This window comes from Drosophila biarmipes, unplaced genomic scaffold (assembly GCF_025231255.1).
Source record: "Drosophila biarmipes strain raj3 unplaced genomic scaffold, RU_DBia_V1.1 ptg000007l, whole genome shotgun sequence".
NCBI classification, from domain to species: Eukaryota; Metazoa; Arthropoda; class Insecta; order Diptera; family Drosophilidae; genus Drosophila; species Drosophila biarmipes.
The window spans coordinates 1533238-1677416 of NW_026114528.1; the positions used below are offsets into that span (position 1 = coordinate 1533238).

General features: G+C 39.0%; 2 protein-coding genes and 4 long non-coding RNA genes across 6 annotated transcripts; 2 read left to right on the forward strand and 4 right to left on the reverse strand.

The window, feature by feature from the left end:
- Positions 1-18783: 18783 nt before the first annotated feature.
- Positions 18784-19312, forward strand: LOC108036438 (60S ribosomal protein L38). The gene is made up of 2 exons (XM_017112622.2): positions 18784-18943; positions 19002-19312. Exon 2 carries the CDS (start codon positions 19002-19004, stop codon positions 19212-19214), a length of 213 nt encoding a protein of 70 aa, XP_016968111.1. The 5' UTR covers positions 18784-18943; the 3' UTR covers positions 19215-19312.
- Positions 19313-54665: 35353 nt separating this feature from the next.
- LOC127011740 (uncharacterized) lies at positions 54666-58019 on the reverse strand. The gene is made up of 2 exons (XR_007765020.1): positions 56968-58019; positions 54666-56233 (listed from the first exon to the last, which is right to left on the reverse strand). It is a non-coding gene; the product is annotated as an uncharacterized LOC127011740 (long non-coding RNA).
- A 2543-nt stretch (positions 58020-60562) lies between these two features.
- LOC127011739 (uncharacterized) lies at positions 60563-63916 on the reverse strand. Its single transcript, XR_007765019.1, has 2 exons — positions 62865-63916; positions 60563-62130 (listed from the first exon to the last, which is right to left on the reverse strand). It is a non-coding gene; the product is annotated as an uncharacterized LOC127011739 (long non-coding RNA).
- A 2545-nt stretch (positions 63917-66461) lies between these two features.
- LOC127011738 (uncharacterized) lies at positions 66462-69815 on the reverse strand. The gene is made up of 2 exons (XR_007765018.1): positions 68764-69815; positions 66462-68029 (listed from the first exon to the last, which is right to left on the reverse strand). It is a non-coding gene; the product is annotated as an uncharacterized LOC127011738 (long non-coding RNA).
- A 5291-nt stretch (positions 69816-75106) lies between these two features.
- LOC127011737 (uncharacterized) lies at positions 75107-76982 on the forward strand. The gene is made up of 3 exons (XR_007765017.1): positions 75107-75178; positions 76049-76328; positions 76388-76982. It is a non-coding gene; the product is annotated as an uncharacterized LOC127011737 (long non-coding RNA).
- Positions 76983-114859: 37877 nt separating this feature from the next.
- Positions 114860-115205, reverse strand: LOC127011735 (larval cuticle protein 65Ag1-like). Its single transcript, XM_050889806.1, has 2 exons — positions 115069-115205; positions 114860-115010 (listed from the first exon to the last, which is right to left on the reverse strand). Exons 1-2 carry the CDS (start codon positions 115182-115184, stop codon positions 114860-114862), a joined length of 267 nt encoding a protein of 88 aa, XP_050745763.1. The 5' UTR covers positions 115185-115205.
- Between the last annotated feature and the right edge of the window lie 28974 nt (positions 115206-144179).

A 144179-nucleotide genomic window follows, 5' to 3' on the forward strand; every position in this document is an offset into this window, starting at 1 on the left:
TTTTCACCCGAGCCAAGAAAGAAAATGTAATAGTGAAACTAAAGAATTGTTTTGCGTTAATAATATTTTCAAAAAAGGTTTAACATCATAAAATATTTGAAGATACAATTTTTTTTCTTAAAAAATTACGGAAGAAAATTTATTGGCACCCAACGTGGGGCCGCGTTATAAAAAAGTTCCTAACAATTATTAAATGTTTAATAAAAACAGTTCTCGCGCGGCCAATAACCCAACATTTTTAGTGGAAAAATTAAAAAATCCATCACCAATCGACGTCACCTAACATTGTTACAGTAATCGTTGTTCAAAAATTAAATGGAAATCAATTAACGTAATAATCCATTTAAACCCAAAAATATATTAAAGCTGTACCGAAAAATTTATTATCAACACAAAATAAAAAACAAACAAAATATAAAGTGAAAATAAAAAAATAAATAAAAGAAAAGCTGAAAGAGAATCAAGCACAAAATAAAAACCAAAACCAAACTAAAAATACTGTGGCGAAAAAGAATAAATAAAGACTGAAAAAATTAACAAAATCAGAAATAATTTACTATACAAGTATCACAAGTATCTTTCATTCAAGGACAATAACGTATACGCAAATTTATTTCACGTAACTAACTTAAGTTCTTATAAAGAAATAATTCACTTGGAATCAGATAAAATAAAAAGGAATACTAATAAAAGATCACAATGGGAAGTTAGCTATACTTAGAAGAAATCGAATTGATTTTATCACAATTAATTTCAACTAGATCAAAAAGGGGAATATATGAGTTAGATACTGTGTGGAAAGTGTTAGCTGGAACTCCGGATCATGATGATTTTATTAATGTTCGGAATAAATTCATTTTATTGATCAAGATATACCCCTGCAAAAACATCGCTTACGATTATTAACATTTTATCTGCAAAATTTAATTGACACAATCACACATCCAAAAATAAACGTTTTTAATCGTGGAATCGTGGAAATATTAAAACACGAACGAAAACCAGTATTGTAAACAGATGCGATATATATCACGCCAAATGTTTTTTATGAAATGTCTAACTTTAAGAACGAACTTTTTAATAATTATTGAACTTTAAGAAGGAAAAAACTTGTTTTACCCGATTTTTAAGTGGAGAGAAATCAACTTGTAAAAAAATAAGAGAAAAAAATAATAAGACAAGAAAGAAAGTTAATTTGGGCAAGCCGAAGTTTGTATACCCTTGCAGTTCTAAAAAATAAACTACTTTAGTAACACCATGTGAAATTTTTGAGGATTGTTGCTGACCTCAGTGATATTAAAAAAAAATTATTTTGTTTTTTTTCCGACCATTTTTTTGACATCTATATGTTAGAGTAGACCAATTTTTATTAAATTGAATTCGAAATTTTTAAAAAATATAAAATATGGTATTCACAATATAATGGGATAATATGTCAAAAATTATTACTATTTTTCCACCAATTTTCCGATCGTTCTTTTGACAGCTATATGATATAGTCGTCCGATTTAGAAAAAAATGAATTAAAAATTAAGAACTAACTAAGAAATGTAATTTCAAATCGTAGTAGGTTATATGTTAAAACAAGAAAGAAAGTTACCTTCGGCAAGCCGATGTTTGTATACCCTTGCAGTGGTAAGAAATAATCAACTTAAGTAAAATTTCCGGAAGAAAATTAATTTGCAACTGGGGCGGTGCGGTGCGGCGTCTTTTCTTAAGACGTTGGACCAAATATGAATGAACCGAACATGATCTAGGTCTCTTCTTATTGTCTTTCTCCGTAATAACTAATGCTGTAACAACAGCACCTATTACTGGATTGGTAATGGGTGTCTTTTTTTAGAAGTCCAATTTATTTTTTGTTAATAATTTTTTGTTTGTATTCAAGCCGGTGTGACCTTAGGTTATAGTCTAGAAGAGGGGCCGGTACTCCAAAAGTCGCGAAAAAATATCATCGATGGACCGCGACTTCTTTGAGATTTTCGTGCAGAAGGATTCCTTGTAATTTCATTTTTAAGTGGCGTGTTTTGCTATAAAAAACATTTACCACGATTTTAGGTTGTTTTGTGGTGCTTTGCTTTCCATTCGTTGTAAAAATACCCTTCAGTTCCGAAAATAAAGTTTCTTTTGTGAATCACCTTGTGAATAACGCTAAACAAGTGGCACTTCATATAGACAATTTAATTGGATGTCCGCTATTTTCAATTCAAATTCAATTTTCTATAATTCAAACGACAACTTTTCGAAGTCACTTGGGATTTCACTTGTTCCGTATAATCATTTGTTGTACGGCGTGTCACATGCAAGTGAAATCACTTGGTCAATTCTGAATAGTTGTTGATTTGCCTTTTCGAACTACGTAAAACACTTTGCAATATCTTATTGGCACAAAACCTGATGTTTTTAATGATTTTCTTTCTGAAAGCTTTTGCTTTAATGATGATTTAGTAATTAAAGAATTTGTTCCAAATAAACCGAGAACAAATAACAGGCCCTCCACTGTGCCAAAAAACTAAAAAGTTTAATTTTGGCGTATCAAAATGTTAGGGGACCAAATATCAAGCTACCCAAGCTTTATGCTCACTTCTCTGCATTTACTGAAGATATTTTAGCTTTTACGGAAACTTGGCTGAAACAGAGATATCCGACTCTGAAGTTCTGTCTAATAACTTTAATACTTATAGGACCGATCGCCACTAACGTAGGGGAGCGGTGTGCTGATTGCCGTTACCTCTAGCCTAACATCGGAAAGAATTCTCATTCATATCCCGAATGAAATTGAATTTTTAAGTGTGAAAGTTTCTTTGCAATCTTTATCTGTTTTTGTTACATTTTCTTATATTCTACCTGGCTCTGACCTAGTAATTTATGAGCACCATCTGTCTGCAATAAAATCTGTTTTATCCCCTCTATCTAACAGAGACCTTTAGATTGTTTTAGGTGACTTTAATCTCTTGGTCTCCTCCTACTGACTCATTTGTCGCTATTCCCTCTATCCGCCCCTGATTTTGTGGATAGCCTTTTAGAATTATCGTTACAGCAAGTAAGGTTTATAAAAAATTCCTTAAGTAAACAATTAGATCTTGTGTTTGTTTCAGACCCGTCTGAAATCAAAGTATGTGAATTGACGCTCTTGTTGTACCTGAAGACCGATATCATCCAACTATGGAACTGGCAATTTGCCTCCCCTGCTCTGATACTCTCTCTCCTTTAGTTTCTCCAACTAAAATTTTTTTTGTAAATGTGACTATAATAAACTTAACGATATGATTTCTCATTATAATTGGACAGACTTGTACAATTGTACAGGCATTGAAAGTGCCACTGAACTATTCTATATAGTCTTAAATACGTTTTTTAATGAATGCGATAGGTTTCTTTCAAACCTAAACAGGCCTCCTTGGCTTACCAATGCGCTTCGAAGACTTAAAAACCTTAAATCTAACACTTATAAAAAGTTTAAAAAATCGGATAGACCAGCAGATTTTTCGAAATATGTGGTGGCTTGAGCAGATTTTAATGTTCTCAATATTTATTGCTTTTTTATGTACCTAAAACGATGTAAATTTGAATTTTCAAACGATCCGAAACAGTTTTACAACTTTGTTAATGCCAAACGGAAGTCATCGGCATTGCCTTCATCGGTACGTCTAAACTTAATGGTGGCATCGACGGATTCTGAAATTACTGATTTATTTGTTGAGTTTTTCCAAACTACTTATAGTTCGACAGCTTGGTCAAATTCTAACTACCCTAATCCCTTAAATAGGGAAAATTGTATTTTGTATTATTTTGTATTAATCACCGAAAGCTCTCTCTTAAGAGATTTAACAACAACAACGCCAAATTGTTCTCACGGTACAGATGGACTTTCTGGATTTGTGCTTAAGTTTTTTGCGTCAACCATTTATAAACCGATTCTTAAACTTTTCAATTTGTCTATTTCATCATCAGTTTTTGACATTGTATATACAGATTTTAGTAATGCCTTTGACTCCGTTAACCACTCACTTATTTTATTTAAATTAGATCAGCTTGGGTTTCCTGGAAATCTATTATCTTGGATTTCATTTTACTTGAATGGTAGGACTCAGAGGGTTATATTGAAGAATGCTGTTTCAGAATTGATCTACGTGACATCTGGGGTGCCTCAGGGTAGTCATTAGGTCCACTGTTAACAAAGCCATGAGTGTTCTTGGGCTTATAAAGCGTTGGTCAAAAGAATTTGATGAGCTTTATACGACCAAATTATTATTAACTCCCTTGTCCCTCCTATTTTTTAATATCTTTAAATGCACATCGACCGTATTGAGTCGGTACAAAAAAATGTCTCTTATTTGCCCTGCGTAGTTTGAAATGGGATCAAAACGTAAGGCTATCTTCCTACCAGAGTATATTACAATTGCTTAACTTACCTACACTTGTAAATCGTAGAACAATGCTTGGTACTATTTTTATACAAAATCCTATAAGAGGTGACATTAATTCTGCAGATCGTTTAATCCGCCTAACATTCAATGTTTCTGTTAGACTAACACGAAATTATTATCCTCTAAATTTGCTACGATGTACATCAACTTTTTGTCTGCATGAGCACTTTCGCGTTCTATGTAATAACTATAACATCTAATTTGCATTTCAACTTCTATCCCGGTATTAAAAACAAATATTTTAACTCATTTGCTTCATTCTTAGTTGTGCCTTTTATTTTTATTTGTGTCCCGTCTCTATTTGTTTTATGCATCTTCCTCGCGAACTCGTATTTTTTGCGCAAATTGATAAAAGGGCCCCGTGCGTAACAAGCACTTGCTTGGGGTCGTTGGGCCATTTGTTTGTACAGTTCGAAGTGCATCAACGTCCATATATAATAAAAAGCGCAGCGTATCGGTTCGTTACTCTCTTAACGATTTTTATTCGACTAAACAAATACTCTTTTTGTAAGATGGCCTCATTCAACACGCTCCAATAAAATATTCCTTAAATGCGAGATCCTGAAATATTCACTCAATGGGGGCAAGCACCATCAACGTACAAAATTCGACTAAATAAATATTTTTTATATTCCATTAATAGTTTGGTAAGGCAAGGTTTCCTTCTTTAGTGTTGATTTATGATTCTTATTTGATTTATTATTTGATCTGCTTGAAACACGTCTCCCTGCTTTTTTGTTGATTTAACTTGTTTTTGAGACTGCTGGCGCATGCTCTCTAAGGCATTTGAAAATTTTAAAATCTTAAAATCTGAGAGCTGGTAGACTGTGCCTATGATGGTGATTAAAATAGCTTACTGCATAATTTTTCTACAACAAGCATAAAAAAAGAGCAATTTTTAAGTTTTTTTGTACAATTTTCAATTATATTTTATTTGGCTTGCGTATTTTGTTCATTTTTGGTTCGATTTTAACATAAAGGACAGTTTTCTCGTCTGCATGCTAAACTAAATAAAAGTATAAAACTAGAAATCGAATGAATAGGCAGTGTTTTAAGCTTAAATTTAGCCTAAACATTTAATATATTTTACAGAAACTCTTAAATTGGAATTTTTAGTAAGCTATGGACCCAATACGAGCGAGTATGTCCTTAATTCGTTGTAAATATTTTTAAACATAATTTCGTTTTTATATATTATGGCGCCACGTAAGCTGATCCTGGTGTTGCCGGCGTTTTGCGGGAGGAGCCCCCTCCCATCTGCTTCCAACGACAAACTTGCTTATATTCTGCAAGTAGAATAAAATAAATGATTAGTATTTTATTTAAATTATAATACAATAAAAGCGATATTAAAAGTTTCCGTGAATCGGGAATCACTCCCGCAATTTCAGGTTGCTTTTTATTGGAGTTTCGATGTAGAGTATTTATATAAGGTTAATGTGTTTTAAGTTACAATTTTGAAACAAATTAGATGCCCGCAACGCACTCTTCGTTTTTTTCAAGATCTGACGTTTGCCCTACCACATTGGTTAATTAGTTACATTAATTTCAACAACATCTAAGAGTGGAGCCCTGTAAAATTTAATATTTGCCCCTTTTTTGTATAGGGAAAATCCGAGGTGCGTTCACTGTTAAGCAGTTTTCTCAAATACTGACGGCCTTAGCTCAATGATTCTTTCTGACAATGGAGCTATAATTAACGAAAAGTAACCAGGTTTACAGTGCATTTTGGTACAACCTCTGTGAGGAAGAGCCATAAACAAAATTGTGAGCTATAGATTTTTTAATTCGATTTTTAATATACTTCTAGAAATAAACTATCTGGATCAATATACATTTTCATTCTAAATCATTTTGCATTTTATATTTTCGGTTGGGAACCAACAAGCCGAGAAATTCAAAGATTTCCACCATTTCACAATTGCCACTAAGTCACCCACGCTAGTTTGAAGCACATCAAAAACCAAGAGCTGATGCTGTCCATATTTCAAGTAACGACGCGTAATGCTTATAAGCCTTTCCGCTAGTGTCCAAGGGTATGAAGGCAGACTAATATGGGTGTAGATTCCCTTCAGATCCGAAAAATCGTTTCACTTGTACAACACCTTGTGAAAAACGAGTGACATGTCAGCTTGCACGAGTGAAGACCAAGTGACATTTCATATAGACAATTGTATGGCTTGTCTGTTTTTTCACAAGTGAAAATGTAAAGGAAAAGTTTTCGAAGTCAATCCCGTTTTTGCTTGTTCCCTCTACTCATTTGTTGTATGGTCGGCCACCTGCAGGTGACACGTCCCATGTGAAATTGCTATTTTGTGGACACGCACACAATAAAAGTTTTGCAAAATTTTTGACACTCTTTTATGGTCTTTGTAACACACAAAACTGCTAGTCTAATTTATCTATTTAGATTTTTTCTCGGCTTCAATTGTTTCTAGTACCACTTTTACCGCTTTAAACTGTTTTTTAAGCTTTTATTTCGTTCATTGTCGCGGCAGTTATTCCTCGCTTGCTCCCGGTTGGGCCCCCAATAATTTGTAGGGTATTAGAAATTAAAATATTTATTTCGGGTATAGTTTAGTACATTAAAAAATAAAGATTTTTTATTTAAACTTCACGACTTTCGCACTCTATGGATGACACGACTTCCTCTGACAAAATTGTGTTTAAACGATATATTTGGGATATAGTGTGTTTAAATAATCTTTATTGTTGAGTTGAGAGCGACTCGACGGTGCGTTCCCAAGCTTTCCTTCTTAAATTCTGATTTCTTAATTCTGTTACATATTTGCATAAAGCTAAGATCGCCCGGCTATGTCGGCAGAGCAGCGGTCGACGCTTATATATAATTGTGTATATGTATATATGAGAGAGAGAGAGATTTACTATGTTCACTTTGATGTCGGAGCGGTCGCACATATCAAATATGCTGACACTGCAGTTCCCACGCATTCGAGGGCGGTCATGTAACCGAGCACTCGGGGGCTACTTGGTTTCTATATTTGTGTTTTGTTATTGTGGCCAAATGCAAAAATGTAAAATAATGTGTCTGTACTTAAATGGATGCGTAACACTGAGTACAGTGTGCATTCGTTATGTGAACATACTACATCTCCATCCTTTTTAAAAATAACGTAATTATATGAAGTTATTTTCTAGGTGTATTTTTAATATAAATGAAATTTATATTTTTTTTTTTATTTTATATAATTATTAAAATTATTATTATTTTTTTTCGAATCAGAAAGATTTTTTTTAATCAAAAGTAATATTTACCTATATATATATTTTTTTTTTTTCTGTTGTTGTTTATCTTCTATTATAATTATAGTTCTAATTGTGTATGGCAATACGTGATATACAATAAGAGAACTAAGTGATTATGAAATAACATTTTTAACCTATCCCTAGAACTGTTTGCTTCTTATTTAAATTAATTAGATATTTTACCATATTAAATTAGATATTTTACCAAAAGCTAACTCAATGGACAATAGTCATGTGCCTTAAGGGTGTTTTGTTGAAACAATATACGCAGTAGTGCAACCATACATCCCAATCTGTTTTATCAACTGAGATGTATGAGCGTATGAACTCAATAAATGTTGTGTGGCTTCGCTCCACGGTTCCTACAGTCTATTGATTATGTGCTGTTGAAGTTTTGTTATTGATATTTAAGTTTTTACATAAATCTTCAATTATCGAATTTTTGTATTCTGTTCCCATGTCCGTAATGAACGTCTTCATTGGACCGTACTTCAGAATAAAATCTTCGAATATAGATTTTGCTACTGTTTTTGCACTTATTTTTTTGATTGGTATTGCTACAAGGTAGTTAGTTAAATCGCAAATTAGCGTTACTATGTATAAATTTCCTTGTTTAGATTATTGTAGTGGACCGATTGTATTCACAATTACCCTGTCGCTTGTGGCGTTTCGGTGATGGTTAATGGGGTCTTTGCATGTTTTGTTGTCTTTGCTTAATGGCATTTAGCCCATTTTCTTATATATTTTGTTATACCTTTGCTCATGTTTTTCCAATAATATTGCCTTTTTATTTTTGCAAATGTTGTATCCTTGTATTAGATCATCATGGAATGTGAACAGTAATGCTTCTTTCTCTTAATCATTATTTGATAATAGGGTCACCGGCTTGAGTAGCGTTACTCTTAGAGATTGTTATATTTTATTGCCCATTATTTTTAAAAGATCTTTTCGCTCGGTGCCACTATGAGTTTGCTGATATTAAGTATACCGGATTCTTTTTCAAGTCTTTGGAAGAACTGACCTAAGTCTAGAGTTCCATTGCTGTACACATCGCTAACTTCAATTCTTGCTATAACTTTTCTTCCATGTTTTAGTAAACATAATGAATCTGTTATTCGCAAGGTCACTACTTTTCGTACCTCGTCATTAACAATGACCTCGTATACTTTGGGCTGAGAAGCTTTATCTAGAGTTTGCCTAATCTTTTTTTTCTTTTTCTGCTCCTGAGCAGGAATTTTTCTGTTTACTTTGATTTCTGGTAGTGACTTTCAGAATTTTATTATTTGTCTGGATATTTTTTAAATCTGTTATTGTTATTCTTAAAATACGGCTATACGGTTGTCTTTTCTCCTAAGATATTCGACAGTAAAATAATTTTCTTCCAAGTCTAATCTCATTCGTGTTAATTTTGAACTTGGATTTGTCATTGAAAATAAATATGTTAATGGCCTATGGTCTGTTTTGACTGTGATTTGTTTTCCATAAATATATGGTCAAAAATGGTTTATTGCCTAGAAGATAGCTGCTAACTCTTGTTCTGTAGAATTTTTATTACTTTCTCTCTTTGTAAAAGATCTTGATAAATAGGCTACTGGTAGATGAGAGTCATTGTAATCTTGAGTAAGAACAGCACCACATGCTTGTTTACTAGCATCTGTTGTTATGCAAAATTCTTTATTAAAATTGGGATATTGCAATAATGTGGGTTTCATCAATTGGATTTTTAGGTACTTAAAGGCATGTTGACATTTATCTCCATTCAAATTTGGCATTCTTTTTACAAAATCTAGTTATGTGTCGTGAGTAATCGGAAAATTTTTTAATAAATTGTCTGTAGTCATTGCAAAATGAGACGAATCTTCTAGCACTGTCTGCGTCCGTTGGGACTGGCAATTTTTCTATTACGTCGTATTTTTTAGTATCTTGCAAAATACCTTTGTCAGTACACTTGTGTCCAAGGAAGGTCACTTCGTATCTGAAAAAGGTGCACTATGTAAAATTTTTAATCATGTGTTTTTCTGAACAACCGATGACAATTAGGTCATCCGTGTACAGGAATGCCAGAGAAAGTTCGATACCTGAAAATGCAATTGTCACCATTCTTTTGAAAGAATTTGGCACTATTTTTAAGCCATAAGGTGATCGTGTGAAACGATAGGAACCATTGTCTGTGGAAAAGGACGTTATATTTCTGGAGGTATCTTCGAGTTCTATTTGATAAAATCCTGACATTCGAAATAGAACAATAATCAATTACTAAATGCCATCTTTTTGTATTTGGAATTTGTTAATGATTTTTTCGGGACTATTAATAATGGACTGTTGCATTCTGAAACTGATGGTTCTACTATTTTATCTTTAATTAGTTTTTCTACTTGTTTTTCTACTTCTTCTTTTTAACTGAGGGGGATTCTGTAATTGTTTAAACATACTGCTTCATCATCTTTCATTTTTACTATTTGCTTATAGAAATTATTAGTTAATATCGGCTCGATTTCTATTCCGAATATATCCGTATATTTGGTACATAATTCTGTAAGTATTTCTTTATATTAAAGTGGAAAATGTTTAAGTTTTTCTAAGATTTCTTCTTTGTTTGTGTTTTTATTAGATTTAATTATATCGTAATTATCCAATGGTTCGACTAAAATTTAAAAATTTGGACAAAGGTGTTTTTAGAATCTGCAATGGAATTTCCGATGAATACTCCATTTTGGATGTCTTGGTTTGGTATTAGTATATACCTGCTTGCTAAATTTATAGCTATTTTTCGGACGACTTCAGATATTGCCAAATTATTTTCGAGTGTCAGAGTTATCGGAATATTATTTGGATTATATAAGTTATCTGGTCTCAGTATGAGTCAATCATTTTCTGGTTTTGATTCTATTTAACAATTGTATTTTTTCATAAAGTCTATTCCTATAATTCCATCACATGGAATAAGGAAACTTGGAGGTTACTATATGGAAATTATGTGGTTTTGCATAGTTGCCTGATAGAAATTCTATTGCTGGTACACCTTTTCAAATTGTTGTTCCTTCACCAACGCCTGATATTTGCATAATATTGTTATAGTCAACATTGTTAAATGAGTCTGAAGATTCTTTGATTAAAGAGATGCCTGCACCTGTATCAACTAGTAATGTGATAAATAAAGGTTGAAGTTAAGATTGATAGTGTGAACCGTATTCTTTACTGGGTTTTTTATCTTAAGGGTCTTTATTGGTTTTCCGAGGTTTTTTGTATTTGTCGGACATTATTGTTGTTATTTTGCCTGTTTGCGTTTGTATTGTTATTGTTGTTACCGTTGGTGTTGATTTGGTGTTACTGTTGGTGTTGTTATTGGTGTTATTGCCATTATTATTTCCACCACGGTTGTTTCCTCTATAGTTACCGCGACCTCTGTATTTATGGTTGATCTGGTTATTATAGTTTCGATTATAACCGTTATCTTGGTTATAACCATTGTTTTGGTAATATCCATAGTTTCGGTAATATCCATTATATTGATAATTACCTCTGTTGTTACGCCTACCGCGATAATTATTTCTGAAGTTATTACCACGATTGTTTTCTTTTTGTGTGTACACGATCGAGTTGGCGTTGCCTGTCATCTCAGTATTACACTGTATGTACTTCGTTTCGGAAATTAAATTTCATCAAAATCGGACGACTATATCATATGGCTGTCATAGGAACGATCGGGAACTTAGTGGGAAAATAATATGAAAAAAATATTTACTAAAGTTAATTATTTCTTATTTCTTATTTCTGCAAGCGTAAACAACTGTCGGCTAGATGAAGTTAACTTCCTTTCTTGTTTTTTTTTTTTTTAATTTTTATTTTATTTTAAACATGTGCTTTTTTAATATACGTATACAAATTTTAATTAAAAATTTAATTTTTGATCAAAAAAAAATTTTTTTTTAATTGTGTTATAACAATTGTTTTGCGCTTGTTAAATTAGAGTTTATCCAGATCATTAGCCTGGCTTTTGTTTATGGCTCTCTTTGATACACTTTATTGTGGAACATATAGGCATTATATAAAATATATGCTCTCATAATGAAAACAATTATTGATAGTAAAATATTCGTTAATTTGAAATCAATATTTTGTGATTCGATTTTATTTATTACGTTAGCAGTGGTATCCACTGACTTAACGTCTACTAGTCCCATATTGTGTATTGTTTCTGTTTTGTATGCAAGATCCATTTTGGATATTGAATTGGTTTGCATTTAAGTAAGATTTTAATTTATATTTTTATAGTTTATTAGTATTTCATTTTTGTTTTGAACATATATATTCACAATTAGGGTTTTCGAAAGGACCTTTACAATCAGGAGGGCACTTAGGCTTCCTAGCTTGTTTCATGTCTTCTCTATTTTTATAAGCTTGTAATTCTCTATATGTATTTTCAATTTTTTTTTATTTTTAAATTCTTTTCCCAGGGTACTGGTGTGGATTTGATATCGTAAAGCTGCCTATTTAATTCCTTAATCTTGAAATTTATGAAGTTTATCTGTCCTCCTCTTTTTTATTTATTTTCCTTGATTTAGGCATTTATAGTTTTATTTATATTTTATTTATATTTTTATATTATTTATAATTTATTATTACTTTTTTTTTTAATTGTGGAGTTATTTAAAGGTAAAAAAATAGTATCAATATTAGTTTTGCATCTCAGATGATTAAATATATAAAAAAAAAGTAATGTTGGGCGCTCTAGGAAGCGCTGTCGGTTCACTTTTCCGTGGTCCGGCTTGGAGCCCTGAACGGGACCGGTGCTGGCTGCAGAGTCGCAGGTTTTACTGTTGTTTTCCCACGAAGGTGTAAGGAGCGTTTTGCCGCTCATACGGCACATCTCTCGGTATTATTTAAACGTCTGTCCACTTTTACTGCACATACCCTCACACTCAAATGAAATTTGTATTTGCGGAGTTAGTTTTGTTGATGTGCTTAGATGATTTAATGCCTTTTAATGTTGGATCCATCGAAAATTCACTTTGAAACATATCAGGCCCATATTTTTCCGTTTTTTTTTCTCTGTGTAGTTATCACTTATCACGGTCGCCATGTGTTGAATTATATATTTCTGATGACCAAATTTGGGATATATTTTATTTATATTTATTTGGTTTTAGTTAACGATAATCAATAGAAGACTTTTAAAGATATAGAATCAATAGAAGACTCAAAAGATAATGGTTCATACAGGGAAAAATTAGATCTCACAATTGGTAGACGGATAGGTCGGAAGGCACGAGTGTATCTTGACGGGACTGCAATATTAATGTCTCTCAACAGAGTAGGAGAATACACCGCACCGGTCAGCAGTTTGTGTATAAATATTACGCCATTACAAAATCTGTGGTGTTTTCATGTGTTTAGGTCAATCAATTTTAGCCTGGACAAATGAGGTGGTAAGACCCGATCAGGATCCCAATTAAGGTTGCACAAAGCAAATAACAAAAATTGTTTTTGAACCGATTTTATTAAGTTCTGTTGGTATATATATTGTGGATTCCATACCTCAGAACAGTACTCCATAATTGAGCGAACCAGGCTTACTTATAACGATTTAGTTGTATACGTATCATTGAACTTATTTGCCCAACGCTTAATAAAGGCTAAGAAGCCGGTAGCTTTATTAACTATAACTGAGATATGGCCATTAAAACAAAGTTTTTGATCGAACAACACACCAAGATCATTAATTTTCACCACGCGTTCCAATAACGAGTTTTCAAGGGTGTACGAGGTTGTGTGAACGACATTGTTTTGCATTTTGAATAATTTAGTGATAACAAGTTTGTTGAGGCCCAAGCCTGGAACTTATTGAGGTCAGACCGAATAAGAATATAGATATGAGCTTAAATTAGAATATGACATACAGATTTTCACATCATCTGCATACATAAAAGTGGTGCAGTGGGACATCACCTGTGGGAGGTCATTAATAAACAAAATGAATAGTAATAGTCCCAGGTGACTACCTTGTGGTACGCCTGAAGTAACATTTACCAGAAAAGATATTTCGTTTTTGAACAATACACGTTGAGATCTATTCGACAAGAGAGATAGTTTGTTTGATTATGCAACTCGGAATTTTATCCGGCCCTGCAGAGAAAGACTCGTCAATAGTCAACATGCCATTTAAAACGTCACTGATTTTAAAAGGTGGGATGTGGATATTATTAATGTGGGGCAAAGGGAAAAATCTGTGGGGGACCCGGATTTTTTAAATCTTTCAAAAAGACGCGATTTTGTATTTTTAATGTAGGACAAATGCCTGGAGAACCAAGGAGGCTTTGATGAGTTTCCAACGGTAATTTTTGGGGCAAAGATATCTAAGACAGAGCCAACCGATTCATTAAACAAAAGAACTGTGTTATCAAGGTCAGTAAATGAGTATAAGGTCGACCAGTTTAGGCGGTCAAAGTGGGAATTTAATCCCGTATAGTCACTTTTCCTAAAACACTTAACGCGTTGTGAGGCAGATTGATTCGTAGTTTCTAAATTTATATGAACGCTTAGATATAGAGCAGGATGGTACGAATCTTCCGGTGTGGACACAAGATCGCATCTGGAAACGATTGCCACAGACACATCGCTAACAAAAATGAGGTCAAGGATCCTTGCTCTAGAATTTTTTATGGAATTAACTTGTCCAAGTGACAAATTAGTAAGCCCATCTATAAATTCATGTTGATTTTCAGGGAACAAAATTTTAGAGTCTGAGTTAGGAAGCCATGAAAGATGAGGTAAGTTAAAATCACCCAGGACAATAAGTTGATCGGCGTCACCAACAGCTAAAGAAACTGCAGAAATAGTTGAAAGGTGATGAAGATAAATAGCAGGATCAGAGCCAGGGGGTATGTAGGAGCAAGTAAGAAATACATTACAGTTATAACTGCTATAAATTCAATGCTGTGCATATTATCGTAAGGAATAAGTTCAGAAGAATGAGAGTTAAGTACCGCAATTAGAACGCCACCGCCACGAGTTGGACGGTCTAATCTGTAAATGGCAAAGTTGTTAACGAATATTTCTTAATCATAAACAGTTGTGTTGAGCCAGGTTTCAGCTATAGCAATAATGTCATAATCCAGCAAGGTGCTGTTAGGGTAAATTCTTTTTAGTTTCCCCAATAGACTACGAACAATTTGATAAGCAACAGATATTGAGCGATTTAGTTTTTTGCATCAACAGAATGGGGATCCTGAGATGCGCCTTTGCGAATATATTCTTGCATTATAGTGTGCTCCAGCCAAATTGTGGGATCTAAAGCGTTAGAAAACATAGATTCTGGAAGAGTAATTTTAAAAGAAGAGTTGAAGTGGTTGTTTGAAATTATATTTAAAGACGCTTTTTGGCACAGGTAGCTTTTAACACAATCAGCAGTGGCTTCCGGATTGAGACGAGAAACAAAGACCGACCTATTACCTCTGAGAGGAAGATCCGCCGCATTGGATCTGGAAGCCACGCCGGATAGTGGGATAGAACTGAGGGGTTGATTAGCAGCCGGTTGGCTCGAAGGAAGCGCGGCAGTTTTCTCGTCTGCATGCTAAACTAAATAAAAGTATAAAACTAGAAATCGAATGAGTAAGAAGTGTTTTAAGCTTAAATTTAGCCTAAACATTTAATATATTTTACAGAAACTCTTAAATTGGAATTTTTAGTAGTGGGCCCGATACGAGCGAGTATGTCCTTAATTCGTTGTAAATATTTTTAAACATAATTTCATTTTTATATATTATGGCGTCACGTAAGCTGATCCTGGTGTTGCCGGCGTTTTGCGGGAGGAGCTCCCTCCCCGCTGCATCCAACGACAAACTTGCTTATATTCTGCAAGTAGAATAAAATAAATGATTAGTATTTTATTTAAATTATAATACAATAAAAGCGATATTAAAAGTTTCCGCGAATCGGGAATCACTCCCGCAATTTCAGGTTGCGTTTTATTGGAGTTTCGATGTAGAGTATTTATATAAGGTTAATGTGTTTTAAGTTACAATTTTGAAACAAATTAGATGCCCGCAACGCACTCTTCGTTTTTTTCAAGATCTGACGTTTGCCCTACCACATTGGTTAATTAGTTACATTACTTTCCTTCCCAACGAAGTACAATACATATTGATACAACGTGAAAGACAATTAAATTAAAAAAAAGATAGCGTCGAAACATAATTTTTTCCTTCATGGTTGTCTTTCTGGTTCCAATTTAAATCTGGCAGCAATTATTTTAAATTTTTATCTTCCCCCACTCAAAAGCTATTTTCTTAAAAACTTAGGGCTTTATATGTATTATTTATTCACCAAACTTGCTTTAGGAGATCCACAATCTGACAATATACCGTGCATTTTCGTACAACATCTAAGAGTGGAGCCCTGTAAAATGTAATATTTGCCCCTTTTTTGTATAGGGAAAATCCGAGGTGCGTTCACTGTTAAGCAGTTTTCTCAAATACTGACGGCCTTAGCTCAATGATTCTTTCTGACAATGGAGCTATAATTAACGAAAAGTAACCAGGTTTACAGTGCATTTTGGTACAACCTCTGTGAGGAAGAGCCATAAACAAAATTGTGAGCTATAGATTTTTTAATTCGATTTTTAATATACTTCTAGAAATAAACTATCTGGATCAATATACATTTTCATTCTAAATCATTTTGCATTTTATATTTTCGGTTGGGAACCAACAAGCCGAGAAATTCAAAGATTTCCACCATTTCACAATTGCCACTAAGTCACCCACGCTAGTTTGAAGCACATCAAAAACCAAGAGCTGATGCTGTCCATATTTCAAGTAACGACGCGTAATGCTTATAAGCCTTTCCGCTAGTGTCCAAGGGTATGAAGGCAGACTAATATAGGTGTAGATTCCCTTCAGATCCGAAAAATCGTTTCACTTGTAAAACACCTTGTGAAAAACGAGTGACATGTCAGCTTGCACGAGTGAAGACCAAGTGACATTTCATATAGACAATTGTATGGCATGTCTGCTTTTTCACAAGTCAAAATTTAAATGAAAATTTTTCTAAGTCACTCCGGATTTTACTTGTTCCTTATACTCATTTGTTTTATGGTCGGACACCTGCAGGTGACACGTCCCATGTAAAATCCGTAGTGAGCTTAAAACTTTTTCTGATGAGTTTTCACTTGTGAAAATATTGAATTTAAAATACATAAATTTTAATTAACTTTTTCTTAACTTTAATTAAATTGTGTTATATACGTTTTCCGTTTAATGACAATTATTCTAAGTAATCCTTTCAGCAAGAAAATAAAATAATATAAATATAAGATAAGGAGCTGGCTGTTAAAATTTAGCGTTGTGGAACATGTATTATTAATAAAATAATAAAAGTGTTTTTATTAATATAATAATGTACGGTAAGTGCTACCCTAAGTGCAAGATGTTATGCGTTGACAAAATTTAAAGTACGTCCCATTTTAAGATGTTTTATAGGTTTACCCGAAGGTTTCATGACGAAATACTTACCCTTTCGTATACCCTTAGGTTGTGTAGAGATACCACACAAAAAAAATTGAATTATTATAAATGTTTTCCACTGCAGTTAGCCATTCAGAACTCATTTGAATCAGGGGTGTCAGAGAAACTGGCGATGGATTTGGGGACGCTTGGCTTGGAAACCAACCCACCAAAACCTTAGGTGTCACAGAAATTCGAGCGATTTCCTTTTTTTCGGAAAATTTACCAGGGCTAGTACATACACACAATATCGAATATTGAACAATTAAAGAATTTTATTTGACTTATTTTTAAAAATTTCCGAAAAGTTTTAAATTTAATTTATACTTTTTTTGCAAAATTACAAAAGGAATACCCCTTAAATGGCATACTGTACAAAATAAACGAATGAAATTAAAAATTTTAATTACCCGCCAGGCTAATGCATTTCTGGACAGCTGCTTGTTGTTGCTGAATTCGATTATTTATATATGTAAATTGATAAGAATTTTAAAACCAAACCAAAATGCATAAATTCTTGCCCTAGAGTACTTGCGAAGAAAAAAAAGGTAAGAGGTTACGATGTTACGATTTTCGCAAAAATATGGAACATAACATAATATTTTGCTTTATTTTTCCTTGGAAGTTTACAAAGTTTTGTAACATTTTGAAATAGGTAAAATTGTTGTATTGATAAACATACATTCATGATGGTGTTTCATCTGATTTAGGAGCACTTCCCATTAAAATCACTAGTGCTGGTCACATATGTTTACCCCTGACAATTTACCAACGTTTATTAATTAAAAATAATAAATGACAAAAATTGTCTACTTTTAGTGACATATTTTCTTCTTCTTCATAGCCGGCTTCTTATCCGGCAAAAATATACAACACTACTACTACAACCGTACTTTAAAAAATTCGCCAACACAACATTTTGATAGCTACTTCAAAATTTGATATATTAAAGTTTAGGCAAATTGCTACCACTGTACTCCTAGCGGTTTTCAGCCAGGTTTTTTTTACCTAGCTTGTTCAAGAGTGTTTAAATAATGCTTATTTTTATATAACCCAAAATAAATATACAAAATCCTAGTATGCAGATAGTTCATAGATTTCATTATCCTTATTTTGAATAAAGTTTTATTCTTGGCAACACTTGAAAGTTTGTTTATTTCATTAAAACGTTTGTTAAAATACAGGGATTTTGAAACCGTCAAAATGACGACATTGACACCGAAGTTTGCTTTTCGGTGGAAATAATAAATCGAATAAGTCGGTTTTCCCTCCCAATTTTAATGTGTACTTATTACAAGTATGGGCACTAATTTTTAAATAACCTAAAATATAAAATAACCTGCAAAATATAGTTCTTTAAACCATGTTGACGAAATATGTATTTCTTGCGATATTTACTTTGCTATATTCGTCTTTTGCACTTAAGAATAATATATTAAAAAATAAAATATTCATTAAACTTTTAGATTAAAAAAATCATATTTAGGTGTTTGTTTATAATTTCGATATCTTAATATTTGTTTACAAGAATTTGGACCGGCAGCTATTAAAAATAACATCTTTATTACACGGTTAGAATCTGTGGGAAAATGCTGTTAGTGGACAATAACTCGATATATAAAAATGCAACAGTGGATGATTATTTAATAGAACGGAAATTCAGAAAATATTTTCTTTTCCTTCTCTAGTTTAAAAAGAGCAGTTAGGTGTCTTTTGGACTATTGTTTTTCGACGTGAACTAATGTAAGTCTTGATAATAAAACGAAAGTTTTGTCAAATATCTAAATATATTATTACGTAGATGCCGCGGGAAATTAAAGAAGTCAAGGACTTTCTAAACAAGGCTCGTCGCTCAGATGCACGTGCTGTTAAAATTAAAAAAAATGCGTCAAATACGAAGTTTAAGATCCGGTGCTCCAGATTTCTTTATACCCTTGTAGTGCAGGATAAAGAAAAAGCCGACAAAATAAAACAGTCTCTTCCACCAGGACTACAAGTAAAAGAAGTCAAGTAAACACCGGCATAAAATCACCATTTGTACTCCATTGGATTAAATATGTTCACTGAAATTTGTTTTTAATAAAGAAAACTTATTTATGTGTCCAACGTAAAGTCGATTAATGATTAACTCAAATTTACAATTCTAGGCCTTAAGAAAAATTGCTCTGTAGAGCAGTAAATTAACCGAGCATTTATGTACACAAAATATTTAGATCACCTGTCGTAGTTAGATGCTTCTGTATGTCTGCTCAGGCTTTGTTGATTAGCGTTTAGCACACACACATTAGTCGTCAAAATGTATTCGTTTTATACCCTTGCAGAGGGTATAATCATTTCAGTCAGAAGTTGCTACGCAGTGAAGGAGACGTTTCCGACCCCATAAAGTATATATATTCTTGATCCGCATCACTAGACTAGTAGATATAGTCATGTCCGTGGGTATGTCCGTCCGTTTCTACGTAAACTAGTCTCAGTTGTAAAGCTAACGGGCTTAAACTTTCCCAAAAGTTTTATTTTTATTGCAGGTAGTATATAAGTATATCTCCCATAGGAACTATCTGGGAAAAAAATTTTAAAAAAGTATATCTTTGGGGTTTTTAAACATATAACGACTATAGGGTCTTCCTTGTTTAATGTGCAGTGACCTCCTGAATGGGTCGTTTCTTTTTAATACCTTTGCAGAGGGTATCATGATTTCAGTCAGAAGTTTGCAACTCAGATAAGGAGACCTTTCCGACCCCGTAAAGAATATATATTCTTGATCAGCATCACTAGACGAGTCGATCTAGCCATGTCGGTCTGTCCGTCCGTTTCTACGCAACCTAGGCTCCCAGTTTTAAAGCTATTTTTATTGAAGGTTGTATATAAGTCGGAACCAGCCGGATCGGACAACTGTATCTTATAGCTCCCATAGGAACTATCGGGGAAAAAATTTAAAAAATATATATCTTTATTGATTTTTCCTCCTACGCTTGGAAGTAACATTTTTTAATTGTAAAATAATATGAAAATATTATATCTTTGGTGTTTTTTAACATATAACATCCTACGCTTGGAAATAAAATTTAACACATAAAAATGTGCCACGCCCACTCTTATGCCCACAAATGGCTTAAATGCTTAAATCTGTCTGCCGCGACTCGACTATAGGGTCTTCCTTGTTTAATCTGCACTGACCTCCTGAACGGGTCGTTGACGTGGATTTAGCCTTTTTTCTTTGCTTTTTATATCCTTGCAAAGCGTATAATGATTTCAGTAAAAATTTTGCAACGCAGTGGAGGAGACGTTTCCGACCCCATAAAGTGTATATATTAATCGAGGATTCTCTGGAATCGTCCTCCGCTTCAGGTTGCTCTTCGTGGTCCAAACGGAAACGTTTCCTGGCACGTAACATGATCTGTTCAGTTTGGCTCTACAAATACGAATGTTTCCTAACACTGCTTGCGTCCCTTTTTGAAGGCATCGCTTTCTACTTTATTCCACTCTCGCTCTCACATTCCAATGCACACAGTATTGAGAACTTTCCGTTATTCCTTTTTGATGCGTACACCTGCATTCTTTTATCTCGCTCACACCAGTGCACAGACTAACGTTGACAACAGAATATGTTGCTTCCATTTGGAGAGCTGAAGAAACAGCACAGAAGCACATCAGTCGTTATAATTTGAATTGGCTTACTATTTCACGACACGGCCATTCTGACTTTCACAAATCCTCGTGTGTTTTCAACTTTAAAACATTAAAAATATTATCTCCCAATAATAAATAGAACTAGAAATGTACTTTGAAGTTAAAGCAAAAATAACTATATTTTCATTAATCAGAAGCCTTATGAGTTATTAATCTATGAACAGCAAATCAAACTTATCATTTTTCCTTAAAAACATTCTCTTAAATTCTAACTAGCAGATCGAACTTATACTTCCTCATACTTAAACAAAGGACAATACTTTTATTATTTTAAGCCATGAGATCCGGATTACCATCAATTCAAACAATATTCATTTTCAATTTTTTCTTAACAATATTGGCTTCATTCCGATCGAATCTTAATTTGTCACTATCAACCGGCCATCACATAGCACACAGTTGTCATTTACATTTTCTTATTTCATAAATCACTGCAGCCATCACCGGCTCGATCAACATCATCTTTATCCATGACCGCCTCGTCATGCTCTGTGGTAATCCCCTTCTCAGGCATTCTTCCTAAAAATTCATGTAAGTTCTATTGCCCTTTAACGCTTTCTATTTATATCGATCACCTGGTAATAGCTCAGCAACTAAAAATGGGCCTTTAAACTTGGGGTCGTGTTTTGTCTGATGTCGCTCCTCATTCTTGAGTAAGACATGATCCCCAACTTTATGCTTAACAATAGTGGCTTTATTCCGATCGAATCTTAATTTGTCATATTTGCAATTTTGTTCCATATTGTGCTTAGCTATATTTCTGATTAGATTTACATCAATCACACCCTCGTTTTCAGCAAAGATTACAAGATCATATGGTCTAGCTTATTTTCCAATAAGTAACTCCATTGGACTAACTTTCGATACCCTATTGGGAGTGCAATTAAGAGCCAGTTGAATTTCGCTAGTTGCGATCAAATGTAAATCTATTAAAGACCTCACTGACTTGATGCAGCTTTCAGAATCAAGTCTAGTGGTGTGAAACAAATGGTCGAACTTAGAAAACGCATCTATTTGAACGATTATATATTCCTTTTGGTCATTTTTACCACTAAGCTTCCCTGTGATATCAATTTAAACTGTATGAAACAGGACGCTCACTTTCGGAATATGATGCAATTCAACTTGTACCTTGCCAGTCGGAAGTTTAGATAACCTACAGGTAATGCAATTGTCAACGACATACTTTGACATTTTGTCAAACCAATAATACTCATACTTTTTTGCTTTTCCCAACCGAGATGCATAATTGCCTCGTGAACGTTGTTAACAGCAGACCACCTAAAGGGCTTTGAACTAATAGGAAGGCAGTGAGTTTTCCCATATCTTTGAATTTTCCTATATAGAGTACCACCTCGTAACTCAAAGGTTTTTGCTATATCCTCAGGAAGTTCTCCATTGCGCAATTTGGACATGATGGATGATGTTACGTCATCTCTTTGCTGCTCTGCCAGCAACCAGCTTTCGATAATCTTTGTCAAGTTTAAACGCTTTTCGGTTATACGTTTTGAATTTTTACGATCTTCCAACACTGGGATTGGGTCTTATTTCACCTGCTTTAACTTCAAACACCAAATATAAGACACACGATGAACGAATTTTTTTTTAATACCACTGAAGCCAGCCACAATCCTTAAAAAATTTCACATGGAAGTTAACTTTGTTTCTTGCTTTTAATGATGTTGACAGTATGCACATATGTACGTGCAAGAGGGGGGCTGGCACTCTAACGGATTAATAGCCAAGCGATAAGAAACTAAATATGTACATATTACCTAAACATACTAAAAACGATAAAAAATAACTCCTAAATATTCAGTTGCCAATTGTCCAGAAAAAGAACAATATTATTAGATTCGTCGGATAGTATGTTACAGGTAGAATGCAAAACTGTAGCGCATACAGTTTTTATGAGAGAAACAATTTTTTAACATAAATGTGTTTGTCTCATCAATACCCATCGACTGACCTAAAAACTTAACGCCCACAAACGGTTGAAACTCTTAAATCTGTCTGCCGACCACATACCATATACTGAAATAGCCGGTAAAATAGCGTTGTTGCTTAAGTATCTCCATTTCCCTTTTGCTCCCTTAAGCTGAGTAACGGGTATTTGATAGTCGAGGCACTCGACATAGTTTGTTTGTATACGAATTCATAAAAATCATTTTTAGCACTTGAATTTCTTTATTTATAATAAATTTTAGAAATCAGGGAAAAATAAATATTGATTACTAACCTGTTTTACCATAGTTTTTCTACTAGAAAATGCCATTATTTGGGCTTTTTCAAGGTATGAGATGATTTTCATGACGTTGTAAGAGGTTGAGTTTGAGATGGTGTTGATGAAGTGTGTATAGAAGGATTCTGATTTGGGTTGGGATAAGAAAGGGCAGTGTAAGATGATATGTTCGATTTCTAATTGGGTGTGGTGGCAGAATGGGCATGTGTTGGGATTTGTTCTATCCAGGTAATGGTCATTAGTCAGTTTGGTATGACTTAGTCGTAGCCGGTGTTTGAGTAGTTGTGTTTTCCTTTTGGTGTTTGGGGGTATATGGAGATGGAGGCAGACGGTGAGGTCTGTGGCATTGGTTTGTACCACGGAGATACATACATTGTTGTACATCTCAACTTCTTTATATTGTATATGTTTTTTTAACAAGTGTGAAATGTAAATAGAGTTGTGGTTTGTGGGGTAAGTAAGAGGGTACGTTGTGGTTGGGGATCCATATTATAATAATTTTAGGGAAGTGTTTTGAAAGAAGTTTGTGAGGGACGTGCAGAGAGAGTCTGAGCAAATAGCATGTTTACCTGTTGTTTTTAGCGCACTTTTGACAGCTTCATGGATGGCTATAAGCTCGCTAGAGAGGATGGAAGAGTAGTGTGGAAGGAGACTTTTTTTTGCTTGGCATTTCTCTGCTAGTTACACTATAGCTAATTATACCGTTGGCCATAGAGCTTCCGGTGTAAGGAAATGGGTGGTTGGGCAGAGTGTTCTTTAGCGATTTAAATAGTTTTTTATATTATGGTAGATGTGGTGGTTTTGTTTTATTTGGAAAGTGTTGTTATAGTGGCGTTGTTATTCATTTCTATGTCTTATTTTTTATTGTTGTTGATTTTAATTTGAGAAAAGGGGAGGTAAAATGCCTTGCAAATGTGAATTATTCTTTCTATTGTACTGTGATATTTTAATTTCTTGTTGGGGGTTTTAGTGAGTTTTTTAAGGGGTGTGCCAAATGAGTGTATAAGTTTTTTTTTTAAAGTTTGCCTGTTAAGAGCTTTGTTCCGTGCTCTAGTGTGGTTATTTTATCTTCTACAAGTAAGTTGTTGGTTGGTGTTGTTCTATATGCACCTAGCGCTGATCTTATTGCTGAGTTTATGGAAGTTTTTATACGGTTAATTAGGTGTTTGGGAGCGTTTCCGTAAATGCGCAGACAGATGTCTACAACCAGTGTTGGTGCTGTACTTCAGAGGGGAAGGGTGCCTAATGATGTCAGGGCGTGCAAAGTTTGGGTTTTAATTTGTTTATGTGAGTGGACCAGTTATATCTATTGCTTAGCGTGAGACCTAGGATTGTTGTGTTATTAGTTTCTGGGATATTACGGCATATGTGTTAGCTATGGCATTTTTGCTCTAGAATCGCAGTACCTATTTCCTATTTTCCGGAAGAGGGAAGAGAGGTCTATTATAAGTTTTTCTTCTGTTGTGTTCGACATTAGGGTAAAAGTCGTCGGCAACAGCAGTGATTTGCCTTGGAAAGGCTGTTAATTTAGTTAGGGAATTGTAGGAAATTGGGAAAAGAATGACTGAGATGGGTGAACCTTGTGGGATGCCATTGTCGAGAGCCAGATTTCTGCCGTTTCTTAGAATTAATTTTTATATTTTTCATGAAGTTGGTGGCATAGTTTATGATTCTGAGGCCTACTTTCCATTCATAGTTATTTTGTCGAATGGATTGGAAAAATCCAAGGAGATGATACAGAGGTGGCGCTTAAAGGATAGGGATCTAGTTGCTAGGTGGTCTACCTAACCCATCAACTTTAAAGTTTCAATCTTATAAAATAGAATCTTTGCCTAAAACTTAAAGTTAATGTTCTTCTCAAGCAATTTTAATAATTTCCTGATGTTGACATGTTAATTAGATCGATTTTTTTTTATAATTTCCCTTTAAGGCAACGAAGGACACTTTACCGCGACGATAAAGAAAATATGTACATTCTTAATCAGCATCATAGAACAGTCAGTCTAGTCATGTTCAACTACTTGTCCGTCTGTCCGTTTTTATGCAAACTTCCGATTTCTTTAGCGCATGCACGACATTGTGAACAGAGAAAATGCGAAGAGGATGTTTGCTCAGGGAGCAAGAGGGAATTTGCAACATTATAAAATCTAGTATTTAGTAGTAGCTAGTATTTTATAGTACAGTATTTTGTGTGTTAGTGTTTTTAGTATGAATATTGCTTGACGATGGGGGTAACAACCAGCGATGTCAGCTGTGGTACTCCCCTGGTCCCAACTTTCGATAATCAGAACATACAATTAAATAGGTCGCGTTGAACCGCTCCTGGTCTTTAATAAATGCGTAGAGTTGCATGATGGTTTGTATTGATTGGTTGTATCCGCCTTGATGATACTGGTTCTTTCTTGAACCACCTTTTATGCAGTCCAGCGATAAAATGACGGGTCCAGGCTCTTAAAAAAACGTAGTTTACTGGCTGATATAAGCTGCCAGCGTTTAAACTAAGGATGATAGTGGAATCGCGGTTTGGTGGAGTCTTGCTAGGGTAAAAAGAGCGACCCACTGGCCGCAAGTGAATTTGTTTACAAGTGGGTAAAAGTGGAAAAAATTTTGTATGTTGACCCAATGCTAATTGACACTTTTACAGCTTAGCCATTTCGAATCAAATCCATTGAGACGTGTATGAAGTCCCTTGCAACAGCAGTGGCCCTCAAAGGGGAGTTAGGCATTTTCTCTTAATTTGGATGTTAGCTTTAACACAGCGCAGCTGGCTGCTAGCGACAGCGACGCGGAAGAGCGAAATTGACGTGGATTTATCACGTGGCGACCACAACAAGAGTAGCCGCAAATAAACCACGGCGCTTACCATTACGATTTTTAAAAAATATTCTTTAATTAAATATGTTTGACTTGTTTCCATTTAACGTCCTTTTTCCCTTCCAACTAAATTATTCCCGGAAAGCAGATCCCGGTGTCACAGACGTCTTTTTGATGAAATAAACCAACTTACAAATGCTTGCTAATAATAAAACTCTATTTAAGAAAACACTTATAAATTCTAAAAATACACATTTTTTTTTTATAAACCATCTTGAACAAAATAGGTAAAGAAACGTCTGCACACCGTCCAGCCTGACAGTGGTAAAAATTTTCTCGAACTTTTAAATACCAAATTTCGGAAAATATGTCGAAATGTTGTGTTAACGAATTATTTTTAGTGCGGTACTTAGTATTGTAGTTAAAAATAAAACCTGATTCTAGTAAAAATTTAGAGGTAAAAAAAATTGTAGTTATTGAGAAAAATTATAAAAACATGTCTTAAAAAACGCAGCACTGTCGTGAAAAAGTCCTATTTTTTGGAGGATGTAGAAGAAAAAAATATTTAAGTAAAAGTAAAACATAGGTCATAGGTACTGTTGCGATTCATTCGCGAAAATATCGACATTTCCAAAAGATTTACTCTGGGCAACCGCATTCTGGTAACCACTGCTTGGGAGGGCTCTCGAAAATTAAATTTTCTTTTTTTTTTCAATACAATTACGCTTTTTTTTTAAAAAAAAAAGTAAATGGTCAAATAAGTAAAAAAAATCGATAATTATTCAATTTTCGTTATTAAGTGTATGTATAAATTATGAAATTAATTAATCCGTGAGCCGGCTGGCTGTCCGTCTGTAGAGAGGGTGAAGCTGGCTGGCTGATCGTCTGTAGTTGGAGGTCGGTTGACCGTAGTTGTAGCTGGTAATACCAGCTGCTGCGTGTGTTGTAAGTGGCCGGTTGGCCTGTGTCATCAACAGTAGAAGTATGACGATTAGGTTGAGAGGGTAACTGCCCTCTTTTAGCCCGCTGGCCTAGAGACTCAGACTGGGTGTAAATTCAATAAATCAAATACGGCGATGGCCGGAGTTTCAATTCGTGAGCGTTAGCTCTTTATTCTTTAAAATCAAAATGAGAACTGAACTTAAAGCTAACATAAAAAGGGACTCATAGCGGCCACTCCAATGGGTAGTGCTTGCCGGCTATGCACGGGCTTCCGGCCAGACGCTGTGTCAGCAATTTGGCCGGAGCGAGCTTTCGGACGATCGGTCATTGCCGTCGCCCGGTTAACTTAGTTAACTACTCCCCCCTCAGAATTTAGGCCGTCCTCGGCCGACCCTATTTGGGCGATCATATCTGCTATTTGGACCGTAGCTCTCCTGGCCTGGATGACTCGCCGATAGGTGAAGCCGACGCAGATCAACGCGCAGCATACTGCTCCTGCCACCAGTACTATCTGATTTAAATGATAGTCGTTGATATTCTCCCCGACTCTCTTGATGTGTTCCAAGTTACGCTCACTCAGGCGGTGAAGGTATGGAAGACTGAGGATGTTGTGCTCCATAGTAATATTCAAAGAGGGCGAGCGGGCTACTCCTGGGACCCTTTTCTGGGCCCTGTCATTGTTGACATATCGGGTTTCATTAACCATGGCACTCTCAGTAAATGTAATGAGATGCGTGCCTCGTACATGGATGTAAGTGCCATTATCCACACTCACACGTGCCGGACGATCGTTTACAATTATGATGCCTTCATCTACGTGAGTAATTGGATGTAGATCGCTGTGCTGGATGTCACAGTGCGCTATGCCTCCAGCGTGGAGCTCTTGCGCGCACGACCTTCTAGACGCCAGCTGGCAAAATGTGGCTCCAGGTGTTGTGGAGCAATTGTTGACCGTGTGGATTGCTCCATTGCAATCTGCTATTATTTTGTCCTCCAGCCTGAGCATCGTGTCATGATGGGACACAGGAAAAACAGTGATTTTAATGCACGACGATTTGATTATGGGAAATTTGATAACGAAATACAAAAGGTTAGCGGACTGTAATATTTTAACGGAAGCAACGGACAATAAGTCTTTGATGGGGGTATCTGTGGGCTCTTCTATCCATATATCTTCTAGGTCTGCATGATCTAGTATACTAGGGCTCACAATGTTGGCCTTAGCTAGAGCTATCGCTAGTAATAAGTTTTGCAGCTCCATACTAATCATTCTATTTCGGGATAGTAGCATCTCATAAAGATGCCCCGAGTCAACTTGGGTTCCCTTGGCCGACCTCAGAAGTTGATTGACGGTGAAAGTAATATTATTAATTTGGTCTTGTACTTTACTATTGATGTTTATCTGCCTATTGTTTGCATTTATTAATTGGAATTCATTGAATTTAATTTTTTCGAAATCCTCTGCATCTGGCGTTCCCGCCACTACCTTTAACGCCGCTCCTAGGAAATCCAAACTCCTAGCTACTCTGTGGTGGATGCTCAACGAGTCGAGCAGGTCACGCAGATGAGCGACATCGACACTCAAAAGTTTCTGCATGTGTGACTGGGGAAACATGCTGGTCATGCCATCCGTTTCTTCCACCACGCGCCTATATTCTGAGAGATTCGCCGAGTGTGTAACGGACGCGAATTCTTCCCAAACTAAAATTCTACCATCAATGATGGGAATATATTTGGCCTGCGAGTAGTCCGTGACGTGCCCCGATGTTACGGTAAGCAGTACTAACAGGGATACGAATGCGAACCTGTAATATTGGATGTATTGTAGTGTTTGTTTAAAACAGGGTAGCCCACCACCAAAGCATAAAGAGTAAAGCATAATTATAACAAAAACTTACAACAAATGGATAAAGGTAAGAAAATATAGAAAAAACTTATGCCAAGTGGCTAGGGGTGAGAAAAATAGAAAAAATGATAAAAAATGAATTATTATTTAATGTTGTCCTTGTGGACCACCCTCCCCTTAATGAGGACCGTGGTCCCCAGGTCCGCTTCAACAGCTTTTTCCTCACACAGTGGTGTGAGTTTATTGCCAAGCCTTCGGTTTGACTTGACCAAAACCTTCTCGCCGACTTCGAATGTTCTGCATTGTCGGGAGTCATTTTCCCTAGCCCTGAGCGTGTCTTGCGCCCTAACGATCTTATTCTGGACGTCCGTCTGTGGGTCGTTTGGATGCTTTTGCACGATATCGACTGGCCGTTTGTCAACGACAGAGTGAATTGATTTATTATATTTGGCGGTTGCCAATAAAATAATTTCCACAGTATCGGTTATCTTCTTGTCGATTTTTAGGCAACGAGCAAGCTCCAAGAGGGTGCTGTGAAAGCGCTCTACTTGCCCGTTTGAAACGCTATGAAGTGGTGGGGCATTTGCAATGCTGACGCCAAAATGGTTGTCAAACATGGCTGAGATAGTGTGCGAGTTTAACGAAGGTTCATTATCGCAATAGACTACTCTAGCCCTAGGGAAAAAGTTCATGATTTGGAGTATGGCCGGTTTAAGATCCTCGATTGTCCTAGAGTGGACATGTTGCACAACTGCAAACTTCGAAAACTTGTCGATGCAAGTAAGGAAGTATTTCTTGTCTGTGGAAAAGATGTCGATATGTAGCAGTTCTCCCACATGAGAGGGGATCGGAGTCTCGCCTAGCTCATGCTTCTTTGGGTGCCTATCGTACTTGGCTTTCGCACATGTTTTGCAGTTTGCTACAATCTCGGTGGCTAGCTTGGCCATCTTTGGAAAGTAGTACTCGGAGAGTATCTGCTTAACATTTTCTTGGGCCGATCTGTGAGCCCTGTTGTGTTCGACGGTGAGGATTTCCCGTCTTTCAGGAACTGCAAAAATATCCGTTACACGGTTTTTGCAATGCCAAAATTTGGTGGCTGGAAACTGCCGAACCAATTCGTCCTGTATCATTGCCAGCGTGGGCAAGTCACAATGAATGGCGTTTACGCCTTTAGGAACGATTATATCTGCGAGTTCATCAAGTAATGACTCTTTGCAGGAGAAGTTAATCACATGCCGTCTCTTGTTTCCAAAGAGGACAAAGCTGCGTTTTAACGGAAAGCGTGCCTCCTCCAGAGTTATCTGGTTCTGGAAGCAATTCAAAGGCTTGTCCGTGGTTTCAATGGTATAGGTTAGCGACAGCTCACTGTGAATTGTGGCCGCGCTAGAAAAAGCTTCCTCTTCCACAACGTTAAGTTGCTGTCTTGAGAGGGCATCCGCAACGAGGTTGTCTTTGCCGGGCTTGTAAAATATTTTTGCGCCGGACTCGTCGATGCGGGCTTTCCACCTCTTGATTTTCGCATTCGGATTGGATTCCGACACTGCGAAGGTCAACGGTTGGTGGTCAGTAAAGATATTTATATCTTTGACTGCATATAAATAGTGGCGTAATTTGGCCAGTGCCCAAACTATAGCTAACAGCTCCCTTTCATTGGTAGCATAGTTAACTTCCCTGTCTTTTAAGGTCCTAGAGATCATTGTTATGGGTCTCCCTTCTTGGGATAGGACTGCGCCAATGCCGTACGCTGAGGCATCTGTCGTTAGATCAAATGCCTTTTGGTAGTCGGGGTATCTAAGGATGACATCCTCGGAAGCCAGAATGTTACGCAGTTTTTGGAAAGCCAGCCGTTGGGGCTCGTTGAACTGCACCTGGATGTTCCTGGATCTGTGCCTACTGACACTTCCAAGTTCCCCTTTCAAAATATCAGTGATGGGCCGAGCTATGGATGCAAAATCTTTTATGAAGCATCTATAATAGCTGGCTAAGCCAAGGAATGATCTAACCTCGAAAACGTTCTTAGGCTCTGGGAATTCCTGTATGGCTTTTATTTTTTCTGGGTCTGTGGTAGCCCCGTTATTGGTGACTATGAAACCTAAAAAGTTAACGCTTTTCTTAAAAAATCGTGACTTTTCCGTTGATACCCTCATATTTGCATCGTGTAGGCTCTTGAGAACCCAATCCACGTGCCGAATGTGGGAGTTTTCGTCCTCCGAAAAGACGATAACATCATCAACATAGACATAGCAAAATTTGCCAATCTGCTCTCGCAGTATGTCGTCAATTGTTCTTTGGAAAATGCTGGCTGCATTTTTTAATCCAAATGGCATTCTGCGAAACTCGTACTTTCCTCCGTTAACGGAAAAGGAAGTTTTCTCACGGTCGCATTCCGCCAGCGTGATCTGATGATAACCGGACTTCAAGTCCAGGGTTGTGAAATACTTGGCCTTGCCTAAGTTTCCTAATATCATCGAGATGTTCGGCATGGGGTATCGATCGGGTATTGTTTTCTCGTTTAGTTTGCGAAAATCCAATACCAAACGCATTTTCCGCCTGCCAGTTTCGTCGGTGCCCTTTTTGTCTACAACCCATATTGGGTTATTGTAGGGGGATTTCGACTTTTGGATGATGCCGTTTTTTAGCAGATCTTGGATTTCGCCATTTACAAAATCAGCTGCCCCCATTGGATATGGGTAAAGTTTGGCATAAATGGGCGTCTCATCAATAGTTCTGATGGTGGCAACCACCGACGTATTGTAGGACAAGGCCTCATTGGGGTCTGCGAAGGTTTTTTCCCTGTCGCTGAGCATTTTCAAAAATTCTTTTCTGACCAAAGGTGGTGCATCTGAGCAGTCCACCTCAGTAAAATTTACATCGGGACATGTATGAAAATCGATGTTCTCTACATCCGCGCCCCATTTGAGCTGGCCGGAGGCCAGACAAAGTGACGCCCCTGCCTGTTTTAAAAGGTCAAAGCCGATGATTCCATCAAAAGCGGACAAGTTTGGTAAAATGAAGAATGTGGCCTTCAAGTTGAAAATTGACACGAAGCATTTCTTCGTGATGGTGGTGACTCCATGGATCGAATGAGCCTTGAATGGAGATTCTAGCGGGCGAACGCCTTTTAACCCTTCGTATGGTCGGATGAAATTTTTGGCCGCGCCCGTATCGACTAGAAATCTCATGTCAATCCCCGCTACTCTTCGTCTGATGACGGGTAGCAGGGACCTCTCCCTAAAAAATTTATGGCATCAGAGTCGTATTCATTGATAGCGTCGTCTTCAATTTCTTGTGCCGCGCTAGAGGCCGCTGTGGTGTACGTATCACCAATTTTGTCAGCGCCTTGGGCAATGTGGTTAACCCTTTGCTTTTTTTGTGGGTTGGCTTTATCGGATGCCGCCGGCTTCCTATTCTGGTATGCCGGGGCCTGTGATGGTTTAAGCATCCTAGACAATGATGGATCCACCTCCATGGGTTCTGGAGTGTCTCCATGATGCCTACCGCTGCGTGGAGCAGGGTACACCTGTGCTTTGTTTTGCTTAGTATAATGGGGATTTTTACCGCCATTATATTGGGAACTCGCCTGAGGGGCGTCCTGCTGACGCTCTTGCGCCTTAGGAAATTGTTTTTTTTCCCTATCTTCCTGGCTTCTTGCAAATGATGATGCAAAGGTATACCTATCATGATTCGCCTCCACCTCCTGAGCCAAGGCAAGTGCTGATGGCATGTCCTTGGGCTTCGCCGCGAAGAGGACGTCTGTGAGGCTGCGTTTTAATCCAGAGATAAATACGCGAAGAGCATCATCCCGGAATTTTTCGCATAAAACTTGTGCAGCCGAGGCTTCGTACGACATGGTCGCTTTGTTGGTGAGGAGGGTGAGCTTCCTTTCAACCTCGTCATAATACTGTAGAAGCGAGAGGCTCCCCTGTCTGAGGGTGCCCATCTCCTGCTCTATGACATGCATTGTCCGCTTGTCACTATAAGTAAAGTCGAGTCGATTTATAATCGCGTCGAAATTAAGCACTGTGCCGAAAGAGGATAGCACTGCATCGGCCGGGCCCCTTATTTTGCTCCTAATTATAATAACTGCCTGATAATGGCGTGAACTTCCTACGAAATTCTTAAAAATGTAGTATGCGCCTACTGCCGCCTGCCGCCAGGAGACGTATGTTTCCTGGGCACCCGAAAATTCGGGCAGGCATTTGACGGCGTCTAGCGGCTCATTACAAATGACGTTGCTATCAATGTCTATGGGTGTATAAACTTTAATTTGAGGAGCTACTGTTGGGGTGGGTGCGACCTGTATCGCCGCTACTTGGTTGGCCAGTTGTTGAATAGTCTTGCGCAACTCATTCTCCCTGCGCTGGCTGTCAGTAGCCGCTGCTTGTAGGGCATGGTTGACGGCAGCCTCTACTACCGCCTTTATTTGATCTGGGTTAAATGCCATGTCTCTGTCTGAGGGAGAGCCGACGCTTACACTTTTCGGTGTAGAAGTTCTTGCCGGCCCTTCGGTCTCGGATTCAGAGTCACTGGGGACCTGCTTGCTGTTCCTATATTGTTGGAATGGGTTGCTCATATGGAGCTGTGCAAGCTAAATCGGCCCAGCGATTTAATGCATGCTCAAGCGGTCTTGCCCACGGATATGGCGAGGGGGCCGCGGGGGCTGAGATGCCGCTCGGTAACAATGGTAACTCGTTGGAAAACTGAGCTGTTGCCTTGCCAAGCAGTGACAAGGGGAAGGGGATCGCGGGGACTGGGTCTCCGCTATGGCAAACGAAAATATAAACAACAAAAATTGACACAGTAAAGATTCGTGGTGGCTAAGCTGCCGTTCTGAAAGACAAAGAAGCGAAGCTAAACAAAATCGGAATACAAACGTCGCGGTGTCAAGTTCGAGTGTCGTAGTGGAGTGGGTAAGCGATGGAAACAAAAACAAACCCACGATTGTTGCGAAGCTAACACAAAGAATTTAGGTGTAAGCAAAAAGACGACTACGTATAAGGGGTAAATTAATGCACAAATTTAAATGAGACAGTATCCGTCGCCAATAAAAATATATCAATAAATGCACAATTAATAAATTTATTTCCCGTCGGCGCCTTTGCGTCTTGGCTGGGTGATAAATATGTAGTCTGGTAGTTATGTTGGCGATAATATTCGGCACCAATATATTTATTGAAAGAATTTTTTTTTATTTTTTAAAAAAAAATGCAAACAAAGAAAAACATAAATAATATCACTTATGAAATTGTCAAACAATTAATGAGTATATTTATTTATGAAAATGTTAACATGAAACTCTAATACGGAGCTGCAGAAAATATAGCGTATTTAAATATTACCACTGCAGATGCCGGAAAATTTTCGGAACAGAAGTGCTCACTTACATGATTTCCCCGACTTAGGTGGGTGATTTTAACGTGGGCGCCAATTATGAAATTAATTAATCCGTGAGCCGGCTGGCTGTCCGTCTGTAGAGAGGGTGAAGCTGGCTGGCTGATCGTCTGTAGTTGGAGGTCGGTTGACCGTAGTTGTAGCTGGTAATACCAGCTGCTGCGTGTGTTGTAAGTGGCCGGTTGGCCTGTGTCATCAACAGTAGAAGTATGACGATTAGGTTGAGAGGGTAACTGCCCTCTTTTAGCCCGCTGGCCTAGAGACTCAGACTGGGTGTAAATTCAATAAATCAAATACGGCGATGGCCGGAGTTTCAATTCGTGAGCGTTAGCTCTTTATTCTTTAAAATCAAAATGAGAACTGAACTTAAAGCTAACATAAAAAGGGACTCATAGCGGCCACTCCAATGGGTAGTGCTTGCCGGCTATGCACGGGCTTCCGGCCAGACGCTGTGTCAGCAATTTGGCCGGAGCGAGCTTTCGGACGATCGGTCATTGCCGTCGCCCGGTTAACTTAGTTAACTTATACAGCCCTATTCATTTTTCGGTAATCTGTCGAATTTCTTTGACACCTACGGTTTGTGGGTTCGTTTCCAAACCAACCGTCCCCAAATCCGTTGCCGGTTTCGGTGACACCCCTGTGCGTGTACTTCAGTGCGCCCTAAATTCATTTCGCCTAATTTGTGTCGCGGCAATATTTATATTAGAAAATCAAAAGGGTCGTCCGGCCTTTAATAAAAACAAAGATTGCCAAAGTTTTAATGTTTTTTAAAAGCAGGCAAATTAAATATGAAGTCAGGAACAGCTTTGAAGTCAGAAGTTGTCGATTAACTTATCTGTGTAAATAAAAATTAATTTCTTTTTTTTTTTAATTTAATTTTCAATTAATAAAAGGGTTTAGAGCGTTATAATTAATTATAATAAGAAAAGGCTAGTGCAAACTAAAATTTGATGTAAATCGTGGCAATTTAATAAGTCAGTATTACACGTTAGTTTAACAGGATCATTAAAGGTTAGGTGGTTTACTAAATTAACGGAATCAATATGGCCTTTAATAGGGTTATGCATAAAAATAGTACCTGGCATAACTCTACGATTTTTTTGAGTAGGCAAATTAATCAATAGAAATATAATCGGTTAAGAAAGCAAACTGACGTTTTGATCCCAGTTCAGTTTAAGTTTTGGATCCAGGAGAGCACTTAAAGCGTTAACTAAGTGTATTCGGTCCATAGACGTTGCATTTAAGATAGTTTAAACTCAAAAGGTAATGACAACGTTACTGAAATTTATTAATATCTTACTGCAAGCAATAACTACACTTTATATTATTTATTATATGATAAATAAAGCCTATCGTCATTAGCCTACATTTGTACACGAGAGTGAGTTACTATAGAGGGATAGTTTAAACTCTAAAGGTTGTAATGACACCATTCCTGGAATTTATTAATATCTGACTTCAAGCAGTAACCAGACTCCATATTATTATATGATGAAGAAAGTCTAACGTCATCGACCTACATTTCTACACGAGAGGGAGTTTTGATAGAGGGAAGATCAATTTTAAACAGAGTAAACAGCAAAAGCCCTAGATCACCGACCTGAGGCACTTGAATATAACCCTCTGAAATCCAAGTTAACAGAATATTTGGAAACCGGAGCTGATCTAATTTGAGTGAGGAAGTGAGTAAGTGGAAGGGGACCATAATATATAAGGTAGAATAAAATTACCCAAGACAATCAAGAGATATGTGTTGGAAAAATGAGACGGAACAGTTTTAATTGCAAAACTTGAACAGTTTATAAATGCTCATAAGTTATCGAGACTGTTCGATACGGAATATCTTATATTACATGTTACAAGAACAGAAAAAGATTGCAATAAAACTTTAACCCCAACAAAATCATTGTCTTTGTAATCTCTCCAATATTAAGGTAAAGGTTGAGGCAAACAGGAATTTAGCGATCGGCCCAAGAATTATATATTTAATTTTATACTGTGTTCGATCTAAGATATATGCTTGTTGGAAAGAAAATTATAAGAATAAATACAAGTTCGCTTCTGCGGAAAATGAGATCTCATCCGCAAAATGAGTTTTATTATTTATAGTACATTTTGTATTGGGATTTCATTTCTCAACATATCCTGTTGAGATTTTAAAATAATTAAGTATATTTTTTACTGGCTCGGATTTCATATATGGGGAAGGGCGACGAATTAGTATATTCTTTACTCTTCTTAGATGAATTCGGAAAGAAATCGTGATCCTCTGCAATATTGAAGAGTAAGTAAACTTTATATATTTTTCTTTCCAACATTTTAAAATAAATTGTATTGTTGCAGAACAATAAAAATTACCAGCATCTGTTTGCCAAACTGTCTCAAATACCACGTTTTCAGTCAGACGTTATCAACTTATGTTTATATCGATTATACCGATTACCGAATAACACGGCAGGACACTTAAATTTTGGAATAATAGACCAAATTATGTAATTTTTTTGATCTGATTTTTATGTTTGTTCAGTTGTGGCGCCGTGCCGAAAATGCTCTATACGGCTGTTATAGTAAGAGTAGTTAAACGACTGAGCTGACTATCAGCTCTGTAAAAAATTACGCTGCGGTCAGATGATTGAATGCTTGGAATGTTTAAGACGACCGCGACCGGGTTAAATGCCTTCGTTGAGAAAAGGAGTGAGATTCCTTAGGATGCTCTTAGGAGGAAGATGATTTTCTCCAAGGATCGCGTAGATGTCAAATTGAAAAATTTCGGCTTGCACTATTTATACGACTCGTCGATTTGCATTGTCCAGTTCCTCAGGCGACAGCTGATTGTGAGATCTGGTTTTCTTCCATTGAGCGTTGTGACAAAAGCGCAGTATGTATGCTATGACTCGAACAAGTTTGGTACAAGTCGAAAACCGCTCAATGATATTAATGTCAACTTGGGTGTAGGGTGCAAACACGAATCCGTAGAGATTTTGCTGCAAGGGACTGCTCATCAAACTTTATGTTCGGTACTTCTGTATGTGTGTGTTGACTGAACTATGATGGATTGTGCCACCAGAGATCACAGATGGAGATTTCTGATTGGGATAGACCCCGCTGTAATACTGTCTGTCGTGGAAACATGTCTCTATTAGTTTGGATCGCTGTGCTCCAGAATGTAGGCAACACGATTAGCGACGAACGTTTTCCATCTAGTAACATATTCTTTGATCCAGTGGAGAACGGTACTGGCGACCGTCCAGTATGTATCGGAGATTTGAGCGTTTTTCCAATGATTGTTTGCTTCTACCCATTAAGTCAGTTTTGTTGCCAGTACAGCGCCTCGGTTATCGGAATCGTGAGAGATTTCGTTGAAGAGATTTCGGATTTTGCAGTGATAAGAGTGGTGAAAAATTATGAATCCGGTGGGGGTGGACCCGTCGCAGAAAGCGTGCAACTGATAACCGTGGCTAAAGTCTGGCGTATACCGTATGCTGCAAGTTATTCGGATTTTGATAATGTCCTTCAGATTGACATGAAACCTTATCCATTTGCCAGCGATGGAACTGTGCACTTAGTCGTTTCATCCTAATAAGTGATTGCGGTCGTTCTCGAAGTGTAGCTGTGTCATTGCCACTTCCTTTAGAATTATATTTCCTGAAATGAGAAGAGGAGCGATTAATCATAATGTTTTGATTGTATCAGATGTATCCCAGCATCGTGAAGTTTTATTGCAAATGTCTGATGAATGAATGCGGCCTAGGACCGCTAGGTCGTTGCTAGACCATTTTCTCAATTCCTTATTTGCGGGTTAAGAGCGTTCTGGATTTGTAAGGTCTTGTTTTGTGCTCCTAAGATAGTCTGATCACCAGAAAGAATATTGTCGACGTAGATTTTGTGCTTTAAGACCTCTTCCGCCAGTGGATAATTTTCGCGTTCATCTTGCGCTGTTTGGTGGTAACTGTCTATTTTATAGACAGCATATGTTCCGTGCAGTGACCGCTTGCATATGTGCATAACACGCTCGGCTCTCACCAGAGCCGCTTGCATATAGGCAATATATATTCGTTTATTATGCCCTGTACAAAAAGATTTATATACAAAAGGCGGCGCTACCACCAAAGACGTCGCGGCCCGAGGCTTAATTATATTTAATTCAAAAGACCATTCAGAATAAAGTGTCGGGAGCGATAACAACAGTTTTTCCTGACTTAAAAATACTCCATTTGTCCCAATTTAAAACATACTCGAATTAGCTTCTTATAGCGAATCCATTTGTCTGGATCCCGTTTATAACGCTGCTCTAATTGAAGAAACCTATTTAAAGCGACTGAATGTGATTTTCCCAGGACCATCGTGGAATCAAAATTCTATTTGAAAGGTAGACTTACCATAAAACTTTGACTGACTAAACTTTGGTTGACGTGTGTGCATTTCTTTAAAGAAGAAGTCATCGGTTCGGGACAGATTCGCAGAAATTCTACAACAGAGATTCGGTATCCAGGGCGGTTTGATGACAGCGAATATTAAATGTGTGGATTGAATCCTGGAAATTGCCAAGTATCATCCAATCTAGGTGAGAATTTTGTGCAAGAGGTTCGTCTGGTGTTCTGATTCCGGTTTCCGGAACGATGAGTCCCGTCATGAGGTCGGCTCCGATGATAAGATCTAAGTGCTTTGATCGATAGTATAGCTGGAGTCCGTTGATGTATTTCCAATTTTGAGGCGAAAACAATGTCTTTGGTATATGTGAGACAGACAATAATTTTTTTATTTTTCATGAAGTTGGTGGCATAGTTTATGATTCTGAGGCCTACTTTCCATTCATAGAGTTATTTTGTCGAATGGATTGGAAAAATCCAAGGAGATGATACAGAGGTGGCGCTTAAAGGATAGGGATCTAGTTGCTAGGTGGTCTACCTAACCCATCAACTTTAAAGTTCCAATCTTATAAAATAGAATCTTTGCCTAAAACTTAAAGTTAATGTTCTTCTCAAGCAATTTTAATAATTTCCTGATGTTGACATGTTAATTAGATCGATTTTTTTTTATAATTTCCCTTTAAGGCAACGAAGGACACTTTACCGCGACGATAAAGAAAATATGTACATTCTTAATCAGCATCATAGAACAGTCAGTCTAGTCATGTTCAACTACTTGTCCGTCTGTCCGTTTTTATGCAAACTTCCGATTTCTTTAGCGCATGCACGACATTGTGAACAGAGAAAATGCGAAGAGGATGTTTGCTCAGGGAGCAAGAGGGAATTTGCAACATTATAAAATCTAGTATTTAGTAGTAGCTAGTATTTTATAGTACAGTATTTTGTGTGTTAGTGTTTTTAGTATGAATATTGCTTGACGACCTGATGGGGGTAACAACCAGCGATGTCAGCTGTGGTACTCCCCTGGTCCCAACTTTCGATAATCAGAACATACAATTAAATAGGTCGCGTTGAACCGCTCCTGGTCTTTAATAAATGCGTAGAGTTGCATGATGGTTTGTATTGATTGGTTGTATCCGCCTTGATGATACTGGTTCTTTCTTGAACCACCTTTTATGCAGTCCAGCGATAAAATGACGGGTCCAGGCTCTTAAAAAAACGTAGTTTACTGGCTGATATAAGCTGCCAGCGTTTAAACTAAGGATGATAGTGGAATCGCGGTTTGGTGGAGTCTTGCTAGGGTAAAAAGAGCGACCCACTGGCCGCAAGTGAATTTGTTTACAAGTGGGTAAAAGTGGAAAAAATTTTGTATGTTGACCCAATGCTAATTGACACTTTTACAGCTTAGCCATTTCGAATCAAATCCATTGAGACGTGTATGAAGTCCCTTGCAACAGCAGTGGCCCTCAAAGGGGAGTTAGGCATTTTCTCTTAATTTGGATGTTAGCTTTAACACAGCGCAGCTGGCTGCTAGCGACAGCGACGCGGAAGAGCGAAATTGACGTGGATTTATCACGTGGCGACCACAACAAGAGTAGCCGCAAATAAACCACGGCGCTTACCATTACGATTTTTAAAAAATATTCTTTAATTAAATATGTTTGACTTGTTTCCATTTAACGTCCTTTTTCCCTTCCAACTAAATTATTCCCGGAAAGCAGATCCCGGTGTCACAGACGTCTTTTTGATGAAATAAACCAACTTACAAATGCTTGCTAATAATAAAACTCTATTTAAGAAAACACTTATAAATTCTAAAAATACACATTTTTTTTTTATAAACCATCTTGAACAAAATAGGTAAAGAAACGTCTGCACACCGTCCAGCCTGACAGTGGTAAAAATTTTCTCGAACTTTTAAATACCAAATTTCGGAAAATATGTCGAAATGTTGTGTTAACGAATTATTTTTAGTGCGGTACTTAGTATTGTAGTTAAAAATAAAACCTGATTCTAGTAAAAATTTAGAGGTAAAAAAATTGTAGTTATTGAGAAAAATTATAAAAACATGTCTTAAAAAACGCAGCACTGTCGTGAAAAAGTCCTATTTTTTGGAGGATGTAGAAGAAAAAAATATTTAAGTAAAAGTAAAACATAGGTCATAGGTACTGTTGCGATTCATTCGCGAAAATATCGACATTTCCAAAAGATTTACTCTGGGCAACCGCATTCTGGTAACCACTGCTTGGGAGGGCTCTCGAAAATTAAATTTTCTTTTTTTTTTCAATACAAGTACGCTTTTTTTTTAAAAAAAAAAGTAAATGGTCAAATAAGTAAAAAAAATCGATAATTATTCAATTTTCGTTATTAAGTGTATGTATACAGCCCTATTCATTTTTCGGTAATCGGTCGAATTTCTTTGACACCTACGGTTTGTGGGTTCGTTTCCAAACCAACCGTCCCCAAATCCGTTGCCGGTTTCGGTGACACCCCTGTGCGTGTACTTCAGTGCGCCCTAAATTCATTTCGCCTAATTTGTGTCGCGGCAATATTTATATTAGAAAATCAAAAGGGTCGTCCGGCCTTTAATAAAAACAAAGATTGCCAAAGTTTTAATGTTTTTTAAAAGCAGGCAAATTAAATATGAAGTCAGGAACAGCTTTGAAGTCAGAAGTTGTCGATTAACTTATCTGTGTAAATAAAAATTAATTTCTTTTTTTTTTTTAAATTTAATTTTCAATTAATAAAAGGGTTTAGAGCGTTATAATTAACTATAATAAGAAAAGGCTAGTGCAAACTAAAATTTGATGTACATCGTGGCAATTTAATAAGACAGTATTACACGTTAGTTTAACAGGATCATTAAAGGTTAGGTGGTTTACTAAATTAACGGAATCAATATGGCCTTTAATAGGGTTATGCATAAAAATAGTACCTGGCATAACTCTACGATTTTTTTGAGTAGGCAAATTAATCAATAGAAATATAATCGGTTAAGAAAGCAAACTGACGTTTTGATCCCAGTTCAGTTTAAGTTTTGGATCCAGGAGAGCACTTAAAGCGTTAACTAAGTGTATTCGGTCCATAGACGTTGCTTTTAAGATAGTTTAAACTCAAAAGGTAATGACAACGTTACTGAAATTTATTAATATCTTACTGCAAGCAATAACTACACTTTATATTATTTATTATATGATAAATAAAGCCTATCGTCATTAGCCTACATTTGTACACGAGAGTGAGTTACTATAGAGGGATAGTTTAAACTCTAAAGGTTGTAATGACACCATTCCTGGAATTTATTAATATCTGACTTCAAGCAGTAACCAGACTCCATATTATTATATGATGAAGAAAGTCTAACGTCATCGGCCTACATTTCTACACGAGAGGGAGTTTTGATAGAGGGAAGATCAATTTTAAACAGAGTAAACAGCAAAAGCCCTAGATCACGGACCTGAGGCACTTGAATATAACCCTCTGAAATCCAAGTTAACAGAATATTTGGAAACCGGAGCTGATCTAATTTGAGTGAGGAAGTGAGTAAGTGGAAGGGGACCATAATATATAAGGTAGAATAAAATTACCCAAGACAATCAAGAGATATGTGTTGGAAAAATGAGACGGAACAGTTTTAATTGCAAAACTTGAACAGTTTATAAATGCTCATAAGTTATCGAGACTGTTCGATACGGAATATCTTATATTACATGTTACAAGAACAGAAAAAGATTGCAATAAAACTTTAACCCCAACAAAATCATTGTCTTTGTAATCTCTCCAATATTAAGGTAAAGGTTGAGGCAAACAGGAATTTAGCGATCGGCCCAAGAATTATATATTTAATTTTATACTGTGTTCGATCTAAGATATATGCTTGTTGGAAAGAAAATTATAAGAATAAATACAAGTTCGCTTCTGCGGAAAATGAGATCTCATCCGCAAAATGAGTTTTATTATTTATAGTACATTTTGTATTGGGATTTCATTTCTCAACATATCCTGTTGAGATTTTAAAATAATTAAGTATATTTTTTACTGGCTCGGATTTCATATATGGGGAAGGGCGACGAATTAGTATATCCTTTACTCTTCTTAGATGAATTCGGAAAGAAATCGTGATCCTCTGCAATATTGAAGAGTAAGTAAACTTTATATATTTTTCTTTCCAACATTTTAAAATAAATTGTATTGTTGCAGAACAATAAAAATTACCAGCATCTGTTTGCCAAACTGTCTCAAATACCACGTTTTCAGTCAGACGTTATCAACTTATGTTTATATCGATTATACCGATTACCGAATAACACGGCAGGACACTTAAATTTTGGAATAATAGACCAAATTATGTAATTTTTTTGATCTGATTTTTATGTTTGTTCAGTTGTGGCGCCGTGCCGAACGGCTGTTATAGTAAGAGTAGTTAAACGACTGAGCTGACTATCAGCTCTGTAAAAAATTACGCTGCGGTCAGATGATTGAATGCTTGGAATGTTTAAGACGACCGCGACCGGGTTAAATGCCTTCGTTGAGAAAAGGAGTGAGATTCCTTAGGATGCTCTTAGGAGGAAGATGATTTTCTCCAAGGATCGCGTAGATGTCAAATTGAAAAATTTCGGCTTGCACTATTTATACGACTCGTCGATTTGCATTGTCCAGTTCCTCAGGCGACAGCTGATTGTGAGATCTGGTTTTCTTCCATTGAGCGTTGTGACAAAAGCGCAGTATGTATGCTATGACTCGAACAAGTTTGGTACAAGTCGAAAACCGCTCAATGATATTAATGTCAACTTGGGTGTAGGGTGCAAACACGAATCCGTAGAGATTTTGCTGCAAGGGACTGCTCATCAAACTTTATGTTCGGTACTTCTGTATGTGTGTGTTGACTGAACTATGATGGATTGTGCCACCAGAGATCACAGATGGAGATTTCTGATTGGGATAGACCCCGCTGTAATACTGTCTGTCGTGGAAACATGTCTCTATTAGTTTGGATCGCTGTGCTCCAGAATGTAGGCAACACGATTAGCGACGAACGTTTTCCATCTAGTAACATATTCTTTGATCCAGTGGAGAACGGTACTGGCGACCGTCCAGTATGTATCGGAGATTTGAGCGTTTTTCCAATGATTGTTTGCTTCTACCCATTAAGTCAGTTTTGTTGCCAGTACAGCGCCTCGGTTATCGGAATCGTGAGAGATTTCGTTGAAGAGATTTCGGATTTTGCAGTGATAAGAGTGGTGAAAAATTATGAATCCGGTGGGGGTGGACCCGTCGCAGAAAGCGTGCAACTGATAACCGTGGCTAAAGTCTGGCGTATACCGTATGCTGCAAGTTATTCGGATTTTGATAATGTCCTTCAGATTGACATGAAACCTTATCCATTTGCCAGCGATATAAGTGCCACTGGGCACTTAGTCGTTTCATCCTAATAAGTGATTGCGGTCGTTCTCGAAGTGTAGCTGTGTCATTGCCACTTCCTTTAGAATTATATTTCCTGAAATGAGAAGAGGAGCGATTAATCATAATGTTTTGATTGTATCAGATGTATCCCAGCATCGTGAAGTTTTATTGCAAATGTCTGATGAATGAATGCGGCCTAGGACCGCTAGGTCGTTGCTAGACCATTTTCTCAATTCCTTATTTGCGGGTTAAGAGCGTTCTGGATTTGTAAGGTCTTGTTTTGTGCTCCTAAGATAGTCTGATCACCAGAAAGAATATTGTCGACGTAGATTTTGTGCTTTAAGACCTCTTCCGCCAGTGGATAATTTTCGCGTTCATCTTGCGCTGTTTGGTGGTAACTGTCTATTTTATAGACAGCATATGTTCCGTGCAGTGACCGCTTGCATATGTGCATAACACGCTCGGCTCTCACCAGAGCCGCTTGCATATAGGCAATATATATTCGTTTATTATGCCCTGTACAAAAAGATTTATATACAAAAGGCAGCGCTACCACCAAAGACGTCGCGGCCCGAGGCTTAATTATACTTAATTCAAAAGATCATTCAGAATAAAGTGTCGGGAGCGATAACAACAGTTTTTCCTGACTTAAAAATACTCCATTTGTCCCAATTTAAAACATACTCGAATTAGCTTCTTATAGCGAATCCATTTGTCTGGATCCCGTTTATAACGCTGCTCTAATTGAAGAAACCTATTTAAAGCGACTGAATGTGATTTTCCCAGGACCATCGTGGAATCAAAATTCTATTTGAAAGGTAGACTTACCATAAAACTTTGACTGACTAAACTTTGGTTGACGTGTGTGCATTTCTTTAAAGAAGAAGTCATCGGTTCGGGACAGATTCGCAGAAATTCTACAACAGAGATTCGGTATCCAGGGCGGTTTGATGACAGCGAATATTAAATGTGTGGATTGAATCCTGGAAATTGCCAAGTATCATCCAACCTAGGTGAGAATTTTGTGCAAGAGGTTCGTCTGGTGTTCTGATTCCGGTTTCCGGAACGATGAGTCCCGTCATGAGGTCGGCTCCGATGATAAGATCTAAGTGCTTTGATCGATAGTATAGCTGGAGTCCGTTGATGTATTTCCAATTTTGAGGCGAAAACAATGTCTTTGGTATATGTGAGACAGACAATAATTTTTTTATTTTTCATGAAGTTGGTGGCATAGTTTATGATTCTGAGGCCTACTTTCCATTCATAGAGTTATTTTGTCGAATGGATTGGAAAAATCCAAGGAGATGATACAGAGGTGGCGCTTGGAGGATGTAGAAGAAAAAAATATTTAAGTAAAAGTAAAACATAGGTCATAGGTACTGTTGCGATTCATTCGCGAAAATATCGACATTTCCAAAAGATTTACTCTGGGCAACCGCATTCTGGTAACCACTGCTTGGGAGGGCTCTCGAAAATTAAATTTTCTTTTTTTTTTCAATACAAGTACGCTTTTTTTTAAAAAAAAAAGTAAATGGTCAAATAAGTAAAAAAAAATCGATAATTATTCAATTTTCGTTATTAAGTGTATGTATACAAATTATTTATTTGTCTGCGTCGGCTGGCGGAGCCTCCGTGGCAGGGGTAGAGCCGGCTGGTTGAATATCCGTAGGGGACCGGCAGTAGGATTGCTGCCGCTGGTTGGGTATTGGTGACCACCAAGGTTGGCAGCCACTGGAGAGTCGGGTGGTCGCTTCGACTCCTTACTTCTTCCGAAGATATGGTGGGAGATACTTATCTCCGTTGTTACGGCCCTTAAGGCACGATAACCCAATTTAATAATCAATATAAAGATAACGGCTAAGGCCGGAGTTTAATTATTGAGCTAGTGCTCTTTATTTCAAATCCAAATTAAAACTAAACTTAAGGCTGAACAAAAGCTCATGCACAGCCGGATGCCCGTGGCACAGACCGCTGACCTTGCACATTTTGCAGAAGTCATACGATCACTGTCAGCCAATGAAAAGGAATGGCACAATGTGCCGGCTCAGCTCTATGGCCAATAAGGTGGACCCAATTTAGGGTGGACCATGCATGAGGGACAAGTATAATAGTAATAATAATAATAATGATGATAATAATAAAAAGTGATTAATACTAGAGAATTACAAACATGATAAATGATTAATGTAAATAAAGGCATAAGGATTGGCCTGCTCAGCCTAGGCTGGGAGTTGGTTGTTAACTACTCCCCCCTTAAATTAGACGCCGTCCTCGGCGGCAGCCAGTTCGTCGATGGACTTTTGTAGCTGGGCTGCCTCTCGTTTGCTCCCGCAGTGTTGTTGGAGCAGGACCAAGCCGCATAACGTGAGGCTGACGGCAACTCCTACGGCGAACCAAATCCTCGGGGAACCTCCATCCGACACGTCATTCCGGAGCTCCTGCATTAAACGCAGGTTATGCTCATTCATCCGCTGTAGCAACGGCAGACTCAGCATATGATCGTGTCCTGTGATGTTGATTAAGGGGGAGGCTGCAATACCCGGGCTCATATTCACTGCGTGGTTGAGGTTCAAATATACGGAGTCGTTGATCACCGCCTTTTCCTCAAAGGTGATGAGATGGGTCCCCACTATGGTTGTTAATGGACCGTCATCGATGGAAATCCTCGTCAGTTTCTCATTAACGATAATTATTCCGTCGTCCACAATTGTAAGGGGTTCCAGATTGCTGGGCCGAGTCCGGCATGTAGCCGCGCCGCCCGCATGTAATTGCATGGCGCAGGTGTCGTGGGGCGTTTTTTTGCAAAATGTGGCCAAGCTGGTAGAAGTGCAATCCGAAACTGCTAGGACTCCGTCACCACATTCCGCCACGATGTTGTCTTCTATTCGTAGCATAGTATGGTGGTGTGCGACAGGGAAGAGCAGTACCTTTTTACAAATACGCTTAACTCTAGGATACTGGACTATAACGTGGACAAGAACATTATTTTGAAGAATTTTAATCTTAGATACATCCATAAGGCTAACTATTGGGACCTCTGTTAGCTGTTCGTCGAAAATAGCCTTTAAGTCGTTATGATTAAAAATAGTGGGATTGATGATGTTATTTTTAGCAAGAGTGATGGTGATCATACAATTTTGGATTTCTGATATTAACATCCTATTCCTGGCAAGGAGTGTTTCATACAAATGGCCTGAGTCGACCAGCCCGTCCTTCCTCTCCTTGAGGATCTTGTTTACTGTGTCTGTGAGTAGGTTGATGCGTTTCTGTGTCTCTGTGTTAATTATAACTTGTCTATTATTAGCCTCGATAAGTGAAGCTTGATTGGTGTTGATTCTAGTTAAATCGTCCGCGTCGGGTGTACCCGCCACGACCTTAAGTACTGAGCCCAAAAAATCAAGGCTCCTGGCCATTCTATGGTGTATCTTAAGTTCCTCCAATAGGTTTTGCGCATGCTCAATGTCCACTTCCAGCAGCTTCCTCATATGGGACTGTGGGAACAGTTCCAGCATTCTGACTGTGGAGTCGATTATGCTGGCAAACTCAGACAGATTTGTCGAGTGCCTGACCAGGCCGTTCTGTTCCCATATTAAGACGTTGCCATCTAGCACCGGGATGTATTTAGCGTGTGAGAAATCAGTGATTCTCGCGCTCGCGGTGGACAGCAGTATGATGGATATAATGGCGAGCCTGTGGAAGTTTAGCAAAGATTGGGGTTTAGTATAAGGGCGAATGTGGCGCGTGGAGTGCCTACTTAATGTTGTCCTTATGGACCACCCTCCCCTTAATGAGAACAGATGTTCCCAGATCTGCTTCTATACGTTCTTCTGAATAAAGCGGTGTCAGTTTATTCCCTAATCTTTTGTTATTGCGAAGGTGTACTCTCTCACCGACTTCGAAGACTCTGTTTTGCCTAGAAGGGTTAACCCTGTCTAGGTTGGATTGTTGTGCTTTGTCAATCTTGGTTTTAATTGCCAGCCTCATCTCATCGCTGCTGGCGTGGATGACCTCTACCGGCTTAGACCCTGTGACCGAATGTAGCGACCTGTTGTATTCTATAGTAGCCCTCAATATTAGTTCCACGGTATCCTCAATTTTTTTTATCAATTTTGAGGCATCTGGCAATTTCCGCCAGGGTACTGTGAAATCTCTCAACTTGGCCATTGGAGCTACTGTGTAGCGGTGGCGCATTGACAACGTCGATGCTGTATTGGTTTTTCAGCAATGATGTGATTGTCTCCGAATTAAAGGAGGCCTCATTGTCGCAGTATATGGTCTTGGTATTAGAATAAAAATTTACTAATTGAAGAATAGGTGCTCGTACATCTATTATTGCCCTAGAAATCAAGGGCTGTACGATAGCGAATTTGGAAAATTTATCAATGCAAGTTAAAAAAATTTTTTTGTCGGTCGAAAAAATGTCAATATGCAACATTTCCCCAACGTATGATGGGATGGGCGTAGTTCCCAATTCCTGTTTCTTGGGGTGGCGGTCGTATTTGGCTTTATTGCAGACCTTGCAATTTGCGACCACTTCGCTAGCTAATTTTGACATGTTCGGGAAGTAATAATCCCGGAGAATTTGTTTTGCGTTCTCCTGGGCAGCCCTATGGGCGCGATTGTGTTCAGTATTAGTGATTTCTAATTGTTCGTTAGCGTTGGTAATGTCACTGACAAAGGTTTTACAATGCCAGAATTTTGTCGCAGGGAATTCCTGCCTCAAGGTATGTTGGATGCGCGCCAGGGTGGGGAAATCGCAGTGAATCGCGTTCACCACGTTGGCGTTGATGATCTCTTTGACAGATTCAACGAGCCAGTCCTTGTTATTAAAATTGATGATATGGCGAGTTCTGTTTCCGAAGATTATAAAATCTCGCCGAAGCGGTTGGTCCGCTTCTTCCAAAATAATCTGGTTCCTAAAGCAGTTAAGAGGTTTGTCTGTGGACTCTATGGTGTAAGAGAGCGAAAGCTCACTATGCACCGTGGCCGCGTCAGACTGGGCCACGTCTTCTAAGATATTCAGGTTTCAGGTTTTGTTTTCCGGGTGTGTAAAACACCTTCCCGTTGTTCTCGTCAATGAACGCTTTCCATCGCTTGATTTTAGCGTTGGTATTTTTGTCGGACACCGCATACGTGAGAGGTTGGTGGTCTGTGAAGATCCGTACCTCATTGTTACCGTACAGGTAATTTTGGAGTTTGCCTATTGCCCAGACTATCGCCAACAATTCTCTTTCGTTGGTGGCGTAGTTCAGCTCGCAGTCTTTCAGCGTGCGTGAAATCATGGTAATAGGTCTTTTATTCTGCGATAGTACCGCGCCTATTCCACTCGCTGAGGCGTCAGTGGTTAAGTCAAACGGTGATTTATAATCAGGGTATGTCAATATGACATCTTCGGATGCCAAAATGTTACGCAGGTGGTCGAATGCATTTCGCTGGGTTTCGTTAAACCTGACAGCTACTTTTTTCGACATATTCTTGCTAACCGTCCCGTTTTCCCCCTTGAGGATGGCGGTCAGGGGTCTAGCAATAGATGCAAAGTTTTTTACAAAGCTTCTGTAATAGCTCGCCAGGCCTAGGAAGGACCTGAGGCTAAACAGGTTTTTTGGTTCTGGGAATTCTTTTATTGCCCTAACCTTTTCTGGGTCTGTTTTTGTTCCTCCCCTGGTGACAATGAACCCTAGAAACTCAACGCTCTCTTTAAAAAATTTAGTTTTTTCTCGTGCCACCCTCATGTTGGCATCGAGTAGGCGCTTAAGCACCGTGTCAATATGCTTGACATGTTCCGTTTCATTTTCGGAGAAGATGATAACATCGTCAACGTAGACGTAGCATATTTTGCCGATTTCTTCCCGCAGCACATCGTCGATGGCTCTTTGGAAAATACTCCCCGCGTTTTTTAGGCCGAAGGGTAGTCGGCAGAATTCGTACTTCCCACCATTGACAGAGAACGAGGTCTTCTCTCGGTCCTTTTCAGCCAGGTATATTTGGTGGTACCCTGACTTCAGGTCCAGGGTGGTAAAGAATTTGGCTTTTCCCAAGTTCGCTAGAATCATGGGTATACTCGGCATGGGATAGCGATCGGCGACTGTTCGCTCGTTCAGTTTCCTGAAGTCGATTACTAATCGCTTCTTTTTACTGCCATTATCATCAGTCCCTTTTTTGTCAACCACCCAGGCAGGGCTGTTGTATGGGGATCTGGACGGCCTGATAATGCCATTTTGCAGTAGCTCTTTGATTTCGTTGTTTACAAAGTCTGCTGCCCCCATAGGGTAGGGGTATAACTTGGAGTAGACAGGTTCGTCACTCGTAGTCCGAATAGTAGCTATGACCGATGTGTTGAAGGTGAGCGCCTCGTTAGGGGTCGAAAACACCTTAATTCTTTTCAGGATAGTTTTTTTGAATTCGGCTTTAGCCGAACTTGGAACCACTATGTCATCAATTTTTGTGAAGTTGACATTTTGACAGTCAAAAAATTTGAGGTTTTCGGTGGCGTTTGCGTATTTTATTACGCCGTTACTTAGGTCCAATGCTACTCCTGCTCGCGTTAGCGAATCGAAGCCTATTATAGCATCGAACGTGCTCAATGTATCCAAGAGGAAAAATGGAACGTCTAGTCCAAAAATGCGCATTATGCACTTGTTTTTGACATTACTGGAGCCGTGAATAGAGCTCACAGTAAAGGGGGTTTCGACCGGCATTACGTTTCTTAGCTCCTTTACGGGCTTCACGTAATTTTTTGCCGCCCCGGTGTCGATGAGAATTTTTATTGATTTGCCAGCCAACTGTCGCTCGACGAACGGCAGTCGGGAGCGTTCCCTAAAAAATAGAGGAGGTCATTAAGGTCGGCGGGATCACTATCTTCCTCGATGGTGGCAACCTCAGCCTCAGCTGTGGCGGTATAATCTGTTACTTCCTGTTGGGGTTGGGCAATATTGTTAACGCGTTGGCGTCTTTGGCCCGATTGCCGCTGGGACGAGTTCTGCCTCTTATAATTATTGTTACTTTGAGGCTTCCCCCAGTTGGTTTCTTGTCTGAATCTAGCCGTTGAAGGGTCTACCTCCATGGGTTGAACTTTATTCTGGTCTAATGGTTCAGGATCCCTGTGCTTTGGCCAGGGATTGTCCCTATGAGACTTATTTTGGTTTTGTTTAGGGACGAAGTGCGGATTTTTGTCCTCACTTCGCCATTGCTTTCCCTGACCCTTATTATTGCGTCTGTTGCCCTCGTAAAAAGGGGCCTTGTCTTCTATGGCCTTCGCGTAGGATGCCGCGAACGCACTTCTTTCGATGCTGTTCTCGGCTTCTCGCGCTAAGGCTAGTGCGGACGGAAGGTCCTTAGGTTGTGCTGGCAGCACGAGTGATTTGAGAGGTCTTCTCAGCCCTGCAATGAAGGCATGTAGGGCGTCGTCCCTAACCTCCTTGTTCAAGATCGTTGCCGTGTCCATATTATGAGACATGACTATCTTGTTGGTGACGAGGGTGAGTTTCCTCTCAACCTCGTCATAATATGCCATAAGGTCGGACTCTCCTTGCCGAACCATTTCTAGATTTTGCCGTAGCACTCTCAAGGACGTTTTGTCCGCATATGTGCAATCTAGTCTTGCTATAATTGCATCGAAGTTTAACACCGTATTATGGGACGTGAGTAATGACCGAGCAGGTCCGCAAATTTTGTTTTTAATTATGACAACGGCCTCGTAGTGTGCCTCGCTTCCGGCGTATTTCTTGAATATTTCATAGGCATCTGATGCCGCCTGTCTCCACGAAACGTATTCGTCGTGACTTCCACTGAACGTCGGCAGAGATTTTACTATGTCTAACTTGACATCGCATCTTACTGCAGGGTCTGGTACTACTCTTTCATAGACCTCCACTTGCGGCGCTTGCACTGACAGCGCGCTAACCTGTGTTCTAACCGCTTCCAATTCTGTGGCGAAAGCGTTTCTTAAACGCCCTTCCTGCTCGTTAAGAGCGGCGCTGACCGCGTTTGCGACAAGCGCTTGGATCATTTCTGCGTTCATTTCTGGTTGATCTGTGTCCCTAACTTCGGGGCGAAACCCTACTTCTTCGCTCTCTTCACTATCGTCGCTAACAATTTCCTGTTTTACTTCTCTATACTCCCAACTCATTGGCAGTTAAGGGGCGCGGGGAGCTGCGAGGCTTTGACGATTGGGCCCAAGACAAGAGGTTTCGACGGGCCACTTTGGTAATATAAAGCCGAAAAATGTAGCGAAAATAAATGTATCGTCACCTAAAACACAAAAATGTTGGATTAATTTGTCCCAAGAACAAAATTAAAATACAGAACGGTGACAACAAGTGTAGGTCAATTTGACGGGATGTATAATTAGCACAGACACACTGGACAACCTTAGTATAAAATTCAATATAAGCACAGTGGGTAGAATTGTAGCAAAACACAAGGAGAAAAACGACTGGGCCTTCTTAACACATATAGAGACCAACGTTATAGAAGAAATAAAATATTCCTTTGCATAATTAATTCGTATAAATATTGGTTGCCTTGGCACAGTGTACGTTATTTGAGACGTATGGTTTCTTTTATTTACAATGTACTTAAAAAATCTAGGTCGAACAAAATTAAATCAACACGCATGCATGGAAGTATTTTGTAATTTAATATTTGAATAATTTATTATTTTTTCTTTACGCACTCTCTAAAAATTTGAATCAAAAATTGAAGATCGAGTCACTTTTGTATATATTTACGTAAAAAAAATCCTACTGCTGGGCATAGGAAATTGTATGCGCTGGTATTTGTGTGTTGTGTATTCGTAGATTTTGGCTATTGTCGGCGCTCAGCTACTTACATAACGTACAACTTCAGGGGTGGAATTCGAATATTAGTAATAATATTAATCCGTTGGGCGACAATTATTTATTTGTCTGCGTCGGCTGGCGGAGCCTCCGTGGCAGGGGTAGAGCCGGCTGGTTGAATATCCGTAGGGGACCGGCAGTAGGATTGCTGCCGCTGGTTGGGTATTGGTGACCACCAAGGTTGGCAGCCACTGGAGAGTCGGGTGGTCGCTTCGACTCCTTACTTCTTCCGAAGATATGGTGGGAGATACTTATCTCCGTTGTTACGGCCCTTAAGGCACGATAACCCAATTTAATAATCAATATAAAGATAACGGCTAAGGCCGGAGTTTAATTATTGAGCTAGTGCTCTTTATTTCAAATCCAAATTAAAACTAAACTTAAGGCTGAACAAAAGCTCATGCACAGCCGGATGCCCGTGGCACAGACCGCTGACCTTGCACATTTTGCAGAAGTCATACGATCACTGTCAGCCAATGAAAAGGAATGGCACAATGTGCCGGCTCAGCTCTATGGCCAATAAGGTGGACCCAATTTAGGGTGGACCATGCATGAGGGACAAGTATAATAGTAATAATAATAATAATGATGATAATAATAAAAAGTGATTAATACTAGAGAATTACAAACATGATAAATGATTAATGTAAATAAAGGCATAAGGATTGGCCTGCTCAGCCTAGGCTGGGAGTTGGTTGTTAACTTACAGCCCTATTCATTTTTCGGTAATCGGTCGAATTTCTTTGACACCTACGGTTTGTGGGTTCGTTTCCAAACCAACCGTCCCCAAATCCGTTGCCGGTTTCGGTGACACCCCTGTGCGTGTACTTCAGTGCGCCCTAAATTCATTTCGCCTAATTTGTGTCGCGGCAATATTTATATTAGAAAATCAAAAGGGTCGTCCGGCCTTTAATAAAAACAAAGATTGCCAAAGTTTTAATGTTTTTTAAAAGCAGGCAAATTAAATATGAAGTCAGGAACAGCTTTGAAGTCAGAAGTTGTCGATTAACTTATCTGTGTAAATAAAAATTAATTTCTTTTTTTTTTTAATTTAATTTTCAATTAATAAAAGGGTTTAGAGCGTTATAATTAATTATAATAAGAAAAGGCTAGTGCAAACTAAAATTTGATGTACATCGTGGCAATTTAATAAGTCAGTATTACACGTTGGTTTAACAGGATCATTAAAGGTTAGGTGGTTTACTAAATTAACGGAATCAATATGGCCTTTAATAGGGTTATGCATAAAAATAGTACCTGGCATAACTCTACGATTTTTTTGAGTAGGCAAATTAATCAATAGAAATATAATCGGTTAAGAAAGCAAACTGACGTTTTGATCCCAGTTCAGTTTAAGTTTTGGATCCAGGAGAGCACTTAAAGCGTTAACTAAGTGTATTCGGTCCATAGACGTTGCATTTAAGATAGTTTAAACTCAAAAGGTAATGACAACGTTACTGAAATTTATTAATATCTTACTGCAAGCAATAACTACACTTTATATTATTTATTATATGATAAATAAAGCCTATCGTCATTAGCCTACATTTGTACACGAGAGTGAGTTACTATAGAGGGATAGTTTAAACTCTAAAGGTTGTAATGACACCATTCCTGGAATTTATTAATATCTGACTTCAAGCAGTAACCAGACTCCATATTATTATATGATGAAGAAAGTCTAACGTCATCGGCCTACATTTCTACACGAGAGGGAGTTTTGATAGAGGGAAGATCAATTTTAAACAGAGTAAACAGCAAAAGCCCTAGATCACCGACCTGAGGCACTTGAATATAACCCTCTGAAATCCAAGTTAACAGAATATTTGGAAACCGGAGCTGATCTAATTTGAGTGAGGAAGTGAGTAAGTGGAAGGGGACCATAATATATAAGGTAGAATAAAATTACCCAAGACAATCAAGAGATATGTGTTGGAAAAATGAGACGGAACAGTTTTAATTGCAAAACTTGAACAGTTTATAAATGCTCAACATATCCTGTTGAGATTTTAAAATAATTAAGTATATTTTTTACTGGCTCGGATTTCATATATGGGGAAGGGCGACGAATTAGTATATCCTTTACTCTTCTTAGATGAATTCGGAAAGAAATCGTGATCCTCTGCAATATTGAAGAGTAAGTAAACTTTATATATTTTTCTTTCCAACATTTTACAATAAATTGTATTGTTGCAGAACAATAAAAATTACCAGCATCTTATTGCCAAACTGTCTCAAATACCACGTTTTCAGTCAGACGTTATCAACTTATGTTTATATCGATTATACCGATTACCGAATAACACGGCAGGACACTTAAATTTTGGAATAATAGACCAAATTATGTAATTTTTTTGATCTGATTTTTATGTTTGTTCAGTTGTGGCGCCGTGCCGAAAATGCTCTATACGGCTGTTATAGTAAGAGTAGTTAAACGACTGAGCTGACTATCAGCTCTGTAAAAAATTACGCTGCGGTCAGATGATTGAATGCTTGGAATGTTTAAGACGACCGCGACCGGGTTAAATGCCTTCGTTGAGAAAAGGAGTGAGATTCCTTAGGATGCTCTTAGGAGGAAGATGATTTTCTCCAAGGATCGCGTAGATGTCAAATTGAAAAATTTCGGCTTGCACTATTTATACGACTCGTCGATTTGCATTGTCCAGTTCCTCAGGCGACAGCTGATTGTGAGATCTGGTTTTCTTCCATTGAGCGTTGTGACAAAAGCGCAGTATGTATGCTATGACTCGAACAAGTTTGGTACAAGTCGAAAACCGCTCAATGATATTAATGTCAACTTGGGTGTAGGGTGCAAACACGAATCCGTAGAGATTTTGCTGCAAGGGACTGCTCATCAAACTTTATGTTCGGTACTTCTGTATGTGTGTGTTGACTGAACTATGATGGATTGTGCCACCAGAGATCACAGATGGAGATTTCTGATTGGGATAGACCCCGCTGTAATACTGTCTGTCGTGGAAACATGTCTCTATTAGTTTGGATCGCTGTGCTCCAGAATGTAGGCAACACGATTAGCGACGAACGTTTTCCATCTAGTAACATATTCTTTGATCCAGTGGAGAACGGTACTGGCGACCGTCCAGTATGTATCGGAGATTTGAGCGTTTTTCCAATGATTGTTTGCTTCTACCCATTTAGTCAGTTTTGTTGCCAGTACAGCGCCTCGGTTATCGGAATCGTGAGAGATTTCGTTGAAGAGATTTCGGATTTTGCAGTGATAAGAGTGGTGAAAAATTATGAATCCGGTGGGGGTGGACCCGTCGCAGAAAGCGTGCAACTGATAACCGTGGCTGAAGTCTGGCGTATACCGTATGCTGCAAGTTATTCGGATTTTGATAATGTCCTTCAGATTGACATGAAACCTTATCCATTTGCCAGCGATGGAACTGGGCACTTAGTCGTTTCATCCTAATAAGTGATTGCGGTCGTTCTCGAAGTGTAGCTGTGTCATTGCCACTTCCTTTAGAATTATATTTCCTGAAATGAGAAGAGGAGCGATTAATCATAATGTTTTGATTGTATCAGATGTATCCCAGCATCGTGAAGTTTTATTGCAAATGTCTGATGAATGAATGCGGCCTAGGACCGCTAGGTCGTTGCTAGACCATTTTCTCAATTCCTTATTTGCGGGTTAAGAGCGTTCTGGATTTGTAAGGTCTTGTTTTGTGCTCCTAAGATAGTCTGATCACCAGAAAGAATATTGTCGACGTAGATTTTGTGCTTTAAGACTTCTTCCGCCAGTGGATAATTTTCGCGTTCATCTTGCGCTGTTTGGTGGTAACTGTCTATTTTATAGACAGCATATGTTCCGTGCAGTGACCGCTTGCATATGTGCATAACACGCTCGGCTCTCACCAGAGCCGCTTGCATATAGGCAATATATATTCGTTTATTATGCCCTGTACAAAAAGATTTATATACAAAAGGCAGCGCTACCACCAAAGACGTCGCGGCCCGAGGCTTAATTATACTTAATTCAAAAGATCATTCAGAATAAAGTGTCGGGAGCGATAACAACAGTTTTTCCTGACTTAAAAATACTCCATTTGTCCCAATTTAAAACATACTCGAATTAGCTTCTTATAGCGAATCCATTTGTCTGGATCCCGTTTATAACGCTGCTCTAATTGAAGAAACCTATTTAAAGCGACTGAATGTGATTTTCCCAGGACCATCGTGGAATCAAAATTCTATTTGAAAGGTAGACTTACCATAAAACTTTGACTGACTAAACTTTGGTTGACGTGTGTGCATTTCTTTAAAGAAGAAGTCATCGGTTCGGGACAGATTCGCAGAAATTCTACAACAGAGATTCGGTATCCAGGGCGGTTTGATGACAGCGAATATTAAATGTGTGGATTGAATCCTGGAAATTGCCAAGTATCATCCAACCTAGGTGAGAATTTTGTGCAAGAGGTTCGTCTGGTGTTCTGATTCCGGTTTCCGGAACGATGAGTCCCGTCATGAGGTCGGCTCCGATGATAAGATCTAAGTGCTTTGATCGATAGTATAGCTGGAGTCCGTTGATGTATTTCCAATTTTGAGGCGAAAACAATGTCTTTGGTATATGTGAGACAGACAATAATTTTTTTATTTTTCATGAAGTTGGTGGCATAGTTTATGATTCTGAGGCCTACTTTCCATTCATAGAGTTATTTTGTCGAATGGATTGGAAAAATCCAAGGAGATGATACAGAGGTGGCGCTTAAAGGATAGGGATCTAGTTGCTAGGTGGTCTACCTAACCCATCAACTTTAAAGTTCCAATCTTATAAAATAGAATCTTTGCCTAAAACTTAAAGTTAATGTTCTTCTCAAGCAATTTTAATAATTTCCTGATGTTGACATGTTAATTAGATCGATTTTTTTTTATAATTTCCCTTTAAGGCAACGAAGGACACTTTACCGCGACGATAAAGAAAATATGTACATTCTTAATCAGCATCATAGAACAGTCAGTCTAGTCATGTTCAACTACTTGTCCGTCTGTCCGTTTTTATGCAAACTTCCGATTTCTTTAGCGCATGCACGACATTGTGAACAGAGAAAATGCGAAGAGGATGTTTGCTCAGGGAGCAAGAGGGAATTTGCAACATTATAAAATCTAGTATTTAGTAGTAGCTAGTATTTTATAGTACAGTATTTTGTGTGTTAGTGTTTTTAGTATGAATATTGCTTGACGACCTGATGGGGGTAACAACCAGCGATGTCAGCTGTGGTACTCCCCTGGTCCCAACTTTCGATAATCAGAACATACAATTAAATAGGTCGCGTTGAACCGCTCCTGGTCTTTAATAAATGCGTAGAGTTGCATGATGGTTTGTATTGATTGGTTGTATCCGCCTTGATGATACTGGTTCTTTCTTGAACCACCTTTTATGCAGTCCAGCGATAAAATGACGGGTCCAGGCTCTTAAAAAAACGTAGTTTACTGGCTGATATAAGCTGCCAGCGTTTAAACTAAGGATGATAGTGGAATCGCGGTTTGGTGGAGTCTTGCTAGGGTAAAAAGAGCGACCCACTGGCCGCAAGTGAATTTGTTTACAAGTGGGTAAAAGTGGAAAAAATTTTGTATGTTGACCCAATGCTAATTGACACTTTTACAGCTTAGCCATTTCGAATCAAATCCATTGAGACGTGTATGAAGTCCCTTGCAACAGCAGTGGCCCTCAAAGGGGAGTTAGGCATTTTCTCTTAATTTGGATGTTAGCTTTAACACAGCGCAGCTGGCTGCTAGCGACAGCGACGCGGAAGAGCGAAATTGACGTGGATTTATCACGTGGCGACCACAACAAGAGTAGCCGCAAATAAACCACGGCGCTTACCATTACGATTTTTAAAAAATATTCTTTAATTAAATATGTTTGACTTGTTTCCATTTAACGTCCTTTTTCCCTTCCAACTAAATTATTCCCGGAAAGCAGATCCCGGTGTCACAGACGTCTTTTTGATGAAATAAACCAACTTACAAATGCTTGCTAATAATAAAACTCTATTTAAGAAAACACTTATAAATTCTAAAAATATACATTTTTTTTTTATAAACCATCTTGAACAAAATAGGTAAAGAAACGTCTGCACACCGTCCAGCCTGACAGTGGTAAAAATTTTCTCGAACTTTTAAATACCAAATTTCGGAAAATATGTCGAAATGTTGTGTTAACGAATTATTTTTAGTGCGGTACTTAGTATTGTAGTTAAAAATAAAACCTGATTCTAGTAAAAATTTAGAGGTAAAAAAAATTGTAGTTATTGAGAAACATTATAAAAACATGTCTTAAAAAACGCAGCACTGTCGTGAAAAAGTCCTATTTTTTGGAGGATGTAGAAGAAAAAAATATTTAAGTAAAAGTAAAACATAGGTCATAGGTACTGTTGCGATTCATTCGCGAAAATATCGACATTTCCAAAAGATTTACTCTGGGCAACCGCATTCTGGTAACCACTGCTTGGGAGGGCTCTCGAAAATTAAATTTTCTTTTTTTTTTCAATACAAGTACGCTTTTTTTTAAAAAAAAAAGTAAATGGTCAAATAAGTAAAAAAAATCGATAATTATTCGATTTTCGTTATTAAGTGTATGTATACGCCCTATTCATTTTTCGGTAATCGGTCGAATTTCTTTGACACCTACGGTTTGTGGGTTCGTTTCCAAACCAACCGTCCCCAAATCCGTTGCCGGTGTCGGTGACACCCCTGTGCGTGTACTTCAGTGCGCCCTAAATTCATTTCGCCTAATTTGTGTCGCGGCAATATTTATATTAGAAAATCAAAAGGGTCGTCCGGCCTTTAATAAAAACAAAGATTGCCAAAGTTTTAATGTTTTTTAAAAGCAGGCAAATTAAATATGAAGTCAGGAACAGCTTTGAAGTCAGAAGTTGTCGATTAACTTATCTGTGTAAATAAAAATTAATTTATTTTTTTTTTAATTTAATTTTCAATTAATAAAAGGGTTTAGAGCGTTATAATTAATTATAATAAGAAAAGGCTAGTGCAAACTAAAATTTGATGTACATCGTGGCAATTTAATAAGTCAGTATTACACGTTAGTTTAACAGGATCATTAAAGGTTAGGTGGTTTACTAAATTAACGGAATCAATATGGCCTTTAATAGGGTTATGCATAAAAATAGTACCTGGCATAACTCTACGATTTTTTTGAGTAGGCAAATTAATCAATAGAAATATAATCGGTTAAGAAAGCAAACTGACGTTTTGATCCCAGTTCAGTTTAAGTTTTGGATCCAGGAGAGCACTTAAAGCGTTAACTAAGTGTATTCGGTCCATAGACGTTGCATTTAAGATAGTTTAAACTCAAAAGGTAATGACAACGTTACTGAAATTTATTAATATCTTACTGCAAGCAATAACTACACTTTATATTATTTATTATATGATAAATAAAGCCTATCGTCATTAGCCTACATTTGTACACGAGAGTGAGTTACTATAGAGGGATAGTTTAAACTCTAAAGGTTGTAATGACACCATTCCTGGAATTTATTAATATCTGACTTCAAGCAGTAACCAGACTCCATATTATTATATGATGAAGAAAGTCTAACGTCATCGGCCTACATTTCTACACGAGAGGGAGTTTTGATAGAGGGAAGATCAATTTTAAACAGAGTAAACAGCAAAAGCCCTAGATCACCGACCTGAGGCACTTGAATATAACCCTCTGAAATCCAAGTTAACAGAATATTTGGAAACCGGAGCTGATCTAATTTGAGTGAGGAAGTGAGTAAGTGGAAGGGGACCATAATATATAAGGTAGAATAAAATTACCCAAGACAATCAAGAGATATGTGTTGGAAAAATGAGACGGAACAGTTTTAATTGCAAAACTTGAACAGTTTATAAATGCTCAACATATCCTGTTGAGATTTTAAAATAATTAAGTATATTTTTTACTGGCTCGGATTTCATATATGGGGAAGGGCGACGAATTAGTATATCCTTTACTCTTCTTAGATGAATTCGGAAAGAAATCGTGATCCTCTGCAATATTGAAGAGTAAGTAAACTTTATATATTTTTCTTTCCAACATTTTACAATAAATTGTATTGTTGCAGAACAATAAAAATTACCAGCATCTTATTGCCAAACTGTCTCAAATACCACGTTTTCAGTCAGACGTTATCAACTTATGTTTATATCGATTATACCGATTACCGAATAACACGGCAGGACACTTAAATTTTGGAATAATAGACCAAATTATGTAATTTTTTTGATCTGATTTTTATGTTTGTTCAGTTGTGGCGCCGTGCCGAAAATGCTCTATACGGCTGTTATAGTAAGAGTAGTTAAACGACTGAGCTGACTATCAGCTCTGTAAAAAATTACGCTGCGGTCAGATGATTGAATGCTTGGAATGTTTAAGACGACCGCGACCGGGTTAAATGCCTTCGTTGAGAAAAGGAGTGAGATTCCTTAGGATGCTCTTAGGAGGAAGATGATTTTCTCCAAGGATCGCGTAGATGTCAAATTGAAAAATTTCGGCTTGCACTATTTATACGACTCGTCGATTTGCATTGTCCAGTTCCTCAGGCGACAGCTGATTGTGAGATCTGGTTTTCTTCCATTGAGCGTTGTGACAAAAGCGCAGTATGTATGCTATGACTCGAACAAGTTTGGTACAAGTCGAAAACCGCTCAATGATATTAATGTCAACTTGGGTGTAGGGTGCAAACACGAATCCGTAGAGATTTTGCTGCAAGGGACTGCTCATCAAACTTTATGTTCGGTACTTCTGTATGTGTGTGTTGACTGAACTATGATGGATTGTGCCACCAGAGATCACAGATGGAGATTTCTGATTGGGATAGACCCCGCTGTAATACTGTCTGTCGTGGAAACATGTCTCTATTAGTTTGGATCGCTGTGCTCCAGAATGTAGGCAACACGATTAGCGACGAACGTTTTCCATCTAGTAACATATTCTTTGATCCAGTGGAGAACGGTACTGGCGACCGTCCAGTATGTATCGGAGATTTGAGCGTTTTTCCAATGATTGTTTGCTTCTACCCATTTAGTCAGTTTTGTTGCCAGTACAGCGCCTCGGTTATCGGAATCGTGAGAGATTTCGTTGAAGAGATTTCGGATTTTGCAGTGATAAGAGTGGTGAAAAATTATGAATCCGGTGGGGGTGGACCCGTCGCAGAAAGCGTGCAACTGATAACCGTGGCTGAAGTCTGGCGTATACCGTATGCTGCAAGTTATTCGGATTTTGATAATGTCCTTCAGATTGACATGAAACCTTATCCATTTGCCAGCGATGGAACTGGGCACTTAGTCGTTTCATCCTAATAAGTGATTGCGGTCGTTCTCGAAGTGTAGCTGTGTCATTGCCACTTCCTTTAGAATTATATTTCCTGAAATGAGAAGAGGAGCGATTAATCATAATGTTTTGATTGTATCAGATGTATCCCAGCATCGTGAAGTTTTATTGCAAATGTCTAATGAATGAATGCGGCCTAGGACCGCTAGGTCGTTGCTAGACCATTTTCTCAATTCCTTATTTGCGGGTTAAGAGCGTTCTGGATTTGTAAGGTCTTGTTTTGTGCTCCTAAGATAGTCTGATCACCAGAAAGAATATTGTCGACGTAGATTTTGTGCTTTAAGACTTCTTCCGCCAGTGGATAATTTTCGCGTTCATCTTGCGCTGTTTGGTGGTAACTGTCTATTTTATAGACAGCATATGTTCCGTGCAGTGACCGCTTGCATATGTGCATAACACGCTCGGCTCTCACCAGAGCCGCTTGCATATAGGCAATATATATTCGTTTATTATGCCCTGTACAAAAAGATTTATATACAAAAGGCAGCGCTACCACCAAAGACGTCGCGGCCCGAGGCTTAATTATACTTAATTCAAAAGATCATTCAGAATAAAGTGTCGGGAGCGATAACAACAGTTTTTCCTGACTTAAAAATACTCCATTTGTCCCAATTTAAAACATACTCGAATTAGCTTCTTATAGCGAATCCATTTGTCTGGATCCCGTTTATAACGCTGCTCTAATTGAAGAAACCTATTTAAAGCGACTGAATGTGATTTTCCCAGGACCATCGTGGAATCAAAATTCTATTTGAAAGGTAGACTTACCATAAAACTTTGACTGACTAAACTTTGGTTGACGTGTGTGCATTTCTTTAAAGAAGAAGTCATCGGTTCGGGACAGATTCGCAGAAATTCTACAACAGAGATTCGGTATCCAGGGCGGTTTGATGACAGCGAATATTAAATGTGTGGATTGAATCCTGGAAATTGCCAAGTATCATCCAACCTAGGTGAGAATTTTGTGCAAGAGGTTCGTCTGGTGTTCTGATTCCGGTTTCCGGAACGATGAGTCCCGTCATGAGGTCGGCTCCGATGATAAGATCTAAGTGCTTTGATCGATAGTATAGCTGGAGTCCGTTGATGTATTTCCAATTTTGAGGCGAAAACAATGTCTTTGGTATATGTGAGACAGACAATAATTTTTTTATTTTTCATGAAGTTGGTGGCATAGTTTATGATTCTGAGGCCTACTTTCCATTCATAGAGTTATTTTGTCGAATGGATTGGAAAAATCCAAGGAGATGATACAGAGGTGGCGCTTAAAGGATAGGGATCTAGTTGCTAGGTGGTCTACCTAACCCATCAACTTTAAAGTTCCAATCTTATAAAATAGAATCTTTGCCTAAAACTTAAAGTTAATGTTCTTCTCAAGCAATTTTAATAATTTCCTGATGTTGACATGTTAATTAGATCGATTTTTTTTTATAATTTCCCTTTAAGGCAACGAAGGACACTTTACCGCGACGATAAAGAAAATATGTACATTCTTAATCAGCATCATAGAACAGTCAGTCTAGTCATGTTCAACTACTTGTCCGTCTGTCCGTTTTTATGCAAACTTCCGATTTCTTTAGCGCATGCACGACATTGTGAACAGAGAAAATGCGAAGAGGATGTTTGCTCAGGGAGCAAGAGGGAATTTGCAACATTATAAAATCTAGTATTTAGTAGTAGCTAGTATTTTATAGTACAGTATTTTGTGTGTTAGTGTTTTTAGTATGAATATTGCTTGACGACCTGATGGGGGTAACAACCAGCGATGTCAGCTGTGGTACTCCCCTGGTCCCAACTTTCGATAATCAGAACATACAATTAAATAGGTCGCGTTGAACCGCTCCTGGTCTTTAATAAATGCGTAGAGTTGCATGATGGTTTGTATTGATTGGTTGTATCCGCCTTGATGATACTGGTTCTTTCTTGAACCACCTTTTATGCAGTCCAGCGATAAAATGACGGGTCCAGGCTCTTAAAAAAACGTAGTTTACTGGCTGATATAAGCTGCCAGCGTTTAAACTAAGGATGATAGTGGAATCGCGGTTTGGTGGAGTCTTGCTAGGGTAAAAAGAGCGACCCACTGGCCGCAAGTGAATTTGTTTACAAGTGGGTAAAAGTGGAAAAAATTTTGTATGTTGACCCAATGCTAATTGACACTTTTACAGCTTAGCCATTTCGAATCAAATCCATTGAGACGTGTATGAAGTCCCTTGCAACAGCAGTGGCCCTCAAAGGGGAGTTAGGCATTTTCTCTTAATTTGGATGTTAGCTTTAACACAGCGCAGCTGGCTGCTAGCGACAGCGACGCGGAAGAGCGAAATTGACGTGGATTTATCACGTGGCGACCACAACAAGAGTAGCCGCAAATAAACCACGGCGCTTACCATTACGATTTTTAAAAAATATTCTTTAATTAAATATGTTTGACTTGTTTCCATTTAACGTCCTTTTTCCCTTCCAACTAAATTATTCCCGGAAAGCAGATCCCGGTGTCACAGACGTCTTTTTGATGAAATAAACCAACTTACAAATGCTTGCTAATAATAAAACTCTATTTAAGAAAACACTTATAAATTCTAAAAATACACATTTTTTTTTTATAAACCATCTTGAACAAAATAGGTAAAGAAACGTCTGCACACCGTCCAGCCTGACAGTGGTAAAAATTTTCTCGAACTTTTAAATACCAAATTTCGGAAAATATGTCGAAATGTTGTGTTAACGAATTATTTTTAGTGCGGTACTTAGTATTGTAGTTAAAAATAAAACCTGATTCTAGTAAAAATTTAGAGGTAAAAAAAATTGTAGTTATTGAGAAAAATTATAAAAACATGTCTTAAAAAACGCAGCACTGTCGTGAAAAAGTCCTATTTTTTGGAGGATGTAGAAGAAAAAAATATTTAAGTAAAAGTAAAACATAGGTCATAGGTACTGTTGCGATTCATTCGCGAAAATATCGACATTTCCAAAAGATTTACTCTGGGCAACCGCATTCTGGTAACCACTGCTTGGGAGGGCTCTCGAAAATTAAATTTTCTTTTTTTTTTCAATACAAGTACGCTTTTTTTTTAAAAAAAAAAGTAAATGGTCAAATAAGTAAAAAAAATCGATAATTATTCAATTTTCGTTATTAAGTGTATGTATACAGCCCTATTCATTTTTCGGTAATCGGTCGAATTTCTTTGACACCTACGGTTTGTGGGTTCGTTTCCAAACCAACCGTCCCCAAATCCGTTGCCGGTGTCGGTGACACCCCTGTGCGTGTACTTCAGTGCGCCCTAAATTCATTTCGCCTAATTTGTGTCGCGGCAATATTTATATTAGAAAATCAAAAGGGTCGTCCGGCCTTTAATAAAAACAAAGATTGCCAAAGTTTTAATGTTTTTTAAAAGCAGGCAAATTAAATATGAAGTCAGGAACAGCTTTGAAGTCAGAAGTTGTCGATTAACTTATCTGTGTAAATAAAAATTAATTTATTTTTTTTTTAATTTAATTTTCAATTAATAAAAGGGTTTAGAGCGTTATAATTAATTATAATAAGAAAAGGCTAGTGCAAACTAAAATTTGATGTACATCGTGGCAATTTAATAAGTCAGTATTACACGTTAGTTTAACAGGATCATTAAAGGTTAGGTGGTTTACTAAATTAACGGAATCAATATGGCCTTTAATAGGGTTATGCATAAAAATAGTACCTGGCATAACTCTACGATTTTTTTGAGTAGGCAAATTAATCAATAGAAATATAATCGGTTAAGAAAGCAAACTGACGTTTTGATCCCAGTTCAGTTTAAGTTTTGGATCCAGGAGAGCACTTAAAGCGTTAACTAAGTGTATTCGGTCCATAGACGTTGCATTTAAGATAGTTTAAACTCAAAAGGTAATGACAACGTTACTGAAATTTATTAATATCTTACTGCAAGCAATAACTACACTTTATATTATTTATTATATGATAAATAAAGCCTATCGTCATTAGCCTACATTTGTACACGAGAGTGAGTTACTATAGAGGGATAGTTTAAACTCTAAAGGTTGTAATGACACCATTCCTGGAATTTATTAATATCTGACTTCAAGCAGTAACCAGACTCCATATTATTATATGATGAAGAAAGTCTAACGTCATCGGCCTACATTTCTACACGAGAGGGAGTTTTGATAGAGGGAAGATCAATTTTAAACAGAGTAAACAGCAAAAGCCCTAGATCACCGATCTGAGGCACTTGAATATAACCCTCTGAAATCCAAGTTAACAGAATATTTGGAAACCGGAGCTGATCTAATTTGAGTGAGGAAGTGAGTAAGTGGAAGGGGACCATAATATATAAGGTAGAATAAAATTACCCAAGACAATCAAGAGATATGTGTTGGAAAAATGAGACGGAACAGTTTTAATTGCAAAACTTGAACAGTTTATAAATGCTCAACATATCCTGTTGAGATTTTAAAATAATTAAGTATATTTTTTACTGGCTCGGATTTCATATATGGGGAAGGGCGACGAATTAGTATATCCTTTACTCTTCTTAGATGAATTCGGAAAGAAATCGTGATCCTCTGCAATATTGAAGAGTAAGTAAACTTTATATATTTTTCTTTCCAACATTTTACAATAAATTGTATTGTTGCAGAACAATAAAAATTACCAGCATCTTATTGCCAAACTGTCTCAAATACCACGTTTTCAGTCAGACGTTATCAACTTATGTTTATATCGATTATACCGATTACCGAATAACACGGCAGGACACTTAAATTTTGGAATAATAGACCAAATTATGTAATTTTTTTGATCTGATTTTTATGTTTGTTCAGTTGTGGCGCCGTGCCGAAAATGCTCTATACGGCTGTTATAGTAAGAGTAGTTAAACGACTGAGCTGACTATCAGCTCTGTAAAAAATTACGCTGCGGTCAGATGATTGAATGCTTGGAATGTTTAAGACGACCGCGACCGGGTTAAATGCCTTCGTTGAGAAAAGGAGTGAGATTCCTTAGGATGCTCTTAGGAGGAAGATGATTTTCTCCAAGGATCGCGTAGATGTCAAATTGAAAAATTTCGGCTTGCACTATTTATACGACTCGTCGATTTGCATTGTCCAGTTCCTCAGGCGACAGCTGATTGTGAGATCTGGTTTTCTTCCATTGAGCGTTGTGACAAAAGCGCAGTATGTATGCTATGACTCGAACAAGTTTGGTACAAGTCGAAAACCGCTCAATGATATTAATGTCAACTTGGGTGTAGGGTGCAAACACGAATCCGTAGAGATTTTGCTGCAAGGGACTGCTCATCAAACTTTATGTTCGGTACTTCTGTATGTGTGTGTTGACTGAACTATGATGGATTGTGCCACCAGAGATCACAGATGGAGATTTCTGATTGGGATAGACCCCGCTGTAATACTGTCTGTCGTGGAAACATGTCTCTATTAGTTTGGATCGCTGTGCTCCAGAATGTAGGCAACACGATTAGCGACGAACGTTTTCCATCTAGTAACATATTCTTTGATCCAGTGGAGAACGGTACTGGCGACCGTCCAGTATGTATCGGAGATTTGAGCGTTTTTCCAATGATTGTTTGCTTCTACCCATTTAGTCAGTTTTGTTGCCAGTACAGCGCCTCGGTTATCGGAATCGTGAGAGATTTCGTTGAAGAGATTTCGGATTTTGCAGTGATAAGAGTGGTGAAAAATTATGAATCCGGTGGGGGTGGACCCGTCGCAGAAAGCGTGCAACTGATAACCGTGGCTGAAGTCTGGCGTATACCGTATGCTGCAAGTTATTCGGATTTTGATAATGTCCTTCAGATTGACATGAAACCTTATCCATTTGCCAGCGATGGAACTGGGCACTTAGTCGTTTCATCCTAATAAGTGATTGCGGTCGTTCTCGAAGTGTAGCTGTGTCATTGCCACTTCCTTTAGAATTATATTTCCTGAAATGAGAAGAGGAGCGATTAATCATAATGTTTTGATTGTATCAGATGTATCCCAGCATCGTGAAGTTTTATTGCAAATGTCTAATGAATGAATGCGGCCTAGGACCGCTAGGTCGTTGCTAGACCATTTTCTCAATTCCTTATTTGCGGGTTAAGAGCGTTCTGGATTTGTAAGGTCTTGTTTTGTGCTCCTAAGATAGTCTGATCACCAGAAAGAATATTGTCGACGTAGATTTTGTGCTTTAAGACTTCTTCCGCCAGTGGATAATTTTCGCGTTCATCTTGCGCTGTTTGGTGGTAACTGTCTATTTTATAGACAGCATATGTTCCGTGCAGTGACCGCTTGCATATGTGCATAACACGCTCGGCTCTCACCAGAGCCGCTTGCATATAGGCAATATATATTCGTTTATTATGCCCTGTACAAAAAGATTTATATACAAAAGGCAGCGCTACCACCAAAGACGTCGCGGCCCGAGGCTTAATTATACTTAATTCAAAAGATCATTCAGAATAAAGTGTCGGGAGCGATAACAACAGTTTTTCCTGACTTAAAAATACTCCATTTGTCCCAATTTAAAACATACTCGAATTAGCTTCTTATAGCGAATCCATTTGTCTGGATCCCGTTTATAACGCTGCTCTAATTGAAGAAACCTATTTAAAGCGACTGAATGTGATTTTCCCAGGACCATCGTGGAATCAAAATTCTATTTGAAAGGTAGACTTACCATAAAACTTTGACTGACTAAACTTTGGTTGACGTGTGTGCATTTCTTTAAAGAAGAAGTCATCGGTTCGGGACAGATTCGCAGAAATTCTACAACAGAGATTCGGTATCCAGGGCGGTTTGATGACAGCGAATATTAAATGTGTGGATTGAATCCTGGAAATTGCCAAGTATCATCCAACCTAGGTGAGAATTTTGTGCAAGAGGTTCGTCTGGTGTTCTGATTCCGGTTTCCGGAACGATGAGTCCCGTCATGAGGTCGGCTCCGATGATAAGATCTAAGTGCTTTGATCGATAGTATAGCTGGAGTCCGTTGATGTATTTCCAATTTTGAGGCGAAAACAATGTCTTTGGTATATGTGAGACAGACAATAATTTTTTTATTTTTCATGAAGTTGGTGGCATAGTTTATGATTCTGAGGCCTACTTTCCATTCATAGAGTTATTTTGTCGAATGGATTGGAAAAATCCAAGGAGATGATACAGAGGTGGCGCTTAAAGGATAGGGATCTAGTTGCTAGGTGGTCTACCTAACCCATCAACTTTAAAGTTCCAATCTTATAAAATAGAATCTTTGCCTAAAACTTAAAGTTAATGTTCTTCTCAAGCAATTTTAATAATTTCCTGATGTTGACATGTTAATTAGATCGATTTTTTTTTATAATTTCCCTTTAAGGCAACGAAGGACACTTTACCGCGACGATAAAGAAAATATGTACATTCTTAATCAGCATCATAGAACAGTCAGTCTAGTCATGTTCAACTACTTGTCCGTCTGTCCGTTTTTATGCAAACTTCCGATTTCTTTAGCGCATGCACGACATTGTGAACAGAGAAAATGCGAAGAGGATGTTTGCTCAGGGAGCAAGAGGGAATTTGCAACATTATAAAATCTAGTATTTAGTAGTAGCTAGTATTTTATAGTACAGTATTTTGTGTGTTAGTGTTTTTAGTATGAATATTGCTTGACGACCTGATGGGGGTAACAACCAGCGATGTCAGCTGTGGTACTCCCCTGGTCCCAACTTTCGATAATCAGAACATACAATTAAATAGGTCGCGTTGAACCGCTCCTGGTCTTTAATAAATGCGTAGAGTTGCATGATGGTTTGTATTGATTGGTTGTATCCGCCTTGATGATACTGGTTCTTTCTTGAACCACCTTTTATGCAGTCCAGCGATAAAATGACGGGTCCAGGCTCTTAAAAAAACGTAGTTTACTGGCTGATATAAGCTGCCAGCGTTTAAACTAAGGATGATAGTGGAATCGCGGTTTGGTGGAGTCTTGCTAGGGTAAAAAGAGCGACCCACTGGCCGCAAGTGAATTTGTTTACAAGTGGGTAAAAGTGGAAAAAATTTTGTATGTTGACCCAATGCTAATTGACACTTTTACAGCTTAGCCATTTCGAATCAAATCCATTGAGACGTGTATGAAGTCCCTTGCAACAGCAGTGGCCCTCAAAGGGGAGTTAGGCATTTTCTCTTAATTTGGATGTTAGCTTTAACACAGCGCAGCTGGCTGCTAGCGACAGCGACGCGGAAGAGCGAAATTGACGTGGATTTATCACGTGGCGACCACAACAAGAGTAGCCGCAAATAAACCACGGCGCTTACCATTACGATTTTTAAAAAATATTCTTTAATTAAATATGTTTGACTTGTTTCCATTTAACGTCCTTTTTCCCTTCCAACTAAATTATTCCCGGAAAGCAGATCCCGGTGTCACAGACGTCTTTTTGATGAAATAAACCAACTTACAAATGCTTGCTAATAATAAAACTCTATTTAAGAAAACACTTATAAATTCTAAAAATACACATTTTTTTTTTATAAACCATCTTGAACAAAATAGGTAAAGAAACGTCTGCACACCGTCCAGCCTGACAGTGGTAAAAATTTTCTCGAACTTTTAAATACCAAATTTCGGAAAATATGTCGAAATGTTGTGTTAACGAATTATTTTTAGTGCGGTACTTAGTATTGTAGTTAAAAATAAAACCTGATTCTAGTAAAAATTTAGAGGTAAAAAAATTGTAGTTATTGAGAAAAATTATAAAAACATGTCTTAAAAAACGCAGCACTGTCGTGAAAAAGTCCTATTTTTTGGAGGATGTAGAAGAAAAAAATATTTAAGTAAAAGTAAAACATAGGTCATAGGTACTGTTGCGATTCATTCGCGAAAATATCGACATTTCCAAAAGATTTACTCTGGGCAACCGCATTCTGGTAACCACTGCTTGGGAGGGCTCTCGAAAATTAAATTTTCTTTTTTTTTTCAATACAAGTACGCTTTTTTTTTAAAAAAAAAAGTAAATGGTCAAATAAGTAAAAAAAATCGATAATTATTCAATTTTCGTTATTAAGTGTATGTATACAGCCCTATTCATTTTTCGGTAATCGGTCGAATTTCTTTGACACCTACGGTTTGTGGGTTCGTTTCCAAACCAACCGTCCCCAAATCCGTTGCCGGTGTCGGTGACACCCCTGTGCGTGTACTTCAGTGCGCCCTAAATTCATTTCGCCTAATTTGTGTCGCGGCAATATTTATATTAGAAAATCAAAAGGGTCGTCCGGCCTTTAATAAAAACAAAGATTGCCAAAGTTTTAATGTTTTTTAAAAGCAGGCAAATTAAATATGAAGTCAGGAACAGCTTTGAAGTCAGAAGTTGTCGATTAACTTATCTGTGTAAATAAAAATTAATTTATTTTTTTTTTAATTTAATTTTCAATTAATAAAAGGGTTTAGAGCGTTATAATTAATTATAATAAGAAAAGGCTAGTGCAAACTAAAATTTGATGTACATCGTGGCAATTTAATAAGTCAGTATTACACGTTAGTTTAACAGGATCATTAAAGGTTAGGTGGTTTACTAAATTAACGGAATCAATATGGCCTTTAATAGGGTTATGCATAAAAATAGTACCTGGCATAACTCTACGATTTTTTTGAGTAGGCAAATTAATCAATAGAAATATAATCGGTTAAGAAAGCAAACTGACGTTTTGATCCCAGTTCAGTTTAAGTTTTGGATCCAGGAGAGCACTTAAAGCGTTAACTAAGTGTATTCGGTCCATAGACGTTGCATTTAAGATAGTTTAAACTCAAAAGGTAATGACAACGTTACTGAAATTTATTAATATCTTACTGCAAGCAATAACTACACTTTATATTATTTATTATATGATAAATAAAGCCTATCGTCATTAGCCTACATTTGTACACGAGAGTGAGTTACTATAGAGGGATAGTTTAAACTCTAAAGGTTGTAATGACACCATTCCTGGAATTTATTAATATCTGACTTCAAGCAGTAACCAGACTCCATATTATTATATGATGAAGAAAGTCTAACGTCATCGACCTACATTTCTACACGAGAGGGAGTTTTGATAGAGGGAAGATCAATTTTAAACAGAGTAAACAGCAAAAGCCCTAGATCACCGACCTGAGGCACTTGAATATAACCCTCTGAAATCCAAGTTAACAGAATATTTGGAAACCGGAGCTGATCTAATTTGAGTGAGGAAGTGAGTAAGTGGAAGGGGACCATAATATATAAGGTAGAATAAAATTACCCAAGACAATCAAGAGATATGTGTTGGAAAAATGAGACGGAACAGTTTTAATTGCAAAACTTGAACAGTTTATAAATGCTCATAAGTTATCGAGACTGTTCGATACGGAATATCTTATATTACATGTTACAAGAACAGAAAAAGATTGCAATAAAACTTTAACCCCAACAAAATCATTGTCTTTGTAATCTCTCCAATATTAAGGTAAAGGTTGAGGCAAACAGGAATTTAGCGATCGGCCCAAGAATTATATATTTAATTTTATACTGTGTTCGATCTAAGATATATGCTTGTTGGAAAGAAAATTATAAGAATAAATACAAGTTCGCTTCTGCGGAAAATGAGATCTCATCCGCAAAATGAGTTTTATTATTTATAGTACATTTTGTATTGGGATTTCATTTCTCAACATATCCTGTTGAGATTTTAAAATAATTAAGTATATTTTTTACTGGCTCGGATTTCATATATGGGGAAGGGCGACGAATTAGTATATCCTTTACTCTTCTTAGATGAATTCGGAAAGAAATCGTGATCCTCTGCAATATTGAAGAGTAAGTAAACTTTATATATTTTTCTTTCCAACATTTTAAAATAAATTGTATTGTTGCAGAACAATAAAAATTACCAGCATCTGTTTGCCAAACTGTCTCAAATACCACGTTTTCAGTCAGACGTTATCAACTTATGTTTATATCGATTATACCGATTACCGAATAACACGGCAGGACACTTAAATTTTGGAATAATAGACCAAATTATGTAATTTTTTTGATCTGATTTTTATGTTTGTTCAGTTGTGGCGCCGTGCCGAAAATGCTCTATACGGCTGTTATAGTAAGAGTAGTTAAACGACTGAGCTGACTATCAGCTCTGTAAAAAATTACGCTGCGGTCAGATGATTGAATGCTTGGAATGTTTAAGACGACCGCGACCGGGTTAAATGCCTTCGTTGAGAAAAGGAGTGAGATTCCTTAGGATGCTCTTAGGAGGAAGATGATTTTCTCCAAGGATCGCGTAGATGTCAAATTGAAAAATTTCGGCTTGCACTATTTATACGACTCGTCGATTTGCATTGTCCAGTTCCTCAGGCGACAGCTGATTGTGAGATCTGGTTTTCTTCCATTGAGCGTTGTGACAAAAGCGCAGTATGTATGCTATGACTCGAACAAGTTTGGTACAAGTCGAAAACCGCTCAATGATATTAATGTCAACTTGGGTGTAGGGTGCAAACACGAATCCGTAGAGATTTTGCTGCAAGGGACTGCTCATCAAACTTTATGTTCGGTACTTCTGTATGTGTGTGTTGACTGAACTATGATGGATTGTGCCACCAGAGATCACAGATGGAGATTTCTGATTGGGATAGACCCCGCTGTAATACTGTCTGTCGTGGAAACATGTCTCTATTAGTTTGGATCGCTGTGCTCCAGAATGTAGGCAACACGATTAGCGACGAACGTTTTCCATCTAGTAACATATTCTTTGATCCAGTGGAGAACGGTACTGGCGACCGTCCAGTATGTATCGGAGATTTGAGCGTTTTTCCAATGATTGTTTGCTTCTACCCATTAAGTCAGTTTTGTTGCCAGTACAGCGCCTCGGTTATCGGAATCGTGAGAGATTTCGTTGAAGAGATTTCGGATTTTGCAGTGATAAGAGTGGTGAAAAATTATGAATCCGGTGGGGGTGGACCCGTCGCAGAAAGCGTGCAACTGATAACCGTGGCTAAAGTCTGGCGTATACCGTATGCTGCAAGTTATTCGGATTTTGATAATGTCCTTCAGATTGACATGAAACCTTATCCATTTGCCAGCGATATAAGTGCCACTGGGCACTTAGTCGTTTCATCCTAATAAGTGATTGCGGTCGTTCTCGAAGTGTAGCTGTGTCATTGCCACTTCCTTTAGAATTATATTTCCTGAAATGAGAAGAGGAGCGATTAATCATAATGTTTTGATTGTATCAGATGTATCCCAGCATCGTGAAGTTTTATTGCAAATGTCTGATGAATGAATGCGGCCTAGGACCGCTAGGTCGTTGCTAGACCATTTTCTCAATTCCTTATTTGCGGGTTAAGAGCGTTCTGGATTTGTAAGGTCTTGTTTTGTGCTCCTAAGATAGTCTGATCACCAGAAAGAATATTGTCGACGTAGATTTTGTGCTTTAAGACTTCTTCCGCCAGTGGATAATTTTCGCGTTCATCTTGCGCTGTTTGGTGGTAACTGTCTATTTTATAGACAGCATATGTTCCGTGCAGTGACCGCTTGCATATGTGCATAACACGCTCGGCTCTCACCAGAGCCGCTTGCATATAGGCAATATATATTCGTTTATTATGCCCTGTACAAAAAGATTTATATACAAAAGGCAGCGCTACCACCAAAGACGTCGCGGCCCGAGGCTTAATTATACTTAATTCAAAAGATCATTCAGAATAAAGTGTCGGGAGCGATAACAACAGTTTTTCCTGACTTAAAAATACTCCATTTGTCCCAATTTAAAACATACTCGAATTAGCTTCTTATAGCGAATCCATTTGTCTGGATCCCGTTTATAACGCTGCTCTAATTGAAGAAACCTATTTAAAGCGACTGAATGTGATTTTCCCAGGACCATCGTGGAATCAAAATTCTATTTGAAAGGTAGACTTACCATAAAACTTTGACTGACTAAACTTTGGTTGACGTGTGTGCATTTCTTTAAAGAAGAAGTCATCGGTTCGGGACAGATTCGCAGAAATTCTACAACAGAGATTCGGTATCCAGGGCGGTTTGATGACAGCGAATATTAAATGTGTGGATTGAATCCTGGAAATTGCCAAGTATCATCCAACCTAGGTGAGAATTTTGTGCAAGAGGTTCGTCTGGTGTTCTGATTCCGGTTTCCGGAACGATGAGTCCCGTCATGAGGTCGGCTCCGATGATAAGATCTAAGTGCTTTGATCGATAGTATAGCTGGAGTCCGTTGATGTATTTCCAATTTTGAGGCGAAAACAATGTCTTTGGTATATGTGAGACAGACAATAATTTTTTTATTTTTCATGAAGTTGGTGGCATAGTTTATGATTCTGAGGCCTACTTTCCATTCATAGAGTTATTTTGTCGAATGGATTGGAAAAATCCAAGGAGATGATACAGAGGTGGCGCTTAAAGGATAGGGATCTAGTTGCTAGGTGGTCTACCTAACCCATCAACTTTAAAGTTCCAATCTTATAAAATAGAATCTTTGCCTAAAACTTAAAGTTAATGTTCTTCTCAAGCAATTTTAATAATTTCCTGATGTTGACATGTTAATTAGATCGATTTTTTTTTATAATTTCCCTTTAAGGCAACGAAGGACACTTTACCGCGACGATAAAGAAAATATGTACATTCTTAATCAGCATCATAGAACAGTCAGTCTAGTCATGTTCAACTACTTGTCCGTCTGTCCGTTTTTATGCAAACTTCCGATTTCTTTAGCGCATGCACGACATTGTGAACAGAGAAAATGCGAAGAGGATGTTTGCTCAGGGAGCAAGAGGGAATTTGCAACATTATAAAATCTAGTATTTAGTAGTAGCTAGTATTTTATAGTACAGTATTTTGTGTGTTAGTGTTTTTAGTATGAATATTGCTTGACGACCTGATGGGGGTAACAACCAGCGATGTCAGCTGTGGTACTCCCCTGGTCCCAACTTTCGATAATCAGAACATACAATTAAATAGGTCGCGTTGAACCGCTCCTGGTCTTTAATAAATGCGTAGAGTTGCATGATGGTTTGTATTGATTGGTTGTGTCCGCCTTGATGATACTGGTTCTTTCTTGAACCACCTTTTATGCAGTCCAGCGATAAAATGACGGGTCCAGGCTCTTAAAAAAACGTAGTTTACTGGCTGATATAAGCTGCCAGCGTTTAAACTAAGGATGATAGTGGAATCGCGGTTTGGTGGAGTCTTGCTAGGGTAAAAAGAGCGACCCACTGGCCGCAAGTGAATTTGTTTACAAGTGGGTAAAAGTGGAAAAAATTTTGTATGTTGACCCAATGCTAATTGACACTTTTACAGCTTAGCCATTTCGAATCAAATCCATTGAGACGTGTATGAAGTCCCTTGCAACAGCAGTGGCCCTCAAAGGGGAGTTAGGCATTTTCTCTTAATTTGGATGTTAGCTTTAACACAGCACAGCTGGCTGCTAGCGACAGCGACGCGGAAGAGCGAAATTGACGTGGATTTATCACGTGGCGACCACAACAAGAGTAGCCGCAAATAAACCACGGCGCTTACCATTACGATTTTTAAAAAATATTCTTTAATTAAATATGTTTGACTTGTTTCCATTTAACGTCCTTTTTCCCTTCCAACTAAATTATTCCCGGAAAGCAGATCCCGGTGTCACAGACGTCTTTTTGATGAAATAAACCAACTTACAAATGCTTGCTAATAATAAAACTCTATTTAAGAAAACACTTATAAATTCTAAAAATACACATTTTTTTTTTATAAACCATCTTGAACAAAATAGGTAAAGAAACGTCTGCACACCGTCCAGCCTGACAGTGGTAAAAATTTTCTCGAACTTTTAAATACCAAATTTCGGAAAATATGTCGAAATGTTGTGTTAACGAATTATCTTTAGTGCGGTACTTAGTATTGTAGTTAAAAATAAAACCTGATTCTAGTAAAAATTTAGAGGTAAAAAAAATTGTAGTTATTGAGAAAAATTATAAAAACCTGTCTTAAAAAACGCAGCACTGTCGTGAAAAAGTCCTATTTTTTGGAGGATGTAGAAGAAAAAAATATTTAAGTAAAAGTAAAACATAGGTCATAGGTACTGTTGCGATTCATTCGCGAAAATATCGACATTTCCAAAAGATTTACTCTGGGCAACCGCATTCTGGTAACCACTGCTTGGGAGGGCTCTCGAAAATTAAATTTTCTTTTTTTTTTCAATACAAGTACGCTTTTTTTTTAAAAAAAAAGTAAATGGTCAAATAAGTAAAAAAAATCGATAATTATTCGATTTTCGTTATTAAGTGTATGTATACGCCCTATTCATTTTTCGGTAATCGGTCGAATTTCTTTGACACCTACGGTTTGTGGGTTCGTTTCCAAACCAACCGTCCCCAAATCCGTTGCCGGTGTCGGTGACACCCCTGTGCGTGTACTTCAGTGCGCCCTAAATTCATTTCGCCTAATTTGTGTCGCGGCAATATTTATATTAGAAAATCAAAAGGGTCGTCCGGCCTTTAATAAAAACAAAGATTGCCAAAGTTTTAATGTTTTTTAAAAGCAGGCAAATTAAATATGAAGTCAGGAACAGCTTTGAAGTCAGAAGTTGTCGATTAACTTATCTGTGTAAATAAAAATTAATTTATTTTTTTTTTAATTTAATTTTCAATTAATAAAAGGGTTTAGAGCGTTATAATTAATTATAATAAGAAAAGGCTAGTGCAAACTAAAATTTGATGTACATCGTGGCAATTTAATAAGTCAGTATTACACGTTAGTTTAACAGGATCATTAAAGGTTAGGTGGTTTACTAAATTAACGGAATCAATATGGCCTTTAATAGGGTTATGCATAAAAATAGTACCTGGCATAACTCTACGATTTTTTTGAGTAGGCAAATTAATCAATAGAAATATAATCGGTTAAGAAAGCAAACTGACGTTTTGATCCCAGTTCAGTTTAAGTTTTGGATCCAGGAGAGCACTTAAAGCGTTAACTAAGTGTATTCGGTCCATAGACGTTGCATTTAAGATAGTTTAAACTCAAAAGGTAATGACAACGTTACTGAAATTTATTAATATCTTACTGCAAGCAATAACTACACTTTATATTATTTATTATATGATAAATAAAGCCTATCGTCATTAGCCTACATTTGTACACGAGAGTGAGTTACTATAGAGGGATAGTTTAAACTCTAAAGGTTGTAATGACACCATTCCTGGAATTTATTAATATCTGACTTCAAGCAGTAACCAGACTCCATATTATTATATGATGAAGAAAGTCTAACGTCATCGGCCTACATTTCTACACGAGAGGGAGTTTTGATAGAGGGAAGATCAATTTTAAACAGAGTAAACAGCAAAAGCCCTAGATCACCGACCTGAGGCACTTGAATATAACCCTCTGAAATCCAAGTTAACAGAATATTTGGAAACCGGAGCTGATCTAATTTGAGTGAGGAAGTGAGTAAGTGGAAGGGGACCATAATATATAAGGTAGAATAAAATTACCCAAGACAATCAAGAGATATGTGTTGGAAAAATGAGACGGAACAGTTTTAATTGCAAAACTTGAACAGTTTATAAATGCTCATAAGTTATCGAGACTGTTCGATACGGAATATCTTATATTACATGTTACAAGAACAGAAAAAGATTGCAATAAAACTTTAACCCCAACAAAATCATTGTCTTTGTAATCTCTCCAATATTAAGGTAAAGGTTGAGGCAAACAGGAATTTAGCGATCGGCCCAAGAATTATATATTTAATTTTATACTGTGTTCGATCTAAGATATATGCTTGTTGGAAAGAAAATTATAAGAATAAATACAAGTTCGCTTCTGCGGAAAATGAGATCTCATCCGCAAAATGAGTTTTATTATTTATAGTACATTTTGTATTGGGATTTCATTTCTCAACATATCCTGTTGAGATTTTAAAATAATTAAGTATATTTTTTACTGGCTCGGATTTCATATATGGGGAAGGGCGACGAATTAGTATATCCTTTACTCTTCTTAGATGAATTCGGAAAGAAATCGTGATCCTCTGCAATATTGAAGAGTAAGTAAACTTTATATATTTTTCTTTCCAACATTTTAAAATAAATTGTATTGTTGCAGAACAATAAAAATTACCAGCATCTGTTTGCCAAACTGTCTCAAATACCACGTTTTCAGTCAGACGTTATCAACTTATGTTTATATCGATTATACCGATTACCGAATAACACGGCAGGACACTTAAATTTTGGAATAATAGACCAAATTATGTAATTTTTTTTATCTGATTTTTATGTTTGTTCAGTTGTGGCGCCGTGCCGAAAATGCTCTATACGGCTGTTATAGTAAGAGTAGTTAAACGACTGAGCTGACTATCAGCTCTGTAAAAAATTACGCTGCGGTCAGATGATTGAATGCTTGGAATGTTTAAGACGACCGCGACCGGGTTAAATGCCTTCGTTGAGAAAAGGAGTGAGATTCCTTAGGATGCTCTTAGGAGGAAGATGATTTTCTCCAAGGATCGCGTAGATGTCAAATTGAAAAATTTCGGCTTGCACTATTTATACGACTCGTCGATTTGCATTGTCCAGTTCCTCAGGCGACAGCTGATTGTGAGATCTGGTTTTCTTCCATTGAGCGTTGTGACAAAAGCGCAGTATGTATGCTATGACTCGAACAAGTTTGGTACAAGTCGAAAACCGCTCAATGATTTTAATGTCAACCTGGGTGTAGGGTGCAAACACGAATCCGTAGAGATTTTGCTGCAAGGGACTGCTCATCAAACTTTATGTTCGGTACTTCTGTATGTGTGTGTTGACTGAACTATGATGGATTGTGCCACCAGAGATCACAGATGGAGATTTCTGATTGGGATAGACCCCGCTGTAATACTGTCTGTCGTGGAAACATGTCTCTATTAGTTTGGATCGCTGTGCTCCAGAATGTAGGCAACACGATTAGCGACGAACGTTTTCCATCTAGTAACATATTCTTTGATCCAGTGGAGAACGGTACTGGCGACCGTCCAGTATGTTTCGGAGATTTGAGCGTTTTTCCAATGATTGTTTGCTTCTACCCATTTAGTCAGTTTTGTTGCCAGTACAGCGCCTCGGTTATCGGAATAGTGAGAGATTTCGTTGAAGAGATTTCGGATTTTGCAGTGATAAGAGTGGTGAAAAATTATGAATCCGGTGGGGGTGGACCCGTCGCAGAAAGCGTGCAACTGATAACCGTGGCTAAAGTCTGGCGTATACCGTATGCTGCAAGTTATTCGGATTTTGATAATGTCCTTCAGATTGACATGAAACCTTATCCATTTGCCAGCGATGGAACTGGGGACTTAGTCGTTTCATCCTAATAAGTGATTGCGGTCGTTCTCGAAGTGTAGCTGTGTCATTGCCACTTCCTTTAGAATTATATTTCCTGAAATGAGAAGAGGAGCGATTAATCATAATGTTTTGATTGTATCAGATGTATCCCAGCATCGTGAAGTGTTATTGCAAATGTCTGATGAATGAATGTGGCCTAGGACCGCTAGGTCGTTGCTAGACCATTTTCTCAATTCCTTATTTGCGGGTTAAGAGCGTTCTGGATTTGTAAGGTCTTGTTTTGTGCTCCTAAGATAGTCTGATCACCAGAAAGAATATTGTCGACGTAGATTTTGTGCTTTAAGACCTCTTCCGCCAGTGGATAATTTTCGCGTTCATCTTGCGCTGTTTGGTGGTAACTGTCTATTTTATAGACAGCATATGTTCCGTGCAGTGACCGCTTGCATATGTGCATAACACGCTCGGCTCTCACCAGAGCCGCTTGCATATAGGCAATATATATTCGTTTATTATGCCCTGTACAAAAAGATTTATATACAAAAGGCAGCGCTACCACCAAAGACGTCGCGGCCCGAGGCTTAATTATACTTAATTCAAAAGATCATTCAGAATAAAGTGTCGGGAGCGATAACAACAGTTTTTCCTGACTTAAAAATACTCCATTTGTCCCAATTTAAAACATACTCGAATTAGCTTCTTATAGCGAATCCATTTGTCTGGATCCTGTTTATAACGCTGCTCTAATTGAAGAAACCTATTTAAAGCGACTGAATGTGATTTTCCCAGGACCATCGTGGAATCAAAATTCTATTTGAAAGGTAGACTTACCATAAAACTTTGACTGACTAAACTTTGGTTGACGTGTGTGCATTTCTTTAAAGAAGAAGTCATCGGTTCGGGACAGATTCGCAGAAATTCTACAACAGAGATTCGGTATCCAGGGCGGTTTGATGACAGCGAATATTAAATGTGTGGATTGAATCCTGGAATTTGCCAAGTATCATCCAACCTAGGTGAGAATTTTGTGCAAGAGGTTCGTCTGGTGTTCTGATTCCGGTTTCCGGAACGATGAGTCCCGTCATGAGGTCGGCTCCGATGATAAGATCTAAGTGCTTTGATCGGTAGTATAGCTGGAGTCCGTTGATGTATTTCCAATTTTGAGGCGAAAACAATTGCTTTGGTATATGTGAGACAGACAATAATCCGTGTGGTAGCTAACAAGATTTTTTCTGTCGCGTTGCATGGAAGGCTGCAGAAGAATAACATTGTAGATTTGGATTAGCAAGGGGGCTAATTGGTGAGGTGAATGAACAACGGTTCATAATCGAAGCAATCCAAGCTTAGTCATCGCTGACATCGACGAATGATATGATTACCATTGTAGGGTGGGCAACGGAGCACAGGGGACTTCGTTGCCCGTGGGTATTATGAACCGAGATACGTTTGGTAGTGTCTGGTTGTAATGATCCAAATTTGCTTGTGCCCGAACAATTTTCAATGGCGTCTAGTGTGATCCTTGTATGAGACAATGCGGGTTTGACTTATCCATTTATCATGGATCAGATATCATCGGGCATCTCCTTGCTCAAGGTTGGCAACTAGTACAACATGTTCATGTGATTGAAGAGGACCACGCATGGAATGTTATAACGCAAAGTGTAATTAGAGGCTGTCAAAGGAATTTGATGAAAGTCGCAATCTCGACCAGCTGGCAGTGATTCCTTGAGGAAATTAAACAGTTAAATATGGTCTAACTACTCATTTTGATAAATTTACCGAGTGAAGGAGTCGCAATATTCTGGCCAGTCCACGCAGTTTCCGCTAAGCTTGAGCGCTGTCAGTTATGTCATATGGACACGTTCGTCGGCAGCCATCAACACAACGGTTGGTGCGAAGACGATCGCAATTTGTGTTGTGCTTTACCACCAACGATTGAAAGATTAAACTGAGATTTTTAAACTTCAAGCAAGAGTTCCCTCATGGGCCAGCATGTTCTGTTGTGACGCCGTTCCGAAAGTGCTTTATATGGCTGTCATAGTAAGAGGTGCTCTTGGGAGTAGTTCAAATATAACAATTTAACATTTATTTATTAGTTTATAATGTGTACACTTCAGTATTGTTCATTAATTATCTTTATACAAAAATGGTTCGCAATGGACAGAAGGTAAAAGGGCTAAGATATTGTTTCAGTAGCGGTTCCGTCGAGTTTCCAGATGTCTTGTATGCAGTTGACAGGGCTATCAGCTGTGTGGATGAACCAAGTACTATGGGACTGAACAATGTGTATAAAAAAAAAATATTTTCTATTAATTTTAATACTTATAAAATTGTTGTTAATTTTAGTCAAGTATTAAGTGAAAACCAGTAACACTTAAGCTTATTGAATATGAAATTAGTTTACACTGATACTATCGTGATGTTATATGGGGTGTCACAGAAATACCTTCCCATTAATTTTTTAAAATTACAAATTTAAAATCTCAGTGTTACATATATTTTGATAAAATAAACCAATTTATAAATGCTTGCCAAGAATAAAATTTTATTTAGGATAAAACTAATGAAGCCTATGAACTAAATGCATTCTGCAGTTTTTATATTTACTTCGTGTCATTTAAAAAAAAAAACATTTTATAAACCTTGAAAAAACGAACTAAAAAAACGGTCTGCAATATAAATATACTTCGTTTTATATTAAATAAAAAAACATTTTATAAACCTTGAAAAAACGAACTAAAAAAACGATCTGCAAATTATGCAGCCTGTATTGTTACCAATTTTTTTGAACTTTAAAATACCACATTTCAAAGTAGTTATCAAAATGATTTGTTAACGAATTATTTATAGTACCATACTTAATATTGTAGTAAAAATAAAAACTATTTCTGCCAAAAATTTTATGTTAAAATGCCGCCTTTGCAAAATGTTGGAAGCACTGTCGTGAAAAATGCCCTATTATTTGCCGTAAAAGGAGCCGGCTTTAAAGAAAAATGAAACATTTAAGTAAGAGTAAACAGTTTTTGTTCTTTATTAATTTGAACGAATAAGCGTTGGTAATTTTCAGGGGTAAAAATATGTCAGCATCACAAGACGCCATATTCTTGCGATTCATTCGGGACGACCGCGTTTTTGTGGTAGAGCCGCTAGCCCAGTCTTTTTCAGGGCAGAGTACGCCTAATGCCACAGCAGCGTAAAATATCGAGAACTCCGCTGTCTCACATCACTAAACTATCGGTTATCACTAAGAACAAAACGTAAGCAAAGGTAAATATTTACATACATAGACGAAAAAATGGGTTTTATTTTGTAGCTATTGATGACTTAGCCAAGCGCTTCCGCCCAACCATAGGTACCTCGCATGGAAAGACGGCCAACAAAAGGACTACACGCGAGGCGTGCGTGTTGGGTCATCTTATCCTGAGGAGCTCCCGGGGAAAAGAAGGGACAGGCTAAAGGGTACGTAACTGCATTGTAAACTATTTGATTTAAATAATACTCGCGACCTTCCTGATTCTAGGCAAACGACGAGGACAAATAGGGCTCTCGGGTCTATGTCCGGATAAATTCACAATTACACAGGAAAGTAAATACAATATGTATAATCAAGGCACATGTGGTTTAATTGTTTTAAATTCCAGCCACCGCTGGCCAGGACTGGAGGGCGATTATAGTCTGTACTGAAGACTTCTCTCCGGAGGCGAGAACTCTGTGAGTGACGAAAAGCAGTCCGAGATTCGGAAGGCTCAAAAAAAAAAAATTGCGGTAATTCTCAACGACGCGATGCGACAACTGGGCGATCGCGAGATGAGGTGGGCGTTGCAGTCCGGAACGGGCTCACAGGGAAGTCTGGATGTCGTCGGCGTAAATGGCGTAGGGCGTTCTCAACTGGTCTTTTGTGCCTGACACCGGTGGCTGGTATGTAGAGTATGTAGTGTGGTGAGTTTGTGTCGGGATTCCGTTAGCCCTATAAATGTAAATATGCTAACTATCCGATCTATCACTTTTATTTAATTTTAAGCACAAAAACTTATCTTAGAACTTCCAGCTGCATCTGGAAAAATAACTGGTAGCCTTTAAGATATAATGGGACTAAACCCGGCACTGATACCATCCTGAAGTTCGATCGACACCTAACAGGTGCCTTTAGGAACTTGCGAGCAAACTTGATGTTAAATGATTTGCTCAAATCACTCATCACGAATATGCCCCCTCGAGTTGCTTCTGCACCTTGGCGTGGATTTCTCGAAGCTTGTCCATGGCCTGCATTCCGGGCATTTCATGGACCAGGGACCTGAGTCATATGGCTAACTTGTAGCTAAAACCGTTGGGGAACAAGTCGTGCCCGAATACGGTGAAGAACGGCGCTTTTCCTGTTGCTGAATGCATAGTGTTTCGGATGGCTACTTTAAGTTCGGCAGATGTACATCCTATCCCCGGTGATCCTCGTTCAAAAAGCTGCGATTTTCGGCCAAGACCGAAGCTGTTAGTCATCTCCTTAAGCGCCTTGGATACTGTTTGCCGATGTCCGAATGTATCGACTCAGGCACTTCGAACTTGTAAAATACCTCGTTTACCATCGCCATTAAAAATGCGAAGGTCGTGGCCACTATGGGACCTTGGATACTTGACCAGAAAATCAATGTAGAGTTTCTGGAATGGCCTTTCCGTCTCTACCCTTTTTACTCTTTGCACACCTCGCAACCCCTCATCCCTGGACAATAGAACTGGTGTCGCAGAGTCTAGAAGGTCTTCGTCATCCTACCATGGCCGGCCTTGGGGTCCCAATGAGCACTTCCTTTCAAGTGTGTGTCAAGCCTTCCATTCGGATCCTTCCAATTTTTCGTGCCTTTTGGGATTACCTATGAGCACTATCTATCCGGATCGCGGGATAGAGTGTCGGCGATCGCTGCCTTTGCGATGTTCAATTCTAAAATCGTAGCCTTGCAGCTGGAGAGACTACCTTGCGAGTCGTCCGGGCAGATCCTTTATTGTCAGTAACCACTTTTGGTTGACGTGATCAGTGATACAAATGAACTGAATCCCTTCCACTTACTGTCTTAAGTTCCAAATGGCTAGAATGACCGCCAGACATTCTTTTTCCGTGACCGACCGATTCGCCTGGTGTTTGTTCATCTTGGCCGAGAAGAACGCGATAGGATTCTCGTCTCCGTCCTGATTCCGCTGAAACAATACCGCGCCGATGCCAACGTGGGATGAGTCGCATTGGATGTATAAATGTTTCATGAAATCCGAATTAACTAGGGCCATCGCTCTCGTCAAGGCCAGCTTCAGGTGATTTACTGCCAGGAAGTTAAGACGAACTTCGAGTTTCCAGCCTTCTTCAAGGACTCAAATAGTGATATGGCTAGCGTTGCGAAGTTCTTGATGTACCGTCGATACCATCCCGCTGTGCCGAGGAAGGCTCGTACTTTCTTCATTGATTTCGGATAAGGCATTTCTTTTTCGTCCAGGATCCATCCGCAGCAGTCCACCTCCGACTTTAAACCATAGGTAAGTCAACGATTTGAAGTAAAACTTCGGCTTCTTTAAACCTATAGTCAATCCGGCTGATTTCACACTGTGGGCTACTCGACGCAAGTATTTCAAGTGCGTCTGAAAATCTGGAGCGTGGATTAACAGGTCGCCCAAGTATACGAGGACGTTTGATCTGAGTTCCGCTGGTATCACCCGATCCATAAGCCGCACCAAGCGTTGTGCAGCGTTGGACAGCCTGAAAGGCATCATTCGAAACTGGTACAACGGTCTGCCTGGAATCGTGAATGCAGTGTACTCTTTGCTTCTGTCATCCAGTTCAATCTGCCAAAAGGCTAACTTGAAATCTACGCTGGATATGTAGTGCGTCTAATCTATCCTGTAGAAGATTCCTTCATTGCTGGGCAAAAGGTATGCGTCCTTAATGGTCAATGCGTTCAACTTCCGGGCATCCAGACAGAACCTGTCTTTCCCTGGCTTCGACACTGCTGTTTTTTGCTTGCTTCTGCCTTCCTCGATCACACCCAAATCCAGCATCTTATCAACTTCTTCTTCGACCATCTTTTGCTTCGAAGGAGACATCGGATACGGACGATCTTTGAACACTCGAGCTCCTTCCACCAGCTTAATGGAGTGCCTCTCCACGCTGGTGACTCCGAGGCCATCCCTTTAAAAGGTAAGGAACTGGACCTTATCTAAGTCCAGCTTTTCCTACGCAGAAATGCTCCAGCATTTCTTCTTCCTCTCGCCACTGGCTTCCCTACAACGGTTGGTGCTAGTCCGAACGCCCGCTAGAAGTCGACTGCGAAGTACGCACTTTGTTCCAGGTATGGGCAGAGGTAAAACGTGACCGGCTTACATACGCCTTTTTGACTTCACATGCAACTCCACGCTTCCGATAATGGATCGATCCTCGCCAGAGGCCGTTCGGACTACGGAAAATACGGATGGAGGGTAACTTCCAGCGTTTCTCGAAGCCTCACGGCTGTGCTTGGCGATCATTACTACCTGCCGGATAGTATTCCGGTTTCCTCTGGCTTCCCCGCGAGTGATCCACGGTCGGTCGGGGTCGCTGCCTGGGCGGCAATTCCGGCAGTCTTCGGCAGCATTTCTCTCCTGCCATCTCCTGCGCCTCGACGATTGCCTTGAAATCGACGACCCTGGTCGACCGATGGTGTACCAGATCCGCCGGTTGATCCCTAATTTGATCCACTGCACTACCGGTGTTCTGCGTTAACCCCAGCCAGCGATATCCGCGGCAACTCACAGCACGCATTATGTCAATGGACGAATGCAACGATAATAAATAAATAAATAAGACAATAAATAAATAAGACAACAAATAAATAAGACAATAAATAAATACGGGTCACGATTACGCAATTAAGTATATACATATACCGATATAAAATTAGAAGTACAGGATGAGGAGAAAATCCCACGACCCAACATCATAACAAAAATAATTTTATTTAAAGCTTTACCAATACTTTACCACAGAAATGATCACCGATTTTCTGCAGTGTCTCCCGTAATGCAAATCCTGGTTTCGCCCAAGATGCCATCACCGGTTTACTGGTAAACCAGAGACCAGGAGCAATACCTCAGCAATGTTCGCCGAACAGCTTCGTGCTCTCTTTCCGATCTCCTACTCAACTGACTCCCCCTGTCACCATTCCCTACCAATTGCAATCTATGTTGCAAGCCGCAATTCGGGATGACGGGACCGTCGGGGTGCCGCAAGCTCAGTCCTTCCCAGGGCGATGTACCCCTAATGCCACAGCGACATCACTGAAACTATCAGTCATCTCTAAGAACAAAAAGGTAAAGAAAGGTAAATATTTACAAATATTGATAAAAAATTGGATTTATTTGGTAGCTATTGATGACTTAGCCAAGCGCTCCCTTCCAACCATGGGCCGGCGTCCCTCCTCGCGAATACGTTGGTTCCATCTCCCCTACTGGAACAACTTACTCACACATTGTGGGTTTTACAAACATTTAATGAAATGCTACGTACAATAATTTATATTCATGTTCCTCCATTAAGACCAAAACTTGGACACTGTCTTCAATATTTACGCGGTCAAAGCAGAGGATCTGTTGCTAGGAAAAAGCTACAGGCACCGCGGAAAGTTATGCTCTACCGGTCATGTAATGGTAAGCTTGCATTGAAACATCCCTTCAGTAAAAAAAAAGTTTCCCAGGGAAACCCCCTTGGGATTCCGAGGGGAAATGACCTCGGGCACGGGGGTAGTCCACGGGGCGCCCCATATGGAAATTAATTTTTCACCTGCAAGGGACACGTCCCAGGGAAATCCCTTCGGAACTTCTCGATTTTTCCTTTCCAAATATTAAATTTAAAATATGTAGTAGGCTGAGTATATGGTCACCTTAGGTCCGACAAAAGGCTCGATTATAAATGTTAAGCTAACATTAAGGATAACATTATCTGTAAGCAAGCCCAAGATTGGACATTCTTAGTACACGAGCTGAATAAAGTGGACGCGCCTTGAGTGAAACCGTGTATTACAGTGTATTTTGTAAAACCTTCTCTTTCACAAATTCAGAAGTGGGATCAGATCTAAGCAATGGACGACATAAACATTAACGAATACTCGGTTGTGTAGTTAAAAAGATGGTTTTCCATCAACTCAAGGCCTTAAAGCCGAATTAATGGCTCGCCTTGTGCGTGCTCCTCGTGAAGAACGCGGCCATGCACCACGTGAGGACGCCAACCAAAACCATGGACAAGATCAAGACGCCAACCAAAACAATGGAGAGGATCAACCCGCTAACGAGAATTCTGGAGAGGGACGCCTCCGCCCAAGAACTTCAAGGCGCCGAGGGCACCGAACCGGACAACGCACCAGCGGCTGCACAGAGGGCGATTTCCCGAGATGCTGTCGAGCAACATGAGCTTCTTGCTATCATCAGGCAACTGCAGGCAGAAGTTGGTGCGCATCGCAGTTTGTTGCAGAAGGCGCAGACACGTGGCGCCACACAACAACAAAAACAAACATGCTGCGACCGAGTGCACCAGTAAGCCCCAAAAACCCCCACAGGAGTGGAAAAAAGTAGAACCGAAGGCGAGGAAGCCCAAGGTACGTCCGCCACGAAATGACGCGATAGTTATCGCAACATCTACTGGGGGGTCCTACGCGGACATCCTTAAAAAGGTAAAGGCAGATCCGCAGCTGGAAGACCTAGGTCAAGCTGTACAGGCCGTCAGGCGAACGGCAAAGGGGGAACTGCTAATCCTCCTAAACAAGGTCTGTGACCCAAAAACCGCAGAGCTTCAGAGCAAAATGAAAGCGGTCCTGGGCAGCAATGTTGACGTCAGAGCGCTGACTGAGACAACGCTGATCGAGGTGAAGGACATCGACGAGACCACGGACAAAACGGATGTCATATGTGCGGTTAAGTCACAGTTTGATGTGGAACTGCCAGAATCTGCGGTGGTAGGACTACGGGCGGCATACGGGGGCACCCAAACCGCCACACTAAGAGTTATGCCCGACATAGGGAGGCGTCTCGTGGAAAAGGGAAAACTCAGGTTGGGATGGACCTGGTGCAGAATCCGGTCCAAGATAACACCCAAAAGGTGTTTTAAGTGTATGGAATTCAACCATATAGCAGGAAACTGCAGATCCCAGGAGGACTGCTCTAAATGCTGCTACAACTGCGGCGCGAAGGAGCACCAAGCCAGAGGCTGCAAAGCAAAGGCTTTAACGCCTGGGCTACGGAGTGGGGCTCCCCCCGAACAAATGCGAGGGGAAGGGCGCTACTGGAGAGCTTCGCCGCATTTAAGCTAGTACTGCTGAACTCTGGAACAAAACCGACCTTTTCTAGAGCCGGGCAAGTTCCATCATTGACCTCACATTTGTGAGCGCTGGACTGGCTTCGGGCTCCAGCTGGGAGGTTAGTGACGCCTATATGGGTAGTGATCATGCGGCAATAATTTGCACGATTAAGTCCACAAATGGCCCACCACGAGTTCCAAAGACCGTGGTAGGGTACAAAGTAGAAACGCTAGACGTGGAGATGGTGCAGATGTTGTTCGAGGACCTCTCTACAAACGGATCAGCAGACGAAAGGGCTAACCGCATCGCAGATTACACCAAGGTAGCCTGTGATGCATCTATGCAGAGGAAGGGGAAACTCCCATCAAGGAAAAGACCGGCATACTGGTGGAACCAATCCATTGCGGAAGCCAGGAAAGAATGCCATAGAGCAAGACGCGCATACCAACGAGCAAGAGGAAGACTCGAATTTAGGGCACTTCAGATATATTACAGGGAAAAAAGACGAGCCCTGGAAAAACTAATAAAAGAAAGCAAACGCAGGTGTTTTAATAATATATGCGAAGAAATAGACTCCAACCCTTTGGGCTTCGCATATAAACTCGTCACAAAACGGCTTCGGGCATTTAGTAGACCGTCGCCGACATGCCCAGTCTTCCTAAAAAGGGTAGTAGAAACACTATTCCCTGAGCAAGAGGGTATGGCGCGTATAGCACAGATCGTAGACACGAGAAGCATCAAGCTCACAAGTCCTGAGGAAGTCCTTGAGGTTCTTAAGACAATAAAGGACGATAAGGCACCGGGACCTGATGGAATCCCAAATAAAGTATTAAAAATAGCCATAAAAGCAAACACCAAACAGTATGTTGACATGTACAATGCATGCCTAACAGAAGGAGTGTTCCCTAGTCGCTGGAAAGCTCAGCGGTTGGTACTCATACCAAAGGGGGACAAGGCAGCGGAGGAGCCTTCCTCGTATAGGCCACTCTGTATGCTGGATACGGTGGGCAAAATTCTTGAAAGAATTATCCACTACCGGCTAGAAAGTGCCCTTGTCGGGACCAACGGCCTCTCTGAGATGCAGTATGGTTTTCGAAAGGGACTATCCACAATCGATGCCATTGGTAAACTGTGTGAGATCGCAGACAAAGCCATTGAGGGAAAGAGGTGGTTGTACGGCACTAAGCAGTATTGCATAGCGGCAACATTGGATGTTAAAAACGCATTCAACTCCGCTAGCTGGCACCACACACTAAATGCACTAAGCAAACTTAATGTCCGAGTGTACATACAGCGAGTAATAGCGAGCTACTTCGAAGGTCGCCTGCTCCTGTACGAAACAGAAACAGGGCAATCTACTCACAGGGTCACCGGAGTCCCACAAGGATCAGTCCTAGGCCCTTTGTTGTGGAATGTCATGTACGACGAGATCCTTAGGATCACGATGCCCGAAGGGGCACGACTCATTGGTTTCGCGGATGACGTAGCCATAGTAGTTACGGCCAAGAAACTCCCAGACGCGGAAAGAATCTGCAATGAAGCTGGGAAACGAGCAAGCGCATGGCTCGACTCTAAGGGTCTCGCCTTGGCAGCTCAAAAAACCGAATCAGTCCTGATAAGTAGCAGGCAGAAAGTGGAAACGGCCACTATTAAAATTGGAGAAGCCACCATAAGATCTCGCCCAAGCTTAAAATACTTGGGGGTCATGATCGACCACCGGCTTTCTTTCAAAGAGCATCTAGCGTACGCTAGTGGCAAGGCAGGCAGAACCGCGGCAGCAATTTCGCGAATTATGGCGAACACTCGTGGGCCGAGGCAACCAGGACGTAGATTACTGGTTAGCGTTGTCACATCGACGCTGATGTACGCTGCTCCCATATGGGCCCGAGCAACAAAAAATGGGAGTTATCTGCAGGAGGGTGATTCGGTACAGAGACTGTGTGCCCTGAGGGTCTGCTGTGCGTTCCGCACGGTATCTCATGACGCGGCACTAGTTATTTCAGGAGTAATTCCGATGGACCTGCTAGCAGTGGAGTCAGTGGGTATCCGCGCAGGTAGCACAGGGGTCGAATCTGTCGAATCCCTACGAAAAAGGTGCAGACAACTCACCATTGCAAAGTGGCAGGAGAGGTGGGCTAATAGCAGCAAAGGACGATGGACGCATAAGCTTATCCCAGAACTGCAGAGATGGCTGGGAAGGAAGCATGGACATGTGGACTTTTACTTAACGCAACTGCTGACAGGACATGGATGCTTTAAATACTACTTGAATAGGTTTAAGCATGAACGTTATCCGCACTGCCCACTCTGCGAGTCGGATAATAAAGACGCAGAGCATGTATTTTTTGTCTGTCCGAGATTTAATAATGAACGTCGAGATCTGAGCATAAGGGTTGGGAGGACGCCAGCCGTTTGTAACCTGGTGGAAATTATGCTTGAATCAGAAGTAAATTGGTCCGCTGTATGTAACATGGCCACAATAGTTCTTAAAAAAACTGCGCATCGCAGAAAGGCTGCGTAATTCAAATAGGATAGTATCCTAGAGAGCCCTTAGGGCATTCCCCCCCCCGGCGAAGTAATACCTAACGGCAGTACCGCCGGGGAAGCGGGGAGGGGGTGGAGTTTTTACTGGGTTAGAGTCCCAGACTTCGGTAAGCTAGCACAGCTCCGAGTTGGCTTTCGATGCTTTAAACCACCACTAACAAAAAAAAAAAAAAAAAAAAAACACAACAACAAAAACAATAAGCAGTTGGAGTCTCGAACATTCTACCGCAGTCGCATGTGCATGCATCGATTGGCAACCCTGCCAGTCTGATCGTACCACCAACCTCAAACGACAACGCATCTGGTGGCAGCACTGCAATCCTGAACGTTTCGGCAGCCCTGCAAGGCATCGTATCGGGTGGCAACACCAGCAGTTTGGCAGAATTCGGTTCAGCAGACAATAACAACCTCGTTTTTAACGCTGACAGAGCCACCAGCCGGGCTGCATCAGCAGCATCATTGTCTTTCGCCAAAGAAGCAGCCATAGACTTTCACGAAAACATGTGTGCTCGCAACTGGGTGGAGCACCTTAAAAACATTGGATGCTGTTTGTTACCAAGCTTAAGGGAAAGGCACAGCGTTGGTTACTTGCCAACCCTACTAGGATGCTGGAACCTTTCGAAAAGTTATGCGAGCAGCTAATTATGGCTTTCGGGCAAATATCTTCTAAGTCCGAGCAGTGTAGCAAGTTCGAGCAACGTAAATGGCAAGAAACCGAGCGTTGTGCCATGTACTTCGAGGAAAAGATGATGTTAGCTCAACCCATCAACCTGGACACAGATGAGCTTTTAGAGCAAATCATCGAGGGAATGCCATCAGAAAATTTGAGGGATCAAGCTCGCATCCAACGATTCGCCAACCCGGAGCAGATGCAGCAAGCCTTCGCAAATATCTGCCTCCCGCAGATATATGAACAACAACAACTATGTAAGATCTATCCAAATTTTTTTTGTTCATTATTCTTGTGTAACAATCATTGCAGAATCTCTCATAGACTCAGGCAGCGCGATATATTTTATAATACTATCCAAAGTCCCTTATGGAATACACATTAATAAAGTTAACACTCCATATTATGGTATAAATAAGAGCTAACTTGATGTAAAAGGAAAAACGTTGTGCTTTATTATGAAGAAAGAAATAAAGATTCATTTTGATTTAATAATTGTTGCTGATGAGTCCATGAGCCATGATACAATTCTGGGAAGGGATTTCATAGATGTTTATAGATTAAGCATTAATCTAGACTCCCTTGACACTATTAAGAATAGTGATTGTAGTATTTATAAAAAGAACTCCATCTGTCACACCTACAACTTGAACCTGTTGTGTTGGACGAAGGGACAACGACATGCAATGGCTGAGTTATCAGATTCTTTTTGTACGGATTGTTAGGGAACAATTGGTAGAAGAAAAGATTGTTAAGGAGCAACTGTTAGGAAATGAGATTGTTAAGCAGCAACTGTTAGGAAATGAGATTGTTAAGAAGCAACTGTTAGGAAATGAGATTGTTAAGGAGCAACTGGTAGGAGAAGAGACTGTTATGAACCGACTTTTAGGAAATGAAACTTTTGAGGAGAAACTATTGGGAAACAAACCGTAAATCTTACAAAGAGCGTTTTAGAAGAAACATTTGATGAGGATATGTCAAGTATCATCGTTGTGCACAATAAATTCCCGGAATAAAGCTGTGGTAATGAAATTGACTACGAGACCAAGTGCAGGTTTATCAAAATGTTTAATACGTTATAAGATACTAAAAAAAGTCCAAAAATACCTTTCACCAGATACGAAATGAAAATTAATTTAGAAAAACCGAAGCCATTCAGTTGTTCACCTAGGCGGTTATCATAAAGTGAAAAGGATCAGCTCGAAAAAATGTTAGACGAATACCTAGATAAAGGTATTATAAGAAATAGTGACTCGGAATATGCTTCTCCAATCGTTTTGGTAAAGAAGAAAACTGGAGATCTTAGGTTATGCATAGACTATCGCACGCTATATAAGGTTTTAATTAAAGACAACTATCCTCTGCCTATAATGGATGACCTCTTGGACAAGCTAGTCAATAAAAATGTATTTTCGAAGCTCGATCTAAATATTTTCACTTATTCGTGAGCGAAGATTCGATAAGGTACACGTCCTTTGTGACTCCTTTAGGACAGTTTGAATTTTTGAGGATGTCCATTGGAATAAAAAATGCTTCAGCCGTTTTTCAACGTTTCGTAAACAACATTTTTTCCGATTTGATTAGAGAAAATAAGGGTATTGTATATATGGATGGCACAGATATAGAGGAACATTTAAGTACATCAAAGGAAGTGTTTATTCAATTAGTTAATAAAAAGTTATAGCTGCGGCTGGATAAATGGATTTAGGAATTAGAGCATATGATAAAGGGCTTGATGCTATCAAAAACTTTCCGACTCCAGTAAAATTACACAACGAGTTTAATTACAAAAGAGTTTAATTGTTTTTCGAGTCTTAAGAAAAAACTAATTGAGACAGGAGATTGACTATTTATGTTCACAAAGACGATGTCGAGTTACATTGCGATGCAAGTTCTTTAGGTTTCGGTGCAGTTTTATTGCAAAAGAAATGTGATGGAAAACTTTATCCCGTCTTTTATTTCTCAAAGCGAACGACGAAGACTGAGTCCAAGTACTACAGCTTTGAGTTAGAAACATTGGCTATCATATACGCTCTTCGCAGGTTTCGAATTTACCTTCATGGACAGCCTTTTAAGATAATAACCGATTGCAATTCTTTGACCCTTACTTTAAATAGGACTGACCTAAACCGAAGTGCCCGATGGGCAATCGAGCTTCAAAATTTTGATTACGAAGTAGTTCAACGATCGGAAAATAAGATGCAGCACGTAGATGCTCTAAGTAGGTGTCATGTATTGACAGTTAAAGCCAATAGTTTTGAAGATAATCTGTTAATTTGTCAATCAAAGGATTCAAATATTTAACAAGTTCGGAACCAACTGGATAGTCATGTTTTACATAAATACCAAAATGAACTTATTGAACGTATTGGTTTAATAAGATGAAAGAGAAGTGCAGTAGTCACATCGAAAATTGCCTAAAATGTGTTGCATTTGCTCAAAAAACGGGGAAATCAGAAGGTTTTCTGTATAGCATTCCGAAAGGAGATAAACCATTCGAGTTACTGCATATAGATCACTACGGACCAGTAGATAAAGGAAGAGCAAATAAACACATATTTTTGATAGTTGACGGGTTTACTAAGTTCGTACGACTGTACTCAACTAAGGCGACAATTACAAAAGAAAGTTTAGAGGAAATTCAACTAAAAGCAATAGATAATCAAAATAAAGCTCAGGCGTACAATAAGACTTATTTTGACAAGACAAAAAAAAAGACCTAGGACTATGAAAAGAGGGATTATGTCATGGTAAAAAACTTGGAGTTGCGAGAAAGTTGATCCCCAAGAATAAAGAACCATATGTTATAGCCAAAGGGCTTAGGAACGACAGGTTCTTGTTGCAGGACGTTGAAGGCTTTCAAGTATCGCGAAATTCGTAAAAGGTTGTCTGGAGTGCTCAAAATATAAGACCATGGATAGGGAAAAGGAAATCACTGTAAGACATAAGATAATGTGATTAAACGTCGTAATAAGATAAGAGTAATGTAATTAGCTTTAACTTTCGCCTTAAGAATCTCAGGATCAGGGGATCCAAGTCGCAGAATGGCCGAATTGTAGTAGGCTGAGTATATGGTCAACTTAGGTCCGATAAAACTCTCGATTGTAAATGTTAAACTAACATTAAGGATAACATTATCTGTAAGCAAGCCCAAGATTGGACATTCTTAGTACACGAGCTGAATAAAGTGGACGCTCCTTAAGTGAAACCGTGTATTACAGTGTATTTTGTAAAACCTTCTCTTTCACAAATTCAGAAGTGGGATCAGATCTAAGCAATGGACGACATAAACTTTAACGAATACTCGGTTGTGTAGTTAAAAAGATGGCTTTCCGCGTTGGGATTGCCAACTCAAGGCCTTAAAGCCGAATTAATGGCTCGCCTTGTGCGTGTTCCTCGTGAAGAACGCGGCCATGCACCACGTGAGGACGCCAACCAAAACCATGGACAAGATCAAGACGCCAACCAAAACAATGGAGAGGATCAACCCGCTAACGAGAATTCTGGAGAGGGACGCCTCCGCCCAAGAACTTCAAGGCGCCGAGGGCACCGAACCGGACAACGCACCAGCGGCTGCACAGAGGGCGATTTCCCGAGGCAGAAGTTGGTGCGCATCGCAGTTTGTTGCAGAAGGCGCAGACACGTGGCGCCACACAACAACAAAAACAATAAGCAGTTGGAGTCTCGAACATTCTACCGCAGTCGCATGTGCATGCATCGATTGGCAACCCTGCCAGTCTGATCGTACCACCAACCTCAAACGACAACGCATCTGGTGGCAGCACTGCAATCCTGAACGTTTCGGCAGCCCTGCAAGGCATCGTATCGGGTGGCAACACCAGCAGTTTGGCAGAATTCGGTTCAGCAGACAATAACAACCTCGTTTTTAACACCGACAGAGCCACCAGCCGGGCTGCATCAGCAGCATCATTGTCTTTCGCCAAAGAAGCAGCCATAGACTTTCACGAAAACATGTGTGCTCGCAACTGGGTGGAGCACCTTAAAAACATTGGATGCTGTTTGTTACCAAGCTTAAGGGAAAGGCACAGCGTTGGTTACTTGCCAACCCTACTAGGATGCTGGAACCTTTCGAAAGGTTATGCGAGCAGCTAATTATGGCTTTCGGGCAAATATCTTCTAAGTCCGAGCAGTGTAGCAAGTTCGAGCAACGTAAATGGCAGGAAACCGAGCGTTGTGCCATGTACTTCGAGGAAAAGATGATGTTAGCTCAACCCATCAACCTGGACACAGATGAGCTTTTAGAGCAAATCATCGAGGGAATGCCATCAGAAAATTTGAGGGATCAAGCTCGCATCCAACGATTCGCCAACCCGGAGCAGATGCAGCAAGCCTTCGCAAATATCTGCCTCCCGCAGATATATGAACAACAACAACTATGTAAGATCTATCCAAATTTTTTTTGTTCATTATTCTTGTGTAACAATTATTGCAGAATCTCTCATAGACTCAGGCAGCGCGATATCTTTTATAATACTATCCAAAGTCTCTTATGGAATACACATTAATAAAGTTAACACTCCATATTATGGTATAAATAAGAGCTAACTTGATGTAAAAGGAAAAACGTTGTGCTTTATTATGAAGAAAGAAATAAAGATTCATTTTGATTTAATAATTGTTGCTGATGAGTCCATGAGCCATGATGCAATTATGGGAAGGGATTTCATGGATGTTTATAGATTAAGCATTAATCTAGACTCCCTTGACACTATTAAGAATAGTGATTGTAGTATTTATAAAAAGAACTCCATCTGTCACACCTACAACTTGAACCTGTTGTGTTGGACGAAGGGACAACGACATGCAATGGCTGAGTTATCAGATTCTTTTTGTACGGATTGTTAGGGAACAATTGGTAGAAGAAAAGATTGTTAAGGAGCAACTGTTAGGAAATGAGATTGTTAAGCAGCAACTGTTAGGAAATGAGATTGTTAAGGAGCAACTGTTAGGAAATGAGATTGTTAAGGAGCAACTGGTAGGAGAAGAGACTGTTATGAACCGACTTTTAGGAAATGAAACTTTTGAGGAGAAACTATTGGGAAACAAACCGTAAATCTTACAAAGAGCGTTTTAGAAGAAACATTTGATGAGGATATGTCAAGTATCATCGTTGTGCACAATAAATTCCCGGAATAAAGCTGTGGTAATGAAATTGACTACGAGACCAAGTGCAGGTTTATCAAAATGTTTAATACGTTGTAAGATACTAAAAAAAGACCAATAATACCTTTCACCAGATGCGAAATGAAAATTAATTTAGAAAAACCGAAGCCATTCAGTTGTTCACCTAGGCGGTTATCATATAGTGAAAAGGATCAACTCGAAAAAATGTTAGACGAATACCTAGATAAAGGTATTATAAGAAATAGTGACTCGGAATATGCTTCTCCAATCGTTTTGGTAAAGAAAAAAACTGGAGATCTTAGATTATGCATAGACTATCGCACGCTATATAAGGTTTTAATTAAAGACAACTATCCTCTGCCTATAATGGATGACCTCTTGGACAAGCTAGTCAATAAAAATGTATTTTCGAAGCTCGATCTAAATATTTTCACTTATTCGTGAGCGAAGATTCGATAAGGTACACGTCCTTTGTGACTCCTTTAGGACAGTTTGAATTTTTGAGGATGTCCATTGGAATAAAAAATGCTTCAGCCGTTTTTCAACGTTTCGTAAACAACATTTTTTCCGATTTGATTAGAGAAAATAAGGGTATTGTATATATGGATGGCACAGATATAGAGGAACATTTAAGTACATCAAAGGAAGTGTTTATTCAATTAGTTAATAAAAAGTTATAGCTGCGGCTGGATAAATGGATTTAGGAATTAGAGCAGATGCTATCAAAAACTTTCCGACTCCAGTAAAATTACACAACGAGTTTAATTACAAAAGAGTTTAATTGTTTTTCGAGTCTTAAGAAAAAACTAATTGAGACAGGAGATTGACTATTTATCTTCACAAAGACGATGTCGAGTTACATTGCAATGCAAGTTCTTTAGGTTTCGGTGCAGTTTTATTGCAAAAGAAATGTGATGGAAAACTTTATCCCGTGTTTTATTTCTCAAAGCGAACGACGAAGACTGAGTCCAAGTACCACAGCTTTGAGTTAGAAACATTGGCTATCATATACGCTCTTCGCAGGTTTCGAATTTACCTTCATGGACAGCCCTTTAAGATAATAACCGATTGCAATTCTTTGACCCTTACTTTAAATAGGACTGACCTAAACCGAAGTGCCCGATGGGCAATCGAGCTTCAAAATTTTGATTACGAAGTAGTTCAACGATCGGAAAATAATATGCAGCACGTAGATGCTATAAGTACGTGTCATGTATTGACAGTTAAAGCCAATAGTTTTGAAATCTGTTAATTTGTCAATCAAAGGATTCAAATATTTTACAAGTTCGGGACCAACTGGATAGTCATGTTTTACATAAATACCACAATGAACTTATTGAACGTATTGGTTTAATAAGATAAAAGAGAAGTGCAGTAGTCACATCGAAAATTGCCTAAAATGTGTTGCATTTGCTCAAAAAACGGGGAAATCAGAAGGTTTTCTGTATAGCATTCCGAAAGGGGATAAGCCATTCGAGTTACTGCATATAGATCACTACGGACCAGTAGATAAAGGAAGAGCAAATAAACACATATTTTTGATAGTTGACGGGTTTACTAAGTTCGTACGACTGTACTCAACTAAGGCGACAATTACAAAAGAAAGTTTAGAGGAAATTCAACTAAAAGCAATAGATAATCAAAATAAAGCTCAGGCGTACAATAAGACTTATTTTGACAAGACAAAGAAAAAGACCTAGGACTATGAAAAGAGGTATTATGTCATGGTAAAAAACTTGGAGTTGAAAGTTGATCCCCAAGAATAAAGGACCATATGTTATAGCCAAAGGGCTTAGGAACGACAGGTTCTTGTTGCAGGACGTTGAAGGCTTTCAAGTATCGCGAAATTTGTATAAGGTTGTCTGGAGTGCTCAAAATATAAGACCATGGATAGGGAAAAGGAAATCACTGTAAGACATAAGATAATGTGATTAAACGTCGTAATAAGATAAGAGTAATGTAATTAGCTTTAACTCTCGCCTTAAGAATCTCAGGATCAGGGGATCCAAGTCGCAGAATGGCCGAATCGTAGTAGGCTGAGTATATGGTCAACTTAGGTCCGATAAAACTCTCGATTGTAAATGTTAAACTAACATTAAGGATAACATTATCTGTAAGCAAGCCCAAGATTGGACATTCTTAGTACACGAGCTGAATAAAGTGGACGCTCCTTAAGTGAAACCGTGTATTACAGTGTATTTTGTAAAACCTTCTCTTTCACAAATTCAGAAGTGGGATCAGATCTAAGCAATGGACGACATAAACTTTAACGAATACTCGGTTGTGTAGTTAAAAAGATGGCTTTCCGCGTTGGGATTGCCAACTCAAGGCCTTAAAGCCGAATTAATGGCTCGCCTTGTGCGTGTTCCTCGTGAAGAACGCGGCCATGCACCACGTGAGGACGCCAACCAAAACCATGGACAAGATCAAGACGCCAACCAAAACAATGGAGAGGATCAACCCGCTAACGAGAATTCTGGAGAGGGACGCCTCCGCCCAAGAACTTCAAGGCGCCGAGGGCACCGAACCGGACAACGCACCAGCGGCTGCACAGAGGGCGATTTCCCGAGGCAGAAGTTGGTGCGCATCGCAGTTTGTTGCAGAAGGCGCAGACACGTGGCGCCACACAACAACAAAAACAATAAGCAGTTGGAGTCTCGAACATTCTACCGCAGTCGCATGTGCATGCATCGATTGGCAACCCTGCCAGTCTGATCGTACCACCAACCTCAAACGACAACGCATCTGGTGGCAGCACTGCAATCCTGAACGTTTCGGCAGCCCTGCAAGGCATCGTATCGGGTGGCAACACCAGCAGTTTGGCAGAATTCGGTTCAGCAGACAATAACAACCTCGTTTTTAACACCGACAGAGCCACCAGCCGGGCTGCATCAGCAGCATCATTGTCTTTCGCCAAAGAAGCAGCCATAGACTTTCACGAAAACATGTGTGCTCGCAACTGGGTGGAGCACCTTAAAAACATTGGATGCTGTTTGTTACCAAGCTTAAGGGAAAGGCACAGCGTTGGTTACTTGCCAACCCTACTAGGATGCTGGAACCTTTCGAAAGGTTATGCGAGCAGCTAATTATGGCTTTCGGGCAAATATCTTCTAAGTCCGAGCAGTGTAGCAAGTTCGAGCAACGTAAATGGCAGGAAACCGAGCGTTGTGCCATGTACTTCGAGGAAAAGATGATGTTAGCTCAACCCATCAACCTGGACACAGATGAGCTTTTAGAGCAAATCATCGAGGGAATGCCATCAGAAAATTTGAGGGATCAAGCTCGCATCCAACGATTCGCCAACCCGGAGCAGATGCAGCAAGCCTTCGCAAATATCTGCCTCCCGCAGATATATGAACAACAACAACTATGTAAGATCTATCCAAATTTTTTTTGTTCATTATTCTTGTGTAACAATTATTGCAGAATCTCTCATAGACTCAGGCAGCGCGATATCTTTTATAATACTATCCAAAGTCTCTTATGGAATACACATTAATAAAGTTAACACTCCATATTATGGTATAAATAAGAGCTAACTTGATGTAAAAGGAAAAACGTTGTGCTTTATTATGAAGAAAGAAATAAAGATTCATTTTGATTTAATAATTGTTGCTGATGAGTCCATGAGCCATGATGCAATTATGGGAAGGGATTTCATGGATGTTTATAGATTAAGCATTAATCTAGACTCCCTTGACACTATTAAGAATAGTGATTGTAGTATTTATAAAAAGAACTCCATCTGTCACACCTACAACTTGAACCTGTTGTGTTGGACGAAGGGACAACGACATGCAATGGCTGAGTTATCAGATTCTTTTTGTACGGATTGTTAGGGAACAATTGGTAGAAGAAAAGATTGTTAAGGAGCAACTGTTAGGAAATGAGATTGTTAAGCAGCAACTGTTAGGAAATGAGATTGTTAAGGAGCAACTGTTAGGAAATGAGATTGTTAAGGAGCAACTGGTAGGAGAAGAGACTGTTATGAACCGACTTTTAGGAAATGAAACTTTTGAGGAGAAACTATTGGGAAACAAACCGTAAATCTTACAAAGAGCGTTTTAGAAGAAACATTTGATGAGGATATGTCAAGTATCATCGTTGTGCACAATAAATTCCCGGAATAAAGCTGTGGTAATGAAATTGACTACGAGACCAAGTGCAGGTTTATCAAAATGTTTAATACGTTGTAAGATACTAAAAAAAGACCAATAATACCTTTCACCAGATGCGAAATGAAAATTAATTTAGAAAAACCGAAGCCATTCAGTTGTTCACCTAGGCGGTTATCATATAGTGAAAAGGATCAACTCGAAAAAATGTTAGACGAATACCTAGATAAAGGTATTATAAGAAATAGTGACTCGGAATATGCTTCTCCAATCGTTTTGGTAAAGAAAAAAACTGGAGATCTTAGGTTATGCATAGACTATCGCACGCTATATAAGGTTTTAATTAAAGACAACTATCCTCTGCCTATAATGGATGACCTCTTGGACAAGCTAGTCAATAAAAATGTATTTTCGAAGCTCGATCTAAATATTTTCACTTATTCGTGAGCGAAGATTCGATAAGGTACACGTCCTTTGTGACTCCTTTAGGACAGTTTGAATTTTTGAGGATGTCCATTGGAATAAAAAATGCTTCAGCCGTTTTTCAACGTTTCGTAAACAACATTTTTTCCGATTTGATTAGAGAAAATAAGGGTATTGTATATATGGATGGCACAGATATAGAGGAACATTTAAGTACATCAAAGGAAGTGTTTATTCAATTAGTTAATAAAAAGTTATAGCTGCGGCTGGATAAATGGATTTAGGAATTAGAGCATATGATAAAGGGCTTGATGCTATCAAAAACTTTCCGACTCCAGTAAAATTACACAACGAGTTTAATTACAAAAGAGTTTAATTGTTTTTCGAGTCTTAAGAAAAAACTAATTGAGACAGGAGATTGACTATTTATGTTCACAAAGACGATGTCGAGTTACATTGCGATGCAAGTTCTTTAGGTTTCGGTGCAGTTTTATTGCAAAAGAAATGTGATGGAAAACTTTATCCCGTCTTTTATTTCTCAAAGCGAACGGCGAAGACTGAGTCCAAGTACTACAGCTTTGAGTTAGAAACATTGGCTATCATATACGCTCTTCGCAGGTTTCGAATTTACCTTCATGGACAGCCTTTTAAGATAATAACCGATTGCAATTCTTTGACCCTTACTTTAAATAGGACTGACCTAAACCGAAGTGCCCGATGGGCAATCGAGCTTCAAAATTTTGATTACGAAGTAGTTCAACGATCGGGAAATAAGATGCAGCACGTAGATGCTCTAAGTAGGTGTCATGTATTGACAGTTAAAGCCAATAGTTTTGAAGATAATCTGTTAATTTGTCAATCAAAGGATTCAAATATTTAACAAGTTCGGGACCAACTGGATAGTCATGTTTTACATAAATACCACAATGAACTTATTGAACGTATTGGTTTAATAAGATGAAAGAGAAGTGCAGTAGTCACATCGTAAATTGCCTAAAATGTGTTGCATTTGCTCAAAAAACGGGGAAATCAGAAGGTTTTCTGTATAGCATTCCGAAAGGGGATAAACCATTCGAGTTACTGCATATAGATCACTACGGACCAGTAGATAAAGGAAGAGCAAATAAACACATATTTTTGATAGTTGACGGGTTTACTAAGTTCGTACGACTGTACTCAACTAAGGCGACAATTACAAAAGAAAGTTTAGAGGAAATTCAACTAAAAGCAATAGATAATCAAAATAAAGCTCAGGCGTACAATAAGACTTATTTTGACAAGACAAAAAAAAAGACCTAGGACTATGAAAAGAGGGATTATGTCATGGTAAAAAACTTGGAGTTGCGAGAAAGTTGATCCCCAAGAATAAAGGACCATATGTTATAGCCAAAGGGCTTAGGAACGACAGGTTCTTGTTGCAGGACGTTGAAGGCTTTCAAGTATCGCGAAATTCGTATAAGGTTGTCTGGAGTGCTCAAAATATAAGACCATGGATAGGGAAAAGGAAATCACTGTAAGACATAAGATAATGTGATTAAACGTCGTAATAAGATAAGAGTAATGTAATTAGCTTTAACTTTCGCCTTAAGAATCTCAGGATCAGGGGATCCAAGTCGCAGAATGGCCGAATTGTAGTAGGCTGAGTATATGGTCAACTTAGGTCCGATAAAACTCTCGATTGTAAATGTTAAACTAACATTAAGGATAACATTATCTGTAAGCAAGCCCAAGATTGGACATTCTTAGTACACGAGCTGAATAAAGTGGACGCTCCTTAAGTGAAACCGTGTATTACAGTGTATTTTGTAAAACCTTCTCTTTCACAAATTCAGAAGTGGGATCAGATCTAAGCAATGGACGACATAAACTTTAACGAATACTCGGTTGTGTAGTTAAAAAGATGGCTTTCCGCGTTGGGATTGCCAACTCAAGGCCTTAAAGCCGAATTAATGGCTCGCCTTGTGCGTGTTCCTCGTGAAGAACGCGGCCATGCACCACGTGAGGACGCCAACCAAAACCATGGACAAGATCAAGACGCCAACCAAAACAATGGAGAGGATCAACCCGCTAACGAGAATTCTGGAGAGGGACGCCTCCGCCCAAGAACTTCAAGGCGCCGAGGGCACCGAACCGGACAACGCACCAGCGGCTGCACAGAGGGCGATTTCCCGAGGCAGAAGTTGGTGCGCATCGCAGTTTGTTGCAGAAGGCGCAGACACGTGGCGCCACACAACAACAAAAACAATAAGCAGTTGGAGTCTCGAACATTCTACCGCAGTCGCATGTGCATGCATCGATTGGCAACCCTGCCAGTCTGATCGTACCACCAACCTCAAACGACAACCATCTGGTGGCAGCACTGCAATCCTGAACGTTTCGGCAGCCCTGCAAGGCATCGTATCGGGTGGCAACACCAGCAGTTTGGCAGAATTCGGTTCAGCAGACAATAACAACCTCGTTTTTAACACCGACAGAGCCACCAGCCGGGCTGCATCAGCAGCATCATTGTCTTTCGCCAAAGAAGCAGCCATAGACTTTCACGAAAACATGTGTGCTCGCAACTGGGTGGAGCACCTTAAAAACATTGGATGCTGTTTGTTACCAAGCTTAAGGGAAAGGCACAGCGTTGGTTACTTGCCAACCCTACTAGGATGCTGGAACCTTTCGAAAGGTTATGCGAGCAGCTAATTATGGCTTTCGGGCAAATATCTTCTAAGTCCGAGCAGTGTAGCAAGTTCGAGCAACGTAAATGGCAGGAAACCGAGCGTTGTGCCATGTACTTCGAGGAAAAGATGATGTTAGCTCAACCCATCAACCTGGACACAGATGAGCTTTTAGAGCAAATCATCGAGGGAATGCCATCAGAAAATTTGAGGGATCAAGCTCGCATCCAACGATTCGCCAACCCGGAGCAGATGCAGCAAGCCTTCGCAAATATCTGCCTCCCGCAGATATATGAACAACAACAACTATGTAAGATCTATCCAAATTTTTTTTGTTCATTATTCTTGTGTAACAATTATTGCAGAATCTCTCATAGACTCAGGCAGCGCGATATCTTTTATAATACTATCCAAAGTCTCTTATGGAATACACATTAATAAAGTTAACACTCCATATTATGGTATAAATAAGAGCTAACTTGATGTAAAAGGAAAAACGTTGTGCTTTATTATGAAGAAAGAAATAAAGATTCATTTTGATTTAATAATTGTTGCTGATGAGTCCATGAGCCATGATGCAATTATGGGAAGGGATTTCATGGATGTTTATAGATTAAGCATTAATCTAGACTCCCTTGACACTATTAAGAATAGTGATTGTAGTATTTATAAAAAGAACTCCATCTGTCACACCTACAACTTGAACCTGTTGTGTTGGACGAAGGGACAACGACATGCAATGGCTGAGTTATCAGATTCTTTTTGTACGGATTGTTAGGGAACAATTGGTAGAAGAAAAGATTGTTAAGGAGCAACTGTTAGGAAATGAGATTGTTAAGCAGCAACTGTTAGGAAATGAGATTGTTAAGGAGCAACTGTTAGGAAATGAGATTGTTAAGGAGCAACTGGTAGGAGAAGAGACTGTTATGAACCGACTTTTAGGAAATGAAACTTTTGAGGAGAAACTATTGGGAAACAAACCGTAAATCTTACAAAGAGCGTTTTAGAAGAAACATTTGATGAGGATATGTCAAGTATCATCGTTGTGCACAATAAATTCCCGGAATAAAGCTGTGGTAATGAAATTGACTACGAGACCAAGTGCAGGTTTATCAAAATGTTTAATACGTTGTAAGATACTAAAAAAAGACCAATAATACCTTTCACCAGATGCGAAATGAAAATTAATTTAGAAAAACCGAAGCCATTCAGTTGTTCACCTAGGCGGTTATCATATAGTGAAAAGGATCAACTCGAAAAAATGTTAGACGAATACCTAGATAAAGGTATTATAAGAAATAGTGACTCGGAATATGCTTCTCCAATCGTTTTGGTAAAGAAAAAAACTGGAGATCTTAGGTTATGCATAGACTATCGCACGCTATATAAGGTTTTAATTAAAGACAACTATCCTCTGCCTATAATGGATGACCTCTTGGACAAGCTAGTCAATAAAAATGTATTTTCGAAGCTCGATCTAAATATTTTCACTTATTCGTGAGCGAAGATTCGATAAGGTACACGTCCTTTGTGACTCCTTTAGGACAGTTTGAATTTTTGAGGATGTCCATTGGAATAAAAAATGCTTCAGCCGTTTTTCAACGTTTCGTAAACAACATTTTTTCCGATTTGATTAGAGAAAATAAGGGTATTGTATATATGGATGGCACAGATATAGAGGAACATTTAAGTACATCAAAGGAAGTGTTTATTCAATTAGTTAATAAAAAGTTATAGCTGCGGCTGGATAAATGGATTTAGGAATTAGAGCATATGATAAAGGGCTTGATGCTATCAAAAACTTTCCGACTCCAGTAAAATTACACAACGAGTTTAATTACAAAAGAGTTTAATTGTTTTTCGAGTCTTAAGAAAAAACTAATTGAGACAGGAGATTGACTATTTATGTTCACAAAGACGATGTCGAGTTACATTGCGATGCAAGTTCTTTAGGTTTCGGTGCAGTTTTATTGCAAAAGAAATGTGATGGAAAACTTTATCCCGTCTTTTATTTCTCAAAGCGAACGGCGAAGACTGAGTCCAAGTACTACAGCTTTGAGTTAGAAACATTGGCTATCATATACGCTCTTCGCAGGTTTCGAATTTACCTTCATGGACAGCCTTTTAAGATAATAACCGATTGCAATTCTTTGACCCTTACTTTAAATAGGACTGACCTAAACCGAAGTGCCCGATGGGCAATCGAGCTTCAAAATTTTGATTACGAAGTAGTTCAACGATCGGGAAATAAGATGCAGCACGTAGATGCTCTAAGTAGGTGTCATGTATTGACAGTTAAAGCCAATAGTTTTGAAGATAATCTGTTAATTTGTCAATCAAAGGATTCAAATATTTAACAAGTTCGGGACCAACTGGATAGTCATGTTTTACATAAATACCACAATGAACTTATTGAACGTATTGGTTTAATAAGATGAAAGAGAAGTGCAGTAGTCACATCGTAAATTGCCTAAAATGTGTTGCATTTGCTCAAAAAACGGGGAAATCAGAAGGTTTTCTGTATAGCATTCCGAAAGGGGATAAACCATTCGAGTTACTGCATATAGATCACTACGGACCAGTAGATAAAGGAAGAGCAAATAAACACATATTTTTGATAGTTGACGGGTTTACTAAGTTCGTACGACTGTACTCAACTAAGGCGACAATTACAAAAGAAAGTTTAGAGGAAATTCAACTAAAAGCAATAGATAATCAAAATAAAGCTCAGGCGTACAATAAGACTTATTTTGACAAGACAAAGAAAAAGACCTAGGACTATGAAAAGAGGGATTATGTCATGGTAAAAAACTTGGAGTTGCGAGAAAGTTGATCCCCAAGAATAAAGGACCATATGTTATAGCCAAAGGGCTTAGGAACGACAGGTTCTTGTTGCAGGACGTTGAAGGCTTTCAAGTATCGCGAAATTCGTATAAGGTTGTCTGGAGTGCTCAAAATATAAGACCATGGATAGGGAAAAGGAAATCACTGTAAGACATAAGATAATGTGATTAAACGTCGTAATAAGATAAGAGTAATGTAATTAGCTTTAACTTTCGCCTTAAGAATCTCAGGATCAGGGGATCCAAGTCGCAGAATGGCCGAATTGTAGTAGGCTGAGTATATGGTCAACTTAGGTCCGATAAAACTCTCGATTGTAAATGTTAAACTAACATTAAGGATAACATTATCTGTAAGCAAGCCCAAGATTGGACATTCTTAGTACACGAGCTGAATAAAGTGGACGCACCTTAAGTGAAACCGTGTATTACAGTGTATTTTGTAAAACCTTCTCTTTCACAAATTCAGAAGTGGGATCAGATCTAAGCAATGGACGACATAAACTTTAACGAATACTCGGTTGTGTAGTTAAAAAGATGGCTTTCCGCGTTGGGATTGCCAACTCAAGGCCTTAAAGCCGAATTAATGGCTCGCCTTGTGCGTGTTCCTCGTGAAGAACGCGGCCATGCACCACGTGAGGACGCCAACCAAAACCATGGACAAGATCAAGACGCCAACCAAAACAATGGAGAGGATCAACCCGCTAACGAGAATTCTGGAGAGGGACGCCTCCGCCCAAGAACTTCAAGGCGCCGAGGGCACCGAACCGGACAACGCACCAGCGGCTGCACAGAGGGCGATTTCCCGAGATGCTCTCGAGCAACATGAGCTTCTTGCTATCATCAGGCAACTGCAGGCAGAAGTTGGTGCGCATCGCAGTTTATTGCAGAAGGCGCAGACACGTGGCGCCACACAACAACAAAAACAATAAGCAGTTGGAGTCTCGAACATTCTACCGCAGTCGCATGTGCATGCATCGATTGGCAACCCTGCCAGTCTGATCGTACCACCAACCTCAAACGACAACGCATCTGGTGGCAGCACTGCAATCCTGAACGTTTCGGCAGCCCTGCAAGGCATCGTATCCGGTGGCAACACCAGCAGTTTGGCAGAATTCGGTTCAGCAGACAATAACAACCTCGTTTTTAACACCGACAGAGCCACCAGCCGGGCTGCATCAGCATCATCATTGTCTTTCGCCAAAGAAGCAGCCATAGACTTTCACGAAAACATGTGTGCTCGCAACTGGGTGGAGCACCTTAAAAACATTGGATGCTGTTTGTTACCAAGCTTAAGGGAAAGGCACAGCGTTGGTTACTTGCCAACCCTACTAGGATGTTGGAACCTTTCGAAAGGTTATGCGAGCAGCTAATTATGGCTTTCAGGCAAATATCTTCTAAGTCCGAGCAGTGTAGCAAGTTCGAGCAACGTAAATGGCAGGAAACCGAGCGTTGTGCCATGTACTTCGAGGAAAAGATGATGTTAGCTCAACCCATCAACCTGGACACAGATGAGCTTTTAGAGCAAATCATCGAGGGAATGCCATCAGAAAATTTGAGGGATCAAGCTCGCATCCAACGATTCGCCAACCCGGAGCAGATGCAGCAAGCCTTCACAAATATCTGCCTCCCGCAGATATATGAACAACAACAACTATGTAAGATCTATCCAAATTTTGTTTGTTCATTATTCTTGTGTAACAATCATTGCAGAATCTCTCATAGACTCAAGCAGCGCGATATCTTTTATAATACTATCCAAAGTCCCTTATGGAATACACATTAATAAAGTTAACACTCCATATTATAGTATAAATAAGAGCTAACTTGATGTAAAAGGAAAAACGTTGTGCTTTATTATGAAGAAAGAAATAAAGATTCATTTTGATTTAATAATTGTTGCTGATGAGTCCATGAGCCATGATGCAATTATGGGAAGGGATTTCATGGATGTTTATAGATTAAGCATTAATCTAGACTCCCATGACACTATTAAGAATAGTGATTGTAGTATTTATAAAAAGAACTCCATCTGTCACACCTACAACTTGAACCTGTTGTGTTGGACGAAGGGACAACGACATGCAATGGCTGAGTTATCAGATTCTTTTTGTACGGATTGCCTAACTAAAAATAAGACTGTTAGGGAACAATTGGTAGAAGAAAAGATTGTTAAGGAGCAACTGTTAGGAAATTAGATTGTTAAGCAGCAACTGTTAGGAAATGAGATTGTTAAGGAGCAACTGTTAGGAAATGAGATTGTTAAGGAGCAACTGGTAGGAGAAGAGACTGTTATGAACCGACTTTTAGGAAATGAAACTTTTGAGGAGAAACTATTGGGAAACAAACCGTAAATCTTACAAAGAGCGTTTTAGAAGAAACATTTGATGAGGATATGTCAAGTATCATCGTTGTGCACAATAAATTTCCGGAATAAAGCTTTGGTAATGAAATTGACTACGAGACCAAGTGCAGGTTTATCAAAATTTTTAATACGTTATAAGATACTAAAAAAAGACCAAAAATACCTTTCACCAGATGCGAAATGAAAATTAATTTAGAAAAATCGAAGCCATTCAGTTGTTCACCTAGGCGGTTATCATATAGTGAAAAGGATCAGCTCGAAAAAATTTTAGACGAATACCTAGATAAAGGTATTATAAGAAATAGTGACTCGGAATATGCTTCTCCAATCGTTTTGGTAAAGAAGAAAACTGGAGATCTTAGGTTATGCATAGACTATCGCACGCTATATAAGGTTTTAATTAAAGACAACTATCCTCTGCCTATAATGGATGACCTCTTGGACAAGCTAGTCAATAAAAATGTATTTTCGAAGCTCGATCTAAATATTTTCACTTATTCGTGAGCGAAGATTCGATAAGGTACACGTCCTTTGTGACTCCTTTAGGACAGTTTGAATTTTTGAGGATGTCCATTGGAATAAAAAATGCTTCAGCCGTTTTTCAACGTTTCGTAAACAACATTTTTTCCGATTTGATTAGAGAAAATAAGGGTATTGTATATATGGATGGCACAGATATAGAGGAACATTTAAGTACATCAAAGGAAGTGTTTATTCAATTAGTTAATAAAAAGTTATAGCTGCGGCTGGATAAATGGATTTATTAGAATTAGAGCATATGATAAAGGGCTTGATGCTATCAAAAACTTTCCGACTCCAGTAAAATTACACAACGAGTTTAATTACAAAAGAGTTTAATTGTTTTTCGAGTCTTAAGAAAAAACTAATTGAGACAGGAGATTGACTATTTATGTTCACAAAGACGATGTCGAGTTACATTGCGATGCAAGTTCTTTAGGTTTCGGTGCAGTTTTATTGCAAAAGAAATGTGATGGAAAACTTTATCCCGTCTTTTATTTCTCAAAGCGAACGACGAAGACTGAGTCCAAGTACCACAGCTTTGAGTTAGAAACATTGGCTATTATATACGCTCTTCGCAGGTTTCGAATTTACCTTCATGGACAGCCTTTTAAGATAATAACCGATTGCAATTCTTTGACCCTTACTTTAAATAGGACTGACCTAAACCGAAGTGCCCGATGGGCAATCGAGCTTCAAAATTTTGATTACGAAGTAGTTCAACGATCGGGAAATAAGATGCTGCACGTAGATGCTCTAAGTAGGTGTCATGTATTGACAGTTATAGCCAATAGTTTTGAAATCTGTTAATTTGTCAATCAAAGGATTCAAATATTTAACAAGTTCAGGACCAACTGGATAGTCATGTTTTACATAAATACCACAATGAACTATTGGTTTAATAAGATGAAAGAGAAGTGCAGTAGTCACATCGTAAATTGCCTAAAATGTGTTGCATTTGCTCAAAAAACGGGGAAATCAGAAGGTTTTCTGTATAGCATTCCGAAAGGGGATAAACCATTCGAGTTACTGCATATAGATCACTACGGACCAGTAGATAAAGGAAGAGCAAATAAACACATATTTTTGATAGTTGACGGGTTTACTAAGTTCGTACGACTGTACTCAACTAAGGCGACAATTACAAAAGAAAGTTTAGAGGAAATTCAACTAAAAGCAATAGATAATCAAAATAAAGCTCAGGCGTACAATAAGACTTATTTTGACAAGACAAAGAAAAAGACCTAGGACTATGAAAAGAGGGATTATGTCATGGTAAAAAACTTGGAGTTGCGAGAAAGTTGATCCCCAAGAATAAAGGACCATATGTTATAGCCAAAGGGCTTAGGAACGACAGGTTCTTGTTGCAGGACGTTGAAGGCTTTCAAGTATCGCGAAATTCGTATAAGGTTGTCTGGAGGGCTCAAAATATAAGACCATGGATAGGGAAAAGGAAATCACTGTAAGACATAAGATAATGTGATTAAACGTCGTAATAAGATAAGAGTAATGTAATTAGCTTTAACTTTCGCCTTAAGAATCTCAGGATCAGGGGATCCAAGTCGCAGAATGGCCGAATTGTAGTAGGCTGAGTATATGGTCAACTTAGGTCCGATAAAACTCTCGATTGTAAATGTTAAACTAACATTAAGGATAACATTATCTGTAAGCAAGCCCAAGATTGGACATTCTTAGTACACGAGCTGAATAAAGTGGACGCTCCTTAAGTGAAACCGTGTATTACAGTGTATTTTGTAAAACCTTCTCTTTCACAAATTCAGAAGTGGGATCAGATCTAAGCAATGGACGACATAAACTTTAACGAATACTCGGTTGTGTAGTTAAAAAGATGGCTTTCCGCGTTGGGATTGCCAACTCAAGGCCTTAAAGCCGAATTAATGGCTCGCCTTGTGCGTGTTCCTCGTGAAGAACGCGGCCATGCACCACGTGAGGACGCCAACCAAAACCATGGACAAGATCAAGACGACAACCAAAACAATGGAGAGGATCAACCCGCTAACGAGAATTCTGGAGAGGGACGCCTCCGCCCAAGAACTTCAAGGCGCCGAGGGGACCGAACCGGACAACGCACCAGCGGCTGCACAGAGGGCGATTTCCCGAGATGCTCTCGAGCAACATGAGCTTCTTGCTATCATCAGGCAACTGCAGGCAGAAGTTGGTGCGCATCGCAGTTTGTTGCAGAAGGCGCAGACACGTGGCGCCACACAACAACAAAAACAATAAGCAGTTGGAGTCTCGAACATTCTACCGCAGTCGCATGTGCATGCATCGATTGGCAACCCTGCCAGTCTGATCGTACCACCAACCTCAAACGACAACGCATCTGGTGGCAGCACTGCAATCCTGAACGTTTCGGCAGCCCTGCAAGGCATCGTATCGGGTGGCAACACCAGCAGTTTGGCAGAATTCGGTTCAGCAGACAATAACAACCTCGTTTTTAACACCGACAGAGCCACCAGCCGGGCTGCATCAGCAGCATCATTGTCTTTCGCCAAAGAAGCAGCCATAGACTTTCACGAAAACATGTGTGCTCGCAACTGGGTGGAGCACCTTAAAAACATTGGATGCTGTTTGTTACCAAGCTTAAGGGAAAGGCACAGCGTTGGTTACTTGCCAACCCTACTAGGATGCTGGAACCTTTCGAAAGGTTATGCGAGCAGCTAATTATGGCTTTCGGGCAAATATCTTCTAAGTCCGAGCAGTGTAGCAAGTTCGAGCAACGTAAATGGCAGGAAACCGAGCGTTGTGCCATGTACTTCGAGGAAAAGATGATGTTAGCTCAACCCATCAACCTGGACACAGATGAGCTTTTAGAGCAAATCATCGAGGGAATGCCATCAGAAAATTTGAGGGATCAAGCTCGCATCCAACGATTCGCCAACCCGGAGCAGATGCAGCAAGCCTTCGCAAATATCTGCCTCCCGCAGATATATGAACAACAACAACTATGTAAGATCTATCCAAATTTTTTTTGTTCATTATTCTTGTGTAACAATTATTGCAGAATCTCTCATAGACTCAGGCAGCGCGATATCTTTTATAATACTATCCAAAGTCTCTTATGGAATACACATTAATAAAGTTAACACTCCATATTATGGTATAAATAAGAGCTAACTTGATGTAAAAGGAAAAACGTTGTGCTTTATTATGAAGAAAGAAATAAAGATTCATTTTGATTTAATAATTGTTGCTGATGAGTCCATGAGCCATGATGCAATTATGGGAAGGGATTTCATGGATGTTTATAGATTAAGCATTAATCTAGACTCCCTTGACACTATTAAGAATAGTGATTGTAGTATTTATAAAAAGAACTCCATCTGTCACACCTACAACTTGAACCTGTTGTGTTGGACGAAGGGACAACGACATGCAATGGCTGAGTTATCAGATTCTTTTTGTACGGATTGTTAGGGAACAATTGGTAGAAGAAAAGATTGTTAAGGAGCAACTGTTAGGAAATGAGATTGTTAAGCAGCAACTGTTAGGAAATTAGATTGTTAAGGAGCAACTGTTAGGAAATGAGATTGTTAAGGAGCAACTGGTAGGAGAAGAGACTGTTATGAACCGACTTTTAGGAAATGAAACTTTTGAGGAGAAACTATTGGGAAACAAACCGTAAATCTTACAAAGAGCGTTTTAGAAGAAACATTTGATGAGGATATGTCAAGTATCATCGTTGTGCACAATAAATTCCCGGAATAAAGCTGTGGTAATGAAATTGACTACGAGACCAAGTGCAGGTTTATCAAAATGTTTAATACGTTATAAGATACTAAAAAAAGACCAAAAATACCTTTCACCAGATGCGAAATGAAAAGTAATTTAGAAAAACCGAAGCCATTCAGTTGTTCACCTAGGCGGTTATCATATAGTGAAAAGGTAGGTGACTTCGTAGGTCTTACCATCGTCGCCCACGTAGGAAAAGGATCCCTTGACAGCAAGGGACTCGTGGTCGCTGCCGACATTGTTTAGCACTCCCTTAGCCTCACCCTGCTGGCCATCGCTCGTCTTAAAGCTGACGAGGAGAAAAGGATCAGTTGGGCAACCTCTCGCGGGGCTCTGACTCAACTTACTTGAAGGAATAGCTTTCGGGTCCAACTTCGGACTCCAAGTTTTCGATGTAGGCTTCAGGAAGGGCATCGACAAAAGCCACCGCGAAGAGGGCGACGAAGACAATCAGGAACTTCATATTGACTTTTGGCTAGTTTGCTGATCTCGAGGAGTTGAATGCGAATGATATCGGTTGACTGCAAGAAGAAATCTTTTATACTCTTGAACTAGTTCAAAGCGCAGGCAAACTATAAAACTAGCAAATTTTAGTTATATTGTCTAATGTTTATGATATAGAGTTTAGTTTGCGAAATAAATGGGAAACGCAGTTTGGAGCAGGCCCATTGTGACAGTGTTGAACTACGTACTACTACTACTACTCAGCTCGAAAAAATTTTAGACGAATACCTAGATAAAGGTATTATAAGAAATAGTGACTCGGAATATGCTTCTCCAATCGTTTTGGTAAAGAAGAAAACTGGAGATCTTAGGTTATGCATAGACTATCGCACGCTATATAAGGTTTTAATTAAAGACAACTATCCTCTGCCTATAATGGATGACCTCTTGGACAAGCTAGTCAATAAAAATGTATTTTCGAAGCTCGATCTAAATATTTTCACTTATTCGTGAGCGAAGATTCGATAAGGTACACGTCCTTTGTGACTCCTTTAGGACAGTTTGAATTTTTGAGGATGTCCATTGGAATAAAAAATGCTTCAGCCGTTTTTCAACGTTTCGTAAACAACATTTTTTCCGATTTGATTAGAGAAAATAAGGGTATTGTATATATGGATGGCACAGATATAGAGGAACATTTAAGTACATCAAAGGAAGTGTTTATTCAATTAGTTAATAAAAAGTTATAGCTGCGGCTGGATAAATGGATTTATTAGAATTAGAGCATATGATAAAGGGCTTGATGCTATCAAAAACTTTCCGACTCCAGTAAAATTACACAACGAGTTTAATTACAAAAGAGTTTAATTGTTTTTCGAGTCTTAAGAAAAAACTAATTGAGACAGGAGATTGACTATTTATGTTCACAAAGACGATGTCGAGTTACATTGCGATGCAAGTTCTTTAGGTTTCGGTGCAGTTTTATTGCAAAAGAAATGTGATGGAAAACTTTATCCCGTCTTTTATTTCTCAAAGCGAACGACGAAGACTGAGTCCAAGTACCACAGCTTTGAGTTAGAAACATTGGCTATCATATACGCTCTTCGCAGGTTTCGAATTTACCTTCATGGACAGCCTTTTAAGATAATAACCGATTGCAATTCTTTGACCCTTACTTTAAATAGGACTGACCTAAACCGAAGTGCCCGATGGGCAATCGAGCTTCAAAATTTTGATTACGAAGTAGTTCAACGATCGGGAAATAAGATGCAGCACGTAGATGCTCTAAGTAGGTGTCATGTATTGACAGTTAAAGCCAATAGTTTTGAAGATAATCTGTTAATTTGTCAATCAAAGGATTCAAATATTTAACAAGTTCGGGACCAACTGGATAGTCATGTTTTACATAAATACCACAATGAACTTATTGAACGTATTGGTTTAATAAGATGAAAGAGAAGTGCAGTAGTCACATCGTAAATTGCCTAAAATGTGTTGCATTTGCTCAAAAAACGGGGAAATCAGAAGGTTTTCTCTATAGCATTCCGAAAGGGGATAAACCATTCGAGTTACTGCATATAGATCACTACGGACCAGTAGATAAAGGAAGAGCAAATAAACACATATTTTTGATAGTTGACGGGTTTACTAAGTTCGTACGACTGTACTCAACTAAGGCGACAATTACAAAAGAAAGTTTAGAGGAAATTCAACTAAAAGCAATAGATAATCAAAATAAAGCTCAGGCGTACAATAAGACTTATTTTGACAAGACAAAAAAAAAGACCTAGGACTATGAAAAGAGGGATTATGTCATGGTAAAAAACTTGGAGTTGCGAGAAAGTTGATCCCCAAGAATAAAGAACCATATGTTATAGCCAAAGGGCTTAGGAACGACAGGTTCTTGTTGCAGGACGTTGAAGGCTTTCAAGTATCGCGAAATTCGTAAAAGGTTGTCTGGAGTGCTCAAAATATAAGACCATGGATAGGGAAAAGGAAATCACTGTAAGACATAAGATAATGTGATTAAACGTCGTAATAAGATAAGAGTAATGTAATTAGCTTTAACTTTCGCCTTAAGAATCTCAGGATCAGGGGATCCAAGTCGCAGAATGGCCGAATTGTAGTAGGCTGAGTATATGGTCAACTTAGGTCCGATAAAACTCTCGATTGTAAATGTTAAACTAACATTAAGGATAACATTATCTGTAAGCAAGCCCAAGATTGGACATTCTTAGTACACGAGCTGAATAAAGTGGACGCTCCTTAAGTGAAACCGTGTATTACAGTGTATTTTGTAAAACCTTCTCTTTCACAAATTCAGAAGTGGGATCAGATCTAAGCAATGGACGACATAAACTTTAACGAATACTCGGTTGTGTAGTTAAAAAGATGGCTTTCCGCGTTGGGATTGCCAACTCAAGGCCTTAAAGCCGAATTAATGGCTCGTTGGTGCGCATCGCAGTTTGTTGCAGAAGGCGCAGACACGTGGCGCCACACAACAACAAAAACAATAAGCAGTTGGAGTCTCGAACATTCTACCGCAGTCGCATGTGCATGCATCGATTGGCAACCCTGCCAGTCTGATCGTACCACCAACCTCAAACGACAACGCATCTGGTGGCAGCACTGCAATCCTGAACGTTTCGGCAGCCCTGCAAGGCATCGTATCGGGTGGCAACACCAGCAGTTTGGCAGAATTCGGTTCAGCAGACAATAACAACCTCGTTTTTAACACCGACAGAGCCACCAGCCGGGCTGCATCAGCAGCATCATTGTCTTTCGCCAAAGAAGCAGCCATAGACTTTCACGAAAACATGTGTGCTCGCAACTGGGTGGAGCACCTTAAAAACATTGGATGCTGTTTGTTACCAAGCTTAAGGGAAAGGCACAGCGTTGGTTACTTGCCAACCCTACTAGGATGCTGGAACCTTTCGAAAGGTTATGCGAGCAGCTAATTATGGCTTTCGGGCAAATATCTTCTAAGTCCGAGCAGTGTAGCAAGTTCGAGCAACGTAAATGGCAGGAAACCGAGCGTTGTGCCATGTACTTCGAGGAAAAGATGATGTTAGCTCAACCCATCAACCTGGACACAGATGAGCTTTTAGAGCAAATCATCGAGGGAATGCCATCAGAAAATTTGAGGGATCAAGCTCGCATCCAACGATTCGCCAACCCGGAGCAGATGCAGCAAGCCTTCGCAAATATCTGCCTCCCGCAGATATATGAACAACAACAACTATGTAAGATCTATCCAAATTTTTTTTGTTCATTATTCTTGTGTAACAATTATTGCAGAATCTCTCATAGACTCAGGCAGCGCGATATCTTTTATAATACTATCCAAAGTCTCTTATGGAATACACATTAATAAAGTTAACACTCCATATTATGGTATAAATAAGAGCTAACTTGATGTAAAAGGAAAAACGTTGTGCTTTATTATGAAGAAAGAAATAAAGATTCATTTTGATTTAATAATTGTTGCTGATGAGTCCATGAGCCATGATGCAATTATGGGAAGGGATTTCATGGATGTTTATAGATTAAGCATTAATCTAGACTCCCTTGACACTATTAAGAATAGTGATTGTAGTATTTATAAAAAGAACTCCATCTGTCACACCTACAACTTGAACCTGTTGTGTTGGACGAAGGGACAACGACATGCAATGGCTGAGTTATCAGATTCTTTTTGTACGGATTGTTAGGGAACAATTGGTAGAAGAAAAGATTGTTAAGGAGCAACTGTTAGGAAATGAGATTGTTAAGCAGCAACTGTTAGGAAATGAGATTGTTAAGGAGCAACTGTTAGGAAATGAGATTGTTAAGGAGCAACTGGTAGGAGAAGAGACTGTTATGAACCGACTTTTAGGAAATGAAACTTTTGAGGAGAAACTATTGGGAAACAAACCGTAAATCTTACAAAGAGCGTTTTAGAAGAAACATTTGATGAGGATATGTCAAGTATCATCGTTGTGCACAATAAATTCCCGGAATAAAGCTGTGGTAATGAAATTGACTACGAGACCAAGTGCAGGTTTATCAAAATGTTTAATACGTTATAAGATACTAAAAAAAGACCAAAAATACCTTTCACCAGATGCGAAATGAAAATTAATTTAAAAAAACCGAAGCCATTCAGTTGTTCACCTAGGCGGTTATCATATAGTGAAAAGGATCAGCTCGAAAAAATTTTAGACGAATACCTAGATAAAGGTATTATAAGAAATAGTGACTCGGAATATGCTTCTCCAATCGTTTTGGTAAAGAAGAAAACTGGAGATCTTAGGTTATGCATAGACTATCGCACGCTATATAAGGTTTTAATTAAAGACAACTATCCTCTGCCTATAATGGATGACCTCTTGGACAAGCTAGTCAATAAAAATGTATTTTCGAAGCTCGATCTAAATATTTTCACTTATTCGTGAGCGAAGATTCGATAAGGTACACGTCCTTTGTGACTCCTTTAGGACAGTTTGAATTTTTGAGGATGTCCATTGGAATAAAAAATGCTTCAGCCGTTTTTCAACGTTTCGTAAACAACATTTTTTCCGATTTGATTAGAGAAAATAAGGGTATTGTATATATGGATGGCACAGATATAGAGGAACATTTAAGTACATCAAAGGAAGTGTTTATTCAATTAGTTAATAAAAAGTTATAGCTGCGGCTGGATAAATGGATTTAGGAATTAGAGCATATGATAAAGGGCTTCATGCTATCAAAAACTTTCCGACTCCAGTAAAATTACACAACGAGTTTAATTACAAAAGAGTTTAATTGTTTTTCGAGTCTTAAGAAAAAACTAATTGAGACAGGAGATTGACTATTTATGTTCACAAAGACGATGTCGAGTTACATTGCGATGCAAGTTCTTTAGGTTTCGGTGCAGTTTTATTGCAAAAGAAATGTGATGGAAAACTTTATCCCGTCTTTTATTTCTCAAAGCGAACGACGAAGACTGAGTCCAAGTACTACAGCTTTGAGTTAGAAACATTGGCTATCATATACGCTCTTCGCAGGTTTCGAATTTACCTTCATGGACAGCCTTTTAAGATAATAACCGATTGCAATTCTTTGACCCTTACTTTAAATAGGACTGACCTAAACCGAAGTGCCCGATCGAGCTTCAAAATTTTGATTACGAAGTAGTTCAACGATCGGAAAATAAGATGCAGCACGTAGATGCTCTAAGTAGGTGTCATGTATTGACAGTTAAAGCCAATAGTTTTGAAGATAATCTGTTAATTTGTCAATCAAAGGATTCAAATATTTAACAAGTTCGGGACCAACTGGATAGTCATGTTTTACATAAATACCACAATGAACTTATTGAACGTATTGGTTTAATAAGATGAAAGAGAAGTGCAGTAGTCACATCGTAAATTGCCTAAAATGTGTTGCATTTGCTCAAAAAACGGGGAAATCAGAAGGTTTTCTCTATAGCATTCCGAAAGGGGATAAACCATTCGAGTTACTGCATATAGATCACAACGGACCAGTAGATAAAGGAAGAGCAAATAAACACATATTTTTGATAGTTGACGGGTTTACTAAGTTCGTACGACTGTACTCAACTAAGGCGACAATTACAAAAGAAAGTTTAGAGGAAATTCATAGATAATCAAAATAAAGCTCAGGCGTACAATAAGACTTATTTTGACAAGACAAATAAAAAGACCTAGGACTATGAAAAGAGGGATTATGTCATGGTAAAAAACTTGGAGTTGCGAGAAAGTTGATCCCCAAGAATAAAGGACCATATGTTATAGCCAAAGGGCTTAGGAACGACAGGTTCTTGTTGCAGGACGTTGAAGGCTTTCAAGTATCGCGAAATTCGTATAAGGTTGTCTGGAGTGCTCAAAATATAAGACCATGGATAGGGAAAAGGAAATCACTGTAAGACATAAGATAATGTGATTAAACGTCGTAATAAGATAAGAGTAATGTAATTAGCTTTAACTTTCGCCTTAAGAATCTCAGGATCAGGGGATCCAAGTCGCAGAATGGCCGAATTGTAGTAGGCTGAGTATATGGTCAACTTAGGTCCGATAAAACTCTCGATTGTAAATGTTAAACTAACATTAAGGATAACATTATCTGTAAGCAAGCCCAAGATTGGACATTCTTAGTGCACGAGCTGAATAAAGTGGACGCTCCTTAAGTGAAACCGTGTATTACAGTGTATTTTGTAAAACCTTCTCTTTCACAAATTCAGAAGTGGGATCAGATCTAAGCAATGGACGACATAAACTTTAACGAATACTCGGTTGTGTAGTTAAAAAGATGGCTTTCCGCGATGGGATTGCCAACTCAAGGCCTTAAAGCCGAATTAATGGCTCGCCTTGTGCGTGTTCCTCGTGAAGAACGCGGCCATGCACCACGTGAGGACGCCAACCAAAACCATGGACAAGATCAAGACGCCAACCAAAACAATGGAGAGGATCAACCCGCTAACGAGAATTCTGGAGAGGGACGCCTCCGCCCAAGAACTTCAAGGCGCCGAGGGCACCGAACCGGACAACGCACCAGCGGCTGCACAGAGGGCGATTTCCCGAGATGCTCTCGAGCAACATGAGCTTCTTGCTATCATCAGGCAACTGCAGGCAGAAGTTGGTGCGCATCGCAGTTTGTTGCAGAAGGCGCAGACACGTGGCGCCACACAACAACAAAAACAATAAGCAGTTGGAGTCTCGAACATTCTACCGCAGTCGCATGTGCATGCATCGATTGGCAACCCTGCCAGTCTGATCGTACCACCAACCTCAAACGACAACGCATCTGGTGGCAGCACTGCAATCCTGAACGTTTCGGCAGCCCTGCAAGGCATCGCATCGGGTGGCAACACCAGCAGTTTGGCAGAATTCGGTTCAGCAGACAATAACAACCTCGTTTTTAACGCCGACAGAGCCACCAGCCGGGCTGCATCAGCAGCATCATTGTCTTTCGCCAAAGACGCAGCCATAGACTTTGACGAAAACATGTGTGCTCGCAACTGGGTGGAGCACCTTAAAAACATTGGATGCTGTTTATTACCAAGCTTAAGGGAAAGGCACAGCGTTGGTTACTTGCCAACCCTACTAGGATGCTGGAACCTTTCGAAAGGTTATGCGAGCAGCTAATTATGGCTTTCGGGCAAATATCTTCTAAGTCCGAGCAGTGTAGCAAGTTCGAGCAACGTAAATGGCAGGAAACCGAGCGTTGTGCCATGTACTTCGAGGAAAAGATGATGTTAGCTCAACCCATCAACCTGGACACAGATGAGCTTTTAGAGCAAATCATCGAGGGAATGCCATCAGAAAATTTGAGGGATCAAGCTCGCATCCAACGATTCGCCAACCCGGAGCAGATGCAGCAAGCCTTCACAAATATCTGCCTCCCGCAGATATATGAACAACAACAACTATGTAAGATCTATCCAAATTTTGTTTGTTCATTATTCTTGTGTAACAATCATTGCAGAATCTCTCATAGACTCAGGCAGCGCGATATCTTTTATAATACTATCCAAAGTCCCTTATGGAATACACATTAATAAAGTTAACACTCCATAATATGGTATAAATAAGAGCTAACTTGATGTAAAAGGAAAAACGTTGTGCTTTATTATGAAGAAAGAAATAAAGATTCATTTTGATTTAATAATTGTTGCTGATGAGTCCATGAGCCATGATGCAATTATGGGAAGGGATTTCATGGATGTTTATAGATTAAGCATTAATCTAGACTCCCATGACACTATTAAGAACAGTGATTGTAGTATTTATAAAAAGAACTCCATCTGTCACACCTACAACTTGAACCTGTTGTGTTGGACGAAGGGACAACGACATGCAATGGCTGAGTTATCAGATTCTTTTTGTACGGATTGCCTAACTAAAAATAAGACTGTTAGGGAACAATTGGTAGAAGAAAAGATTGTTAAGGAGCAACTGTTAGGAAATTAGATTGTTAAGCAGCAACTGTTAGGAAATGAGATTGTTAAGGAGCAACTGTTAGGAAATGAGATTGTTAAGGAGCAACTGGTAGGAGAAGAGACTGTTATGAACCGACTTTTAGGAAATGAAACTTTTGAGGAGAAACTATTGGGAAACAAACCGTAAATCTTACAAAGAGCGTTTTAGAAGAAACATTTGATGAGGATATGTCAAGTATCATCGTTGTGCACAATAAATTCCCGGAATAAAGCTTTGGTAATGAAATTGACTACGAGACCAAGTGCAGGTTTATCAAAATGTTTAATACGTTATAAGATACTAAAAAAAGACCAAAAATACCTTTCACCAGATGCGAAATGAAAATTAATTTAGAAAAATCGAAGCCATTCAGTTGTTCACCTAGGCGGTTATCATATAGTGAAAAGGATCAGCTCGAAAAAATTTTAGACAAATACCTAGATAAAGGTATTATAAGAAATAGTGCTTCTCCAATCGTTTTGGTAAAGAAGAAAACTGGAGATCTTAGGTTATGCATAGACTATCGCACGCTGTATAAGGTTTTAATTAAAGACAACTATCCTCTGCCTATAATGGATGACCTCTTGGACAAGCTAGTCAATAAAAATGTATTTTCGAAGCTCGATCTAAATATTTTCACTTATTCGTGAGCGAAGATTCGATAAGGTACACGTCCTTTGTGACTCCTTTAGGACAGTTTGAATTTTTGAGGATGTCCATTGGAATAAAAAATGCTTCAGCCGTTTTTCAACGTTTCGTAAACAACATTTTTTCCGATTTGATTAGAGAAAATAAGGGTATTGTATATATGGATGGCACAGATATAGAGGAACATTTAAGTACATCAAAGGAAGTGTTTATTCAATTAGTTAATAAAAAGTTATAGCTGCGGCTGGATAAATGGATTTATTAGAATTAGAGCATATGATAAAGGGCTTGATGCTATCAAAAACTTTCCGACTCCAGTAAAATTACACAACGAGTTTAATTACAAAAGAGTTTAATTGTTTTTCGAGTCTTAAGAAAAAACTAATTGAGACAGGAGATTGACTATTTATGTTCACAAAGACGATGTCGAGTTACATTGCGATGCAAGTTCTTTAGGTTTCGGTGCAGTTTTATTGCAAAAGAAATGTGATGGAAAACTTTATCCCGTCTTTTATTTCTCAAAGCGAACGACGAAGACTGAGTCCAAGTACCACAGCTTTGAGTTAGAAACATTGGCTATCATATACGCTCTTCGCAGGTTTCGAATTTACCTTCATGGACAGCCTTTTAAGATAATAACCGATTGCAATTCTTTGACCCTTACTTTAAATAGGACTGACCTAAACCGAAGTGCCCGATGGGCAATCGAGCTTCAAAATTTTGATTACGAAGTAGTTCAACGATCGGGAAATAAGATGCAGCACGTAGATGCTCTAAGTAGGTGTCATGTATTGACAGTTAAAGCCAATAGTTTTGAAGATAATCTGTTAATTTGTCAATCAAAGGATTCAAATATTTAACAAGTTCGGGACCAACTGGATAGTCATGTTTTACATAAATACCACAATGAACTATTGGTTTAATAAGATGAAAGAGAAGTGCAGTAGTCACATCGAAAGTTGCCTAAAATGTGTTGCATTTGCTCAAAAAACGGGGAAATCAGAAGATTTTCTGTATAGCATTCCGAAAGGGGATAAACCATTCGAGTTACTGCATATAGATCACTACGCACCAGTAGATAAAGGAAGAGCAAATAAACACATATTTTTGATAGTTGACGGGTTTACTAAGTTCGTACGACTGTACTCAACTAAGGCGACAATTACAAAAGAAAGTTTAGAGGAAATTCAACTAAGAGCAATAGATAATCAAAATAAAGCTCAGGCGTACAATAAGACTTATTTTGACAAGACAAAGAAAAAGACCTAGGACTATGAAAAGAGGGATTATGTCATGGTAAAAAACTTGGAGTTGCGAGAAAGTTGATCCCCAAGAATAAAGGACCATATGTTATAGCCAAAGGGCTTAGGAACGACAGGTTCTTGTTGCAGGACGTTGAAGGCTTTCAAGTATCGCGAAATTCGTATAAGGTTGTCTGGAGTGCTCAAAATATAAGACCATGGATAGGGAAAAGGAAATCACTGTAAGACATAAGATAATGTGATTAAACGTCGTAATAAGATAAGAGTAATGTAATTAGCTTTAACTTTCGCCTTAAGAATCTCAGGATCAGGGGATCCAAGTCGCAGAATGGCCGAATTGTAGTAGGCTGAGTATATGGTCAACTTAGGTCCGATAAAACTCTCGATTGTAAATGTTAAACTAACATTAAGGATAACATTATCTGTAAGCAAGCCCAAGATTGGACATTCTTAGTACACGAGCTGAATAAAGTGGACGCTCCTTAAGTGAAACCGTGTATTACAGTGTATTTTGTAAAACCTTCTCTTTCACAAATTCAGAAGTGGGATCAGATCTAAGCAATGGACGACATAAACTTTAACGAATACTCGGTTGTGTAGTTAAAAAGATGGCTTTCCGCGTTGGGATTGCCAACTCAAGGCCTTAAAGCCGAATTAATGGCTCGCCTTGTGCGTGTTCCTCGTGAAGAACGCGGCCATGCACCACGTGAGGACGCCAACCAAAACCATGGACAAGATCAAGACGCCAACCAAAACAATGGAGAGGATCAACCCGCTAACGAGAATTCTGGAGAGGGACGCCTCCGCCCAAGAACTTCAAGGCGCCGAGGGCACCGAACCGGACAACGCACCAGCGGCTGCACAGAGGGCGATTTCCCGAGATGCTCTCGAGCAACATGAGCTTCTTGCTATCATCAGGCAACTGCAGGCAGAAGTTGGTGCGCATCGCAGTTTGTTGCAGAAGGCGCAGACACGTGGCGCCACACAACAACAAAAACAATAAGCAGTTGGAGTCTCGAACATTCTACCGCAGTCGCATGTGCATGCATCGATTGGCAACCCTGCCAGTCTGATCGTACCACCAACCTCAAACGACAACGCATCTGGTGGCAGCACTGCAATCCTGAACGTTTCGGCAGCCCTGCAAGGCATCGTATCGGGTGGCAACACCAGCAGTTTGGCAGAATTCGGTTCAGCAGACAATAACAACCTCGTTTTTAACACCGACAGAGCCACCAGCCGGGCTGCATCAGCATCATCATTGTCTTTCGCCAAAGAAGCAGCCATAGACATTCACGAAAACGTGTGTGCTCGCAACTGGGTGGAGCACCTTAAAAACATTGGATGCTGTTTGTTACCAAGCTTAAGGGAAAGGCACAGCGTTGGTTACTTGCCAACCCTACTAGGATGCTGGAACCTTTCGAAAGGTTATGCGAGCAGCTAATTATGGCTTTCGGGCAAATATCTTCTAAGTCCGAGCAGTGTAGCAAGTTCGAGCAACGTAAATGGCAGGAAACCGAGCGTTGTGCCATGTACTTCGAGGAAAAGATGATGTTAGCTCAACCCATCAACCTGGACACAGATGAGCTTTTAGAGCAAATCATCGAGGGAATGCCATCAGAAAATTTGAGGGATCAAGCTCGCATCCAACGATTCGCCAACCCGGAGCAGATGCAGCAAGCCTTCACAAATATCTGCCTCCCGCAGATATATGAACAACAACAACTATGTAAGATCTATCCAAATTTTGTTTGTTCATTATTCTTGTGTAACAATCATTGCAGAATCTCTCATAGACTCAGGCAGCGCGATATCTTTTATAATACTATCCAAAGTCCCTTATGGAATACACATTAATAAAGTTAACACTCCATAATATGGTATAAATAAGAGCTAACTTGATGTAAAAGGAAAAACGTTGTGCTTTATTATGAAGAAAGAAATAAAGATTCATTTTGATTTAATAATTGTTGCTGATGAGTCCATGAGCCATGATGCAATTATGGGAAGGGATTTCATGGATGTTTATAGATTAAGCATTAATCTAGACTCCCATGACACTATTAAGAACAGTGATTGTAGTATTTATAAAAAGAACTCCATCTGTCACACCTACAACTTGAACCTGTTGTGTTGGACGAAGGGACAACGACATGCAATGGCTGAGTTATCAGATTCTTTTTGTACGGATTGCCTAACTAAAAATAAGACTGTTAGGGAACAATTGGTAGAAGAAAAGATTGTTAAGGAGCAACTGTTAGGAAATTAGATTGTTAAGCAGCAACTGTTAGGAAATGAGATTGTTAAGGAGCAACTGTTAGGAAATGAGATTGTTAAGGAGCAACTGGTAGGAGAAGAGACTGTTATGAACCGACTTTTAGGAAATGAAACTTTTGAGGAGAAACTATTGGGAAACAAACCGTAAATCTTACAAAGAGCGTTTTAGAAGAAACATTTGATGAGGATATGTCAAGTATCATCGTTGTGCACAATAAATTCCCGGAATAAAGCTTTGGTAATGAAATTGACTACGAGACCAAGTGCAGGTTTATCAAAATGTTTAATACGTTATAAGATACTAAAAAAAGACCAAAAATACCTTTCACCAGATGCGAAATGAAAATTAATTTAGAAAAATCGAAGCCATTCAGTTGTTCACCTAGGCGGTTATCATATAGTGAAAAGGATCAGCTCGAAAAAATTTTAGACGAATACCTAGATAAAGGTATTATAAGAAATAGTGACTCGGAATATGCTTCTCCAATCGTTTTGGTAAAGAAGAAAACTGGAGATCTTAGGTTATGCATAGACTATCGCACGCTATATAAGGTTTTAATTAAAGACAACTATCCTCTGCCTATAATGGATGACCTCTTGGACAAGCTAGTCAATAAAAATGTATTTTCGAAGCTCGATCTAAATATTTTCACTTATTCGTGAGCGAAGATTCGATAAGGTACACGTCCTTTGTGACTCCTTTAGGACAGTTTGAATTTTTGAGGATGTCCATTGGAATAAAAAATGCTTCAGCCGTTTTTCAACGTTTCGTAAACAACATTTTTTCCGATTTGATTAGAGAAAATAAGGGTATTGTATATATGGATGGCACAGATATAGAGGAACATTTAAGTACATCAAAGGAAGTGTTTATTCAATTAGTTAATAAAAAGTTATAGCTGCGGCTGGATAAATGGATTTATTAGAATTAGAGCATATGATAAAGGGCTTGATGCTATCAAAAACTTTCCGACTCCAGTAAAATTACACAACGAGTTTAATTACAAAAGAGTTTAATTGTTTTTCGAGTCTTAAGAAAAAACTAATTGAGACAGGAGATTGACTATTTATGTTCACAAAGACGATGTCGAGTTACATTGCGATGCAAGTTCTTTAGGTTTCGGTGCAGTTTTATTGCAAAAGAAATGTGATGGAAAACTTTATCCCGTCTTTTATTTCTCAAAGCGAACGACGAAGACTGAGTCCAAGTACCACAGCTTTGAGTTAGAAACATTGGCTATCATATACGCTCTTCGCAGGTTTCGAATTTACCTTCATGGACAGCCTTTTAAGATAATAACCGATTGCAATTCTTTGACCCTTACTTTAAATAGGACTGACCTAAACCGAAGTGCCCGATGGGCAATCGAGCTTCAAAATTTTGATTACGAAGTAGTTCAACGATCGGGAAATAAGATGCAGCACGTAGATGCTCTAAGTAGGTGTCATGTATTGACAGTTAAAGCCAATAGTTTTGAAGATAATCTGTTAATTTGTCAATCAAAGGATTCAAATATTTAACAAGTTCGGGACCAACTGGATAGTCATGTTTTACATAAATACCACAATGAACTTATTGAACGTATTGGTTTAATAAGATGAAAGAGAAGTGCAGTAGTCACATCGTAAATTGCCTAAAATGTGTTGCATTTGCTCAAAAAACGGGGAAATCAGAAGGTTTTCTCTATAGCATTCCGAAAGGGGATAAACCATTCGAGTTACTGCATATAGATCACTACGGACCAGTAGATAAAGGAAGAGCAAATAAACACATATTTTTGATAGTTGACGGGTTTACTAAGTTCGTACGACTGTACTCAACTAAGGCGACAATTACAAAAGAAAGTTTAGAGGAAATTCAACTAAGAGCAATAGATAATCAAAATAAAGCTCAGGCGTACAATAAGACTTATTTTGACAAGACAAATAAAAAGACCTAGGACTATGAAAAGAGGGACTATGTCATGGTAAAAAACTTGGAGTTGCGAGAAAGTTGATCCCCAAGAATAAAGGACCATATGTTATAGCCAAAGGGCTTAGGAACGACAGGTTCTTGTTGCAGGACGTTGAAGGCTTTCAAGTATCGCGAAATTCGTATAAGGTTGTCTGGAGTGCTCAAAATATAAGACCATGGATAGGGAAAAGGAAATCACTGTAAGACATAAGATAATGTGATTAAACGTCGTAATAAGATAAGAGTAATGTAATTAGCTTTAACTTTCGCCTTAAGAATCTCAGGATCAGGGGATCCAAGTCGCAGAATGGCCGAATTGTAGTAGGCTGAGTATATGGTCAACTTAGGTCCGATAAAACTCTCGATTGTAAATGTTAAACTAACATTAAGGATAACATTATCTGTAAGCAAGCCCAAGATTGGACATTCTTAGTACACGAGCTGAATAAAGTGGACGCTCCTTAAGTGAAACCGTGTATTACAGTGTATTTTGTAAAACCTTCTCTTTCACAAATTCAGAAGTGGGATCAGATCTAAGCAATGGACGACATAAACTTTAACGAATACTCGGTTGTGTAGTTAAAAAGATGGCTTTCCGCGTTGGGATTGCCAACTCAAGGCCTTAAAGCCGAATTAATGGCTCGCCTTGTGCGTGTTCCTCGTGAAGAACGCGGCCATGCACCACGTGAGGACGCCAACCAAAACCATGGACAAGATCAAGACGCCAACCAAAACAATGGAGAGGATCAACCCGCTAACGAGAATTCTGGAGAGGGACGCCTCCGCCCAAGAACTTCAAGGCGACGAGGGCACCGAACCGGACAACACACCAGCGGCTGCACAGAGGGCGATTTCCCGAGATGCTCTCGAGCAACATGAGCTTCTTGCTATCATCAGGCAACTGCAGGCAGAAGTTGGTGCGCATCGCAGTTTGTTGCAGAAGGCGCAGACACGTGGCGCCACACAACAACAAAAACAATAAGCAGTTGGAGTCTCGAACATTCTACCGCAGTCGCATGTGCATGCATCGATTGGCAACCCTGCCAGTCTGATCGTACCACCAACCTCAAACGACAACGCATCTGGTGGCAGTATCGGGTGGCAACACCAGCAGTTTGGCAGAATTCGGTTCAGCAGACAATAACAACCTCGTTTTTAACACCGACAGAGCCACCAGCCGGGCTGCATCAGCATCATCATTGTCTTTCGCCAAAGAAGAAGCCATAGACATTCACGAAAACGTGTGTGCTCGCAACTGGGTGGAGCACCTTAAAAACATTGGATGCTGTTTGTTACCAAGCTTAAGGGAAAGGCACAGCGTTGGTTACTTGCCAACCCTACTAGGATGCTGGAACCTTTCGAAAGGTTATGCGAGCAGCTAATTATGGCTTTCGGGCAAATATCTTCTAAGTCCGAGCAGTGTAGCAAGTTCGAGCAACGTAAATGGCAGGAAACCGAGCGTTGTGCCATGTACTTCGAGGAAAAGATGATGTTAGCTCAACCCATCAACCTGGACACAGATGAGCTTTTAGAGCAAATCATCGAGGGAATGCCATCAGAAAATTTGAGGGATCAAGCTCGCATCCAACGATTCGCCAACCCGGAGCAGATGCAGCAAGCCTTCACAAATATCTGCCTCCCGCAGATATATGAACAACAACAACTATGTAAGATCTATCCAAATTTTGTTTGTTCATTATTCTTGTGTAACAATCATTGCAGAATCTCTCATAGACTCAGGCAGCGCGATATCTTTTATAATACTATCCAAAGTCCCTTATGGAATACACATTAATAAAGTTAACACTCCATAATATGGTATAAATAAGAGCTAACTTGATGTAAAAGGAAAAACGTTGTGCTTTATTATGAAGAAAGAAATAAAGATTCATTTTGATTTAATAATTGTTGCTGATGAGTCCATGAGCCATGATGCAATTATGGGAAGGGATTTCATGGATGTTTATAGATTAAGCATTAATCTAGACTCCCATGACACTATTAAGAACAGTGATTGTAGTATTTATAAAAAGAACTCCATCTGTCACACCTACAACTTGAACCTGTTGTGTTGGACGAAGGGACAACGATATGCAATGGCTGAGTTATCAGATTCTTTTTGTACGGATTGCCTAACTAAAAATAAGACTGTTAGGGAACAATTGGTAGAAGAAAAGATTGTTAAGGAGCAACTGTTAGGAAATTAGATTGTTAAGCAGCAACTGTTAGGAAATGAGATTGTTAAGGAGCAACTGTTAGGAAATGAGATTGTTAAGGAGCAACTGGTAGGAGAAGAGACTGTTATGAACCGACTTTTAGGAAATGAAACTTTTGAGGAGAAACTATTGGGAAACAAACCGTAAATCTTACAAAGAGCGTTTTAGAAGAAACATTTGATGAGGATATGTCAAGTATCATCGTTGTGCACAATAAATTCCCGGAATAAAGCTTTGGTAATGAAATTGACTACGAGACCAAGTGCAGGTTTATCAAAATGTTTAATACGTTATAAGATACTAAAAAAAGACCAAAAATACCTTTCACCAGATGCGAAATGAAAATTAATTTAGAAAAATCGAAGCCATTCAGTTGTTCACCTAGGCGGTTATCATATAGTGAAAAGGATCAGCTCGAAAAAATTTTAGACGAATACCTAGATAAAGGTATTATAAGAAATAGTGACTCGGAATATGCTTCTCCAATCGTTTTGGTAAAGAAGAAAACTGGAGATCTTAGGTTATGCATAGACTATCGCACGCTATATAAGGTTTTAATTAAAGACAACTATCCTCTGCCTATAATGGATGACCTCTTGGACAAGCTAGTCAATAAAAATGTATTTTCGAAGCTCGATCTAAATATTTTCACTTATTCGTGAGCGAAGATTCGATAAGGTACACGTCCTTTGTGACTCCTTTAGGACAGTTTGAATTTTTGAGGATGTCCATTGGAATAAAAAATGCTTCAGCCGTTTTTCAACGTTTCGTAAACAACATTTTTTCCGATTTGATTAGAGAAAATAAGGGTATTGTATATATGGATGGCATAGATATAGAGGAACATTTAAGTACATCAAAGGAAGTGTTTATTCAATTAGTTAATAAAAAGTTATAGCTGCGGCTGGATAAATGGATTTATTAGAATTAGAGCAAATGATAAAGGGCTTGATGCTATCAAAAACTTTCCGACTCCAGTAAAATTACACAACGAGTTTAATTACAAAAGAGTTTAATTGTTTTTCGAGTCTTAAGAAAAAACTAATTGAGACAGGAGATTGACTATTTATGTTCACAAAGACGATGTCGAGTTACATTGCGATGCAAGTTCTTTAGGTTTCGGTGCAGTTTTATTGCAAAAGAAATGTGATGGAAAACTTTATCCCGTCTTTTATTTCTCAAAGCGAACGACGAAGACTGAGTCCAAGTACCACAGCTTTGAGTTAGAAACATTGGCTATCATATACGCTCTTCGCAGGTTTCGAATTTACCTTCATGGACAGCCTTTTAAGATAATAACCGATTGCAATTCTTTGACCCTTACTTTAAATAGGACTGACCTAAACCGAAGTGCCCGATGGGCAATCGAGCTTCAAAATTTTGATTACGAAGTAGTTCAACGATCGGGAAATAAGATGCAGCACGTAGATGCTCTAAGTAGGTGTCATGTATTGACAGTTAAAGCCAATAGTTTTGAAGATAATCTGTTAATTTGTCAATCAAAGGATTCAAATATTTTACAAGTTCGGGACCAACTGGATAGTCATGTTTTACATAAATACCACAATGAACTATTGGTTTAATAAGATGAAAGAGAAGTGCAGTAGTCACATCGAAAGTTGCCTAAAATGTGTTGCATTTGCTCAAAAAACGGGGAAATCAGAAGATTTTCTGTATAGCATTCCGAAAGGGGATAAACCATTCGAGTTACTGCATATAGATCACTACGCACCAGTAGATAAAGGAAGAGCAAATAAACACATATTTTTGATAGTTGACGGGTTTACTAAGTTCGTACGACTGTACTCAACTAAGGCGACAATTACAAAAGAAAGTTTAGAGGAAATTCAACTAAGAGCAATAGATAATCAAAATAAAGCTCAGGCGTACAATAAGACTTATTTTGACAAGACAAAGAAAAAGACCTAGGACTATGAAAAGAGGGATTATGTCATGGTAAAAAACTTGGAGTTGCGAGAAAGTTGATCCCCAAGAATAAAGGACCATATGTTATAGCCAAAGGGCTTAGGAACGACAGGTTCTTGTTGCAGGACGTTGAAGGCTTTCAAGTATCGCGAAATTCGTATAAGGTTGTCTGGAGTGCTCAAAATATAAGACCATGGATAGGGAAAAGGAAATCACTGTAAGACATAAGATAATGTGATTAAACGTCGTAATAAGATAAGAGTAATGTAATTAGCTTTAACTTTCGCCTTAAGAATCTCAGGATCAGGGGATCCAAGTCGCAGAATGGTCGAATTGTAGTAGGCTGAGTATATGGTCAACTTAGGTCCGATAAAACTCTCGATTGTAAATGTTAAACTAACATTAAGGATGACATTATCTGTAAGCAAGCCCAAGATTGGACATTCTTAGTACACGAGCTGAATAAAGTGGACGCTCCTTAAGTGAAACCGTGTATTACAGTGTATTTTGTAAAACCTTCTCTTTCACAAATTCAGAAGTGGGATCAGATCTAAGCAATGGACGACATAAACTTTAACGAATACTCGGTTGTGTAGTTAAAAAGATGGCTTTCCGCGTTGGGATTGCCAACTCAAGGCCTTAAAGCCGAATTAATGGCTCGCCTTGTGCGTGTTCCTCGTGAAGAACGCGGCCATGCACCACGTGAGGACGCCAACCAAAACCATGGACAAGATCAAGACGCCAACCAAAACAATGGAGAGGATCAACCCGCTAACGAGAATTCTGGAGAGGGACGCCTCCGCCCAAGAACTTCAAGGCGCCGAGGGCACCGAACCGGACAACGCACCAGCGGCTGCACAGAGGGCGATTTCCCGAGATGCTCTCGAGCAACATGAGCTTCTTGCTATCATCAGGCAACTGCAGGCAGAAGTTGGTGCGCATCGCAGTTTGTTGCAGAAGACGCAGACACGTGGCGCCACATAACAACAAAAACAATAAGCAGTTGGAGTCTCGAACATTCTACCGCAGTCGCATGTGCATGCATCGATTGGCAACCCTGCCAGTCTGATCGTACCACCAACCTCAAACGACAACGCATCTGGTGGCAGCACTGCAATCCTGAACGTTTCGGCAGCCCTGCAAGGCATCGTATCGGGTGGCAACACCAGCAGTTTGGCAGAATTCGGGTCAGCAGACAATAACAACCTCGTTTTTAACACCGACAGAGCCACCAGCCGGGCTGCATCAGCAGCATCATTGTCTTTCGCCAAAGAAGCAGCCATAGACTTTCACGAAAACATGTGTGCTCGCAACTGGGTGGAGCACCTTAAAAACATTGGATGCTGTTTGTTACCAAGCTTAAGGGAAAGGCACAGCGTTGGTTACTTGCCAACCCTACTAGGATGCTGGAACCTTTCGAAAGGTTATGCGAGCAGCTAATTATGGCTTTCGGGCAAATATCTTCTAAGTCCGAGCAGTGTAGCAAGTTCGAGCAACGTAAATGGCAGGAAACCGAGCGTTGTGCCATGTACTTCGAGGAAAAGATGATGTTAGCTCAACCCATCAACCTGGACACAGATGAGCTTTTAGAGCAAATCATCGAGGGAATGCCATCAGAAAATTTGAGGGATCAAGCTCGCATCCAACGATTCGCCAACCCGGAGAGATGCAGCAAGCCTTCACAAATATCTGCCTCCCGCAGATATATGAACAACAACAACTATGTAAGATCTATCCAAATTTTGTTTGTTCATTATTCTTGTGTAACAATCATTGCAGAATCTCTCATAGACTCAGGCAGCGCGATATCTTTTATAATACTATCCAAAGTCCCTTATGGAATACACATTAATAAAGTTAACACTCCATATTATGGTATAAATAAGAGCTAACTTGATGTAAAAGGAAAAACGTTGTGCTTTATTATGAAGAAAGAAATAAAGATTCATTTTGATTTAATAATTGTTGCTGATGAGTCCATGAGCCATGATGCAATTATGGGAAGGGATTTCATGGATGTTTATAGATTAAGCATTAATCTAGACTCCCTTGACACTATTAAGAATAGTGATTGTAGTATTTATAAAAAGAACTCCATCTGTCACACCTACAACTTGAACCTGTTGTGTTGGACGAAGGGACAACGACATGCAATGGCTGAGTTATCAGATTCTTTTTGTACGGATTGTTAGGGAACAATTGGTAGAAGAAAAGATTGTTAAGGAGCAACTGTTAGGAAATGAGATTGTTAAGCAGCAACTGTTAGGAAATGAGATTGTTAAGGAGCAACTGTTAGGAAATGAGATTGTTAAGGAGCAACTGGTAGGAGAAGAGACTGTTATGAACCGACTTTTAGGAAATGAAACTTTTGAGGAGAAACTATTGGGAAACAAACCGTAAATCTTACAAAGAGCGTTTTAGAAGAAACATTTGATGAGGATATGTCAAGTATCATCGTTGTGCACAATAAATTCCCGGAATAAAGCTGTGGTAATGAAATTGACTACGAGACCAAGTGCAGGTTTATCAAAATGTTTAATATGTTATAAGATACTAAAAAAAGACCAAAAATACCTTTCACCAGATGCGAAATGAAAATTAATTTAGAAAAACCGAAGCCATTCAGTTGTTCACCTAGGCGGTTATCATATAGTGAAAAGGATCAACTCGAAAAAATGTTAGACGAATACCTAGATAAAGGTATTATAAGAAATAGTGCTTCTCCAATCGTTTTGGTAAAGAAGAAAACTGGAGATCTTAGGTTATGCATAGACTATCGCACGCTATATAAGGTTTTAATTAAAGACAACTATCCTCTGCCTATAATGGATGACCTCTTGGACAAGCTAGTCAATAAAAATGTATTTTCGAAGCTCGATCTAAATATTTTCACTTATTCGTGAGCGAAGATTCGATAAGGTACACGTCCTTTGTGACTCCTTTAGGACAGTTTGAATTTTTGAGGATGTCCATTGGAATAAAAAATGCTTCAGCCGTTTTTCAACGTTTCGTAAACAACATTTTTTCCGATTTGATTAGAGAAAATAAGGGTATTGTATATATGGATGGCACAGATATAGAGGAACATTTAAGTACATCAAAGGAAGTGTTTATTCAATTAGTTAATAAAAAGTTATAGCTGCGGCTGGATAAATGGATTTATTAGAATTAGAGCATATGATAAAGGGCTTGATGCTATCAAAAACTTTCCGACTCCAGTAAAATTACACAACGAGTTTAATTACAAAAGAGTTTAATTGTTTTTCGAGTCTTAAGAAAAAACTAATTGAGACAGGAGATTGACTATTTATGTTCACAAAGACGATGTCGAGTTACATTGCGATGCAAGTTCTTTAGGTTTCGGTGCAGTTTTATTGCAAAAGAAATGTGATGGAAAACTTTATCCCGTCTTTTATTTCTCAAAGCGAACGACGAAGACTGAGTCCAAGTACCACAGCTTTGAGTTAGAAACATTGGCTATCATATACGCTCTTCGCAGGTTTCGAATTTACCTTCATGGACAGCCTTTTAAGATAATAACCGATTGCAATTCTTTGACCCTTACTTTAAATAGGACTGACCTAAACCGAAGTGCCCGATGGGCAATCGAGCTTCAAAATTTTGATTACGAAGTAGTTCAACGATCGGGAAATAAGATGCAGCACGTAGATGCTCTAAGTAGGTGTCATGTATTGACAGTTAAAGCCAATAGTTTTGAAATCTGTTAATTTGTCAATCAAAGGATTCAAATATTTTACAAGTTCGGGACCAACTGGATAGTCATGTTTTACATAAATACCACAATGAACTTATTGAACGTATTGGTTTAATAAGATGAAAGAGAAGTGCAGTAGTCACATCGTAAATTGCCTAAAATGTGTTGCATTTGCTCAAAAAACGGGGAAATCAGAAGGTTTTCTGTATAGCATTCCGAAAGGGGATAAACCATTCGAGTTACTGCATATAGATCACTACGCACCAGTAGATAAAGGAAGAGCAAATAAACACATATTTTTGATAGTTGACGGGTTTACTAAGTTCGTACGACTGTACTCAACTAAGGCGACAATTACAAAAGAAAGTTTAGAGGAAATTCAACTAAAAGCAATAGATAATCAAAATAAAGCTCAGGCGTACAATAAGACTTATTTTGACAAGACAAAGAAAAAGACCTAGGACTATGAAAAGAGGGATTATGTCATGGTAAAAAACTTGGAGTTGAAAGTTGATCCCCAAGAATAAAGGACCATATGTTATAGCCAAAGGGCTTAGGAACGACAGGTTCTTGTTGCAGGACGTTGAAGGCTTTCAAGTATCGCGAAATTTGTATAAGGTTGTCTGGAGTGCTCAAAATATAAGACCATGGATAGGGAAAAGGAAATCACTGTAAGACATAAGATAATGTGATTAAACGTCGTAATAAGATAAGAGTAATGTAATTAGCTTTAACTTTCGCCTTAAGAATCTCAGGATCAGGGGATCCAAGTCGCAGAATGGCCGAATTGTAGTAGGCTGAGTATATGCTCAACTTAGGTCCGATAAAACTCTCGATTGTAAATGTTAAGCTAACATTAAGGATAACATTATCTGTAAGCAAGCCCAAGATTGGACATTCTTAGTACACGAGCTGAATAAAGTGGACGCTCCTTAAGTGAAACCGTGTATTACAGTGTATTTTGTAAAACCTTCTCTTTCACAAATTCAGAAGTGGGATCAGATCTAAGCAATGGACGACATAAACTTTAACGAATACTTGGTTGTGTAGTTAAAAAGATGGTTTTCCGCGTTGGGATTGCCAACTCAAGGCCTTAAAGCCGAATTAATGGCTCGCCTTGTGCGTGCTCCTCGTGAAGAACGCGGCCATGCACCACGTGAGGACGCCAACCAAACCATGGACAAGATCAAGACGCCAACCAAAACAATGGAGAGGATCAACCCGCTAACGAGAATTCTGGAGAGGGACGCCTCCGCCCAAGAACTTCAAGGCGCCGAGGGCACCGAACCGGACAACGCACCAGCGGCTGCACAGAGGGCGATTTCCCGAGGCAGAAGTTGGTGCGCATCGCAGTTTGTTGCAGAAGGCGCAGACACGTGGCGCCACACAACAACAAAAACAATAAGCAGTTGGAGTCTCGAACATTCTACCGCAGTCGCATGTGCATGCATCGATTGGCAACCCTGCCAGTCTGATCGTACCACCAACCTCAAACGACAACGCATCTGGTGGCAGCACTGCAATCCTGAACGTTTCGGCAGCCCTGCAAGGCATCGTATCGGGTGGCAACACCAGCAGTTTGGCAGAATTCGGTTCAGCAGACAATAACAACCTCGTTTTTAACGCCGACAGAGCCACCAGCCGGGCTGCATCAGCAGCATCATTGTCTTTCGCCAAAGAAGCAGCCATAGACTTTCACGAAAACATGTGTGCTCGCAACTGGGTGGAGCACCTTAAAAACATTGGATGCTGTTTGTTACCAAGCTTAAGGGAAAGGCACAGCGTTGGTTACTTGCCAACCCTACTAGGATGCTGGAACCTTTCGAAAGGTTATGCGAGCAGCTAATTATGGCTTTCGGGCAAATATCTTCTAAGTCCGAGCAGTGTAGCAAGTTCGAGCAACGTAAATGGCAGGAAACCGAGCGTTGTGCCATGTACTTCGAGGAAAAGATGATGTTAGCTCAACCCATCAACCTGGACACAGATGAGCTTTTAGAGCAAATCATCGAGGGAATGCCATCAAAAAATTTGAGGGATCAAGCTCGCATCCAACGATTCGCCAACCCGGAGCAGATGCAGCAAGCCTTCACAAATATCTGCCTCCCGCAGATATATGAACAACAACAACTATGTAAGATCTATCCAAATTTTGTTTGTTCATTATTCTTGTGTAACAATCATTGCAGAATCTCTCATAGACTCAGGCAGCGCGATATCTTTTATATATACACATTAATAAAGTTATTAAATATTATGGTATAAATAAGAGCTAACTTGATGTAAAAGGAAAAACGTTGTGCTTTATTATGAAGAAAGAAATAAAGATTCATTTTGATTTAATAATTGTTGCTGATGAGTCCATGAGCCATGATGCAATTATGGGAAGGGATTTCATGGATGTTTATAGATTAAGCATTAATCTAAACTCCCTTGACATAGTGATTGTAGTATTTATAAAAAGAACTCCATCTGTCACACCTACAACTTGAACCTGTTGTGTTGGACGAAGGGACAACGACATGCAATGGCTGAGTTATCAGATTCTTTTTGTACGGATTGTTAGGGAACAATTGGTAGAAGAAAAGATTGTTAAGGAGCAACTGTTAGGAAATGAGATTGTTAAGCAGCAACTGTTAGGAAATGAGATTGTTAAGGAGCAACTGTTAGGAAATGAGATTGTTAAGGAACAACTGGTAGGAGAAGAGACTGTTATGAACCGACTTTTAGGAAATGAAACTTTTGAGGAGAAACTATTGGGAAACAAACCGTAAATCTTACAAAGAGCGTTTTAGAAGAAACATTTGATGAGGATATGTCAAGTATCATCGTTGTGCACAATAAATTCCCGGAATAAAGCTGTGGTAATGAAATTGACTACGAGACCAAGTGCAGGTTTATCAAAATGTTTAATATGTTATAAGATACTAAAAAAAGACCAAAAATACCTTTCACCAGATGCGAAATGAAAATTAATTTAGAAAAACCGAAGCCATTCAGTTGTTCACCTAGGCGGTTATCATATAGTGAAAAGGATCAACTCGAAAAAATGTTAGACGAATACCTAGATAAAGGTATTATAAGAAATAGTGCTTCTCCAATCGTTTTGGTAAAGAAGAAAACTGGAGATCTTAGGTTATGCATAGACTATCGCACGCTATATAAGGTTTTAATTAAAGACAACTATCCTCTGCCTATAATGGATGACCTCTTGGACAAGCTAGTCAATAAAAATGTATTTTCGAAGCTCGATCTAAATATTTTCACTTATTCGTGAGCGAAGATTCGATAAGGTACACGTCCTTTGTGACTCCTTTAGGACAGTTTGAATTTTTGAGGATGTCCATTGGAATAAAAAATGCTTCAGCCGTTTTTCAACGTTTCGTAAACAACATTTTTTCCGATTTGATTAGAGAAAATAAGGGTATTGTATATATGGATGGCATAGATATAGAGGAACATTTAAGTACATCAAAGGAAGTGTTTATTCAATTAGTTAATAAAAAGTTATAGCTGCGGCTGGATAAATGGATTTATTAGAATTAGAGCATATGATAAAGGGCTTGATGCTATCAAAAACTTTCCGACTCCAGTAAAATTACACAACGAGTTTAATTACAAAAGAGTTTAATTGTTTTTCGAGTCTTAAGAAAAAACTAATTGAGACAGGAGATTGACTATTTATGTTCACAAAGACGATGTCGAGTTACATTGCGATGCAAGTTCTTTAGGTTTCGGTGCAGTTTTATTGCAAAAGAAATGTGATGGAAAACTTTATCCCGTGTTTTATTTCTCAAAGCGAACGACGAAGACTGAGTCCAAGTACCACAGCTTTGAGTTAGAAACATTGGCTATCATATACGCTCTTCGCAGGTTTCGAATTTACCTTCATGGACAGCCTTTTAAGATAATAACCGATTGCAATTCTTTGACCCTTACTTTAAATAGGACTGACCTAAACCGAACCCGATGGGCAATCGAGCTTCAAAATTTTGATTACGAAGTAGTTCAACGATCGGGAAATAAGATGCAGCACGTAGATGCTATAAGTAGGTGTCATGTATTGACAGTTAAAGCCAATAGTTTTGAAATCTGTTAATTTGTCAATCAAAGGATTCAAATATTTTACAAGTTCGGGACCAACTGGATAGTCATGTTTTACATAAATACCACAATGAACTTATTGAACGTATTGGTTTAATAAGATGAAAGAGAAGTGCAGTAGTCACATCGAAAGTTGCCTAAAATGTGTTGCATTTGCTCAAAAAACGGGGAAATCAGAAGGTTTTCTGTACAGCATTCCGAAAGGGGATAAGCCATTCGAGTTACTGCATATAGATCACTACGGACCAGTAGATAAAGGAAGAGCAAATAAACACATATTTTTGATAGTTGACGGGTTTACTAAGTTCGTACGACTGTACTCAACTAAGGCGACAATTACAAAAGAAAGTTTAGAGGATATTCAACTAAAAGCAATAGATAATCAAAATAAAGCTCAGGCGTACAATAAGACTTATTTTGACAAGACAAAGAAAAAGACCTAGGACTATGAAAAGAGGGATTATGTCATGGTAAAAAACTTGGAGTTGCGAGAAAGTTGATCCCCAAGAATAAAGGACCATATGTTATAGCCAAAGGGCTTAGGAACGACAGGTTGCAGGACGTTGAAGGCTTTCAAGTATCGCGAAATTCGTATAAGGTTGTCTGGAGTGCTCAAAATATAAGACCATGGATAGGGAAAAGGAAATCACTGTAAGACATAAGATAATGTGATTAAACGTCGTAATAAGATAAGAGTAATGTAATTAGCTTTAACTTTCGCCTTAAGAATCTCAGGATCAGGGGATCCAAGTCGCAGATTGGCCGAATTGTAGTAGGCTGAGTATATGTTCAACTTAGGTCCGATAAAACTCTCGATTGTAAATGTTAAACTAACATTAAGGATAACATTATCTGTAAGCAAGCCCAAGATTGGACATTCTTAGTACACGAGCTGAATAAAGTGGACGCTCCTTAAGTGAAACCGTGTATTACAGTGTATTTTGTAAAACCTTCTCTTTCACAAATTCAGAAGTGGGATCAGATCTAAGCAATGGACGACATAAACTTTAACGAATACTTGGTTGTGTAGTTAAAAAGATGGTTTTCCGCGTTGGGATTGCCAACTCAAGGCCTTAAAGCCGAATTAATGGCTCGCCTTGTGCGTGCTCCTCGTGAAGAACGCGGCCATGCACCACGTGAGGACGCCAACCAAACCATGGACAAGATCAAGACGCCAACCAAAACAATGGAGAGGATCAACCCGCTAACGAGAATTCTGGAGAGGGACGCCTCCGCCCAAGAACTTCAAGGCGCCGAGGGCACCGAACCGGACAACGCACCAGCGGCTGCACAGAGGGCGATTTCCCGAGGCAGAAGTTGGTGCGCATCGCAGTTTGTTGCAGAAGGCGCAGACACGTGGCGCCACACAACAACAAAAACAATAAGCAGTTGGAGTCTCGAACATTCTACCGCAGTCGCATGTGCATGCATCGATTGGCAACCCTGCCAGTCTGATCGTACCACCAACCTCAAACGACAACGCATCTGGTGGCAGCACTGCAATCCTGAACGTTTCGGCAGCCCTGCAAGGCATCGTATCGGGTGGCAACACCAGCAGTTTGGCAGAATTCGGTTCAGCAGATAATAACAACCTCGTTTTTAACGCCGACAGAGCCACCAGCCGGGCTGCATCAGCAGCATCATTGTCTTTCGCCAAAGAAGCAGCCATAGACTTTCACGAAAACATGTGTGCTCGCAACTGGGTGGAGCACCTTAAAAACATTGGATGCTGTTTGTTACCAAGCTTAAGGGAAGGCACAGCGTTGGTTACTTGCCAACCCTACTAGGATGCTGGAACCTTTCGAAAGGTTATGCGAGCAGCTAATTATGGCTTTCGGGCAAATATTTTCTAAGTCCGAGCAGTGTAGCAAGTTCGAGCAACGTAAATGGCAGGAAACCGAGCGTTGTGCCATGTACTTCGAGGAAAAGATGATGTTAGCTCAACCCATCAACCTGGACACAGATGAGCTTTTAGAGCAAATCATCGAGGGAATGCCATCAGAAAATTTGAGGGATCAAGCTCGCATCCAACGATTCGCCAACCCGGAGCAGATGCAGCAAGCCTTCGCAAATATCTGCCTCCCGCAGATATATGAACAACAACAACTATGTAAGATCTATCCAAATTTTTTTTGTTCATTATTCTTGTGTAACAATTATTGCAGAATCTCTCATAGACTCAGGCAGCGCGATATCTTTTATAATACTATCCAAAGTCTCTTATGGAATACACATTAATAAAGTTAACACTCCATATTATGGTATAAATAAGAGCTAACTTGATGTAAAAGGAAAAACGTTGTGCTTTATTATGAAGAAAGAAATAAAGATTCATTTTGATTTAATAATTGTTGCTGATGAGTCCATGAGCCATGATGCAATTATGGGAAGGGATTTCATGGATGTTTATAGATTAAGCATTAATCTAGACTCCCTTGACACTATTAAGAATAGTGATTGTAGTATTTATAAAAAGAACTCCATCTGTCACACCTACAACTTGAACCTGTTGTGTTGGACGAAGGGACAACGACATGCAATGGCTGAGTTATCAGATTCTTTTTGTACGGATTGTTAGGGAACAATTGGTAGAAGAAAAGATTGTTAAGGAGCAACTGTTAGGAAATGAGATTGTTAAGCAGCAACTGTTAGGAAATGAGATTGTTAAGGAGCAACTGTTAGGAAATGAGATTGTTAAGGAGCAACTGGTAGGAGAAGAGACTGTTATGAACCGACTTTTAGGAAATGAAACTTTTGAGGAGAAACTATTGGGAAACAAACCGTAAATCTTACAAAGAGCGTTTTAGAAGAAACATTTGATGAGGATATGTCAAGTATCATCGTTGTGCACAATAAATTCCCGGAATAAAGCTGTGGTAATGAAATTGACTACGAGACCAAGTGCAGGTTTATCAAAATGTTTAATATGTTATAAGATACTAAAAAAAGACCAA

Coding starts and splice junctions, on each gene's coding strand:
- LOC108036438 (XM_017112622.2), top strand. CDS start 19,002: ATGCCGCGGGAAATTAAAGAAGTCAAGGACTTTCTAAACAAGGCTCGT.
- LOC127011735 (XM_050889806.1), bottom strand. CDS start 115,184: ATGAAGTTCCTGATTGTCTTCGTCGCCCTCTTCGCGGTGGCTTTTGTC. Junction 115,011..115,068: donor CCCGAAAGCTATTCCTTCAA/GTAAGTTGAGTC, acceptor TCTCCTCGTCAG/CTTTAAGACGAGCGATGGCC.